Source organism: Protomyctophum bolini, assembly GCF_963924005.1.
Source record: "Protomyctophum bolini genome assembly, chromosome: 16".
In the NCBI taxonomy this organism is placed as follows: domain Eukaryota; kingdom Metazoa; phylum Chordata; class Actinopteri; order Myctophiformes; family Myctophidae; genus Protomyctophum; species Protomyctophum bolini.
Window position 1 is genome coordinate 16,508,493 of NC_137877.1, and position 138,794 is coordinate 16,647,286.

Genomic DNA, 138,794 nt, shown 5'->3' on the forward strand with positions numbered 1-138,794 from the left:
CATTACCAGACGCCACAGATGGGGAATGGACTTGTGGCCCAGAGGTAAACAAGTGTAACACAGGTTGTTACTGGCACAGAGTTGGACAGCTAGACTAGTCGTGTGTGTGTGTGTGTGTGTGTGTGTGTGTGTGTGTGTGTGTGTGTGTGTGTGTGTGTGTGTGTGTGTGTGTGTGTGTGTGGTGAAAATGCCGGAAATAGCAAAAATCTCCAAACAACAATTAAGCTCATGTTGTGAGCTTGATATGATAGATTGATCGATAAGCTATTTTTGCTACTTTTGAGTGACAATGTCATACGATAGTCTAAAATACAGCATTAAATTGTGAAAATAAAGGTATGGAGATACAAGGTTTCTGCCTGTGATTATATACACTTGGATGCTTTGCATGCTATTAAAATAAAGTTTGGGTAAGGTTGCTACTAGCAAATTAAATTTGACCATATTACAGAACACTCTGCTTAGTGAATGACTGTATTTCACTGGACAATTTCACATGGCATGCATTCCAAATATGGAGGTTAAAATTAATGTCCAGACGCAGACAGACCAGCATTTCCATAGTGAAGCTCAATTAGGTGTCACCAACGCGAGACAGATGAAGCGAGATGGTTTCAGATCTCCTTCAAAGCCCACAATTCAAGTGTGAATTTCCAGAATGAAAGAGACACTTTGATGAGTTTCTGCCAAAAGGCTCGACTAGTAATGGTGCTCCGGAAGAAATCCTTTCATCCCAGGGAGACAAATAGTTTGAGATTAAAGTGTCGACGCTGTGTTGAGGGGCCTGAAAAGACACAATCATGGTCAGGTCTTGTCACAGTTCATCAGCTCCCAATTGGGGGGTCATATTGTAACGTCCCAGGCTATTAGTGGCTGGGAAGGTTTCACATTGTTCAGCACTAGCTACTGTGTTGTCCACAACTGTGTTGTGATAGTATCTTGTTATCATGTATGGGAATAAAGCGTTGGGAGAATGATAGATATATTATGTGTTGTGTCATTCATATTATGGGTTGAATATAAGACGTGGACCCCTTTCCCTTTGGGGTATTTTTCCCACTGTACAATTTCACATGCATTCAATCTGTCTTCTGTATTTACCCACTCTAACTATTCACGCCCAGGGAGCAGTTATCGGTTATGTGTCTTGCTTGGGCACACTTCCACAAATTGAATGGCCACACTGAAGGGGAACTTCTGACTCCCCAACAGCCTCTCTACCCATTCAGCTAAGGCTGTCCCGATCTGTGAGTGATGATTCATGCAAGCTGTTGCCGCAAAACAAGTGTGTTCCTATACAAATGGTGTTGTCATGTCTCCTTCTTTTAATGAGCAAACCACTAGTCATTAAGTTGGTGACAGGCAGCAGAACGAAGAACCCCCCCCCCCCCCCTGTGCTTCCAGAGGAGATGAGAGGTTAGGGACAGAAAGTACACCACTGTGAGGGCTCCCGAGCAAAGGTACAAAAGCTCATGCCACTGAACGCTACCTCGAAGAAGTAGATTGGGGTGCATACGTTGGTCCGACACATGCGTGGCCAGTTAAGATTCACCTGTTGCCAAGCCCCGGCCGAAAGTAGGTACTGCAGCTGGAGCAACACTGGGCCATATAGGCATGAACGTGCGCACACGCACAGTGCTCGCTCATGGGTCCCTGTCGTCAGGCTTCAATGATGGCATGCTTGATGTTATCCAGAGGAGGTCTCGAGCTGCCTTGCTTTATGATGGAAAGAAACCTCTCTTCTTTGGGCATGTTATCCAGGTGCAGGACGTAGCTGGACTCAATGGCTGGACAAACATCGACAGTGTCATTTATATTCATGTAACGAAAAGTAAGTGCAGGCCGAGAGACCTGGCCATGTTCAAACAAAGTGTCACACATTTGACAGCTCTGGTTGCCTTTCTGCTTTCATCCTATAGCTCTCAGCTCTGGTCCATATTTAAGGCCTTAAGGAAAGTCTACTTTACCTATAGTGGACGCACTCTGAGAACACAAAATGCACTTTTTGGGAATATATATTTTTTCCACCAGTTACTCCACTGCGCCCTCTACAAATATTTTCAATGGAAAATCCCATTGAAAGGATTTTTCCTTCCGGTGAAATATTTTAATTTCTGGACATTTTATCCATGTGGTCGGGGGCTCAGAGTGCCTCTACTAGGGAAAAGGCTTTTGCCGCCACAAAACCGTCTTTGAATTGGTGAGTAGCGAAATTGATCTTTTTATTTTTGCAGATGCAGTCTTCATGTGGCAGCAGGAAGTCTAGAGTAACATAGCCTTAAGTTAAGATTAAGAGTTAAGACCATACTATATAGGCATATATGGACCGGAGCTACTTTCATCCCAAGTTGCCCCCGATGGTCCATGTAGGGACAGACATCAAATCAGGATCTGTGTGGTTTTTCTACTGGCAGAACCCGGGTTAATTATGTGTTGTGTTGCATTATGCTGTGCCATGTTATCCATGTGCTAATGGAGTCAGTGACACAAGTGTTGCAATTATAAACTCTAGCTCCCTCTCCCATCCCCTTTCATGTGGATTAAGTTTATAGGCTACGTGATGAGTTTTTCGAGCTCTTTGCCTGCATATTAAGCCGGTCATTACAATATAAAATATAGGTAGGCTTGATTAAAATAAATAATGACAACCTGACACATTAGGAGAAATGTAAACTGACTGGTAAGTCATTACTCATTACCAGTCAGTAATGATAATAAATACAGTTGAGTTAGACATAGTTCTTGTGAAATTACTATATACATACTCATTAAAGGTCCCCGCCTTAATTTTCTTCGGAATTTCATTCCGTGGTGTAGCCCAGGCTACAAGAAACATCCCCTAGGGCTTATCAGCCGGAAGTGCGCGCGCGCGCGCCCGCCACACACACACAACTTCAGCCCTTGTACATAAGTTGATGAAGTTTTTCTCCAACTTTACATTCACTTTGGCTCAGCCTTCTCCTTGGTTCTCACTCACTCAGCATGACAACCAAGAGGTGGATTTCGTGCGCCCTTTCGCTCCTCGCCTGTGTCTCCCTCGTTGTCTCTACAAATGAAGGTAAGGTGACTGATAGAAGTGGCATTCCTCTGCTTTCGAGTCATTATTATGTCCACCCACGAGATGAGGTCGACGTGTTAATAAACTGTATATTCTGGTCTTGAAATCCGTGCGTAATTGGGGTCGCCAATACTCACGTTATGGATCTGACCGAACTGTTTCATTGAGGCAGTTTACCGCAGTGCTATAACCTGTAATTTGTTTGTAGGCTATAGTTCACTGGTTGTTTAACATCGACATAAATATGGGGTTCCCTTGCGTCTTAGTTATTATTTATTGGCTGTGCAAGTGCAACATGAACACAAACTGTTGTAGTAATGACTGTAATGTGTATAGCCTACTTCAACATAAACTGTAAGCAAGTTAATTAAGCAACATTAGGGTATGTGGTGTGTAGCCTAAACACTGTCAGTGTTTACAAACCACATTTAATGTTACTTAACAAGCAACGCACGCACAGTTATTAAGCATTATAGGACTATTCATAATGACTAAATAAATAGTCTAGTCATCATGAATGTCAGAAATGTTCATCATTCTGTTTCAACAAAGACCCTATATGAGGCCTATAACCAAAGTCATATTCACATTATTAAGCAGTAAGCACACAGTCACATTATTGTTTTGGTCCAGTAGAGTGGCACTGTTGTTGACAGGGCAGTCGGACCTTGTTAGTGTTGGTGAGGTGAGAGTCAGACACAGCTAGATGATTGCCTCAGGGCTAAAGTCCAGACGGCTCACAGACAGTGTACATAGCTTTAACACCCCCCCACCCTGGGATCCCCCACTACTGTCTGTCATCATGTCACTGGTATCTCAAAGGTGGTAATAGGGCCACTGGGGAGAGCGGGTGTCAGCATGTCACAGTCACAGACTCAACAAGCAGACAAAACTGACACCCACCCACTAGCACCCACTATATGCTTTCTCGTTCCCTGCTTCACTTTGTCCATTTGTAAAAGCAATCGCTGATTATAACTTCACTAAATGAAACCCATGGATAAGTGTGGAAAGAACAGAGCTTTCATTCCAGACATGTTAAGTCACATGCTATTTGAAGGAAAAAGGGAGGGTGTTGAAGGAGTTTTTTGTGACACTGGCCAAAGCGGTCCCCAAGGTGCTGTGAGCAAGAGGACAATAGGAGTGTGCAATAATAACGTCTGCTGATCAATCTTATTCTGTTATTATGTGTGTGTGTGGTGCCTCTGTCTGAAACAGACTGAACTATCTGTTATCTGTGTCCCCCAGCATAGAGCCTTGACATAATTAAAACACTATTTGGGAGGTGGAATTTGTTAAGCCCTTGGACGGTAGCCCAGGAAGGTTTGGAGCCGTGCTGTAGTAGCCTACGACGTGCGTGTTTTAAAGCGCTGCATAGAGTACTGTAGTTGACTTGGATGTGCATTCCTACAGTCAAGGAATTTTACTTGGTTCCTTGATTTCTTAGTTCACACACAATACAGTAACAACAACAAAAAGTTTTAAGAAGAAAAGTGTTGATAGTTGGAACATACCGTTAATGCCACAGCCGCACTATCATAACATTATCATCTAATGTCTTTTTAAGTTGCTTCATTCAAGTTTTGTGTGTCTGTCCAGATAAGGATGTATGGAAAAAGAGATGAGTCTATGTTGAAGTTTAATTGAAATTGCCATATTTGGTATTGAGTATTATGCATGTCGAAGCATTTATTAACACAATTTGCATTTTAATTGCATATAGTTGCCCCTAGCTAGTGGATCATTATTATTGATGTTTTTCTTCACAGACAACACAAGGTCAAAGCTATGACCTTAACGTGCAAGGAGTAATAGGAAAGTAGAAATATCAGCAATATCATGGGAAGCATTATTTTCTTTTTTTGTTTTATGTTTATTGGTAGTAGTTTTCAACAATGTAGTACAGTTTGAACATACAATTTTTTTTCCCTCCCTCACCCCATCCCTCCCCCCCACAGTTATCATCATCATTAAACAATCTAAAAAATAACAATAACAATTGAGTACAGACATACAAAAACAACCATGTATATTTGACATATAATATGAACAGTAGGAAACAAAAATAATAATTTAAGCACAGATAACAAAAACAATATAAATAACAAAAAATAAAACAAAACAAATACAATTATGAGTTGGGTTATTTGAGTTCAAAAGAGTTACAAGTTATGTTGGAAAATATTGTGTTGAATCGGAACGTTGTCATACAGCACCCTCTATACAGAGTTCTATCGTTATGAGGAAGCAAAAAAACACACATAGTATTGGTTCAATTAGTCTGTCGGAAGAACCCTCAGATTCTCCAGGGCTGCCATATTTCAGAAAATGTCAAGAGTGAGACTCTATAGTGTCTTAATGCGTTCGACGCCGTCCGAAGAGCAGCGGCGAAAATAATTGGCCTTTTTTAATGTGGATTTGTCCCGTTTTAACGTTGATATTTAACCTTAACATTGATGTCTTCACCTCCATGCCAGCTGCTCTCCCTGCACTGACAGCCTCCTCATGCTTAAAGTAGAAATGAAAAAGATATCTATCTATCTATCTATCTATATGCTCAGACCCGCAGCCAGCCAGCAGGCCACACACATAGTGCTCAGACCCAGCCAGCCACACACATAGCTCCGTAAGGGAGTGGTCAGTGGTTGCACCACTCAAAAAATCTTCAAAAAACTGAAGAGGCTACTGGAGATTGGATAACCTGATTTGGACATGATCTGATGGAGGACAATGTCACTATGACAGAAAGAGAAGATGGGTCTGGCCAGTGGCCACATTCATTCACCCCATAATCTCAGTGGAAATTGGGGTATGTTGTGAAATAAAAAGTCAGAAAACTGGAATGTGGGAAAATGCCTTATTTTTACATTTTCTTAGTTCAAACACATCTGTGGGCTCTCTCTCTGAACAGAAACAAGTCGCGATGCCCCCCCCCCCCCCCCCCCCCCCCCCTTCACTTCACGCACACACACACACACACACACACACACACACACACACACACACACACACACACACACACACACACACACACGACTTTGTCCCTATAATGTGCACGCACGGGCTACTGGCACTTCACTTCCTCATATCACGCAAGAGACGCCAAACACCTAACTTGTTGTAACTTGTGGAGTCTATATTGTCTTCCATGAAAAATGGTGATTTGGTCCACTGTTTACCCTCCTACTGCATATGCTGCATGAGATCTCATGCAGATCGGCTATTTTACCGTTTGTGAGGACGCACACATGAGCGCGCGTTATTACGCGGCGGAGCCGCGGAGAAAATTGTTATTTATAATGCGTGTGAAATGGCATGTGTGGCGTGGTGCGTGGTAAAGGGTTAAATTGCGTGACTGTCACGCTCAAAGGGTGAGACATGGCAGCCCTGGATTCTCAAAGTAGGTAATGAATGGTTGCCAGCTAGAAAATAACCTTTCTGTTGAACCTCTAATTGTAAACTTAATTCTTTCCAATTATAAAAATCCCATAATATCCTTAAGCCACATAGCTATAGGGGGGAGTTGGGGATTTCCACCCCAACAATATTCTACGTCTTGCTATCAGTGAGGCAAATGCTACCATATTAGACTGTTTCTGGGTTAGAAGTTCAAAATCTGATGGTACCCCAAAAATAGCAATCTGGGGTGACGGCTCCAAACGAACTTCAAATATATCAGACAAGATCTCAAATATTTTAGTCCAATAATGTACCAGCTTGGGGCAAGACCAGAACATGTGTGTGTGATTAGCTGGTGAGAGAGCACATCTATCACATCTATCATCAATTCCAGGATATATTGTAGCAAGTTTAGATTTGCAGTAATGAAGTCTATGAAAGACTTTGAATTGAATAAGGCCTAGTCTAGCACATGATGTTGATGTGTTGACTCGATCAATAGCCACATCCCACCACTCATCAAGAAATGTTTCACCCAACTCGGTCACCCACCTATTCCTATTTTTGTCCATAGGGAGGATGTTTAATTGAGATTGGTAAATCACTGAAATATGGCCCCTTTGCCCAGGATACAGTATTAGGAGGTTGTCCCATGGTTTATTTGCTGGTTTCTCAGGGTAGGAGGGACATTTTTAACAAAGTCTCTAATTTGAAAGTATCGGAAGAGATTATTGTGGGGTAGATCATATTTGGTACGAATTCTCTCAAAACTACTGAATACATTTCTCTCATAGAGATCTGAGAATTTGACAAGACCTTTATCTTTCCACTGTTTGAAAGCTAAGTCTGATATAGAGGGAGGGAATAGGTGATTGCCAAGTATGGGACAATTTATAGAGCCATCCTTAAATTTAAAGTGGGAGCGTAACTGTGACCAAATCTTAATGGTGGCAATCACTACTGGGTTTTGGGTAAATTTAGATGGTGAAGGAAAGGTAATTTAGAGTAGAGTACTACTGGGAGAGACATTGAGTGGCATGATTTAAATTCTAGTAAACACCAGTCAGTTAGAGGGGAGTGGAACCAGTAGGCCATTTTCTGAACATTGGCTGACCAATAATAATAATAAGTGAAATTGGGTAGAGCTAACCCCCCATCAAGCATTATTTTCTTCCTCCACACAATCATCCACATTTTAGGAAGTAACATACAAGCTAGATGCACAGGACAAGAGCACTTGATGTCATTACTGTCATTATATGCTGTTTGTTGATGGGAATTAAAACATCATTTGGTAATTGCATGGTGCACTTACAATGGAAAACAGTGAACATCTGTTTAATTGCTGGGCTTCTGCTAGAATCTAAACTAAACATTAGCATCACTGGTCCTCATAATTGTCTCGCAAAGAAGTGCACTGCATGTGTCTCATTAATTTGTGGGGAAATTTAATTAGATACGCGCAGTGTTTGAAGTGGTCCCATTATACAGTGTGTGGCAACCTTGGGCCATAGACAAGAGTTTTTCTCTTGTCTCTCTTGCCAGCTTACATAATTAGCTTTTGCAATAAAGAGTGCACTTCACAAAAGTGATCGTCCACCCCGTTGAGAAACTCCGGCAGTCTGCAGTGTGTATATCACAGCAGAAAACACCTTGAATATCTTTTTGAAAGATTTAAAGAACAATTGTTGATTTACAAGCTCTTTGCAAAACACACACAGTCACACGCACGCGCGCGCACACGCACATGCAGTACAGCGTACACAGAAGACGCAATTAAGCAGCATTGTTTGTCATCATGAATGTTTTAAATGAAGACGGGTTACATGTTCTTAAATAGATTCGTGCTGTTGTAAGTTTTTACATTAAATATTAATGTTGGGGAAGGGAGTATGTGCATGTCAGAAGTGTAACTGGTTTGTGTGTGGATCTGTAACAATTTATCCCTTTTCACTTCAGTGCTAATCAGTGCTCCCTGATTATTTGTACAAGTGAGTAATGTAATAAGATGAATGTCTATATGACATTATTCAGGTCTCATCTCTGCCCATCCCCATTATCGATTTCAAACACGTTTTACAGTGCCCAGTCAGTTACCAAGGCTGCAGTTATCAGTTATGCCAACAGTTGTATTTTGTGTAACCCGGTGGATATTTATATAGTGGGTATTAACCTGGTGGAACTGTGTTTTATTTAGTAACATTGACTGGTGCTTTTATTTTCTATGGGTCTTATGTTTTGGTCAAAGCTGAATTAATGATGATGTCATTATTGTGTCAATTATAACTTGCCTAGTGTGATTGGTAGATGTGGGGAATTGGGTAGTTTCAGAGAACCAGAGTCAGTGAGTGTACAGGTGCCTGGGATTGGACAATCAAGAAGAGAGAGAAGGACAGCGGAGCACAGAGGCTGCGTCCGTTTTGCTGTGCGATCTAAAGTTTTAACTTTACGATGTAAAATAGTATTTTAGCTGTGGTTTCTGTGTGTGTCTGCTCGACAACTACAGTGAAGCTGCAGTGATCACGTGTGGACTCGGACTGAACGTCTACACAACGTTTTATACCGTGATAGGCTGCGTGTGAAGTGATATTCAGTGCTTGCTAAATCAGCGAGGGCAAGTGACTTTTTTTAGCCGCACGTCTCACTAGCTCAGAGAGACGTTGTTTGGGCTAGAGACCGTCAGCCTTCAAGTCTCTGCTAACGTCGGGACGGGAGGAGAGATGTTTCTGCGGTGAGCTGCCTGCCTGCATGCTCTGAGGACTTTCTTCTGTTGTTTTCGTTGGGACGTCGGGACCGGTTTGCTGCTGGAGAGGAGCTCTGAACTATTGCATCACCCACAAACACTCGTCACACGAACGTAAGGTACCTTTTTATTTTCCTGGCTCAGGAGAGTGAAGGGGCCACTCCGTTTTAGGCCACCACGTACCCGAGCATCTACAGGCCTGCAACGGGGTTTAATAGTGATTAATTCCTTATCGTCAGGGTGTAAGGTGTGAAAGGTTGTGGGCCCACATTTAAGTATTACCAGTTGTTTCATTGTGGTTTAAATCTAAAGTCTTTCAACAAAGTGTTTTTTGTTATTTAAGGTAATCCACCGGGTTAATTTATATTAGTCTTTAAAGGGGTTTAAATTAGGATTAAAATAGGATTTAAATTACATTTAAAAAGTTTCTAAAAAGGGTTTAAATTAGTATTAAAATAGTATTCTAAAAACAGGGTTTCGGTATAGGGTTTAATTCACAAAGGTACATTGTTTTACACTATTTGATATTATAAAACAGGTATTTTTCTGATTATTATTTCTGACCGTAAAGGTGTACAACTAGGGTTGTGATTTTTGAGTTTATTGTGTGTTTGCATTTTCAAAGAGCCATTTGTATGTTATTGTCCGTTTATTTGTTTGTCTAAGTAAATATTGTTATTTTATTATACTTAGCTGACTGGACATCTATTTCTTGGTAACAATATTAGTTGAATTTACAGTAGACAGGGACTGTGAGTTAACTTCATTGTTAATAACTTACCAGCATACACCTGAAACACAAGAGGTAAATTAATCTAAACGTATTACGTATTTTAAAAACATAATTATAGGAACTCAGGGCCCTGCCCTTATTCACTAGTAGGGGGAAGGAGCGCTACATAAAATGGAGGCACTGCTGAGATCCTCTTGTGTTTCCAACTAAAAGTTAAAGGTTAAAAAAGAAAAAGAAAAAAGTTAAAGGTGGAAAAAAAAAAAAGTAAATTAAGTATTCAGATTTTGATTGAGAACTCAAAATTCAAACAAGATGGCCACCACGCCTGTTACCCAAGCTGATGTGCTGAAGAGGTGGTGCAAGGATAACACAGTGGATACAGACCACGCACTGATGGTATTAATCCCAACAACAGAAGAGATTGACCGTGCCGACATTGGAGAGACTCTTGACAAGCTACAGATACTGGGACCTTTTAAAGTAAGAAACACACTGTTCAATGAAGAACTTGGTGAGATGAAGGTGTTTTGTGAGACCAGAGAGGCGGTAGATGCGGACAAAGTCCCTTCAGAAGTGTCACCTTTCAAAGGACTGGAGTCATGGACCTTAGTCGTTTTGAGGGAAACTGCTGCTGCAGCTAAGGATTTCAATAGTAAATTGAGTGCATTGCTGCAGGCAGAGGGAAAGACACAGGAGGACCTACAGGCATTACTGACTGGCCAAGCCACACCACAGTCATCCACCGAAGCCATTCTGCGTGCTGTGGGAGATCTGCTTGACAAGACAGCCAAATCACCCTCTGAGAGTGGTGGCTATCGTCGCCTGCGTATCTTTTCAGGGACAATACCAACTCCAGTCAGTGAAGAGCAATTTGATAATTGGGTTGAACAGGCAAACTTGATGGTAGAAGAGAGCGACTGCCATGCAAAAGAAAAAAGGAGAAGGATAGTGGAAAGCCTAAAGGGACCCGCTTTGGAGATTGTCAAGGCAGTGCGGTTGTCTGAGCCCAATGTTAGTCCAGAGGGCTGCATAGAAGCTCTCGAAAGTGCATTCGGGACAGCAGAATCAGGAGAAGACCTGTATTTCTCTTTTCGCTTGATGCAGCAGCAACAGGGAGAAAAGCTGTCCGATTTCCTGAGGAGACTAGATCAGTCATTGACTAAAGTGGTCCAGAGAGGTGGCTTGTCAGCCAAAAGCATGGCTCGAGCACGAGTAGAGCAGCTACTGCGTGGTGCTGTGAAAGCTGATCTGATGTTAATCCAGCTCAGACTAAGGGAAAGAAGAACCAAACCCCCGACCTTCCTAGAACTGCTCAGTGAGATTCGCATGGAGGAAGAATATGAAGCTTCCAGAACCAGACTAAACCCATCTGTGCATGCAGTCCAAGTTATGCAGGGTGGAGAAAACAAACAGGCTGAGATCCAAAGTTTGCGATCTGAAATCAAGGAGCTCAAGTCAATGTTTGCCAGTATGACAACCAAGTCTCCTCCAAAAGCAGAAGAGAGGGAAGAGAAAGTGCCTGTCAGCGGTACAGGGCCAACCCAAGAAAGTACTGACCCTGAAGTGGCAGCCTTGAAAAAACAAGTCAAAAGAATGGAGCAAAAACTTAACTCCAAGAAGATGAACCAAACTGAGACTCCAGCTGCTACTGCTATGGCAGTGGAGACTACACGTCCTGTGTCTGACACTCCAAGGGGGTCTCGCAATGATTCTGATGAGAACTTCTGTTACCGTTGTGGTGAAGGCGGGCACTACGCTGTAAAATGCAAGAACCCAGAGAACCAAAGCAAGGTGATCCAGAAGTTAATCAAGTCACGGAAGAATGTTGTCTGTACAAGCAAGAAAAGTGCCCTAGACTTGCACAGAGAAAGAGGCATCCCCGAAGGCTTGATAGGGCCCCCATCCATTGAACCAGTGAAGGTGAACGGACACCTGTGTAATGCTCTGCTAGACAGTGGTTCACAGGTAACCATAATCTTCGAGGGATGGTACAAAGAACATATGTCAGATGTCCCCATCTATCCAGTAGGAGGCCTAGACATATGGGGCCTTGGAGATTCAAGTTACCCCTATAGAGGCTATGTTGTGGTAGACATGGAATTCCCACAAAAAGTGACTAGCACGCCAGCAACTATCTCTGTCCTAGCATTGATTTGCCCTACCCCAAGAGGCCCAGATCAAACGCCAATAATTGTTGGGACTAATGCCAAGGCAAGTCTGCCCAAGCGTTTAGCCAGGCTGTTCCAAGAAACTGCTGGTGTAGGCAGTGCTCACACACTGACCTGCATTGCTGAAGAGACAGAGACAAGCACCAGTGAACTACCCGATGAAGATAAGGAAGTTGGGTGTGTGAAGTGGTCAGGTCATGGCTCACTCACTGTGTCCCCTGGAGCCTGGTGTAATGTCAGTTGCTGCGTGGAGTTCGATAAGCCTGTGGATAAAGAAATCCTGATGCTGGATGTTTCTCCCACTAACCCGCTCCCAGCAGGTGTGCTGCTAGATCCCATGGTAGTACCATGCTACGCAATTGACGCCAGCCCACTCGTAGTCAGGCTGCAGAACGAGTCACTGAGAGAAGCGGTGATACCAGCCGGAACCATCCTTGGTTACTTGTATGCTACCGATGTAGTCACATCCATGTCCAAAGCCGAGTTAACCTCAGAGGGGTTTGATGCAAGCAAAATTGATTTCGGTGACTCACCCATATCAGAGGAGTGGAAGGAGAGGATCCGTGAGAAGCTGCTGCAGAGAACTGATGCTTTCTCCCTGCACGAATGGGACGTTGGTCTAGCCAAAGGCGTGGAGCATAGCATCAGGCTGTTTGACGATCGACCATTCAGAGAACGCTCTCGACGTCTAGCGCCAGCTGACATTGATGATGTAAGGAGACATCTCCAAGAGCTAGTAGCTACTGGCATAGTGAAGGAGTCTCGAAGCCCCTACGCATCACCCATAGTGATCGCTAGGAAGAAAAATGGAAAAGTTTGCATGTGTATCGACTACCGTACTCTGAACAGTAGGACCATTCCCGATCAATACACAACCCCGCGCATTGACGATGCCTTGGATTGCTTGTCAGGAAGCTGGTGGTTCAGTGTCCTGGATTTGAGGAGCGGATACTATCAAATTGCAATGAAAGAAGCAGATAAAGAAAAGACCGCTTTCATCTGTCCGCTGGGGTTTTACGAGTTTGACCGGATGCCACAGGGCATAACGGGAGCCCCAGCGACTTTCCAGCGTTTGATGGAGAAAGCAGTCGGTGACATGAACCTCCTACAAGTACTGGTTTACTTGGATGATTTGATTGTCTTTGGGAGAACCTTGGAAGAACATGAGGAGAGGCTCCTGAAGGTATTGGACAGACTCCGAGAGGTTGGACTAAAAATCTCCATTGACAAGTGTCAATTTTGCCAGACTGAGGTCAAATATGTGGGACACATTGTATCGGCAAATGGCATAGCTACCGATCCGGCGAAGATCGAGGCCGTCACCACTTGGCCCCAGCCCACCGACCTGAAGACCTTGAGATCCTTCCTCGGTTTCTGTGGTTATTACCGAAGGTTTATTGCCAACTACTCGTCAATTGTCAGACCACTGACCGAGCTGACCAAAGGCTACGCCCCAGTACAACATGGCAAGAAATGGGAGAAAGACCCGAAGAAAACATACCTGAAAGAGTCAGAACCCTTTGGTGACCGATGGGACCAGAAGTGTACGGCTGCCTTCCAACAGATCATCAGTTGCCTTACCCAAGCTCCAGTACTGGCGTTTGCGGACCCCAACAAGCCATATGTACTACATGTGGACGCCAGTCTATCTGGGTTAGGTGCCGTCCTTTATCAGGAGTACCCTGAAGGATTGAGGCCTGTGGCATTTGCCAGCCGAAAGCTGAGTTCGTCGGAGAGGAACTATCCTATTCATCAATTGGAGTTCCTAGCACTCAAATGGGCGGTCGTGGACAAATTCCACGATTACCTATATGGAGCAAGATTTACAGTACGTACTGATAATAATCCCCTCACCTACGTACTGACGACAGCCAAGCTCAACGCTCATGGGCATCGCTGGCTAGCTGCCCTTTCAACCTATGAGTTCGATATCTTGTACCGACCCGGCCGGAACAATATCGACGCAGACTTGCTGTCAAGACAGGCGCCTGGGGAAGAGAACATACAGGAATGGGAGACCATATCGCAAACAGGAGTTCAGTCCATCTGTAAGCGAGTAAAGACCCAGAACTCTCCAGTTGTGGAACAACTAGGAGCGCCTCCTGAATGTGTTCCAGATATTTATGCCTTTCCCACTCGCTTAGATGTCAGCGCTCTAGGCCAAATGTCCCGGTCAGAGCTGATAGCTGCCCAGACCAATGACAAAGTGATAGGGCCAACCGTCAATGCTGTGAAACATGGAAGATGGACAGAGGTGGTGGACTCCAGTCCAGAGATGGTTCTGATGAAACACCAGATCGGAAAGCTTGCGATGAAGGATGGTCTACTCCATCGGCTAAGCAAACGACCATCAGGAGAAGAAGTCTCTCAGCTGGTTCTTCCAGTAGAATTCAGAGGAACAGTACTCAAGTCCATGCATGATGAGCTTGGTCATCTGGGAATTGAGAGAACCATCGATCTGTTGAGGACCAGGTTTTACTGGCCAAAAATGGCCTTGGACACAGAGCAGTATGTCAAGAACTGTGGCTACTGTGTCACTCGCAAAAGTCCTTGTCAGAGAGCTGCTACACTGCATCAGATCAGGAGCCATGGGCCAATGGACTTGGTCTGCATTGATTTTCTCAGCATGGAATCAGACTCCAAAGGGATAAGCAACGTGTTAGTGGTCACCGACCACTTTACACGCTATGCCCAAGCTTTTCCAGCCAAAAACCAGAAGGCACTCACCGTTGCCAAAATACTGGTAGAGAAGTACTTCGTCCATTACGGTCTACCGTCAAGGATCCACTCAGATCAGGGACGAGATTTTGAAAGTCATCTGATCCGAGAGATGTTGAACATGATGGGAATACGTAAATCTCGAACAACCCCATACCATCCTCAAGGAGACCCTCAGCCCGAGAGGTTTAACAGAACCCTACTGTCGATGTTAGGCACTCTGAGTCAAGAGAAGAGACGACAATGGAGCCAACATGTGCCATATTTAGTGCATGCCTACAATAGCACCAAATGTGATGCAACAGGATATTCTCCGTACTTCTTGATGTTCGGCAGAGAAGCAAGACTTCCAGTAGATGTATGTTTTGGGACGTCTCCAGATGGAAACAAAGGGGGTCATCACTCGAAGTATGTGTCAAAGCTGAAAGACGACCTGCAAAGAGCTTTCAAGTTAGCTTCTGCCACTGCAGACCAAACTCACCAGCGGAATAAGAAGAACTATGATAAAAGAGTCATCTTCCAGACTTTGGAACCAGGGGACAGAGTGTTGCTGAAGAACCTGGGACTCAGGGGGAAGCATAAACTTCAGAGCCGTTGGAGTCCAGTTCCTTATGTGGTGATAGGAAAGATGCCTAACTTACCTGTATACCGAATGAAACCTGAGGAAGGAAATGGAGGCATTAAAACACTACACAGAGACCATCTCTTACCCATTGGCCAACTGGTGAGAATGCCAAGGGTAGAGAGTGAACCCCACTTACCTGTGAGACCTAGAACTAGAGCAGAATCTAGGAAGAACCTGACCACTGCAACACCTCATCCTGACTGTGGACAGGAAGAAGACCAAGTGTCGACAGACTCAGAGTTTGAGATTGAGAGGCCACATAGACCTTACAGAACTTATTTGGAGGGGATCCTGCAAAAGAGGTCGTCTATGACTGGACCTGCTGTCGTCTTGGAGGAAGAGGAACTTGATGATGAGGAACCTCAAGCTGCAAGAGAGGATACAGTGGAAGAGGATGACCACAGTGCAGAAGAGGATGAGCACAATGCCGAAGAGGATGACCAGGACACAGCTCCTGATGATGATTCAGATTCTGAAGCCGAGTCTGTAATAGAAGAGGATTCCGTCAGCAGCGCTGCGGAAAGCGACATTCCTGAACCGCCGCCTGTGACCAAAAGAAGAGTGAAGCCAGTTATAAGACTGACCTACGATGAACCAGGCAAGGCCAGAGATGAACCTATTACCATAGTGCATAGAGGTGTCACTATCAAAATAGGCAAAGCTAAATAGAGTCAAAACAGTAGTTTAGACCCTTGGGTAAAACTCGAAACCTTTTAAGTCGAATGAGGGCATTCAGACATTTAGAAGGGGGAGGGTGTAACCCGGTGGATATTTATATAGTGGGTATTAACCTGGTGGAACTGTGTTTTATTTAGTAACATTGACTGGTGCTTTTATTTTCTATGGGTCTTATGTTTTGGTCAAAGCTGAATTAATGATGATGTCATTATTGTGTCAATTATAACTTGCCTAGTGTGATTGGTAGATGTGGGGAATTGGGTAGTTTCAGAGAACCAGAGTCAGTGAGTGTACAGGTGCCTGGGATTGGACAATCAAGAAGAGAGAGAAGGACAGCGGAGCACAGAGGCTGCGTCCGTTTTGCTGTGCGATCTAAAGTTTTAACTTTACGATGTAAAATAGTATTTTAGCTGTGGTTTCTGTGTGTGTCTGCTCGACAACTACAGTGAAGCTGCAGTGATCACGTGTGGACTCGGACTGAACGTCTACACAACGTTTTATACCGTGATAGGCTGCGTGTGAAGTGATATTCAGTGCTTGCTAAATCAGCGAGGGCAAGTGACTTTTTTTAGCCGCACGTCTCACTAGCTCAGAGAGACATTGTTTGGGCTAGAGACCGTCAGCCTTCAAGTCTCTGCTAACGTCGGGACGGGAGGAGAGATGTTTCTGCGGTGAGCTGCCTGCCTGCATGCTCTGAGGACTTTCTTCTGTTGTTTTCGTTGGGACGTCGGGACCGGTTTGCTGCTGGAGAGGAGCTCTGAACTATTGCATCACCCACAAACACTCGTCACACGAACGTAAGGTACCTTTTTATTTTCCTGGCTCAGGAGAGTGAAGGGGCCACTCCGTTTTAGGCCACCACGTACCCGAGCATCTACAGGCCTGCAACGGGGTTTAATAGTGATTAATTCCTTATCGTCAGGGTGTAAGGTGTGAAAGGTTGTGGGCCCACATTTAAGTATTACCAGTTGTTTCATTGTGGTTTAAATCTAAAGTCTTTCAACAAAGTGTTTTTTGTTATTTAAGGTAATCCACCGGGTTAATTTATATTAGTCTTTAAAGGGGTTTAAATTAGGATTAAAATAGGATTTAAATTACATTTAAAAAGTTTCTAAAAAGGGTTTAAATTAGTATTAAAATAGTATTCTAAAAACAGGGTTTCGGTATAGGGTTTAATTCACAAAGGTACATTGTTTTACACTATTTGATATTATAAAACAGGTATTTTTCTGATTATTATTTCTGACCGTAAAGGTGTACAACTAGGGTTGTGATTTTTGAGTTTATTGTGTGTTTGCATTTTCAAAGAGCCATTTGTATGTTATTGTCCGTTTATTTGTTTGTCTAAGTAAATATTGTTATTTTATTATACTTAGCTGACTGGACATCTATTTCTTGGTAACAATATTAGTTGAATTTACAGTAGACAGGGACTGTGAGTTAACTTCATTGTTAATAACTTACCAGCATACACCTGAAACACAAGAGGTAAATTAATCTAAACGTATTACGTATTTTAAAAACATAATTATAGGAACTCAGGGCCCTGCCCTTATTCACTAGTAGGGGGAAGGAGCGCTACATTTGTATTTATTGTATTTATTTATTCAGCACAGTATAAAAACAACACAGTGAACATATAAATATGAGAAAGGTAAGGTGCTAGGCTGAGGCAAAAAAGCCCAAGGGGCATTATACGAGGCACTTGAAACGTGTGTAAAGTAGTAGCCTATATTTCACTAGAGTAAACCTTTGAGATGAGACTGATATATTTAAAGTTGCATTGTTCTTTAACCCATTAAGACCTGATTCTACAAATGCCGATTCTGGTTTTCAGTTTCTATATCAGTGGTTCTAAAACTTCATGTCAAGGAGTCGGGACCCCCAAAATGTATTTGTATGTTGTACTGTATGTATTTGGCCGCCGACCCCCATATCAAAATATTTTATTCCAGTGACCCCCAGAAGCAATGATTCTAGTTAAAAAAGGTTTGCTATAAAAGATTATATTCAAAGATTTTTCCAAAATAGCACATTTACAAGATTCATCTACAAGCACGTCACAAAGTAACGCGCTATGAGCTTGTCCATCCATCCATCCATCTTCAACCTCTTATCCATAGTCGAGTCGCAGGGCAACAGCTCCACCAGAGAGCTTCAGACTTCCCTCTCCAGAGCACAGCAATTAGTGACTTCCTCCTAGGGGATCCCGAGACGTTCCAAGGCTAGTGAGTCCTCCAACTGTGCCTTCTGCCCCGGGGTCTCCTCCCAGTGGGACGTGCCTCGAGGACCTCCCTAGGGAGACGCCTGAGAGGCATCCTAACCAGATGCTATGAGCTTGTTGTTATGTTGTATATCTGCTATTTTTGAATAGTATAAAATAATGCTTTTTAGCTCAAATCTAAAATGACACAAACTTTGCCGGTCTTAATGTGTTAAGTGAGCTATTACCAAACTGCTGTAATCTCATTTACGTTTTTGCTTTCAAGACTTGAGCCAAGTCTAGACGATTCCAAGTCAATGATTTTTCTGAATTTTGTTTTTGTGAGTCTGATCATTTTCACAAGTTTAGCGTCCCTATTCTGGGGGTGAACATTTGTTTTACCAGTAATTTCATGAAGAAATCAAAGAAAAATCGAATAAATTCCATAAATTAGAGAACAACTGTTTAAGCAGTAGTGAAAATAGCCAATCTACAAGCTCACAATGAGGCGCGAAGCGACACGTTTTGAGCTTGTAGATCTGCTATTTTCACTAGTTTGGGTCCAGGGGAGACATCAAAGTTCTCTTTTGGGTCACAGGCTAAAAAGTTTAGGAACCACTGCTCTAGAGTCTAGAAAGTACTTAAGTAAATCTGCTTATAGTTACCTTCCACCACTGCTCATTTCCATACATCCCGGTGGTGAAGCTTTGAATTCTGCTGGAGCCTCCAGCTACCTTCCGTAGCACCTGTTATCATGCATGGCTTTGTTGTCTCGCTCTCTGGCGCCCGCTGTCCTAACAGAATAACAAACGGTATATAGCGTACCGTCTCCCTACTAAATTCATGAATAAATAAATGGATAAATAAATGGATGATGAATTCTGGAGAATTCAACATCCATTTATTTATCCAGCTACAGGTAACTTGATACTTCTCTGTGGCATTATTGACTGGGAACTTTTGTGTAGTTATTTAACAGCTATGATGAAAACTGTATTACAGCAAAAGCAAAATAGCAAAAGTCTTTATCAAGGTTGATGCTCATCTCCAGTGAGATAATATTTGTTTTGTTTTTAAGCTCAAACACCAACACACGTATCTTGCTGAGCCTATATTTCAGCCACAACTGTAGCTCTTGAGTTTTAGTTTCATAAGGGTTAGCGATGCGTGGAGTTTACATAAAAGACACACTGGGGAAAAAATAAAACATTTTTGAACACTGACTGACTGACAGGTGAGATGAAAAAAAAAAAAAAAAACGAAAGAGGCCTTCAAAATCCAAAACAGGATCAAAGGATCAAAATATTTCAGCAACATTCTGCAGATTTCAGCAGATGAGCAAAAGTGAAAATGCCAAAAGAAAATTAGGATACTTTATAGGAACTTGAATCAAAATGTGCAATTGCAGGCACTGAGTTAACCTCAATTAGTTCTCTATACACATACAGTAGGACGCCTGGTAAACAGGAGAATGGGGACGGGACGTCGTGACACACAGATGGTCCATCCTAAGTCCCCCTAAGACACAGATCTCAGGGGATTCACGTCTGTGCTGTCGACATTCTGAAGTGCCATTAGCCCACTTCCAGACGAGGGAGCATGTAGTTCTGAAATGCAGTGGTGGAAAGTACATTTACTTAAGTACTGTACTTAACCCATTCTGACCTGAGATCAGATTCTAAAAATGTCTTCTACTTCCTGACAGTTTTCTGAAAAAGCTGTGTTTCTATGTCAGTCGTTCTTCGATTTTTCAAAAATAGCAGACCTACAAGCTCGTAGCGCGCCACTCGGTGGTGCGCTATGAGCTTGTAGATCTGCTATTTTTAAATAGCTAAAGCATGACATCATGCCAACACCAAAATGGGTTCACGTCCAAAATGGGTTTGTACTTGAGTACAATTTTGAGGTATTCCTTGTTTCCACAATTTCCAATACTTTGACTTCTGCTCCACTATCTCAGAGGCAAATATTGTACTTTTATTCAACTACATTTATTTGAAAACTTTAGTTACTAGTTACTTTGATTATTATTACAAATCATACAGAAACCACTTCAGTCCTGGCTATAGGTACATGTTTCGGCCATTTGAAAATAGCCGATCTAAAAGCTCACAATGCGGCACGTTGTGAGCTTGTAGATCTGCTAATTTCAAAAGGTTTTAATACTGTACATATAAACTTGAAATGGGCACTCTACAATGTATTTCAGTATTTGCAGTATTGCTACTTTTACTTAAGTAAAATATGTGAGAACTTTTTTCCACCACTGCTGAAATGTTGGCCTGGCTGAGAAACTTCCCGGCCGCTTCAGCCTAACATGGTGGAGAGGATGAGTAATGTACTCGCCGCAGCTTCAGCCAGGCTTCTGCCTCGTGGAGGAACTGACTGGCTGGATACTTCCACGTTGGTTCTAAATGGAGAGAGAGCCAATGCTTCCTCTTGCTCCATCAATTCATTCAATCATGTCAACCTTGCTGACAATCCTGTCAGCCCCGAAATGAAAAATTGTAGTAGTAGTAGTAGTAGTAGTAGTATGAAGGCAGATGGTTTAGTGTGTCCCAAAGTTTGACCAAATGAGTATTCATTTTTATTCTACCACACCATCCAGTTCCATGTTTGCGAAAGCACTGTATGTCAGAATAATAATAATAAACACTTCTAAAGGATTTGCCTTCGGCAAGTGACGCAAAACTACATTCAGACAGTAGGATGAACTAAACGGCAAACGTAAACCTCAAAGGAAATTGTTGAATTGACATTTTCTGGGTTCTGTAACCGAGAGAAGTGATGCCTCCTCTTCATCTCAAACGTGCTGACTTTCCCATCACCCCTGAAATCGAAAGTTGGTCATGCTAAAAATCTGCTTTTTCCCCTGACTGATTTGAAGAAGAAGATAAACAACCTAAGCGAGTGAGTTGTCTTGCTGTGCTACTAAACAAATACAAAAATAGACAATCTACATTTGCTATTCACGTTTATTTATATTTTAATATATTGTTTTTACAAGAAATTAAAGAAAGCAGAACATTAAAAATGTTTGCCTTTAATGAAATGGCCAAAGTAAGGGACACCACATTGTAAGTGGTTCAGAATGTTGCACTATCAACACGTTGAATGTATGATGACAGATGTTGGAACATCACGATGTCCTTGATGGGATCTAAAGGGTGTTTACTCTGTCAGGGTCGGCATCGCAGTCTTTTTTACTTAGATCCGATAGTGTCCTGAAAGCTGCCATCTCAGTTTGAAAGCACTGCCATCAAGAATGACACAATGCATTAAGGCCTTGCCCTGGATCTATTTTTTACAGCGTGGCTCTGTAGCAGGAGAACCATCTAGGCATGTCTGTCTTGTCTGTCTGTCTGTCAGAACATTGAATATCCCTACCTCTCTCACTCAGTTCCACTCTCTCTCCTGAGCGTTGTGATCTTGTAGATCTGCTATTTTGTGGTGGTGGTGACAGCTAGCAGTTGAATAGAATCATGCGGCTAAAAGATTGCTTTTATTATTGGAAGAAGTAATTTCAAGATAAAATTATACGTGGCAATATTCTTCATAATTCTATATCTAAGAGCATCAATATTTCGTAAAATACCCTGGTATGCTGATAATACATTGATATCATCCAGGCCGAATCTGATAGTGTCCTGAAAATGTAAAGTTCTATATTCCGGTTTGTGTCCGTGCAGTTGCTGAAGCACTGCTGCCAAGAACGGCACAATGCAAGTGCATTCTGATCCCCGATACCTCTAATGAATTATGGCAAAGCACGGTTTTACCACAATGCTACTTTTAGACCTAGATTTTACAGCACATTATATTTTGAAGGGATGCCTGTCAGAGACTTTTAGATGACTCTTAGATGTGTGCCCAGCAGAGCACACAAATGGGCAATTCAAAACCTCAAGGCATACCTGCATTCAAGTCTCGCAGTGATGTGACGCGTTGTGAATTTGTGATCATGCAGATGAGTTATTTTCACTATTTTCGAATATTTGTGGGAAACATAATTCGCCCATAATGGCATGTTCAGAATAGGGATGCCAAGATGAAAGTGGTTGAAAGTAGTAGGCTACTTTTTTGGGATATAATTTGCCTCTTTATTGGGAAATGAGAGCACAAACTGATATTTTGTATAGTTTTATACAGTATATGTTCCAATAATGATGTGTGGTACTTTATTTCAAACTAGACCTGTACGTTATTTCAAATACTTAATTTTCAAGTAGAGCACTTTATGTCAGAGGGCAACATCCGTATGCTTCTCCATCTCTGTATAGGATATTATTTTATTGCTGTTAAACATTAACACGCCGTTGCCCAATTTGTGCAGGGGAGGGGGGGGGGGTCAAATGACACATGCGGAAACGGTGTTGGGGTTGGTTGGGGTTGGCTGTCAGCCGTTGTGATGGATTCATGACTCACTGATGACTTGTGTATGCTCAGCGTGATAGCGGTATCTTTTCCCCGTGTCTTATAGAACATCGTTAGCGGTTCTATAAGAGGCGATAGGCCGGGTCATCTGCAAACGGATATGGCTGCTATGGTGGCATGACTTCCTGTGTTAGTCATACTGAAAATGACTTATAGGCCTACGCTTATTATTTTTGGGGAGTGCGTGAGGAAGCTGCGCATTCCGCACAGGATACTGAACCAGTGGGAGATAGGGAGATAGTGTGTGAGGCCTCTGAGCTTGCCTGTTAGAGTCATGCAATTATGTTGAAAATGTTTCAGAGAGGCATGTGTTAAGTTACAAGTATAATGTACTTTGTTGACCGGGGGTCCCCCCATTGTTCTGAGTGAAAGAGAAAATATTCAAAATATTTTTTAGCTCGCGCACACACACGCACGCACGTGCGCGTGTGTGTGCGTGCGGTTGACCTTAAAAACCTCCTCGTCCCGACCCGACCCTTTGGTGTGGTTTGGGCTCAAGAGTGTGCGTTTTAAGTAGCTTTGGCTAATATCACTGTTAAATCTTCTTCAGTGACATGTTGCTCACTGATTGATGACCTGATAAATCATTTCACTGCAGTCTCATCAGTCATGACAGTATAAACCTTTAAGTATTGGGGATTACATTCATAATCCAAAATTCTTCAGTCTTTCTACAATCAATCTAGTTTCCCATTTCCCTAATTTATTTGAATGCTATCATTTATTTCTCATCGCTGCAGCCTGAGTCTGTAAAATGGAATATGAGGCTGCATGATCAGGTTAATAATCGGGTGTATTTTCTACCTCGCAGAGATGGTGACCTTCTGTTGGAATGAAAGATAATTGCATAACGTCCTAACAGAATAATAACTGCATAACGTCCTAAGAAATCCTATCGTGAAGTTATGCGATTCTTTGCTTTTGCACTCATCCATCCCATTGCAGGAGTGTACAAAAGGTGCGGCTAAAGACAGATGGCGGTGGACTGAGTTTGTACTTGTTCAAGTTGCACTCAAACAAAGTATTAAAGCCATGAACTAACAGACAGGAATTTAAGCTCAACCTATGTGTTGTATTCACTTCTAGGTAGTGTGATTCAGAAAGACAGAGCTACCATAAAGGCCTGCATGTAAGACATTATCCATGGATTAAAGTTCTCAGTCGCCATGACTGATATCAGTCATTTGGATCCCATAGAGGCCAGCAGGTCGACTAACTCTTGGCTTATAGCCTTATACTGTACATAGCCGATCGTCAAGCTGCAACATGTTGCGGCGTGACACATTGTGAGCTTGTATATCTGCTATGGTGTGTGCACACAGCACGCAACCAAGCATTAATCAACCAAGCATTAATCAACCAAGCATAAATCAACACTAACCCATGTGGCTCATGCTGTTTCACAAAGATTGGCAGATTGGGATTTGTTTTGCTTTAATCCCTGCATGAGCAAAGTTTGGAACACAACACACTACAAAGTGATGTTATTTTGCTCGTGGCTGTGTGAGGGTGTGTGATGTAATATTCATTCTGGCCACGGGTTCGCTCCCAGTTGACATGCAGCATCCCAGCATCATCTCTTGTTCTGGTTCTTGGTTAGGACATTTTCTTAATACATGCCCAAATATTTGTGTGTATGTATGCTACAGTTAACATGATGTCCCAAACATTCACGCGGAAGCATATTGCAATATATAGTTTAACAGCAATATACTTACCGTCATATTCAAGCTGTGGTATTGCTGTTTTGTGAAACTTGAAAAACGTGTGTATATCCTGCATATTGTAAAGGCAATATGGTATTTTCATGGCTACTTGGAATGAGTATCTGGAATAATACTGAGATAATGGCATGCTTGTGACTTGATTGTTGAAGGTCTTTTATGGAGGCCTTATAGACTTATGTACTGTACTCTTATCACCACAGCAATCTGCTAGCTAACTTTAAGCACTTCTCATGTGTCCTCTGCTGATCCTTGTGAACATCAGTGAAACAAGAGTTTCGTGCTCTGCCAGCTGAGAGCCCAGTTTTGGTGGGAGTTACCTCAAGAAACAAACGTTGGCGTGAGCCCACATTTCTGAATCAGCATCTTTGAATCAGTGGTGGGAGGATGGAATTTGCTGCAGTCTTAAAGCCATGCTGTGTTCATTGTTGTTGAATGTGTCGGCTAATCTCCTGTTCTGAGAATTTAGAAACCGCAATTAGGCTGCATTGCAGGGGAGTGCGGTTGGTCCAGTGGCCTACAGTACACGCAAAGATCTCCAGTGTTAAATCTGTAAATCTTGCGTCCTACGTGGGATTCAAACCCCAGGCTCCTGGGAGGGAATTCCTGCTTGGCCAGCGGAGATATTATTGCGCTTATGAGCTTATCAACCAGTAAGTCAAGAAACATTCTCCAACCACAGCACATATACCAGATTAATAGTTATATGTACCATACAAATTGTTTTAAATAATGTTTAAAATAAAGTATTTTTGCAGTAGAGCCCAAAGGGATCCAAGCACGCACATCTCAAAACAATTCCACAGGTGCTGAACAAAAAATACGTACAATGAAAAGGATGGCAGTCCACACACTGTTCTGAAGCTCCCAGGTTACTTTATTGTGGTTGAGCCCCTAAGCAGCTTTTAACATTGGTCTGGTTGCTATGCAACGCCTCCGTCACCACCAGCTGTGGGATCTTTACAAGTCCTCTCATTTACCTCGGTTCAAAGCAGGATTTTCAAAGCTCCATAACTCTGAAACTATGAGCGATTTCCCTGGTGTTCGTCAGCCATCCAAAGTTCGGATGTCATTTGTGACTTTGTCTCGCATTGCTCCCGACATGTAAACGTTTCTGGCGATAGGTAAACATTGTGCACTAATGATAGCCAATCCTTAGAGTGAGAGTGTGCAGGGGGCTACAGCAGGGATGAAACTGATCCTCTTAAAGTGAACGCAGGCGCTGGCACAGGTTAACTACACTAATGCTACCACCTAGCGGTACACAAAGAATTAATGGCAAGTATTTTATACAGCTTTAAGTCCAAAAATCTTAGTGTAGAAGCATTTGGTTCCATTAGTACATTATAAGAGTTAAATTAACTAGTGGATTTTACTGTACTGTGACTGATTGAAGTGTGTGGAATGTGTGAGTGTGAGTAAAAATGTCCAAGGCTCTTTCACACTCACTCTAATTTCTGTGTTAGAGCGTAGTAATATCTTGGGAACAGCACAGTGGAATAATGGACACGCCACTGAATGATATAAATCCCTTTTGGACTTGTTTCAGAGATTAAGCAAAAGCAAATTGGAGCTTTTGGTTCAATTTCACATGGCCTTTTATGTGCAATAACTGTCTGCTTCGGTAGACGAGATCTCCAGCGTGACAAGAGCAAATCCCCCAGGGGAAATGAGTGGTATTGAATGAGATCATGCACGCTCGCCTGCCTCCAAGATAAGAAGTGTTGCCATTGTCTCATTTGTATTGTTTTGAACGATGATAACCTGCATCGTTGAAAAGGACTCCCGTATTGATCCGCCCATCCAATTGAGTGCCAGGCATCTACAGTACGGATCGTTTGAGGCGTGGCATTTGCACAGAGGAAGAGACGAGGAGGCTCTCGCTTTCTGGTCACCCCATTGATTTGGCACTATAATCATATCCACTTCCATCAAGAAAATTGTAAATGTTCTGCACTTTTTGTCCAAAGCACTTTAGTGTGTGTGTGTGTGTGTGTGTGTGTGTATACAAGGCACCAACGCACTCATCATGAGCAGTGAGGGGATTCTTGTTCAAGGACACTGACACGAGACTAGTCGTGTCGTGTGAATGTTGACATACGACAGCTTCTTCCTCTTTTCTGCTTCAACAAACAGCATCTTGCTTAGTTATCGTAAAACACACAGAGATGTAAAGTTTGACCAACAGCATTGATCTATTAAAAAAGAAAAAAAGAAACAAACAGCAATGAAATATATAAATTTTGGTCCGGCTTGGATCAGTTCTGATTTAACAGTAACACAATGAAAAGTCACTTTTTTCCTTTTTTTTTAAAATAACATTAATTATTTTAATATTGATATATTATCATTAAAATCTTAGTGTTTGCCATTTATTTGGGGGGCCACTTAATTTCCTCACGGCCCACCAGTTTGAGACAGGTTGAGAACACCAATCAGCCGCTCTGATTCTGAAGTGAAAATCTGTGGTGAAAAAAGTACTTACTTGTTTTACTTAAGTAAAAAGTATCAATACAGCAATGTAGAACTACTTTGTTACAAGTAAAAGTACTCCTTGTGCAGAATGTCCCATTTCAAGTTTTCAATAAAAATATTAAAAAAATAGCAGATCTACAAGCTATATATATATATATAGTAGTTTTATATTTTACATTTTTATATAGTGTGCGTGCGACCGTGCGTGCGTGAGAGCGAGACGTATTCAGTGTTGTCAGTGTCAGAGTGCTCTCTCCGTTATCTTGTTTTGTTTCTCTTCATGGGTTTCTCTTCATGGGCAAATTGTGCACATTCTCATTGTAGACATATTCTGTCTTTCTCTTGTATATCACATTTCACCGTGCATTTGGCCCGCGAGGCTATGTCTGCCGAAGGCACGACTACAACTCTTAATTTACTTCCTCAGACAACACTTCTTCTTTTGACCTGGGTTTGCAGGTCATTTTCTTTAAAGGACCATTCCCGTGGGATAGCTTTGAGTTGATCTGTTTAATTGGTGTTTTGATAGAGAAGGGTGCTTCTCGCTATAGCCTTGCCGTTAGTCCAATAGGAACAAGGTGCACTGCACCAGACCAGTGGTTCCCAAATATTTTTTCCAAAATTGGGACGTGTATGCCAAAACAAATCTAGAGAACATTTAAATCAGCGTCAGAATGATAACTAAAAACATTAAAATTGAAATAATAAACAAACAGAAAAGAAAAGAAAATTATAGAAGAAAAGTAAAAAGAGGGGTCCTTGGGTTGTGTTAACAGAAATATATTTTTGTTTTGTTTATGTTTTTGCACCGTTCAAAATAAAGATAACCAGTTACCCCGCATCCAGTAGTGGGATATTCTCATTTGTCTATTCTATGGCATCCAAATGTCCTATATAGTTCCATATAGGGGTGACCACATGCTCCAAAATGTGTCTGTCTTTTGGTGAAGGCCATAGGTGAGCTTCTCCAAAGGCAAGAAAGTTGCTGAGGGTTTAGAGTTTTATTAGGATGCATAGCAGCAGCTAATCTTCCTGGGGTCCACACAGAACATAAAAACATGACATTCGACTTGAATGACATTACAGGACATTACTGTAATGACATTACAGTACTTGGGGGGGGGGGGGGGGGGGGGGGGGGGGGTGGACCACAACAACAGAATACATTTTTTGTAAGATATGTCAACATGTCTAATAAACGGGTGGAGTCAGGGTCCAAGGTCAAACCACTGTCATGATGCAATAAATATAGACCAGGAGTAAAATTAGGATTTTCTGAGTGTGAAAATGGACCTTCTTCCAGTTTTGCGGAATTAGATCACATTTCCAGAAGACATGCATAATAGTGCCTACATCGTTATGACACTTGAAGCAAAGTTCTGAGGTGTTGGGAAACATGTTATGAAGACGGAGAGATGTGTAATACGTACGTTCTGTGAAAGAATTTGAAATTTAATTCATGGATGTTTATAGAGACACATTTGTGTGTAATACGTTCTGTGAAAGAATTTGAAATTTAATTCATGGATGTTTATAGAGGCACATTTAGGAAATATCTTGTTACAGATGAAGATCCATTCTTCTGGGTCAAACGTCACCCCAATATCCTCCTCCCATACTCGTCTCAGTGAGTCATAGGAGGAGGTACCAATATTAGTCAGTATATGATATACCGTATATCTGAAATATGACCCTTCCTGACATCAGGGCTAATAAATAACTTTTCAATTTCTGTCATTTCAAAACGTTTCTTTTCTACTTTATGGAATTTCTTAGATGTTTCATTGATTTCTTTATGAAATTACTGGAAAAAAAACATTGAATTCTTCTTTAATTCATGTTTCTTTTTTGCTTTTAAAAAAATGTATTTGTAGTACGATAAAAGTAAATTGACCCCAAAGAAATGTGTCTGTGACCCACAAATGGGTCCTGAGTCCCGACCCATGCAGTGTTCAGGAACCACTGCACTAGACACTCATCGCTTGCTGCCTTCCCTGAGTTCAAATCTCTTTGGATCTACACGATTGACATGGATGGCATATTTTGCATTCAAAACAGCAAATTCTGCCTAAAGCCAAGCAGGCAAGTTTGCAAGTCTCCAGGGAGGGAGTTCAGTTAAGTCAAGTAGACCTCACAGTGTGTAAACAGGCGAAACAAACATGAGCAGGCATTCAGTTGAAATAACGTGCCCCAGATATTCAGTATCAGATATAACTTGGGAGCTTTGTAGACCTCCCAAGCAAATGCAAGCAAGTACAAACAGGTGGAACCTTTGTTTTGTTGGTTACTCAAGACCTCACATGCCACCAAGAGAGATGGCGTACGCACCCCATATACTGTACGCTCCGAAGCAGCCTTTTGGCCTTGGGTAGAATCTAGGGCAACTATATTGATTATTTTCGTATAGTCATTATTATTATTACATGACTTTATGATTAATCGAATATTGGGAAGTGTGTGTATACAGTATGCATATTTGTTATAATATGAATCGGCAAGAAGAAATTCGAGTAGATTTTTCATAACTGACTGGCTTGATTATTATTATGTGATTAACCACTTAAGCCCTTTGTTGTACAACAGTGTCATGTAAAAATAGTGAAAATAGCTGAACCTACAAGCTCGCAACGGGTCACGGTTTCACTATTCTTGAAATCTTTTGAGAATGTTCGCCTATAACGACATGCCCAAAGTAATGCAACCTGCTAGGCCTAGGTGAAAGTGTTTTTCTTTTATTATAATTGATTTATTTTTTATATCTAATTGGTTAAATCAAGACCCACCCGAGCTCTTCATTTGATGTGCTCTGTTATTGTCCTGTTGGTTTTCCTCCTCCTATAGTCTGTGCAAGAGTACTGACTTTCAAATAACAAGCCCCTATTATTATTGACATATACAGTACACTACCAATCTGGGGTCTGTGATTACTTCTTTTTTTCAACCGTGAAAAAAGAAAACAATGCATATATTGGATAATTGTCATTTCTTGGATACTATTGTTTTCAACCTACATGTTAAAGTCCCTTTCCCTGTAGAAAAACCTTCTTAGAAATGAAGTGAATCATTTTTCAGTCAGATATGCAATACAATGCAGTGCCTCTTTCTGTTTCTAGGCTGCTAGACAAATGATATGATATTATGATATTAATGATATTACACCCCTATATTATATTATATTATATTATATTTGTAATGATAACCCCTTGATTTTACCACGTTTGAGTGTTTTGTGTTTTTGCCTTTGTAAATCATTTGGTTGGGTTGTTGGTGATACTTTGAATAACTCAAGAGTGTTGTGTAATTGGGACTCCCTGAACCTAGCAGATGGTGCTTTGGTAGATCCCTCCCTGCAGCCCTTTACAACGTATGGCAAACTTATGTTTGCGTCAGCATTCGCCATATGCTCTTTCTGAGTTTAGTAGTGGCCATTTTGTATCAAATAAATGAGCGAGAAATGCATGTTGTTTGGTTTCTAACACAAAGCTTGACCGACTTTGAGGAGATGCGTCATCATCCTGCAGGTTGAGCTAATAAAACGCACCTGTTGAATGTATTGGTCTCTAATTGGCAGCAGTGGGGATTGCTTTGGTTCACCAGAGCTTGGACGTTGTAAACTCCCAGAGCCAGGGATCTGCAGAGGAATCCACGCGAGGACGGATTGACACAAGCCATTATCGTACGAGGCCAGGTGGAAATCAGGTAGAGGCTCATGGCAGATATTGCCAGGAAAAGATAGAATGCGAATGCCTAGGAATAGGAGGGTGGTTACACTGGTTAGTGGGAGACTGGGAGTGTGGGGTAGATTTTCCCCCATCGAGCCAGCATTGGTGGGTAAACTGAGTTTTCCCTGATAAACACCAGCCATTGGAGATCTCTGCTGCCAGATACAGGGAAGAGAGTGAGCTTAATATGGAGAGGCAGAGAGAGAGAGAGAGGGAGAGTTTGATTTATTACTTTCCAATCCCTCCAGCAAGAAAAAAAGAAACAAAACTTCAGAGGTCGAGGGCGGAAAAGACAAGCCGTGATGAATGCGAAGTCGAGCACGGCTCGGACAAATAGCTCTACATAAGCTATTGAGCGGCAGAGTGACAATTAGCTCCTTCATTGCATCCTCTCCCTCCCCCACCACCTGCCATACCAACACAACTGCTCTGATTAAAAACGTGTGGTTCTCATTGGGAGCTTTTAGATAATTAAGAAGCCCTCCCCCCTCTGCAGTGTTAGCTAGATTGCTGCTTGTTATACAGAAAGGCCAATTGTGCGGTATAAGTGCCCTATGATAGGCGTGGTAGTAAATATTAGAGGACAAGATGTCACGGTTTTGGTCTGGCCTAGATACTGTATAGACAAATCCAGGAACGGGTCTCATTGTCGCAGCTTATGTATTTGCTGTAGGCGGACTCGGCGTAGCTGCAGGGTTTAAACCCTCACCAGGCACACCTCTTCTACTATAGTGAACTATAGTAGAAGTAGAATTACAAAGATGCCCAGAACATCGGGATGAACCTGTGTAGTTTATGACTGCTTCAACAGTAGTGGCAACATTAAAAATAAATAAAAACGGAATGTCAAAATATCCACCGCGGTGGCTGAGACCAGAGCCATTGAGTAGTGGTTGAGACGAAGCAGTGAAAGGTCCTGAAAGATCCATAACGTCAGTCTTACCCAATACCCAATCTTTCTGTTTTATGAACACAAGGCTGCTGTATTTTATACCTCATACTTTAAATGCTTAGTATGAGGTATATAAAATACAGCAGCCTTGTGTTCATAAAACAGAAATATTGGCTATTGGGTAAGACTGATGTTACTGGTACTGAAAGACCCACCCACCTCAGACATCAGCAGAAACTCCCTGTCATAATTTCACCCCCCTCCCTATCTAATTATTGGACATTATTAGGATGTTTATATTCAACATCCTTAGGGCCCCAAATCACATCTAAGAAAGCATGAGTGTCTATTTCAAACAAAAGGGGTTTTTGACTGGGGAGTCATATTTTGACAGCAGAAACCGCCTGTCAGAATTTCACCCCCCTCCCTATTGGACAGGATTAGGATGTTGATATTGATTTTGTATTCATCCTTAACCCATTCTGACCTGAGATCAGATTCACACGAGGTTTCCACTGGACTACACACTGGTCTGATGAACCCATTCTGACCTGAGATCAGATTTAAAAAAATGTCAGTCGTTCTTCGATTTTTCAAAAATAGCAGACCTACAAGCTCGTAGCGCGCCACCTCTGCTATTTTTCAATAGCTAAAGCATAACATGATGCTAAACACCAAAATGGGTTCCCGTTCAGAATGGGTTAAGGCCCCAATAAATCACACCTTAGAAAGGACGAGTGTCTATTTCAAACATTATGAAAATGACAAAAATATAATTGACTCATGTTCTGTCGTGTGGGGCGTCATTCTTTTTGTCGTGTCTTTATCGTTTCCAATAGCGTTCACCGATACATGTCGGGTGGCATTGACCTTATAGTTACAACCTCCACAGAAAGGCCTTCCCGTTTCTGTTGAAAACCTCATAAACCACAGTTGTTATTGTTTCATAGTACAGTATATTATCGGTTTATGATTGTAGGATTAATTTGTTATTTCTGGCATTATCTCTGTTACCTCATTTTGACTGCCACTCACTAAACACAGGTGAAATTCACCTGAACATCTGCCTGTAGAAGATAAACAGGGATGTGGGCAGGGAAACAAACCTACCTTCTATGATGTCACTGAGCATCATGAAGACTGACGTTACTGGTAGCCTACTGAAAGACCCACCCACCTCAGACATCAGCAGAAACTAATTATTGGACGTATTAGGATGTTGATATTCATTTTGTATTCATCCTCAGGGCCCCAAATCACACCTTAAAAATACGAGTGTCTATTTCAAACAAAAGGTTTTTTTGACTGGGGAGTCATGACAGCAGAAACAGCCTGTCATAATTTCACCCCCCTCCCTATTGGACAGGATTAGGATGTTGATATTGATTTTGTATTCATCCTTAGGGCCCCAATATATCACACCAAAAATATAATTGTCTTTACTGTTCTAGGATTAACAAGCTGTGACATGTTCCGTCATGTGGGGCATCATTATTTGTGTCGTGTCTTTATCGTTTCCAATGGCGTTCACCGATACATGTCAGGTGGCGTTGGCCTCAGTTACAACCTCCACAGAAAGGCGTTCCTGTTTCTTTTGAAAAACTCATAAACCACAGTTGTTATTGTTTCATAGTACAGTATATAATTGGTTTATGATTGTAGGATTAATTTGTTATTGCTGGCATTATCTCTGTTACCTCATTTTGACTGCCACTCCCCGTCACTCAAACAAGCACACACCCACACACTCATGCATGTGCATATGCGAACGCCTAGAAATGATGCCTCTCACCATAACTCTGATCATTCTTATTAACCCTTGGCATCCTTGCAAATCAATAAAGCTGAACAGCTTTGGGCACTGTGGTCCATATATGTTACCTTGATAGATGGGTGCAACTTTGAGGCAAGCTGTATAAAAGCACAATGGCTTATAACCTCAACCCTTTGCCCACTGCAGTCAGTGCATCCTTATCTGTTCCTCTTCTTCTACCAAACCAACTGTTTTCACAAATCTCTCCATGCACAAACACTAATGGATGGAAAACCACATGCAATACATTGCATGCTTCCAACTTGCATATTTACCATACAGTTTGCATTTGAATGACATACTATGTTATTTTACTGTGATGCAAAGTTGTACAGTACAGTACAGCACTACAGCACAGTACAGTAAGAGTTGTACAGTATGAGAACTACTGTACAGTATAGTATGAGCAGTACAGCACAGTACAATATGGTACAGTATGCGTAGTACAGTACCGTACAGCACAGTACAGTACAGTATGAGTAGTACAGCATGGTACAGTACTCTACAGTATGAGTTGTACAGTAGAGCACAGTACAGTATGAGTTGTACAGCACAGTACAGTATGGTACAGTATAGTGCAGTATTGGTTCCTTACCCGTTTTGACAAATCAATTCATACTGTACAAATTCCATCCTATTCCTACCCCTCCCCTCCACAATAGTCGCCATGAACCAATGGGAGCTGTCAAGCTGTCCAGGACATGGCTCTGGACTGCCCTCTCAGCAAACTGTCTCCGCATCTGTCTTTGACGTTCGCTCTCTATCGCTTTCTTTACTGTATCTCTGAGGCCCTCTGTCACAATTTCTGCCTCTGAAGCTCTCCGGAAATGCGTTAGAAAAAGCTTACTGTAACAGAGCCAGTTCATTGGAGATTGTCTACGACTCTACAGGAATGTGGCCATTTTCCAAAGGATGTTTTACAGAATGATGAGCATTGGTGACATATATGCAGATATGCTGTATATGACTTCTGCGTCTCAAACCCCTTTTGTAATATGCTTCTGGCAATAATACTATTGTAATACACTGTACCTTACACTAGTTTAGCATTTAAGCCTCAGCTAGTAATGTATGGGCTATAATTTTCACAACACTTTGGGGATTTATGAATTTAATCCTGTATGGGCAATCTAATTTTCTCTCTCTCTCTCTCTCTCTCTCTCTCTCTCTCTCTCTCTCTCGCTCTCTCTCTCTCTCGCTCCCTTTATCTGCAGCAGTCCTAGCAGTCCTTTTTTTTTGTAAAACCAATTATTTTATTAAATGTGGTGAGTTGTTTTGGAATCGATTACATTGATTTGTGTGATTAATTGTTATTCTCATAGTCCAGCACAGCATGCCAGTTAAGGTCCTCGAAGACTGCTGCGTTGTTTCTGGGTTTTGGCAGCAGTCTGCAGGGACCTTTAGTGTTTGACTTTTGATTGGCCAATCAGAAACTCTCCCAGGACATCACAAAATGTATGATTTAATCCTGGCAAGAGATATAAGATAATACAATAGCTATGGATATTTCAGCTGGTATTTTTATTTTGTACCTGTACAAGTTGAGACCTGGGGGCTGCCTGTGTGTGTGTGTGTGTGTGTGTGTGTGTGTGTGTGTGTGTGTGTGTGTGTGTGTGTGTGTGTGTGTGTGTGTGTGTGTGTGTGTGTGTGTGTGTGTGTGTGTGTGTGTGTGTGTGTGTGTGTGTGTGTGTGTGTGTGTGTGTGTGTGTGTGTGTGAATCTTGGCAAAGATTGTAGGCAAAGATTGTAGCCAGATGAAACCAGCTTCCAAGTCTGATGCAATCCAAAATGTGCCTAATTTAAAATCGTACATATTTCAGGACAGATTCAAATGCTGATTTGTTGTTAGGCTTGGTGTGCATTGTGTGAGTAGGATTATGAATTTGCATAGAAATCCGTACTTAATTACTGATGACAGTTTATGAAGCTGGGGATGGTTACAGATGAATGTAGAGAATAGCCAGATAGCAAGATTTAAGCTGACAAACATGCATTATTTAAATAAATAAATAAATCAACAAACAAATAAAATATCTTGGCAATACTGCCTAATGATGATTTGAGCTGTTTATATTTCTAGCAAATTATTAAAAAAATAAAGACTGTGTGTGTGTGTGTGTGTGTGTGTGTGTGTGTGTGTGTGTGTGTGTGTGTGTGTGTGTGTGTGTGTGTGTGTGTGTGTGTGTGTGTGTGTGTGTGGTGTGTGTGTGTGTGTGTGTGTGTGTGTGTGTGTGCAATTTCTTTTGGCATTTGTATTTGGACAGTTATCAGAGAAATACTGTGGCACCAGACATATCTTTTGAAATTATGACAAAGAGAACTGGAGTACAATTTAGTAATACATGGTCTGAATGAAAGAATGTCACTCTTATGTACCCGTACAAAAATAATAATATATATAACAATATAGAAACCTTGAACCTTGATTTGTGGTGTCACGCCTGTGGTATTCTATAGATATTTTATGTTGTATTCTTTTTTCTTCAATGTGAAATCATTATATATTAAGAGGGACGGCCGGGGGCATTCGTATTGCGCCGCTAGAGGTGAAATTCTTGGACCGACGCATGGCGGACAAAAGCGAAAGCATTTGCCAAGAATGTTTTCATTAAAGATCATCATTTTAAGACCATTTAGTATCCTACCACACCACCAACCTGCTATCAGTTATTATATTTTTATTACAGTTGTTGCCAGAAACTGTAAATCAGAGACATGTTTAATTGGTTTAATTTAATCAGGGGCTATGGCCTTTGCATATATCCAAAAGGATTCTTGGTTTGAATAACTCATTATTAATGTTGCCACCTCTGCTGCAGTCAGGAGGTAGAGCAGCTTTGCAGCGGCTTTGTGTCCTTGAGCAAGACACTGAACCCAAAACTGCTCCTGATAAGCAGGTTGGCTCCTTGCATGGTTTCATGCATCCAGCAGCTGTTGATAAATGGGATATATTGGACCCCAATGGAAACAAGACCGCAAGGACCTTTTGGGTGAAATCCTTTTAATTGTGCTTGTCCTATACTTGTAATGTTTTACATTTATGTCTGATAAAATATTCCATCAATCAATCAATCAATCAGTGATTGAAATGTAGACCATTTAACCGGTGAAGTTTTATCTAGACAGAGGATATATAATGTGGGTTCACTAACAGTTCTTTCTTAGTTTGAGCTGGCTGAACTAAGATGATGGCCTGATTATGTTCCATATAAATAACGGTAATGGGTCGCACATACCAAGACAGCATTTCAATCATTTATTATTGCATCAAAGTTGGACAGTGTGCATGCATGCGTGTCTTGGCATGACACATTTTCTTGTTTTTCTTGTTTTCTTAGAGGCCCCTTCCTGGAGGATTGGCTGCAACACAGACACAATGTTTTGATTAATGTCCGAGACCGACAGCCCCTTGGTGATATCTGAACTTTGTATTTAGTTGGGAAATTCACATTGTTGTCTTTGGTAGTCTTGTCTTTGGAGCTAAGCTGGACACGGCTCAATAATTCAGAGCGGATAAGTACCGCTTATTGTACTTCTGTGTGTCTCAGAAGAAGGGGGTAAGAAATCAATAGGAACATCCTGTTTATCCTCACATCCTTGGGAAACAAATTCCTAGCTTAATGTAATACTTTCATTTACAATAAAATACATATCACACTTTACACCAGCCAGTGCTGCCGTTTCCTTGCAAACAAATGGCTCCACTGCAGCGCAGCATGACGTGAGGCCTACGACGTGAAAGAAACTAGTAATCATTGCCTGGCGCCTTGTCATTATTTTCCCTTTAAAGTTTGCTCAGCAAGGTTCCAGCTGTGGAAGTGTGTTTTGTTTACATATCCCAAATGGGGCCGTACCACTGAGATTGCTTGTCTTACTTAGCAAGACAAACAATCCTCTCCCCCATTGTTGGATGACCGTACTGCCGCTTATCTGCCTAACAAGAAGAACGCAAATATAATAAAACATATCATGAGGCGGTGGGGGAAAACATTTAATTTCCACCACACCCAACCTGCAAACACAGGATCGAGATAGTGAGTTTTGATTTCAACCCCAGGAGGAAATTCGTTTGCATTCCACCGCCATGGTTATACTTTATATACAGTCTGTTGGAATTGCATGGTTGGGGGGGGGGGGGGGGGGGGGGGGGTTGTGCTGGCTTTAGGCATAGTTGAGATGAGTCTATGCTTCCATTATACCTACTACTACTTACCTGGCAGAGTGACTGTCAGGCCTGGTTGGCAGTAATAAAAGGGAGCGCTGGGGTGGAACTTTGTACCTTGCAGGGAAGGATTCCCGCAGTATAGTGAATGTTTGTTCGCCTGCCTTTCGATCACAATATATAATATAATAAATGGTCTGGGTGATGATTAAGCTTACACACCCAGGTGGTGTATGTCTGCCAAATGCACTCATCATCATCATTACAGTTTAAAACGTACTTACAGTACACAGAAACTATGCCAAAACCTACTGGGGTCAGGAGTTGCATGTAGGCCTGTCACAATTATTACATAATCACAATGTTTTGAGATAATCAATTATTTTTCAATTAATCAATTCTTTCCATGTTGAAAATACATACATTTTCAAACATTTACCAAAATAATATATTTCCCCAAAAATTCCAAAATGGCGGAAATAGTTGATCGGCAATCATAAAGAATGATTTAATGTGTCAGTTATTTCTCTGTGTATTAAGCTATTTGTCATAATTTCTCTGTGCAATTTGTGATTACGAAGCCTTAAAGGCAAACAGAAATACAAATTGTAGGCTAACGTTCCAATGTTCAATGCAAAAAAACACAATTAAATTGTTAATCACAATTATTTGTGTGACAATTATAATCGTGAAGTTGAACAATTTAAAGAACACTGGCACAGGTCACACTACAGCTTTTACATAAGACAGATGTTTATAATAGATGAAGGACCTTTCACATATCACCTTCAAGCACCTTGCTTGTTGACTTTGTTAGTCTACAGTAGATTTATTATTGTGCCAGAACCAGAAAAAAATAATTTTACACTTATGTACCTGTATGTATACACAAGACATAAAAATAAAGAAATATTGAACCTTGAAAATTACTTTACCACAATACCTCAATAGCCTACTCATTGCCAGTGGGTTGCCAAAATAGAGACCTCTTGCAGTGGTTATTAAACATACCCGGTGGCACAAAACAAATAAGATGTCTCGCAAGAGTGGCAAGTAGGCTAGCGTGAATGTTAATCGTGTGCATGTGGTGCCCTGGACTGACTGTGCTTCACGGTGTGTGACAGGGACTTATAACCTGACCTATAAAAGGCAGGCATGAGGGCAGATGAGAGCAGCCTCTGTGCGTGCACCACACCGAGCGAGTGATTTAAGGTTCTGACAGGTGTCTGGTAGAGCTGGGGAGCATTCCATGTCACCTGCTTCCTCGCCGTGACGCCCGCTGTTATGAGTGATGTGATTGAGGGGTTACGCAGGCACTGCATTACGCCTACGCGCTTGCAAGCTGTTCCAAACCGCTCTATTGTCGTTCTGTATGCGATGCAAGTGACCCGTGCACAATTCACCACACATAATCTTTGTCATCATGATTATGATGAGTGGGATTTTGTGTGCATGCAGTAGGTGAAATAGCCTGCAGAGTGATTTGTACCTTTACCAGAATGATAATTTTTGTTTTCTGTCACCGTTATTCACTCCCGAGTGCTTGCATGGAAAATGCATCTATAAAGAGATAAATGTATTATCAAGACTCCCCCCCCCCCCACAGCAACTGCTTTACCAACTTTAAATCTGTCAAACTATTAACCGTGGAAACTATACTGCCAGGCATCTCCAAGCCTTAGGTTAAAGAGCTTTCTGCTGTGACCTAAATTCTCAAGAACAAAAGGACAAAATAGTGTGTGTGCGTGCATGCGTGCGTATACATTTTTTTGTAATATTTCTTCTTTTTTATATATTTCTATATATTTCTTTGTTTACAGCAGATGGAGAGCCACGTGAGCTGTTCATCTTCAGCGAGATATGTGCCCTGAAGAAGATGGAAGGGCCCTGCAAGGCCATCAAGGACCGATTCTACTTTGATATTGACACCGGTCGCTGTGAGGCTTTTGAATATGGAGGATGCGGGGGCAATGCAAACAATTTCGAGACCTTGGAGGAATGCGCGCTAACATGTTTGGTATCCGGTGAGTTTTTAAATGCATGCAAAGTGTTTTTGCAGGCAATCAGTTATTTCCAACTATTTTAATTGAGGTACTTTGTTTTTATTTATTTGGTTCGAATAGGGTACAGTATGTTCTTACAGTGCATCCCAACCAACACGACCCATTTTCTAAATAAATCACTATTGTACTGTAGGCTGTAATTCTAATGGAAATCTGATGAATGTGTCTAGTAACCACATGCAGCCAAAGTTCACACAGAAGTAAATTTTTTATCATTTGTTTTCAGTACGTTTAGAGATTATTATGGTGTTCTTTACTTACTGTAAGACTTACTGTTATAGGCCATTGTTCCTCGATTGTTAGCAAATGATCAATTTCATGTTTGAAAGCTATTGCAATCAGGCTTTATTGCCACCATGGGCATTTTGAAGGCAGCTTAAAAGCCAATTTAGGAAACCATTATGCCAAGATGTGGCTCAAACTGAACAAGAAAAGCAGACTGTTTTGCTTGAGGTATCTAGCTAAAAATAAGCACTCCATCAAAATGTCCTTTCCGAAAAGCTTCCTCTGTATAATCGGAGTTGGACCTTCTTTCTAACTCCAAACGAAACGTAGTGGGTGCCTGCTTGGCTCCCGTGAAAGAGATGGCATCCTTCTCCGCAGTCAGCTCCAGCCAGTTACATGCACATCTCGGTCTCAGCAGTGTCGTTCAGCAGTGTCTGCGCCCCATGCGGCGCATGACCACACTGATAAGAACAAATACTGCACTTGATTTTTCGACCCCTTAACTGACTGCTTATTTTGTCCATATCACCAAGCCCAACCTGGGTATTGTCATTACTACTGGAGTTGATCCCTGAGTTCTGAGTCTGATCCACCAGAAAGCTATCCAGGGCCATGCCTGAGTAGCATCCATAGACTCACTATTAGTGCCATTTCAGCAAAGTGTGTGTGTGCGTGCGTGATAAGTCACAATGCTTTTCTCCTCAATGGTAAAGAGAAATATTTGCTGTAAAGTTTGTTGTGTGCACACATAGCATGCATTATTCAATCAGGCAACAAGATAATCACCAGTCAATTTGCACCTGGTGGCATCAGCCTATAGAGATAGGGTTACATTCACTTTAAAGGCATCCCCACACATCTACATTACAGTGACTCTGGGAATGGTAGATAAAGCAAAGGTGGCATTAAATAAAGCTTGCCGTCTGTTAGTGTTCTGTGACTGAAGTGTGCATGGGGCTGCCGGGTGTCAACACAGTCTGGCTGCCAAGTCTTGAGTAAAAAACTCACAAAGGTCTTTCATCATTTGGAAAGTTAGTGTCATACTGCAAGGGATAAAAATAAGAAAAGGAAAGGGTCTGTACTTTAGAGTAATGGTACGTCAAGGCTGTTTTGTTTTTGCGTGCTATATATTAGTTGTAATGGATGTTTTTTATCCTCCATCACCACAACAACATAAGCTCCTGTATTTCAAAACAGGTCAAGAAAGAAAGCAGCAAAAGTTGTTTTTTTAATACTTTTTTTTTTACATTTTCATCACAGCCTGTGAGAAATGTTATTTGATCATTTGAGAACCCATTTCAAAATTCCATTGTACTCTCGCTCTGCAGAAAGAGCTTTTCCTAGAAATCCCCTCTTCTCAACTGCTCCAAACCATGAGGCATTTGTGCCTTGCCATGCCTTTCCAGTGGAGCTGCCCGGCAACAGAGAATAACAAACAAACCAACAACAATGGCAGCTCTCAAGAAGAAGAAGTTCAGGAGCACTTCTCGGAGTGTGTCTAACTTATCTTACAGGCGATGTGGCAGTAAAATAGAGAACATCACGTAATTAGTCAGTGGTGGAAAATAAAGTAAGTACAATTTACTGTAGTACAGTACTTAAGTACTTTACTTGAGTATTTCCAATTTCCAATACTTTCACTTCTACTCTGCTACATCTCGGATCCATATATTGTACATTTATTTGAAAACTTTGTAGATTTTGATTATTATTTTATTAACACATAAATGTAGCACTTCAGCCATATATACATTTCGGCCATTTGAAAATAGCCAATCTACAAGCTCACAATGTGTCGCATCATATTGTGAGCTTGTAGATCTGACGTTGACGAACGGTGACGAACGGTGAAGCACGTCGCAGAGTAACAGCACAGGATACCACATCTGTTGCTCAGCAAAGACTCTATTCAGCCCCGACACACTTGTGCTTGTGTTACACCACCATGAGTCATAGACCATTATTTGTCAAAGAATTCCTCTGCTCTGATGTTGCTCAGCAAAGCGTCTGACCTGTGAGAGGTCAGACGCTTAATCACACAGTCACACATTGTCTCTTACAGTATATATACTCAATTTTGTTACTTAAGTAAAAGTATCAATACTGCAATATATATAAATACTTGAAGTAAAAGTCCGGAAATTCTAACTTTGTAGTACTTGTAAAAGTACAACAGTATTGGCATCAAAATGTACTTGAAGTACCAAAAGTAAAAGTAATGCAGTATGTCCCATTTCGAGTTTCATCTATCCATCCATATTCAACCGCTAAGGCCTCACTCACACCTTTCGATCTAGCATACAACATTGATGCATGCTAGATGTAAGCAAGATGTAAGTGTCATGGCCGCCCCAATGCATTTCCAATAGAAGTCACATGGTTTGATACAACATTTTGGACTACAAGCTGTTGTATGGCTTTCGGCTGTGTTTCGACTGCCCCCCTCATACAACACAAATGTTGTGTCAAACCATGTGACTCCCATTGGAAATGCATTGGGGCAAGATGTATCACACCCTTTGTATACAACAAGCATACATCAGTCTGTTGGTGTGAGTGAGGCCTAACTGTATGAGATGTATAGCTGATGCAAGCTCGCAATACATTTCCAATGGGAGTCAAATGGTTTGACACAACATTTTGGACTACAAGCTGTTGTATGGCTTTCGGCTGTGTTTCGACTGCCCCCCTCATCAGCTATACATCTCATACAACACAAATGTTGTGAGTGAGGCGACTTGCGTCGAGGACCTCCCTAGGGAGACACCCGAGAGGCATCCTAACCAGATGCCCATTTCGAGTTTTCAAATTTCAAGTTCAAGTACCGGAAATTGGAAATACTCAAGTACAAATACTTCACAATTGTACTTAAGTACAGTACTTGGGTAAATGTACTTAGTTACTTTCCAGCTGTCAGAATGTACAATAGAGATGGCAGAACTGAAAAGAATGAGCCGGGCCTCGCTGAAGTGATTTCAACCAGCGATACAGCGTTTACGTATCTCAGGGCTGTTCTCCCTCTATTCAGCCCGGTTCATTTACGGACATAATCACTGTGCACTGAGAACCTATTACGCTCAGCACAGTTCTTCCTGAGAATCCTGCCGACTGTGATGGGCCTCTAAACCCTTATGACACTACCGCGTCAATCCCATACAATGCTGACCTATATTTGTATATGGCTGGCTCAGAGATGTATTTCAGAAATAATAACCGGCTTCAGTTCTACTGCACATTACAATTACAACAGAATAATGTCCTTTTCAGACAGCTGCACACAATGGTAGGTCTATGAATTCCAATTTGGTAAACAATATCATGTACAGCGCCAGGCCTAAAATAAAGATGGGTTTCCTGAAGAATGAGTAATGCAAAGAAAAGGAAACAAAATATCTAATCATGAATTATATAACAGCGTCTCCATTCAAATGAGCTAATAGCTTATGGTTATGGGTGATCACAGTGGGTGGGCATCACAAACTAACATCTACTGTAGATTTGATGGCCAAATCTGGTCACAAAGGCCTGAACAACTGTATGTATCTGTATTCTGTTTGTAAGTAACAAGCATGGAGCTTTCCGAGTGTTTGTTCAGTAACGGCGACCAGTCTGTAGGAAAGGGAAGCCAGATTAATTTGCATAGCCCATTTCCACAACACGGTAATTGGTGTTTTACACCAAACACAAGTCATGACACAGCGTAACAGGGGTCTCCCCATCTCTCCAGCTTTTTAGTAAACAGAATCTACATTTTCTTTATCCAACTTGAAGAGAGAACTCTACATAAATCATTTAACAGCTTCAATGTTATAGATAGTGTTCCAGTTATAATTGTGTCCTATTTTTGGGAGAGATATGGGAGAGACTCATGTTATGTTATTGAACAAAAAAACACTGTCTAGACTCTACAGCAATGAATATTTTGAAGCTATTTAACATTTATGAACTAAAATATAATGAAGTAACTCTACTCTGCACTGTACTATGAATGCAGAAGTGCTATACAAACTACATTGTTGATCTGCTTCTGGAATGTCTGTCTCCACCTAGTGACCAAGGTGTGTTTGCGCCTCCAGTACCTATGTTTCATTAATGGTTATTAGACATTAGACATTAGTGGTCTTGTTTTTACAAGGAGGACCTGGCCAAGAAAATAAAAACACCTGCACCAATTACAGACGGAAAACAAGAGGCCAAAATTGCGAGGCCAGAGCAAACTATGAAACTGTGCCCATGCTATCACCATAATAACAATACTTTACTTCAACGACTTTTCCTCAAATCCACCCAGTTGTGTAGGACTTCCCTGTCACTGCTAACCCCTACTGTTGGTCTCAGGGCGAGTGTAGACAACCAAATCTAGTTCTAAATATGCCTGTTGCTGCTTTTTATCTGACAGTGGACCGGGAGGACATAACGCTTTCGGAGGAACACTCCTCCCATGTCCATGCCCTACTGAACAGAACTTCCTTGAACACAGCCAATTGTGTTCGTAATGGTAAATGGTGCATTTATTTAGCACCTTTATCTAAGGCACAATGATTGTACATACATTCACCACCCATAAATACCGATGGCATGGCACAAGGCATCATGCCATAGGCACCACGCCATGTTGCAAGGTGTCAGAACGCCACGGCGACATGGACGCATCCTGTAGGATTCTAAACCAAGTCTTTGTGGTGGTGGGCAGGTGCTTCACAGCTGCAGCACACGGTCCGGATGTCGAGGAATAATTAGATTATGTATCAAATCTTTTTTCCAAACTGTAGGGGCTTAATGATTTTTTTCTTCTTTTTTGTAGTATTGGCGAACATATGAAAACTAAAATACACAGGAGGATACTCTATCAAACTCACGCTGGCCTGTCTTAACTGTTGATGTCAATTTGGGGAAAATATTGAGTCAAGTCCAGTCTAGAGAGCAGCCTGCTCAGTGGGTTATAAAAATGGGCTGACTGTTAATTCCCCAGTAAAACATATATCACCCTTCCAGCACCTCCAGTGCCTGAATTGTGATTGTGAATTATCCCATTAAGTCCTGAGGCAGATAAAAAAAAGTCTTCTAAATCCTAACAAGCTTTTGAAAAACAGGTCAAAGCTTTTCTTGTCAAGAACACCAAAAATTATATTTGTGGTTATAAAGTGGTTTAAATATACTGTTGCTAAAATCTAAAATGACCAGATGCTTTCCTGGTTTTAATGGATTATTCATGACTGCATCGCCAAGCCAAACAGATGTAGTGTAGACGGCCCTCTGATATTTCTCTTTTCCCGGGGCTTTAAAGTCAGTGAAATTTGTAGATGTCACCATGTAATGGCATTTTAATTATGGTCACCCACAGGGAAGCGGCTGGTAATCAAAAGACGGATCAGATCAGTGGGAATTGCCGGGGGGTGTGGGGGGTGGACCTGTCCGTCCAGGCTATGGGACGTGACCACGACTCATGCAGATTCTTCACCTGCGGGGACCGTGATTACAGCCCATGGCGAAAATGTTAATAAACGGATTACATTTGGGAAGGGATTGATTGGTGAACCCAATGAGGAGAAAAATGGCTACTGATAGATGGAAGATTTTTGTACATTTTATATTAGGTTAATTGTAATTGTAGGACTTGGTCTTGACTCTGTTATACTGCATTTATAAACTTTCACTTTTAAGAGGAGTAATACATGGTTGAGTTGAAACTAAGTTCAAATCAACCATAATAACCCTGGCTCCAACCTTTTTCATATCAAGGCCCATTATTTATTCTGCATTTGAGCCAGGGACCACCATTTGATGACATTAACTTCTCAGGCCAAAAACAAAAAAATGTAGTTGTTGGATAAGATTTTGTCCACAATTCCATGCTGAATTTGATGTTGGTACGAGGATAACAGGTAAACGTTGATCAAAATAACAATTCTTCTACATTCTCTAATTGTGTAGACTTCTTGTATGCAGATGTTTAACAATAATGGAAACCAAATGGACCTGTGTCATTTTATGCTCTGAAGAGTTAAAGCCTGATAAGGGTCCATTTGGTTACCAACTCCATCACTTAGCTGGGGACCATCTGGAACCCCCTCAAGGACCCCTCAAGGTTTCTCTCTCTCTCTCTCTCTCTCTCTCTCTCTCTCTCTCTCTCTCTCTCTCTCTCTCTCTCTCTCTCTCTCTCTCTCTCTCTCTCTCTTCTCTCTCTGACTCCATGTATAGATTTATGAGACAGAATTGGTTTAGAAAGCCCAAACTGTTTTGGCTGAAGTGCCTTAAAATCAGATGATTGACAGCCACTCCAGCTAAATATCCCATATGTGCCCCATAGATGAACTTGGTTATCATCGCTCAAGGGAGTGTGTGTGTGTGTGTGTGTGTGTGTGTGTGGACACAAAATGTTAACCCATTCTGGGCGGGAACCCCTTTTGGTGTTTTACCCCCTCAGGCCGGGATCCATTTTGGGGTTCTGTATGTACAGTATTCAAAACTGTAAAAATGTTGATGCTGCTATATAAATATTTGAAGTTTTTCAGAAAACTTAGGTTAACACTCATCAATCAGCGGCGTTCAGTGCCGGGATTTTTTTCAAAATAGAAGAAGCTTGGGGTGCTGGGAAGATATGGCCGCTTTTACTCTGCAAAGCCCCCCCCCCCTCCCCCCCCCAAGCAAAGACATATCTTTGCTTGCTTACCTCACTATCGTTCATATTTTGAACCAGACCAGAGGCAGGTCAGAAGTCAGAAATTAAAAGCTTAGCATATCCATCTGGTCAAAACCACGGAGAGCTCCTTAGATTAGCAGATATGAGGTATTCTTTCTGATCCGTATACAGGGAAGTGAACGACAACGCGCATGCACGAAGAGCAAGGAGTATGGTGGCGTTGGAGGCCAACTCCAAAAAAAAAAGAAAACATTTCAAAATATTCTTCTCAATGAAAATGCGCTAGGACGTGGGTACATGTCCTACGTAGCAACCCATCGGTTGGATTAGTTATGATGTTCCCACACGTCGTACGGTCTAAATGGGTTAACACGAACTTCAGCAAGATGAATGAGCTCATAACTCATATCTCAGAAGTATCATGAGCCAATTTTGCTGACAGGGGGCAGATATTTGTGTTTTATACTATCAGGTGACTGGATTGTATTTGAAGGACAAGGATTTAACAGAGCAAAATCCGAGTCTCCGGCAGCTTGTTCATTTGTTATTCCTATTGGAACAAATCCAGGCAAATTTGAGGAAGTTACTTTCAAATTACAATTTAATCTTCCAGATCGCTGATCTGGAACATGAAAGTTTGAACCTGAAAATGATCTGCACTCCGGTTTCCTTCAGTCACAATGCCTTTGTCTATCAACCTTGCAAGTACTTCAGTCTGTCCAGTTTACAGAGTATCATATTAAGATTACAGTACCATTATCAAGAATATGAGTTCTTCAGCAAGAGATTAAAGAATGCCAATGATGCCCATCATTAAAAGCATACTCAACAGTATGTCTTTCATAATGGTTGAACAGGCAAATTAAAGCAGATCCAATACGTAAGGCAAGGCAAAGCAGATTCATTTTCATAACCAATTTCCATAACAAGTGTTTTTCACAAAACATAAATCATGACACGGAGTATGCAGAGTGCAAAATCATAATAAAAGGGCATTTGAATACAATTAAAAACTGAAAAGAAGTCAAAATGATTATTATTATTATTATTAAAAAGCATTAGTAACAGAAAGGTCTTTAGCTTTGTTTAAGAGAGTGATTTCCAGATACGATGTGCATACAAACTGAACACTGTTTCTACACATTTTAGTTCTGATTCTGGAGACTTGAAGCTGACCTTTCCCAGACAATGTGAGAAGTCTCGATGGTTCATAATATACCACAAGATCAAAAATGAATTTTGGCCTTCCAATTAACCAACAGTGGCATTTTGAAATAAATTCTTTCTAATATAAGTGTAAAAGAAGAATTGGAGCGATATGGTCCACTTTCTTGAGCAGAAGCCTTCTGAATAAGCTACAGTCATCTGACCGATTTTTAGGGAGACCTCTAGTGTGAAGTTACAGGGAATAGTTAATGCGATTGCAAGTGATAATAGGCTACTGTAGGTGTAACCTTGAAAGATTATAACGTTTGTCTACTCAGCGATGCCAGTCCTGTCTTTCAGAATGTTTATTTATTATTCTCTTTCATTCTTCAGGACTTGTCATTTCATGTCTGTGTTTGACTTTTACCATAGAAATTAAAATGCATGTGCTCACAGATCACACAGTACAGAACATACAGTATGCTGAAACAATTCCATTTCTCTACTCTCTCTCTCTCTCTCTCTCTCTCTCTCTCTCTTACTTTCTCAGAAAAACTATTTGTTTGTTTATTTTCTGCACATAAATGAAGAAAGAACAGAGAGGGACAATAGTGGCAAGATGATGTCGGTGAGATCCCAGAGAGGCTTTAAGGAAACTCAAACGGGTTATCTGATAACCTTTGGGGAACTTAGTTTTTCTCTGTTCTTCCACCATTGTAAGATGTGTCACAGCAATCATCTTCCAATCTTGCTGGGCGCCTGAATGTCCTCCTTTCTTCTCTTATTTATTTATATCTTTCTCTCTCCAACAACCTCAACTCAATTCTCTGCCACAAAATAAAATGGTCTAAGCCAGGGCTATGTGCCACTATTTCAGCTGCCTCTCCGTTGCTGGACTGAATACATTTTGTTTTATAGATTACGGCCCAGGCCTTAGTTGTTATCATTTGTGCTGATAGGTACTACTACTGTATGTTGGATAATGAGACACTATTGTTAATTAACCACTACAACCCGATATACTTTGTTGACCAGGGTCCCCCAGGGGTCTATAATTGGTGCCCACCTTCACACATTCATTCAACTTTAATTCAGCATGGTGAAATTAATTGCACTATGGTTAGGCTAGTAGGCTAGTAGAAGTAGCTCTGATCAAATTAAGCTCTTGTTTTACGTTTCGGCTCCTCAGTGGTGAGCTGTCTAGAATAGGTCCTGTCTTGTCAGCATAATCTCGCAAACAGCATGAGTGATGTTGTGTGCACTGCCAGTTGGCCACAATTTTTGTCTTCAGAATGTGTCTTACACTTTTATTTTATACTCAGAAATAAACGTATTTTTGTTAAATTGAGGTCAGTACTCAGTGGGGCTCGCCCGGCTCGGATAGGCCTGAAGCAGTGCCCAGATTTGTAGTCATCAATGTCATAGACGACAGAAGTTATAGGGGTGTCACAGGCTGGCCACATGAAGTCCAAGATCCACTTTAGAAAAATGCTGTTACCATAAGAATTTTAGTTATCATTTCTTATTTATTTATTTGTTTGTTTGTTTATTTGTTTTATCCTATAATTTACTCTCATGCTAACTCTCTGTCACTCTTTCTGTCTCTCTCTCTCCATCACCCAGCTGAAAAAAGCCCCTGTCATTTGGAGGAAGCCCCTGGCCTCTGTCGTGGACTGGTGACGCGCTATTTCTATGACGGCAAGAGTCAGGAGTGCAAACATTTCTTTTATGGTGGCTGCTTTGGCAACGCCAATAACTTCAAGAGCATGGTGGCGTGCCAGGCAAAATGCCAGAACCAAGGTATGGCGACTGAACCACTGTGGTCATGTCTGAGCCCAGGCAATTATTAAGACAGCTGTACCACTACCACCCCAGAACATCGAATATAATATAATGTTATGTAATATAATAACTAGAGACATAAAAAAACAAAACGTCCTTGTATTCCACTCAACACAACCCCCATATGGAGGTTATAGGGTAAGCTCACATGCTGCATTCACACGGGCAAATGCAAAGATACAGTCTACCATTCATTGTCAATGGAAGCCAGCGACATGAAGATACAAGGATGCATCCGACATTTGTAGCTGCTGCAAAAGATAGAAAGCTAAAAAAAAAGCAAAAAAGAGAAACAATATTAATTGTTGTTCTGTATTTACATGTATAAAGACTATTTAATGGCCTTAATTTATATAGTGCTGCACTTACACAGAGCAATTGGCTCCTTCATTAAATTCCCATTCAGAAATGTGGCATATTCAAAATAGCGCTATACCTTGGAAAATGTACTTTTTGATAGATTTTTCCAGACCATGAAATCACATTCCAATTTGATTTAGCATTTAAATAGTTTTGGAGAACAGTAGCAGAAGTGCATTTAATTATGCTGGACTCTGGCTCCAATTGGAAGACTTAGATATTGGATTTGTCAAAGACATTAACGAGCAAGTTGTTCTACTGTGACAGATTCCAGCCGACAGTCTTATGTTATATTGAAATCAATGTAGACAAGTGTGGAGGGTAATTTCAAATGAATGCTTCCGTCAGTTTTTATTAGCAACCTTAAACTATGCCCCTTGGGAGCACTGGACTTAATCCTCTTTTCTTACAATGCCAAAGCTATCGAAATAAAAGTTAGTATATTCTACTCATGTTCATACAACTGTAAACACTTAAACATTAAATTAAAATTGATCATAGCGGTGTTTAGGGTTAGGCCTTGTTCACGCACATTTAATTGGATGTATTCTAACCATAGGTCAACTTAAAAGGCCCAGCTACAAACTCACATTTCAAATGGATATGTTACACTTACTATGTTATTAGCATACTGCAACAATGCTTTCCAAGCACTACTTTTCACTAACACCAGTGTAGCAGAGTAGCTCACAGCCTCAACCTGATGACCTAAAAGTCTAATATTTCCCCAGAGTCATAGGGCAATTGCCTTTGGCTTAGTCGTTAAGATGTTGGACTTTCACGTGGGAGTCCCCGGATTGGGTTTCCCTGTGGGAGGAGGTCAAAAGGGGGTTGAGTGTAGCAGAGTGGCTCACAACCTCAGCCTGATGGTCTAAGAGTCTAAAATTATCCCAGAGTCATAGGGAATTCCCTTTGGATTAGATGTTGGCTTTCCAAACGGGAGACCTGGGTTTGATTCCCGGGTGTTACACCAGCAGAATGGAAAGACTAGAAGCATGACAGCCGAGCTCTGAAGATGACACACAACTAGGATAATGGTGCACTCAATCGAACCTTCCTCTGAATGACATGACTTAATATTTATTGTCATCCTTTGAGTGCAGGAGCCACCACCCCGGCAACAAAAGTTGACAGTGTGCAACCAACGAATGAATCCACTATACAGCCTCTCACTGGTAAGAATAACACACAGCTCCATTGCTATTTGTCACTGCAAATGCAAGTGCCTAGACCAGGCGTCTCTTCCAGGTTTTTAAACAGCTGGTGGAGGCTACAACTTGTAGCGTCGCCAAAAAAACTGAAACACTTTGTCAACGCAAGTTGAAGCCTCGCACTAGCATCATTTCCATCCACCAGCTGTTTAAAAACCCAGAAGAGACGCACGCTTGCTCTAGGCGCTTTCTTGACACCTCTTGACGCTACTGTCTGGATGTATCCTGTGTGTGCGTGCGTGCGTGCGTGCGTGCGTGCCCCATAGTGATGCATTGTGAGGGCTGAAGTGGTTAGTGTATGTTTTGTAATAATAATCAAAATCTACAAAGTAACTAGTAACTAAACTTTTCAAATAAATGTAGTGGAGTAAAAGTACAATATTTGCCTCTGAGATGTGGTGGAGTTGAGTAGAAGTAAAAGTACTGAAACAAGAATGACACTCGAGTCATAACTGACAGATGCAACAAGCATTGCTGCTTGGCCTGCATGTCCATCTCTTTTCCCCTTTTTTACTTGTATGTTTCTCTGTCACAACCTCCCGGCCGTTCGTTTACAACGTTCTTTTGTTGGTTCAATCATTGTGTTTTGCTATAGCTTTCCTCTAGCTCCAGTTAACGCATAACACGCTGTAGCCACTTGCTCCGCGTTGCAGCATTCAGAGTATGGGGTTTTACTCCCATTGGCTTAGGAGGCAGACAATCATAACTAGCTACTGTAGGTCACTAAGATACAGCCATGAATGACTAGGTCGTGTTTAGAGTAGTTTTTATGGTTGCTACAAGCCCCAATAGTGATTGTAAGCCAGGTTAGCGCCTGGCAAAAAAAACCCCTCAAAATTAAACTTAAGTACAGTACATAAGTAAATGTACTTAGTTACTTTACAGTACACCACTGCTAACAGTGTCTAACCTTAACTACTGTAATTCATTGGGCACCAAACCCAAGGTGTGACTATACTCTACTAAAACGTATCAGTGAATTCATAAATAAAAGATAAAGATGAATAATTTACTGATTAACAATAACAACACAAACTATGGTAGAAGAAAGTACGCAAACAAACAAGCAATACATAACATAACGTAACATTTGTTTGCAGTTACAGTATTATGCCTGATAGTTCAATATCCATACACTGTGCAATCTATATCTCCAGATAAAAGCATTGCAATGTTCACAACACCTCTGAAAATGATTGATAACTTAATTAAGTTGTTTACTTGTTTTTTCAGGGATCATTGCCTTGAGCCAACCACAGGTTCATCTCCGCAAGTTGGACTCTGCATCTCAGCCAGGTGAGAACACTGATTATGCGTTTAGATTGTAGCCTGTGACATGTCACATGCATGATGGGAAAACAATGTATCTATCAAAAACAACTCCAAAGATGATTGTGTATTCAGTGACGTTTGTTGCTCGAATTTGTTACTGCGTTTGTTGTTCGAATGCCCCTGCCCCCCTGTCAAAAATAGCTAAAATCATCAAAATAAAGCAAAAAATAAATAAATACACTCATCTCAACAAAACATGAACCCTGGTTGAAATAAATAACAAATAGTCCTTTAAGTACTGTGTTTGAATCACAATGGAATTAGTCAGCTGGTCCTCAAAGTAAAAAGGCTCAAAGTAACTGAAGCCAATGCAGCTACTTTGCTAAGTTGTGGTGGCAGGGTGTTTTAACATAACCAGTCAATGTGCAGCCAGGCCCCTCTGCTAGACATCTCACCAAATTGCCTTGTGCAGTGTAGTCAGAGGGCATAAACAGGACTGTCAGCGTCTCCTCCCCATAGTCTATTTGACATTTTCCCCACCTACTAATTTTGTGTGTTTCAGTCGTGGGGGCTCATAGATCACTGCTTGGCATTAAGGTCCTTTCATGCTGGAACAGATGGGCCCGTCCAGAGGGTGCTAATTTAATCTCTCTCAGCTCATTGAGTCAGTTATGATTTGTTAAAATTCAATTTCAGCACTGTCAGGCACAGGCGGGCCAGTGAAAAGGGGGATTCTGTGATGCACAGGTTTGAATATCAGACCTGTGTGTTCTCATCCGTGTTTGTTTTCAAAATGTAGGGGCTTCATTCTGTAATGAGGTGCTTTTAACAAAACATGGTTCCTGTAGTAAATCTTACTAATATCATAAAGGCTCTACAGAATGAACCCTGAATAATACTGAATACTGAAGCACTGAATAATGGAAGAAAACACTGTTATTGAAGTCAGAAGAAAATCTGGAGACGGGAGAACTTTGGGTTGGGTGAGGGTCGCATAATAATTATTCTGTTTGTACTCTTTCTTTCTTTCTTTCTTTCTAGTATTATTGTCAAATTATCTTTGTGGATAGATTCAGCTTCTATTTATCTATCTATGCAGATATGAGAGTATACAGAGGAAGCTAATTGGAGAGGGGGAATAATACTAATGCATGTTATCGAACCTTGAAATTACTGTAGGTGGTTGATAGACTATCCAGCAGTTTGCACCTCTAACAGCATGCCCCTTCATTTAGCAATATCCACAATGAAGAAGACAAGACACATGAGTATTACTCTAGTAGAAAACTCTCTGCTCAGCTAAACACTGACATCTTGTGGATGATGTGTGTATCGAGTGGAGAATTTAGATGAGACATTTTAGATGAGACTTTGGCCCAATTCCAATCGCCTCCCTCAAGCCCTGAGCCCTGAACCCTCATTGACTTTAGTCACATCAGCTGTAAGTGCTTGAGGGTGAGAGGATGCAAGGGCTCCAAATTCTTGTGAAAGGAATGGGACAGCACTTTGAAGATGAGTCCGCCATTCATGACACTTTTCTTATCCTTATTCACAACCAGTGCTTTAAACATTATGTGCAACACCAAAAAGGTGTAGGCTGAAGCCGAGGCTTTTTATGCCTACATTATTTGAGTTACAAAACAAAACCACATAGAGCTTAGTTCAACAAAAATAGAATCAATATAGGCATCAGCAGATTTTAGCATGAGATAACCAATAATACAGAAATCTGCAATTATACCCATGATCTGCATCGGTTTAAGTAGGCCTTTATGTAGGCCTATGTTTTCATGTCCATATCTGCTTGGCCTATTACTACGTCTATGTCTATTTTAGTATTTAAGCTGTTCGTTTTATTATTAGTTTTATAAATACACTTTCCTGTGTGATAGGGGTTGTAATATTAGTCATTATAAATTGCATTTCCATATTCTTTTACTTTGCTCATTAGTCATTTCTCATCATGTTTCCCTTTATTATTATTATTATTATTATTATTATTATTATTATTATTATTATTATTATTATTAAATATATATCCTATCCTTCCATTCCCCATCCCACATCATTTCCGGCTTTTTAGACAGCTGGTGGATGGAAATGAAGCTCCACCCACACGGCAGAATGCCGCTGGGGCAAGTTGTTCCGGGAATCAGCCGCGTGGGTGGAGCTTCATTTCCATCCACCAGCTGTCTAAAAAAACGGAAATTACGCAAAACACAGCTTCTTCTGTCCACGCATGGAATCTAAAGTGTGCTCAGACCCATAAAGGGACAGCCTTCAAGCCCTCACAGACTTCACATGAACGCGCACCTAAGTCAGTGAGGGCTTATTGAGTCAACAAGAGAGCGGAAATTGGTTCTTTGACTGATCATCTCAAACATAATATGGCATATAACAAAATACTACCTACTACTGATTTTAATAATCTATATATCTCAATAGATTAGATCCATACATTAAAATGCATGTGGAATTTTGTCATTTAATATTGTTTAATTTAACCCTTAAGCTCTACTTTAGTTTATGACAATCTTAAAATGTGTCACATTGAAAAAAAGGAAGAAAAAAAATCCTGTCCAAAACATGGACACCAGGGTTAATGTAGCCTACAACATTTTCAACATATTCATTCCTCAAAAACGAATCCAACATTGTTTTGTGTTTTGAACTGCTGCGTTGCAGATTTCAGTCCTCCGGGGATCTGTATCACTCCAGTGGACAGGGGGACATGTGACGGGGCAGAGAGGAGGTTTGCCTACAACCCCAAGACGGACAGGTGTCACGTGTTCCGCTACAGCGGCTGTGGAGGAAACGCCAACAACTTTTCCCACAAGAGACACTGCATGAAGACATGCATGAACATCAGAAGTAAGGCTGTTATTTATACACATACAGTACAGTAACACCACCAGCAGCTTTCATTGTCTACACCAGGCCGAAGGCCTGGGGGAGAGTATGTTTTGCACCAGTGGTGGAAAACATAGTAAATTGTTTTACTTAAGTAAAAGTATCACTACTGCAATGTAGAACTACTACTTAAAGTACCAAAAGTAAAAAGTACTCATTATGCATAATGTCCCATTTCAAGTTTTCAAATGTATAAAAAAATCATAGCCTGTTTTCACTTTGTTTGTTTTTTGCAGGCGGGGCTAAGATGATCCGAATAAGGAAGAAAAACCTCAATAACATCTCGTTTCGCGCCATCTGAACACATGGCATTTGTCTGAAATGTCTTTATTAGGAACAATCCCTTGAGATGAACCATCTCGTTTTCAAGGGGGTCCACAATTCACAAAGTACACTTCATACATAGACACTTTTTTACAAACAATTCAACCAGACAAAACAAAACAAGACAAAACAATATATTTCAATAAAGCATACTCTACTTTGGACTCACTTTTATTTATGTTTGTATTTCCTTTTTTTAATTTCACTCTATTATTTTATTTTGTAGTGCTAAAATGTCAGATCTATTCATGTTTTACTTGGTAATGACTACTTTCGGTGCATACCGTATTTTTCTCCATATTGATATATTGTTTTGTACTGCTCTGCACTCTGCGGATCAGGTACTGCTAGAGGGCCGAACAACTAACAAAAGCACTAGGGGCGCACGCTCTTTCGTGGCTGCAGCTCCCAGACTCTGGAAGAGCTTACCCCTTCACATTCGCTCTGCCCCCTCCATTGGTGTTTTTAAGTCTCACCTTAAGACTCATCTTTTCTCCCTGGCTTTTAATCCCTCCTGAGTCCATTTTATGCTTTCATGCTTACATTTTTGTCATTTTTATTATTGTTTTTCTCATTTATATTCTGTGTTCTCCTGCCTGTTCTCTGTTTTTGCCACTGATGTACAGCACTTTGGTCAACCTTGGTTGTTTTAAAACGTGCTCTATAAATAAAGTTTTATTTGATTTCATATTAAATAAACATGTAATGTATGTATCCATATTGTCCTCAGCAGTGAAGAAGCAATATATATATTTGGCAGCTTTGTTTCAACTGTTTTTTTTTCTTGTTTTTTTGCCAGATTTTTTTACAATATCAAAAAGATGTATTGATGCAGTTGTTCTGACAAAAAACATTTTTTTTTGCTGATATGCGTTCTGTATAGCAGTTACTATAACAATATGAATGCAGGTGTTGCTTTACATGTGTTTATAGCCCATCACTGAGAATTCTGCATATCTGACACCCTAATATCAGTGGTGGAAAAAGTGCTTATTTTTTTTACTTAAGTAAAAGTACCAGTACTGCAATTTAGAACTACTATTCATATTGCAGAATGTCCCATTTCACAAGTTCCAAATGTGTAGAAAATCAATTGAAAACAGACGATCTACAAGCTCTCAATGTGTTGCGTTACGAAACAATGTGAGCTTGTAGATCGGCTATTTTCAAATGGCTGAAATGTATAGGGTTGAAGTGGTTAATTTACTAAAAGTTACTTAAGTAAAAGTACTTAGTTACTTTCCAAGTTTCCACCACTGCCTTATACACACTACAGATAGGGAGTGAGGCTCATTTGAACCTTTTTTCCCCATTCTCCTCAGCAATGGTTCCAGTATTTTTAATCAGTGTGAATAGCTACTTTAGCAAATTAAACTGCTGCCCTGTCTTTATTCCAATAGTGGCCATTACATTCCAGTGGTGTCTTTATTGATTAATGTACAGCATGTGCTTGAACATGCTGTACATTAATCAATAGGCTTTGCTCTCACAAAATGAGCTGTTGCTCCATTAGCCTAGTATATGTAGGCCTACACAGTCCATATGTGTTTATTTGTCTGAAATGGAGTAGGCCTACATTGGATGAGACGGTAATAAATCACCACTGAGAGCTTAAGCTTAATTTATTCTCCACCGTAGCCTACTTATTATTATTAGTATTATTATGTAGTGACATAATGTGGTTAGCTTGTAGGCCTAGTGGCCTACATCAGTTTTTTTTTGCCAAGTAACGTCACAGATACTATTATGCCAGAAGCATCAGTAGCCTGTGTGTATACTGTAGTTGTCAATATAGAACAGGAGAGTGCAGTGTTGTATAAACGGACAAGAAAGGTCTTGCTTAACCGTCTGTAGTCCTGATACTGCTATCCTTCCTGATAAACCACCGGGCTGGCTGTAATAAATTGGACTGAAGCATTATTATATGTATTTGTATATCATGTAAAATGTATGAAACAATATTGTAATTTTAATTTCATATCAAGTTTGCTAATAAATTGTAACAATTTGCAATGTGTCATTTGTCATCACTGTAAATTACACTTTGCTAGTTTGCTTTATACAACATAATGCTAATTATGCATTTATTGTGTTATTGTATTATCAATTAAAGAAATCACACAAACTAATCAATCACTAGCCAATCACAAGGCGGCAACCAACTACTAGCCAATGAGTGCGTGCGTCCGTGCGTGTGTGCGTGTGTGTCGCGTCCATGATCGTGTCAGAGCCTGGCTTTGGTGTGTGTTCCTCCTGGCAATGGGATGTGTAGTGTACCACCTGACAGTGTGTTCAGTGTTGAACTGTGTTCATTGAGCGCAGCGCTGCCGTGGGACACAGTACACACACCGCCACAAGCTCTGAGGAGGGACAGAGGGACACACACATTCACAGACTGACTGGCTCACTGACTGACTGAGGAGACAAGCAACGTCCATGATTGCTGTGACATTAATTGTCATCGCTTCTTTCCGTGCACTATAACATTGGATTATACACTCTCTCAGGTAAGAAGTGTGAGGTGGATTCTGTTTTGCAATCCGCGCTGTGTGTGTGTGTGTGTGTGTGTGTGTGTGCGTGTGTGCGTGTGTGTGTGTGAGAGAGAGAGAGAGAGAGAGAGAGAGTGTGTCTCAGTCTCACATGATCACATCATCTCAGATAGATAGTTATAAAGCAAGTTGCGCCGCCTGCACAGCAGTTTAAAATGTCGAATAGAAATAAATGATGGATTTTGTATAGATAGAGCCTCGCCCCCCAGCTGTGCTGTGAAATGAATTGAATGTGAATGGCACGAACTGCGGGCGCGTGGACCAATTTGCATGATAGGCCGTGTAGCCTATACTGTATTCTTACTAGGCTATATTGCTACAACACATATTTTGTGTGCAATTATAATATAACCTATTCATTTAATTGTGTTACAAATGAGGTAGTAGTACGGACAAAAATGCATTTCAGTCCCTTGGGGCAAGACCATTCTGGGTCAGAGGAATATACACAATGTGCAGGTATTATGAGTCATAATACCTGCACTGTGCATTGTACATGTATTATGTATCATGTAAAGCAATGTGTCATCATTTATGACACATTGCTTTGGATTTGATATAAATGTACAGTGACAGTTTTCACTTGTGACTGAATGGGCCTGGCTGCCTGCAGACTTTAGCCTACATGCAGAGTGGATCTCTTGCAGTAATGCCTGGCTGTGCCACATTGCCAAACACCTTATTAAAGGTAAACAGGGCCCACTACAATATATCTGTATATCACTGTTGGTTTGAGATAATTATGTCAGACACTGTACTGGCTTCATCATGTTCATAGTAGATGACATCTCACTTACTGTCTAGCTAGCACATATTAACTCTATAATGGATCGAGTTGTTCAGCCTTAATTGTAACCAATTAATGTTGTTTTAAGTATTCTGCATGCAGGTTATGTAAGAACTGAGCAGCATGATGCCTGGAAGTTATCGGCTGAATATAGAGGAGAGGAGATGATGATGAAATTAAGTTAATAATGATGACAGATCTACTGGCTTAATCATAAAAGTTAGTGGGAGAGTGTATAGTTAGAGGCAACTCTTAAAGCAAAATAAAGTGTCCATCTCAAAACCATATAGGAGGGATTTTTGGTGTGGGGGAAAAACATCCAATAGAGAATGAGATAGGGGGGTATGATGAACATAATGCCTGATGTGTGAAGAAGTTAGTTTTTGTCTTTATTGTCCCGGGATGCAGGACTACCCCACATAGTTTGTAGTCCGACTCTGAGCATGTTGAGTAGCCAGTTGGCAATGAGGGGATGGTTATATCTACTGTGGCCGACATCAGTGGCATTAAATGCATGAGCTGGCTGATGCACTGGGAATGTCGTGCAACTGGCTGCCTGTATGGACAGGCATTGTGTCCAGGCAACTAGCAGAGACTCCCCGGGGGGGTCAATTCACACTTGTGTGAAGTGAGGGGCACCCACTGTGGCTGCCACAAGACGTCACATGTTTGTTTAGTGGTTGTTGCTGCAAACAAACATTATACTAAACCCCTTATCCCTAAACTTATTTGCCTTTTTTTACTATTTTGCTAAACATTTTTGTTAAAATGTCCAGTCCACAAGCTCACAACCTGTCAATGTAGATTGGCTAGTTGAACTATTCAAAAATGTTTTTCAAAATAGTAAAAAAAGGCAAAGAAGTTTAGGGATAAGGGGTTTAGCGGTGACGAAATGGAGCCCTATAAGTCCATATTCTTGGCCGTCACGTGACGTCATGTTTAGTGGCCTAAACAAATATTAAAAGTCCGTAGACTTGGCAACCACTCTGTTTAAAGTGCTCTAACAAACTAATTAATTAACTAATTAAAAGTCCCATAAGGAGAAGAGACTGGAGCAGCACGGACATTTAGAGCCTTTTATTCGACCTTGCGGTCTTCATCAGAGTCATGACTCTGATGAAGACCGCAAGGTCGAAACGTTAGTCGTTTTGTATACTCAGCACCTTAATAAAAGGCTCTAAATGTCTGTGCTGCTCCAGTCTCTTCTCCTTATGCAACTTTGATGTCCCTGCACCTGTGAAGCACCGGAGCAGCCGTTTTAGGCTTGAGGCGCGTTGGTAGACTCCCTTTGTAAACATTAAAAGTCCATATGAAGTCATTTCAATGTCCTGGCAGCATACGAAACCCTAGCATGTCTCCATGGTATATTGGTATGGTAATGGTTTTACTAAGTGATGTCATTTAGAAGAGCCTGCCAGAGAAATCCTATTTTCAGAGTTGGTTCACAATGGCATTCCTGCTGTGCATTAAATTGCATTTTCTCGCAGTCAAGCAATGAAATCAAAGAATTTCACACAGTGTTCTGTAAGTCTAATCAGGCACTATGCTTGTCAGTGTTTCATTTTGAAGTGGTTGCAGTGGGAGTCGCTTTGAACTTGAAGTATTATTGTTTCTTGTCTTGGAATAATAAGTGTGTGCATGTGTGCGTGCGTGCAAGTCTTGTGTTTAGCAAAACACTATTGAACTACAAGCTAGAGAAAAAAATCTGCCAAAGCATTGGAAACAATGCATTTCACCTTGTTCATACTGTGCACAGGTTTTCTCCTCTTCCGCAGGTGCGCATAGGCTGATGATGACGATGCTGCTTAATCAGTAATCACACATGACTCAGGCATAGAAAACAGAAATGCAGTGAAACGCTTCCTCCATTTAGCTCCCTATGTAAGCATAATTCCATCAGCTCTCTCTGTTTTCTTCAAATACAATGATGGGTATTGAGTAATAACGCTAATTGTGACAGTAGGTCAGTCCGTCAGTCAGTCCATCCGCCACGCCTCCATATACTGTATGGTTGTCAGTCCATCACTCGTGACACATCACACCACCATATATGGCCGTCAGTCCGCCTCGACTGATACCTGTCCATTCAAACTCCGTCTCCTGCCCCAAAGTTATTAGCGTAGCTGGCAAGCCGGCGAAAACTATAGTTCTCAACAAGCCCGAAAATTAAGGGCCGGCTCTACCTGGGCCCTAACTAGGCCCCGCCTGGCATTACTAATCAGCACACATTTTTCGCCCTGCCCGGCCAGAAAAAAAAGAGAAAAAAAAGCCAACTTCTCAATATATAATGCTTAAATGCCAACTTCTCAATATAGGGATGTGTTTGCCGATTAATCTCCTGTCACTAATTTTAACTGATTCAGATGGTAGAGCTTTGGGTTCAGTACTAAACAAGGTGAAAGCTTGTCAGGTTTTAGGATATCATATTATGCAATTATATCAAGTACTGTATATCTTGTGTATGTCCTGTTTCAGATTATGCTTACATTTCCATGAAAATGTAAATTGAAACACAACTTCCATAAGCTTACACCAGTTTTGGCTATTAGCGTAGTAAAAATCTGCCGTAAAGGTGAGATGTTGAGACTTTGGAATAGACTTGTTAGCATGCCTGACGACAGATTAACTAAAAATACTTTTCATTGATTTGGACATTTTTAATGGTTACCCCTGGGCCAATGAAGTGAAATCTTTATTTTATCTTTTTATGAATAAGTCATCATTTATTCATTTATTTGAATGTATTATGTTCATGACATGCAGACTTAAATGTACTTTAAATATAAGGAGAGAAGGTCTGCTGCCTTATTGTACAAACCAAAACTAAGAACATTTGCTTATTAAGAATAATTATGGTCCTGAACCTTATGTCAGAGTCAAAGATCATTTTGTGCCCGGGGACTATACCATTGGCTTTAGAAACGGGTAGATTCATTGGTAGGCTACTCCTGAGGAGGATTTGTTTGTTGTGTGATTTGATTTAGGAGGAAATTGAAAGTGAGGTTCATTTCTTGTTTTACTGTCCATTATAATAATGAATGTTGTAAAATGTCATCTATTTGTGTTAACATGATGATTGATGAAAGACTTGCATTGTGTTTTAGATAAGGTATTTTGTTTTGGCAGATTTTGTGTGTAAGGCTTGGGAAAAAGGCCTGTTCTGTATATTTGAAATGGAATTTGAAAAACATAGTTTTTATTTTTGTTCTATAATGTAGACCTATGCAATGATTTATGATTTACAGTAGGCTATATATTGTGTCCTTGTGGGCTGGGCATGTTGGTGCATGACACAGAAATAAAGAATTCTATCCATCAATCTACATGTTATGTTAAGACATTCTCTAAGTATAATTAATAGGGCAATGAACAATAATGCTTAGTAGTAGTGATGCACCGAATATTCGCCTGCAGAAAATATTCGGCAAAAAATGGCTAAAAATGCATTTTCGGCCTATTCGGTTTCGGCCCGGAAAACAATATATAATATTAATATTCGGATATTCGGTATTCGGTTTTCAGCCAACTGTTTCCTATATTCGGTATTCAGTTTCTGCCAAGAATTTCCCTTTCGGTGCATCCCTACTTAGTAGTTTATACTTAGTTGCACGCCAGTGTCACACACAGAAAATAGCTGACCTATGAGCTTGAAATGCTTGTAGATCGGCTATTTTTGGCGTACGACACTGGTACGCAACAAGCATAAATCAGGCTTAAATTTGTGAGCGAGCCCGAGGTATGCTAGGCACATCCCAAGATGGTACAGAATAGAATTCCTTTCACAGGCCCACTTTTGGTGGACCCCAGCCTCAGCGAGAGCTCCCCTATGAGTCGCAAAATCACCACCGGCAATTTGCAAAGTAGTTCAACCCAGCCAGTGGTGGAAAAAGTACTCACATGTTTTACTTAAGTAAAAGTGTCAATACTAATATAGAAATACTCTTGTTACAAGTAAAAGTCCGGAATTCAAAATGTACAAGTAAAAGTACAAAAGTATTGGCTTCAAAATGTACTTAACTTAAGTACAAAAGTAAAAGTACTCATTGTGCAGAATGTCCCATTTAAAGTTTTCAAATGTATAAATGATCTTTTTAAAATAGCAGTTCTACAAGCTCACAATGCATTGCATCGCGAGTCACGACGCATTGTGAGCTTGTAGAACTGCTATTTTCAAATGGCCGAAATGTACTGTATATAGAGCTGAAGTGGTGGTTAATGTATGTTTTGTAATAATAATCCAAATCTACAAAGTACTAGTTTTCAAAAAACAATTTGTGAGTAAAAGTACAATATTTGGATCTGAGATGTAGTGGAGTCGAAGTAAAATGATTGAAAATACAAATACCTCAAAATTTTACTTAAGTACAGTCCATGAGTAAAGTAGTTGGGATGCAACGACGCATAATTTCCTGGACTGCAGTCCAGTACGACCGCACTGCACCAGAGGCAAGTGGAGGTCATTTAGTGCCCTAAACAAACATTAAAGTCTATAGACTTGGCTGCACCTCTGCTTTTACAATTGCCGGTTGAGTGAGTGACCAGCTGTGTGTGATTGAGTGGTGTGGACTTGAGTGAAGTCGAGCTCTGTGCGCCCATTGTGGTCCGATGTTTGCTTCTCGCTTGATATCGTTTTATAGAAAGACTACAATCATGACTGATACACCATATGAAAATAGACACTTCATGGATTATTGACTCACCATGTTTGTTAATGATTTTTTCCAAACCTCCAGTTCTCTTTTTTATTATTTTCACACAACAGCTCTAAGGTATATTAATGACATAGTAAAATGTTGAAAATGAGTGGTATTCCCCTTTAAGTTCTCCAAAGTGTGAAACACCTTTAGGCTTCGTAATCACAAATTGCACAGGGCAGATATGACAAATAATCACTGGAAATCACTGAACATATTACATTTTTTCTTTCCCCCATAGCTTGTAGATCTGCTATTTTTGTTTATGCAAAAAATAATTGTGATTAGGCGACAGCCTACGCCTGTGTCTTTTGCAACCTATTAATGTATACATATTAAAATAAATGGCTACACGTAGACGAATAGCAAACAGTATAATGAATACGAGAATGAACAATATAAGTGTGAGCGAGGTATGCTGGAAAATCCTGCCAAGCATGTTTGCACACCCCGGGGCGCCACATCAATAGCCTATAAATATATCATGTTTTATTGCCCTTCATGTGCATTCAAGTGAACCTTCTGTAAGAGCGTTATTGAATCTCAAATCTGCTCAGAGCAAGACATCATGCCCCCTCCCCTCATCCCTCACCTCAGGCCGGAGGTTATCACGTTACACTGTTACAGTAAAGGACAACAATGTTGATAAGCATCACTCTCTGTCTCTGTAGCTGCCCTGGATTTGGTTTCGGGGATGTGAAACCTTTTGTGAGTGTTTCCACTCATACATTATGAATGGCTTTTATTATTATTATTATTATTATTATTATTAACACGATTTCAGCACGTAGAATGCCTGGTGAGATCTGTTATATGTCCCTGTCTTCAAAAGCTTCAGTTCGGGGTCTCTTGCCTGTGTGTAGCACACTGTGATGTGGGCCGTAGTGGTGCATGTTTGCAGAGTGGAGACTGCATAAGATATTGGACACAGTGGAAACAGTCTGTGCCGTTTCCAAGCGGGTATTCTGCGCTTGTGTGAGCTAAACAAACTGTCAGCGAGCAACAGCCTTCCTGATTTACTGGCTGGGAGGGGGCTTCTGCCGGACAGAAAAGAAGAAAAGCTCCCTGGCTGGGAAGTGGGGTTTGTGTGCTCGTACAAAGTTTCAGTGCATTTGTGCGTGTGTAGTGTGGTCCTGCCCCTTGTGCTCGTGCGTGTATCCGTGTCTCCATTGTGTGCTTTTGTGCTACTGTTCCTTCTTAGTTATTCTGTGACTGCTGCAATTATTATTAGAAAGATAGCTTATTGTCCGCTGTCCACCGCAATGTACCTTCTTCAACTCAGTCATTGATTCAAGCAGAATCTCAAGAATCTTCTCGTAGGCGTGTGGAGGCGTGTTCTCTCCTCCGCGTCATCAGTGCCCATACCCTGGGTAGGGTTGGCGAAAGGGCTTTTCTGTGTGGAGTTTGCATGTTCTCCCCGTATCCCCTAGGCTGGTAGGTACCCTCACAAAAAAACATGCAGTAATCCTGGTCTCTAGTCTAAAGTACCTCCCCCTATCCAGCCAGGGCGCGTGACGGAGGGGAAAGGAACTGGTCGGAATAATGTGTTCCTTCTGGCCGGTGAAACTCCCCCATGTCAGGTGAAAAGAAGCAGCTTGGACTCCTCATTCATAGAAGGAAGCATGAGGTCAGTCCGTTGCTTTCATGTCCGTATGTTAACTCACACACGACGTGTTGCTGAGAAACCTACACAGCAGAGCAACATACTGTAAGCGTGTCACCAGTGACGTGAATAGCCCCCTTGGAGGTCATGTCTAGGGCCCACAGCGTGCATTCTTTAGCTTCCTTGGGGCCGTCTTAAAAAAGCTTTGAATTTGATCCTGCTCCAGGGTTATTTTTGGTCTTTGCAAGGCCAGTAGGGAACCTCTCACATACATAAGTACCCTGAAGTCCTGAGGTTCACCGTCCAACTGGCAGACTGGGATGTGCACAGATAGACACTCCTCTGGACAGCAAAGTCCCCTTTTGAAATGTAGTTTTTTGTACAGTTTGTTCATTTAATATTTGTTGTGTACAGCGTACATTATGTGGCCCATGGTGACATCGATCAATTCTGGATTAAAATGGTCTAATAGCCTATATTATTTATGCCCCAAATATAAATCTCACACACATTAAGGCAGCTGGCGGTTCTACACGCCACACAAGGTGCCCTTTTTTCACTTGAGCACCTGCCCCTCAAAATGACATATCACTGGAACCTATAAGTTAACCTAGCTTGTTGTTGAAATAAGCTAAAGGCAACATATGACGCTTGTCCACCCCATTGTTTCTTCACCTAACACCATGTTCCTTCACTGACTCATAGGAATGCCATTACGACGATGAGAATGTGTCATGCATTTACTGGAGAGGATCGAGTAACAACATTTAGATGTAGTTGGCCGAGCCTCAGGCCAGTGATATAGACAGGTTTGCAGATCACAGCAGGTATTTCCTGCCTTTAGTGTTTATTCCCCCAGATAAAATAAATAAATAAATACATTTAAGATAATTGAGGTGAACCTTCAACCTACATTGATGCAACATGCAGACTTAAATCACATCTTTCCCTGAGATAAACAGAGGAAGAACATGTAAACAACCATTTAAGATCCCAGGGTGGATCTTGGCCAGCTAATCCCTGTGAGTATACGAAATGTCAACTTAATGACCACTAAGCACGGCAACAAACAAAATGTGAAATTCAATCTTTTTATGCTTGACTAGATGTTGTGGGAGGAGATCAACCTTTTAAACAAATACAGACATTCGCCTGGCGAAGGTCTGAGAACAGACATTTTCTTTAATCAATTATACATTTGAAATTGTAGACTAGGATCTCTTAGTTTGTTTAGTTCACTTTCAGGCCATCTATTATTTATCTATCCTCTATTTAGGTGGATTTTCAGGCCTGTTTTAAAAGATGTAAGTGATCTGCTTGTTTTGGTGGGAGGGGGTCAGGGTATTCCACACCTGGGTAGCTGTTTTAGAAGGATAATTTACCCATAGGCCTATTTGTTTTGAAAATGGGAGGTACGTTGTTTGCGCTCCCTCTAGTTTATGGCTGTGGGTGTCACTGAGTCTTACCTGACTTTCTTTGTGCCAGATCAGTCTCTATCCTTTTAATACTCTATGGGTATGACAGACTGCCCTAGCCCACCCCCTATTCACAAGGAGGAGCAGTGTATTATGGGAATTGTAGTCCAGTAAGGAAGTGAGCCCAGTGTCCATGACATCATGGACACTTTGAAATACTAAAATATCTAAAAACGCATATTACCCACATACAAACCCCAAATATTTTCTTAGTTCTCCCAAAACATCATTGAAATGGTTGCAGCAACAGGTGTGACGTGTCCTTTTAAGTGACATTGTGATTCTGGAGGTGGAAGCATAGGGCTGAATTAGCACTTTTGTTGACAAAAGAGGAAATTCTTCCCAAGAATATCTTGTTCTTTAATTAACTTTTTATTAATTCACATATTCACATTTTGTTGCCATGCTTTCGCCTGTCAGCTTGTTGTCAAGAATACAGCCCAAATATGCAATCTCGTCTTTGCTGATTACTATGTCATCAACTTTAACCTTGAAGTAATTTACGTTGACCTTACTGAGGGAATGTTTGGAACCAAAAAGAATAGATTCTGTTTTATCAAGATGTGTGCTAAGATCTCAGTTTCTTTAAGGAGATAACCATAGCAATGCTGTTGCGGCTGTTGCCTATTGTACAAACATGTAAGTCCATTTACAGTTTAAATCCAACACACTATATGCGCACCTAAACAATGTGCCAGACAGTGTGCAGAATTTTTTTCCTTTGTTTAGAGCACTTGACGTTAATTGTTTGCCAGCCAAGTCTATGGACTTTAACGTTTATTTAGGGCACTAAGACTAGGGTTAGGTTTAGGGTTAGACTAAGACTATAAATACAGTGGGCGCCACTCACTTATAATGTATCATACGGTATCACCTAAAACTAGTAAAATTAACTGATGTACAAGCTCACAATGCATCACATTATTCTTTGTATAATTAAAAATATATAAATTCATTCATAGTCCAATTAACTGTTGCAAAGGTAGGTTGTTTTATTCTGGCAACTGGACTATGGAAACAACCTCAATTGGCCACAATTACCTTCCTGGCTATAATATGTGCCTCAGGTTACCCCGGCCTACATGATCCACAAGGTTAGACTGTTTTAAACCATATAGAGCTCTTAGCTACGTCAAAACATTTACTATCGACACCAAGGAGGCAACTATGCAGCAGGTGCATCACATGGTGTTCCCCTCTTTATTTTTAACGCATGTATTTTTAACTGGGTATTTCTACAATATTTTCCCATGCGTAAACTAGATCCTTTGGATGACAGGCCTTTGGATGTGGATTCTTTCCTATGGTCAGATCCCTCTCACCTACTGTAGTTTCACTGCACCTCCTTCTGAACTAAATAGTGCATTGGCTAATTTACTTAACCCATTCTGACCTGAGATCAGCTTCTAAAAATGTCTTCTACTTCCTCCCTGACAGTTTTCTGTCAGTCGTTCTTCGATTCAAAAAAATGTAGCAGACCTGCTTGTAGATCTGCTATTTTTCAATAGCTAAAGCATAACGTAATGCTAACACCAAAAGGGGTTCCCGCCTAAAATGGGTTCAAGGCTAATTCCGGACAAGCTGTCCCTTCTAGGCCCAGCTTTCCGTGTTTGTGTAAACACAAACATTGAAGACAAAAGTGAGGACAGAAATTGTGAAGCCGCAAATTGTGATTAATTGGCCGGAATGACAATATGACATTTGTGATTATTTGATTTGAGCATGGGATGTGATGTATGATGATAAGAGCACCCCTCACTTCACTTCACACTTCAACAATAAAACACTTTCAGGCCCACATGAGATCTATAAATTAAAAAAAAATGTCTAAACATCCTAACAAGGAGTCTGGGAAGGGAGTGCATTGCAACTTGCAAGGGGGGCTTTGATAACGTTAAACAGGTACGTTTGTCAAGTTTGTCAACACTGATCACCCAGATAATTCATGCTGTTCATTGCCGTATCGATACAGCAGCCTCTCTATCGTCCGGATGTTCTATCGATATATTGCCATATCGATTTATTGGATGCATCACTAATATACAAATTATCAGCCGAATTCCATAATTCATTTATTTTCTGATTGATCTTCCGATTAAAACTTCTTAAAGGAATACTCCTTTAAAATCACCTCGGGGACCATTGTCATGGCAATGAAACGTGAGCTTGCCGATGTTGCCGTATGTTACTGTATAAACATAGACAGCTGGCCATACCGTCGTGTCCAGCAGTATTCAAGACATGTCTTTGAAAGTGAGTGACACACAACTATGGAAATGAGGAACAAATAATGAAGTGATGTTTTGATTAATATCCCTTGTAGGGACAGGAATCAACAGCGACCTCCCGATATGATACGGTTATGATAGTAAATGGTGGTGCATTTATATAGTGCCTTTATCCAAGGCGCTTTACAGAGATTACATTCACCCATTCACACACACACACAAGCAATTAGGGGTTCAGTCTCTTGCTCAAGGACACTTCGACACTAACTCTGGGGCCGGAGCACGGGATCGAACTGCAAGTGGAACCTTTGCCATTAATACATGCCTAATACTAAATATGAATACACGTGTTGTATTCTGGCGTTAACATGGTGATATAAGAATCACCATACAAAGGAATTGACATTCCTGACTGAATACTTTTTTACCCATCCCTAATGCCTTGGCCCATCCATCAAGATGTGCAGTGTAGTAGTGAAGCTGGGCTAACACTACAGATTTTTTTTTATCCTAACCGATTTTGAAATCTGGTTCTTTCCAATCTCAAAATGCACACACTACGATGATTTGAGTTGCCCAAGAGTATTAACATTTCATGCGGTTGCTTGGGGGATAGTCTGAGTATCCTCCTAAATGTAGGATATTTTGAATATTTTCCTTGGCAGAAATAATTTTCAGATGAGGGTCCATCCACGGACAATAATAATAATGTTGGGGTCCTTTGCATGAGAACCACTGGTGTAAATACTTTGGTTCTTGTGGATTTGTCCAGAGTCAAATCACAGGGCAACCTGTGCCCTATATACTGTACATAAAACTTCTCTCTATAACATGAAAGGACTAATGTTTTAAACTGAGGGTTTGCTACAGTAATTGTCTCTCCTGCACTGCTGGTGGCATTTCCCTTGATTAGGAAGGGGCCAAGTGCTGTGCAGGGGAGGAGTGTTAATTCTTCTTATGCTTTGAGTAATGGTCATTGAGTTTTCATGCTTATTTATATTTTTTTAACTGTAACACATCTTTAGTTTAGGTTACTTTTATACAATTGATTATTTATGGAAGTTTTTATTTATAAGTAGTTATTGAGAAGAAATGTTAATTGATTCTGTCCTGTGGTAGGATCCACTCCTATTTAAGGGAGGCAGCAGGGACAGACTAGTCAGTTGGTTGTGGGCTTTAACACGGTTTCACGTTCTGAGGGAGAGCTACAGGGCCTTGTGTGACCAAGGTTTAACCTGGAGAGAGTTCTCATCCTATTTGGCCTTGTTCTGCCTAAGTATTTATTTCATTGGTCTATTTCTGGCCAGCGTGTCATTTTGAACTTTTGATATGTGAATGATTGTCTTTGCACTGAAGAAAACTGTCTGGAGGTTGGTGGAGGAGTTTGGGGAGAATAAAAACCCTTAACCTACATGTTCTGACTGTTCTTGGAGCCTTGGCCGTTCGGGCAACTTTACATAACCCCTTTTGGTGTTCTAACCCTTCTGGATGGGAACCCCTCTTGGGGTGACTTACAGTATTCAAAAAAAAAAAAAAAACTTTGATGCTGCTATATAAATATTTGAAGTTTTTCAGAAAGCTTAGGTCAGGATTTAGAGGGCTTTTTAGAATCGGCCTCAGTCTAAAATGGGTTAAGTCTGTTGACAGGAAACAACCATTATCTGGCCATGTCCACGCAAAGAACAGTTCCCCCTATTAACTCATGACTAGAAGCCAATTCTACAAATGTCTTCTAAAATTAGTTCTCAAACTTTTTAGGTCCATGAAGACTGACCATCTGAAAATGTTTTGTGCGAGGGACCCTAAAAGCGGAGAATTGTTTGAATGGTTAAAGGGTGCTTCAGTGTGTCTCGTGTAGTGAAGATTCCTCCTCCCTCACATCTGTGTGTGGTTGTTGTTATTGTTTTCCCTGACATCTGGTGGTGCCCTGGGCATCCATGGGACCTGGCATGATTTCTGCATACACAGAGATGCCTGAGATGTTACGGTCTAACTCGGGACGCTATAATGGCATACTGTATGTAGGAAGTGCCCAGGGACTGTGTCCTGAGCTATATTTGGTCCGTTGTTTTAGCTGCGTGATGGCGCACAGTTGTGGGAAAAGTACATTTTTACCAATAATGCAATATAGAAATACTGTTACAAGTAAAGGTTCGGAACTCAAAATGTACTTGAGTGAAAGTACAAAGGTATTGGTATCAACATTATTATGCAGAATGTCCCATTTCACAAGTGATTTTCTTTTTGTATAGCCGATGCGATGCATTGTGAGCTTGTATGTGTCGAAATGTATAGGGCTGAAGTAATTAGTGTTTCTTCTTCTTTTCCTTTCGGCTTTTCCCTTCAGGGAATCATCTGCCTCCATCTCACCCTGTCCTCTGCCTCCATCTCACCCTGTCCTCTGCCTCCATCTCACCCTGTCCTCTGCCTCCATCTCACCCTGCCCTCTGCCTCCATCTCACCCTGCCCTCTGCCTCCATCTCACCCTGTCCTCTGCCTCCATCTCACCCTGCCCTCTGCCTCCATCTCACCCTGCCCTCTGCCTCCATCTCACCCTGTCCTCTGCATCCATCTCACCCTGTCATCTGCCTCCATCTCACCCTGTCCTCTGCCTCCATCTCACCCTGTCCTCTGCCTCCATCTCACCCTGTCCTCTGCCTCCATCTCACCCTGTCCTCTGCCTCCATCTCACCCTGCCCTCTGCCTCCATCTCACCCTGTCCTCTGCCTCCATCTCACCCTGTCCTCTGCCTCCATCTCACCCTGTCCTCTGCCTCCATCTCACCCTGTCATCTGCCTCCATCTCACCCTGTCCTCTGCCTCCATCTCACCCTGTCCTCTGCCTCCATCTCACCCTGTCATCTGCCTCCATCTCACCCTGCCCTCTGCATCCATCTCACCCTGTCATCTGCCTCCATCTCACCCTGCCCTCTGCCTCCATCTCACCCTGTCCTCTGCCTCCATCTCACCCTGTCATCTGCCTCCATCTCACCCTGTCCTCTGCCTCCATCTCACCCTGTCCTCTGCCTCCATCTCACCCTGTCCTCTGCCTCCATCTCACCCTGTCCTCTGCCTCCATCTCACCTTGTCCTCTGCCTCCATCTCACCCTGTCCTCTGCCTCCATCTCACCCTGTCCTCTGCCTCCTCTTCTCTCATCATCTTACAACATGATGATGTAAAACAAACATTGAGACAAAACAAACATTACATTCTCTTTATTGTCAATGGTGTTTTTTTTTTGAAATTTTGAAATACCATTCTCCACTAAAGTAAAAAAATATTAAAAATTATTACTTGAGTAAATGTACTTAGTTACTTTACACCACTGATGGCGGAAGACACCCAGCAGGGACAGACAGCAGAGAATGTGCCATTTGCCCTCACTCCCCTACAGCCAATTAAAGCCATTTTGTGTTCAGAATATAGGACCCCAAACTGAGTTTGTGTTCATGTGTGCGTGTGTGCATGCACGTGTGAACTCCCATAGTTATATATAAACTAGAGGGCGGACTGTCCCAGCTATTCATTTAAATGGAAGTAGCTCACTGGCATTTGAACTGAAGCACCCGGAAGAACGCTCTACTTCGGCATGTTCTTGATTTGGGCATGTGGAAGAGCTAAGCTCCATGAACGCATCTGAATCTATTCATGATGAATGAGCGCTCTGTGTTAAACCCTAACTGTGCACTCTTTTGCTCGTGCATGTACTTCGCCCGCATGCAGTCCCAGCTTTGGCCTGTAGGGTGGGGCGTCTTCAATGCTTCCCAGCCGCTCTGGGGGCCTGGGTTCATTGTCCACATACTGTAATCATCAAGAGAGGATCAACTTATTTTTTTCATTAATGCATTCAAGAACAAACTGAGAGAGAAAGAATATCAGTATCACAATCACCCATAGCTGGAGAGCTTCTATAGTTTCTTCTAGGGTCTTGTTTTTGAGGGCTTTCCGAAATTATGTTTTAATGTTTTGTTTAGAGCCTAATTATGAATTCCCCATCGCCATCCAAGTCTATGGACTTTAATGTTTGTTTAGGGCAGTTATAATGTACCCTATTGGCCGGAATATAAGACTGTTTTTTTTCCAATGGAAATATCCTAAAAAATGGGGTTGTATTATAATCAGAGTCGTCTTATATTCGGCACAATACGGTAAGTGTTTTGCCAGGCAAGTCTATGGACTTTAATGTTTGTTTAGAGCAGTTATGATGTAGTTTCGCAAGCCAAGTCTATGGATGTTAATGTTTGTTTATGGCAGTAAATGACAACGTAAGATGTCATCTGGCTCATATACTGTAAATACTGCTCTTGCTGTGCCCCTCACTTCACATAAGTGTGATTTTTCTCTTAAGTGCCCTTAGGCTACCTGGAAATTAGAGGTGCTAGTAGATACTGTAGGACAGTGTAGGTGAAATATATTCGTCCATGACCATCATGACACAAAAAAGGTCAGACAGTCCAACCACATAATTATAATAATAATATTTGGGATAATAATAATTGGGATAAGACAATTATATTTGGGATAAGACAATTATGTATAATTGTGACAACCCTAAGCCAGGTCCAAACACTGTCCGGCCAGGTGATGGGACAGCAACTGTGGTAAAAATGCTAATAAACATCTTAGATTTGGGAATAGTTAAGAACCGAATGACTCTCTTGAGCAAGTTATCTCAAAGTAATGGGCAGATTGTCATGAAAGTTGCTGAGTGCATGCATGTTCCCAAATTGAACCCTACTTATTTAAATGAAACCATGACCTCTTCCACCAGGCCGAAACATCAACTTCTGACACAAGATATCCATAACATAATATATGATGGACAGATTCCAGGATATACCCTACCGATTTTTGTGACTATTGCTTTTCCTTTAGCACAGGGATGTCCAACGCATTTAAGTTGTGGGCTCGATTGGTCGTGTTCAACTCGGCAAAATGTGACCATTCATGTGTGTCTGTGTGTGTATTGTTGATGCTTTCAGTGCTGAAAGGCATGATTGCTGTTGCAGAGTTCATTACACAAAACATGATGTACCTGTATAGCATTTTTAGGATTTATTTCAGGTCTTGGGCTAAATTGGAATTAGCCCTTTGCTAAGGCCCTCCCCAACCCGTCCTTGTCCAATAGGCACATTAGCAACGGTTACTACGAGAGGAGACATGGCAAGCTTTTCTTCTCACCCATTGAGATGCATGTAAAATGATGGGATTTCTCCATATAAATAATCAATCATTTCAGTCAAGAGCTTCAAAATGTCTTCTAAATCTAGTCAACCATCGGCCTGCAGTAGGCTATGCACTGGACAATTTTGTGCATGACATTATTTCAATTAGAAATACCAGGAAATGTTAGAGCGAGAAACAACACAGCCATGCAAAATAACACTGACAGCTATGAGGTGACGAAAGCTTGTCATCCTTAGCAACGGTTGCTAAACTATGTTGGCTTGGACAATTTGACAATCGCTTTTGGGTGGGGTTTAGCGAAGGGCATAGATTTTTGGGTGTGTACAGGACGTCAGGACCTTTCCACCTGCAGTGATCTGACGGAGTGACTGTTCATGACACTGAATACAATCATATTTGATTGACACAGAATTATCACTCACAAATTGCTGGTTATAGAGAACTTTAAATGACAGCAGTCGCTTGTTCATTTGTGCCCAGGGCCCAGTTTAGCACATCAACTCTATATATTACATGCACTCAACAGCACCACACTATATCACATCATAATACACTTCATACTAAGGAAAGCTATTTCCTTTTTGCATTATCCTTTTTATGGTGGGTCACATTTCAGCAGGTTTATTTCTCTATTTCATCGGGACACGTTTTATTTCACGATAGATCAAAAACCTGGGCTGGAAATACATCTGGAATAGGAAACGGGGTCCAACTCAGCTTTAAAACTGAATCCTGAGCAAAAAGTTCCTCTCAACCACCAACTGCTTAACAAAATTCTGCAATCATGCAAGTCCTTTAGAAACGTGAAACCCAAAACAAGACCTTAATGGTGCTGAGTGCTGCATTATTTGAGAACAACTGCACAGCTTCCCTTGCTATGTATACTCTTACTGTTTGTTTATACAGTGTACACAGTTACTTATCGAGGTATCGACGTGGACAGTGTGTAGTGTTTGACTTTCAAATACCTGATAATGGAATCAAACAAATGTTGCTTTTGGGGAGACGATGCAGAATCACCATCTGGCTCTTGTCACTTCTGCGAGTAGTTGATAAGTTCAATACTTATTTAGGTCTAGGGCACACTATAAATACCATGGTGGGCCATGGTTCCACTGCAACAATTATCACCATTGGAGCAGCCCTGATGCTCGTCCAACCATGATACAGATTATCTCCATTTTAAAACGATATGATACAAAGTCAAACGATACAATACAATATTTGCCGTTTACATTTCGATATACTTCGTTTTTTTTTAAATTAAATTCGATACAGTTACTATATCGTTACACCCCTAAATTAGTCTGGTTGCTAGGTGTATGCATAGTTCAATAGGAAGAGCACATCTCTGTGAGGGTTAGGTCAAACTGTTGCCTCTCACAATTTTCAAATACTTCCGTCATACAGTCTGGAGCATCGGAAGCTCTATCATGAGTAAGCGATAAAGCGGAAGTGTAGACTTCTCCCCACCGTTTTGTCTTTACAGTCGTGGACATTTATCCTAATATAAATAGTAATCATCTAAGAATAATATAGCTTGTTGCTTAGCCGAAATGGAAAGAAAAAATATGAAAAACGTTATGATATTTTTCGAGAGGTGTAGTTCCAGATTTTGGAGATTGTGAAATAGTTGTCTGGCTACGTGAGACAAGATGTTGTTTGTATATAGTTGTAGCCAAGCATCAAGCATTAAATATGTCATTTTACTTTTGAAAAGGAGAATCCTTTCTGTGTGGAGTTTGCATGTTCTCCCCGTGTCCCCTAGGGTAGGTACCCTCACAAAAACATGCAGTAATCCTGGTCTCTAAACTGCCTTCCCCTGGCCAGCCGGGGCACCTGATGAATGGGAATGGAACTGGTTGGAATAACGTGTTCCTTCCACGCGCTATGTCCAACCAGGGAAACTCCCCCCTGGCAGGTGTAAAGGAGCTACTTGGACACTCATGCATGAAGGAAGCATGAGTTAAGTCCGTTGCTCTCCCCAGGTTGGCGGAGGGTGTGTAGAGCCCAGGATCACATTCGATAATTGACACAGGGGTCAAAAATGGGTTACAAAATCGTGGGATAAAAATTAAGAAGTGAAAAGGAGAATCCTTTTTTTTTAATCTAGCTTCCGTAGTTCCGTCTACTGTTGCTTTTCATACAGAATCAAAATCACTTAAACCCTAGTTGACCATGGGGTCCCCCAGGGCTCTATACTAAGTACACTAGTATTTCCCTGTACACAAAATCGCTCTGACAATACAAGCTCACATCGCATTGCAACGCGTTGCATAGAGAGCTTGTAGATCTGCTGTTTTCACCGAATGATTGTCCCCAAAATAGGCGCGCTATAGGATTTATGTGGTTGTGAGAGGTTTGCTGGCTGTGGTCCAGCCTATTTGTTGACAGTCAAACACCGTACACAGAAAACACTGCCACATGATACTAGATCAACAGGACTTCACACAGCACACTTAACTAGGACACAACTGTAGCAAATAAACAACACAGTCCATCAACACCTCTGCATTTTGTGTGACACTATCTTTCATCACTACTCTCCTATCACCAACAGTACTGTATCATTGCTATAAAAAAATAAGATGAACATTTTTAAGTTTCTTCCTGACAGCAGACACACACACACACGCACACACATGGAATGATGTTACAAGCATGGCAATGGATATCTGAATGCCACTGAGAGGAACCTGAGAAGGAAGGTGTGCAAAACATCCTGTGACGGAAGAAGGTCTTGGATGGGATGTTTACAAGTACAACCATAGCACTGCTTCTATGAAGAGGGTCTTGTGTGGGATGTTTACAAGCATAGCACTGCTTCTATATGCACTATGCAGGGACAATGGGAGCTGATAAGAGAAGGCAGGGGGGGTGCGATCGCAACAGCTGTTCCGCACACTGTATAGGCTGCTTTCCCCCGCATCTTTTTGACTGCTAGATGTGACATGGTGATGTGACGTGAGCGCTCTTGTGCAAAGTGTCCGTGACTAACCACTTTGGTGCACCGCTCTGACGCACTACAGATGATACTGGATGGACCACCCACACGGTCAGTGGTGGAAAAAGTCAATGTGTGTCAATAACGCAATTTAGAAATAGTCTGTTACAAGTAAAAGTCCGTAATTCCAAATGTACTTCGAGTAAAAGTACTGGTATCATGAAACTGTACTTAAAGTACCAAAAGTAGAAAGTACTGCGAGACAGGTTAAATAAAACGGTAATGATACAGAATGATGTCCATGTCATTGCATACATGATGTTTAGAACACTAGCATCATGCAGGTGTGTGTACACATTTTAGAAACAAATTGGACACACCCGTTCCACAGGGAGTGCAGTGCCCGTTGTCGAGTCCATCGGATCGACCGCTGTCCAAAACCAGCACAAAAGCCTCTGCCCGGGCTCTGGACCGGGCTCTCCATATATGGAGCTGGCCTGTCTGACATCACAATTATGTTCTGACATCTGCATAGACTCCATATTTGGGCATGCCTGACAAAGAACTCTGGCATAAAAGGGACATATATACATAATAAATGGGTGGGGCATGCATTTCCAACTTGCATCGTTCCAAGTAGGCCAGTGCCAACGGGCACCACTCCAGTAGTAAATAATAAAAAGGAAATCGCCGTAAAATGTTGTTCGAATGCCCCTGCCCCCTTAAAACACTTTTTTCTCTGAATCTTTTCTCAGATTCAGCTGTTTGAATTGAACGTCAATGTTAGTGGCTCATTACTCAATCATCGCTACCTTGCGGTTATAATATTAAGGCATCTGAAGACGGTAGCCACATTAGCTTTAGCCGATTCAAAGTCAAAGAGTAAAGAGGCCTACAGTAGGCTACTTAAGTAAAATTGATCAATGGGGCTGTGAAGCCTATCAATTATTTTCTCAGTGATTATTGATAACCTTTTGATTATTTAATATGTTATGAGTATGTTCATATATCAACGTAGGCTATACTGTATTAACTTGATTTTGAATTAAGCTCTGTTTTACTGTACAGATTTTATCGATTCTCCAAACCAGCGGTGAGGTACAAGCTCAAAGCGTTACAGCCACAATCACAATCAGGTCTTTCAATTGCAAGTACATGGGTTTAGGGAATGGTGAAATGGACAAATAAAAATAATATGTCACAATATGTTTATTATAATAGCATATTGAAGCAACAACAATAATAATAATATAATATATATTGTCCCTAAAGAAACAATGTGGCTCACTTCAAGACAAAAAATATTAGTGTAAAAAGTTCAAATTCAGTTTGACTTGGTATCTTTGGTGTCTGTGTTGTGTGTGGGTCAGTGAGTTGATCTGATTGGGGGCACCACTGTTGTGGCACTGTTGTGGCTCGCTTCAAGACAAAAAATATTAGTGTAAAAAGTTCAAATTCAGTTTGACTTGGTATCTCTTGGTGTCTGTGTTGTGTGTGGGTCAGTGAGTTGATCTGATTGGGGGCACCACTGTTCGAGCATCCAATGACGATGTGCTAGACATCGCAGCGCAGGTGTAATAATTGCTACAGTGCAGAGGGACGTGGCGTTAGCGACGGCTCCAGAACATTGTGACTGGGGGTGCTATGGAGGGGCTGGTTATTTAGAGGGGGGTCTAATGAATCTTGGTTTACATAGAAGTCAGTCAATTTGGCTTGTTTGAAGGGGGGCTTAAGGGGGGCTAAGCCTCCACCAGGGGGGCTTCAAGCCCCCCTTTGCCCCCCCCTGGAGCAGTCCCTGTGGTGTGCTGTGGATTTTTTAACTAGCAGAGCTATGTTGTAATGACATCACGTTTAATCTCACTGCTGTCTATAATGGCTATTGCAAAAACAAAGCTTCAGGCAGTAAATATTATTTACTATATACTAAAATGTTTTGTTTTAAGGAACACGTACATTACATCCGTGGGAACATCGTCTGTGTTGTAATATGACCAGATGTATCCTCTCGTTGAGTTTGTAAATGTCTGAAAACAACCCTTGCCAGAAACAGCCGGGGAATTTGGCAGAGTGTGTGGCGCGCCAACTGTGTGTGTGTGTGTGTGTGTGTGTGTGTGTGTGTGTGTGTGTGTTGCTGAGGGAAGATGTTCCCACAAGTAAAGTAGAATTTGAGAAATGGACCATTTCCCTGCCCTAAAATATTTTTATGTGTGTCTGACCCTGGCTGGGTCCCTGGGTGGGTCTGTCCGAGCATGAAAATGCAGTACAGTACAGTACAGTACAGTACAGTAGAGGGACCCCCTGGGGACCCCCACACGGTCTACAAGCTCACAACTCTACTAGCAGATATACGTACATAACCTCGGTTATTTTGAACTTTAGAGAGGTTAGAGCATTCACAAAACCACCATTCTAAATTGTCCTGACAAGCACGGTATTGTGTGTGTGTGTGTGTGTGTGTGTGTGTGTGTGTGTGTGTGTGTGTGTGTGTGTGTGTGTAGCTGATTTTCTTCCAGGCTGTTTTCAATTTGCACATCGCTGTAATGTTTTACAATCCCAGTTTCAGTAAAGCTGCCTCCCACCTAACCTCCTCTCCCCTGTGTAATGGCAGTGTAATCCCTAGAACATGGGTTCCCAACCACTGGTACTAGTACCACTAGTGGTACTTGAGCCCCCCTCTGGTGGTACTCAGAGACGTCGCCCAAAAAAGGAGAAAAAAGTCAGAAGTGGAATGAAATATTTATATTAATACAGGTATTGTTCTGACCAAGCAATTGGTTGAAATAGGCTCTCCATGCAGCCGTGCTGAAATGAGCATGATAGCACACCTAGCCGTAAGATTTTAGGACAGATCACGATTAGAAATAAATCAGTTGTGCATCAGAGCAGCAGCAAAATTATCTTAGGAAAGGAACAAAAACAAAACAATTTAAAGAATAAATTAAATTTTCCTCCTGGGTTAATAATAGCTGAATGGGATGAATGGGCCTAGAAGACTGGAGACTCGAAAGCTCATTGGTTCTGTACAGTACTGAACTTGGTTAGAATGTCTCAGTCTCAGTGACGGACTAGTTGATGTCTACTTTTATACGTACTGTAGCTGTTGGTCTGCAAATTCCTCCAGCATTCCTGAAGGTTTTCTGAAAATGCATGTTTTCCCTGCAGGTTTTATTCACTGATTAGCCTTGCCAATTATACTGCTTTGCTACTGAAAAGAAGTGTCCAGCAGAGGAACTCTATCTGTTGTTCTGACAATGCACTGACAATCTACAGACTGAGTTGCCAATGGCAGGACTTGTGAAGTTCTCAAACGGCACATCTGTAGGTTATTTTGGCACTGGCAAAGCAAATGTTAGGGCTGCAACTGTTGATTAGCAATTATCCTACTCATTGCTTTTTCGATTGATCAAATAATCAAATTCGTATTAATTGGTATCAATATGAAAACACATTTTCAAGGTATTACCGAACACATTTACCAGGGAATTGTTTTTAAATAATGTTTTAATATGAATGTCATATTCATTATAATGAATTATGCATGTTATATGCACATAAATCTCTATGTGACTATGGTAAGCAACTACATGAGAGGGGGTGCAATAACGTAAGATATTTGCACTGGTGCGCACTACAGCACAAATATCATATACCACGGCTTTAAGTGTATTATTGAAATAACAGTCGCATTATTAATATTTATGATTACAAAGGTGTGTGTGTGTGTGTGTGTGTGTGTGTGTGTGTGTGTCGGTTGCTGTTGCTAGGTTACAAGTAAGATAACTATACAGTAAGGTGCAAGTATTGCACCTTACTGAGGTTGGAACTGTTGTATAGCATGCATCTTAATGCATTACACACTAAAATGTGTAATGCAATTAATGTAATTGTGAGTGCACAAACGGACAGGACAATGAACATTACATTTTTTGTTTTTCTACGGCACCAGGCAAAATCCAACCTTTAATCCCCCGACTGTATCAGATCCTAGCCCTGCAGGCAGGCATGCAGGTGACAAAAGGTCTCGGAACATTCAACCCCTGGATTAAAAGTCCTCTGAGTCGCTATACGGCTGATTGGATTCCATACATATAGAGCATAGACAGAGACTAATTCAGAGTAATGAACCATGGACAACTAGTGAATAGGAAAAGTGTCTTAACTACAATGCATAGACTGAGACCGACATTTGACCATGACAGGCTGCAGTTGCCTAGAGACATATGCTGATGATAGCACGTGACTGTTATGGCAAACAACAGCTTCCATGCTCAGTTAAACACAATGCTAGCTTCCATGCTCTGTTAAACACAATACCAGTGGTGAGTGATTGTGCATCCTTCAGGGCAGGCATAATAGGTCATTAGGTGTTCTATGTGGGAGCGATGATACAGTAGGTGCTGCAGAGCTCACATCCCCTTGGGTGATATGCAGGTGCATCATTTGCTGCACTCTCTCCTTTTCCAGATCCATCGCCGGGCCAATCACTGAGCAACCGTGCCCAAGAGGGAGATGGATGCTCCTGGGTGGAGGTGGATGACGGCCTTCATGCTGCTGTGCACTCCAGCGGAGGTAGGCCCAGCGGTGAACAGTGGTGGATATGTCATTGAAATCACATTTATCATATCATTATTATCGTGCTATGTTATACCTGCAAATGGTTCTCGAGTTACGTGCATTACAACCGTACACATGCCACACATACCTGCCAATTGATTACTTAACCACTTTAGTCCACTTTTCACAGGCAGTTTGCATTCTTTAGACACAGGCAGACAGGCAGATACAGAGATCTCCATTACAGACATATACATCTCCATGTGGGACGCAGGTGCTATGACAACGGGTATTGATACTACATAGAGATCTCCATATACAGTATGGGCACAAAAGGGACACAGACAGATAGTTATCTCATAGTGCTATGACAAGTTGACAACGGGTATTATTAGGTTCCCAAGTTGCATCGTTCTCAAGTAGGCCGGTAGTACTATTAAATGTAGGACACAAAAAATAAATAAAGGGACCCATTTGTTTGGTAAACTGTGCTCTAGACGTGTTGTTCTGCTGGTCCAGTCTGTATAATCATATTTCACAATTTTAGTTTCCGTAGTCGGCGAGCAAAGAATGGCTGTTATGGTTGCTTACTGGTTAAAGGGAAGAGTTCCATAACAAAGAAGTCGCCGGTTCAACTGGACACATCTGGTTGGCCTTTTCTCTGTACAGAGGTCACATTTTCCATGAAGCTCAAATGAATTTAATGGATGTCTGCGTAGCTTCAACTCCCCTTCCTGTGGTCTAAATAAGGATATGGGATCCATCCTGTTTTAATAGCCCCCTGGGGGGCTTACAGTAAGAATACAGGGTCAAAATGGGGTGCAGGCACAAGTTTTCCTGTGAGTACTTATAAGCACATATACTGTAGCTTATCAGCCTTTTGGTCCAGATGTTGTTTTAACCACTTAAGCCATATATACTTGTACTATCGTACAGCATATTTCTAACATATTTTGACAATTTCTTCTGTATAATGAGCAGCAGACGTACCCAGACAGAGAGCTCTATAGGGACTCAGAGCAGCAGTCGTACCCAGACAGAGAGCTCTATAGGGACTCAGAGCAGCAGTCGTACCCAGACAGAGAGCTCTAGGACTCAGAGCAGCAGTCGTACCCAGACAGAGAGCTCTATAGGGACTCAGAGCAGCAGTCGTACCCAGACAGAGAGCTCTAGGACTCAGAGCAGCAGTCGTACCCAGACAGAGAGCTCTAGGACTCAGAGCAGCAGTCGTACCCAGACAGAGAGCTCTATAGGGACTCAGAGTAGCAGTCGTACCCAGACAGAGAGCTCTATAGGGACTCAGAGTAGCAGTCGTACCCAGACAGAGAGCTCTATAGGGACTCAGAGCAGCAGTCGTACCCAGACAGAGAGCTCTAGGACTCAGAGCAGCAGTCGTACCCAGACAGAGAGCTCTATAGGGACTCAGAGTAGCAGTCGTACCCAGACAGAGAGCTCTATAGGGACTCAGAGTAGCAGTCGTACCCAGACAGAGAGCTCTATAGGGACTCAGAGTAGCAGTCGTACCCAGACAGAGAGCTCTATAGGGAACCTTTTAAACTCAAATCTTTGTTTCTCGGGGGGACGGTGAGACGGGGGTATGAGTTTCTGCGACCAAATCGTTTTTTTTAAAAGAAAACAAAGACATTTGTAGAATCGGCATCGGGTCTTAATAATTGGTTAAATAATGAAACAACATAATATGTTAAATACAAATATTATTCTTGCAGATTTACGTGGAGGCAAGCCCAGACGTCAACGAGACCCAGCAGCATCCAACCAACGTCTATCATGACATCGGTGTCACCAGGAACAAGATAGTAACGGCGCAGTTTGAATGCTACCAGAAGATAATGAAGGACGATACTCACATCAGACAAGGTAAATTAACCAAAATAATAGCCAATAATGGGCCTGGGCGGCTGGTGTAGCTGTCTAGACACCTAGACCACATTCACTAAAAACGCCAGGACAACGCTCCACACGGCCCAAACTCTTCTCCCTTCTGGCTACAAAACTATGGAATGCACTTCCCACTGCAATCAGAACTGCAAACTCAGTCCCAGTCTTCCGCCGTAGTCTGAAAAGTGAAAACCCACCTCTTCAGACTCCATCTTAGCCTGTAGCACTTGCTGTAACACTTGCCCTAGCCTCGACGACCTTACAGGCGTACATACAAAGGCTTATGTAATTTAATTTATATAACATTTTATGTAGACATAGCACCCTATAATCAATAGTGTATAGTGTATACGCATAGTTTCATTATAGATATTCCACTGTTAGACGGATTCAGTACTCTCTATAAGGGTCCATTTGGTTACCAACTCTCCATCATTTAGCTGGGGACCACTGGTGTTTGAGGCCCATGCACTGATCAATACAGCCAATCCTCAGAAATGAAGCACCTCAGAGAAGGATGAATGTTACAGTATGTGTGTGCCACACATAACACACCATCAAAGAAAACCGTAGTATCATTTTTCAATGCACAGTACTTGTCTTGACTTACAGAGAAGGGAAGGGAGACATTTTAAAAAACTGTTTTCAAAAAACCAGTATTCAATCACTGATTTCTTCTCTGGTATTTCCCCTGGTTCAGAGTCCATGTGTAATCGCACCTGGGATGGATGGCTGTGTTGGGATGACACCAAGGCAGGCTATACCACCGAGCAGAACTGTCCAGACTACTTCCAGGATTTTGACCCTTCAGGTGAAAGCCTGCCATACTGTAATAATTCCCACTAAAGCTAGACTAGTTGGCCTCCAGACACATGAAATGGATTTGCACGCACGCACGCACGCACGCACGCGCACGCGCGAGCGCGCGCACACACACACACACACACACACACACACACACACACACACACACACACACACACACACACACACACACACACACACACACACACACACACACAGACACAGGATATACAGTATGCTTATTGGATGCAGTCTTTCACTGTGATCACTGGCTTGTAGATATTGTAGTTTCAGACGTGCATATGTCCCCAGCTTGTTAATTGTAGTATTTGTGTTACAGGTTTTGTTGCACTTTTCATTCAGTTAACAATGTCCAAATATGCATACATGATACAGTGATGTAACACTGTTGACTAAAGAGATGCTCTAAAATATTCTATATCGAGTCTGGAACCACACCTCCCAAAATCAGAGTAATATGTATGTCAATTTCCATTTCTGCTAAGCAGCAAGCTATTATGCTTAGATGATTTCTATTTATGTTAGGATAAATTTGCACAACTGTAAAGACAAAACGGAAGTGGGGAGGAGACTTCACTTCCGCTTTATATTTACTCATGATCAGAGCTTACGTTCTCCAGACTGTATGACGAAAATTGCGAGAGGCAATAACGGTCTGGCAACGCGAGAAAGTCAAGCTTGAAACTAAAGCTGATTATTTGACTGTACTGTGTGTATGTATGAGATGTTGTGTATGACGTTTTTAAACTATTGTTTTGGCCTGCAGAAATGGTCACCAAGATCTGCACTGACAGTGGACATTGGTTCCTGCATCCTGAGAGTAATCGCACATGGACCAACTACACCCGTTGCAATGAACACACACACGAAGGCAGAGTGGTAGGTCACTGTGAACGCACGCAGACACGCACGCACGCACACACGCACGCACGCAGGCAGTTGTATGAATATTTAATACACATACATACACACATAGCTCCTCATAGCACCACTCAATGTTTTTTATATTATTATTATGTTATAGGGTGATGTGTGTTGATGCCCATTATGCTGTAACACTCTTTCATCTGGTCTGCCAAAGACCGAAATTGCCCAATTAATTACAAGTGATGCAGGATGCTTCAGCACGAACCCTCACCAGAAGGGCAGGGCACAGAACACACTGGCTAAGATCCCTGCATTGGCTACGTGTCCCTTTTTAGAAGATTATTTTATTTGTTTAATGTTTATAAATCACTTCAAAGTTATGCACCAGAATACATTTCAGCTACGATCTTCTAGATATACTGTGAACCTACAGTACCTAGTAGTACTAGGTGCCACTGAATCTGAAACGCTGGATTAGTAGATATGTTTAAGCGATGCTAAGACATATTTATTTAGCCTTGTTTATCTCAATGATTAATTTGATAGCTTTGTATGCGTTAGTCTGGGTGTTTTTTAGGTTTCTGCTCATGAAACATTTTCATGCTTCCTTTTTTGATAATTTCTTCTTTCTTTTCATGTAGGCTACTTGTTTTCATGATCTTTCTTTTTTGTGCAAAGCACATTGAATTGCCTTTTATGTATGAAAGGTGCATTCCTAACCTAATATAAAAAATGCCTAATGGGTGGTGGGTGGGTACATCACGGTCAGTGGACCACCGGCCCCGACCATACCAAATATGGAGTCAAATCCTCATACTATAGCCTCCACCCAATGCACATAATGGAGATTCATTCATGTCAGATAGAACATAAACCAAGTGCACATACTGTATATGGAGATTTTATTTTCAACATGCACTGATGTCAGACACAACAACAGAAACCATGTCGTATTTAAGAGTTCCTGATTATCATTTGGCAAAGTAAAATACATAGCAGGTGATCACAGAAGCCTTCCGTGTTTCTTCTAGACCTAATCCATTATCATGTTGAAAAAATGTCCATACATTTTCAAATAGTTTTCAAAAATAGCAGAAATAGCAGATCTACGAGCTTACAACACGTCACTTTGTGACGTGATGCCTGTACATCGAACTATTCCACTATTTCATTAAATTGAATGATTGAATGTGTCAGTGATTTCTTTGTATATTTGTTATAGCCATATCTGCCCTGTACAACAAACAGAAATACAAATTGTAACGTTCCAAAGTTCAATGGAAAGAAAACACAATTAAGTCGTTAATCGCAAGTATTTGTGTGACAATTGATCGTCAACTTAAATGTGTAATCGTGACAGCCCTAGTTGCTTCATACCAGCCTCATACTATGTATAATACATATTGATACTACATTAAACAAAATGTCATGCGTCTGACGTCAGGTGGCACAATAAACAGGAACATTAGAATTCCACTCACGAGTGACCTGGCTGGCGGAATGACACTAATTCATCACTCTAAAAGGTTTGTGCGTCTTCTGCACCAAGTGGATAATGCATGGTCTGCATTTACATATAGCACATATCTGGTCATTCTAAACCAGTGGTTCCCAAACTTTTTAGCCCGTGACCCAAAGGAGAGATTAGACGTTTGTGGATTTTTACTAGAGTTGACCCACAAATGTTGACCCACAAATGGGTCCCGACCCACTGTTCAATTGGGAAACGGTGTTCTGAATCTAAGCCATTCAAAGCACTTTATTAATGCGATTCAGTCAATCACATTCACTCGTTGACCCCACAACAGCACAGATACAATCAGGAACCTTCCAGCTCCCAGGCGGCCACTCTAGCTCCTGAATGATGGTGTAGGGATATCATCTCTATACCCAACTAACTCAAATAGGGTTGTCCCGATCGGATCATTTGTTCGGAAATCGGGGCCGATCACGTCAATTTCTACTGATCGGAATCGGATCGGGAGCTAAAAAAGGTGATCGGGACATCCCCAGTATCAATATTATCCCCAGTATCCATATCATGATATTAGACTGGATATTGTCTGTGATTTTGGATATTGTACTATTGTGATGTGGCATAAGTGTTCTATAAAAATTCAAGTAACCGATCAAGAAGAATCGGTATCGGCAGATACTCAAAATCAAATGATCAGAATCGGATCGGGAGCAACGTTTTTTTTTATGAAACATTTTATGAAAATAGCCGATCTACAAGCTTAAAACGTGTCGCATTGCGATGCTTGAGCAAATTTGGTGTACAAGGAAAAATAGATGGGGCCTAGTATGGACTCCTGAGGGACTCCGAGGACATCCTTCCATAAGTCCTTTCACCATTAAACATCAATAACAGATTTTCATGGAAAAAACATATTAGTATAGTAGAGACAGCATAGTGTAGCCTACAGCACAATTAAATACAGTCATCTGCTTTTATGGGTTATTCACACACTAAAGTTTAAACAAACATCACCAGGTCAATAAAATGGAAACAAATTATAATGTCCTTTGTTTTCTTCCAGACTGCAATGAATCTTTTCTACTTGACCCTCATTGGCCATGGGCTGTCGCTGACCTCACTGTTTGTCTCGCTGGGAATATTCTTTCAATTCAAGTATGTCGACTAACCAAACAACTAATGTCAAGTTGAATGGATCGTTTAGCAGGACAATACCCATGATGCATTGTGCTTAGTTTAGATAATGGTTAACATTAGTCTTGTGAGGCTCAGGGAGGGGGTGTAGCAACTGAGATTTATGCTTCCCTGGCTCCACTCATTGCACATTGCATATTGGGTATTGCCCTACTAGCCCATCCATTCTAATAACCTCCAACAAACATAATATGTTTCTTACTGCTGCTATTGGATCTACAGTACACAGATACAAAGTGTGTGTGTGTGTGTGTGTGTGTGTGTGTGTGTGTGTGTGTGTGTGTGTGTGTGTGTATATACATATATATATATATATATATATTCCTTTCTTTTTGGACCATAACCACGGGGCCAACAATACAAACACGAATGTCTCTGACTGAGTCACTGATGAAGTATCAGCCGGGCCAAATTGTTGATAGTTACAATAGAGCTGTAACTCTGAGAGTGTACAGATTGGAATGGAATTCACCCTTATGGGTCCATTTGGTTCCATTTGTACACTCTCAGAGTTATGGGGGTCCGTGGCCTAATCATGCACACCAAACTGGGAGTCCTTTAAAGGTTTGAGATCCACTGCACTACCGTACATTACAATGATCAATGTTTCATGTTCCCTCCATTGCAGGAGTTTAAGCTGCCAAAGGATCACCCTGCATAAGAACCTCTTCTTCTCCTTTGTGCTAAACTCTGTGATCACGATTATCTGGTTGACGGCGGTGGCTAACAACCAGGAACTGGTGCAGCGGAATCCTGTGAGTAATGATGCTTCACATATCCAACTAACTGCAATATCTCTTGAAACTAAGTGCCTTGTTCTTCACTTCTACCTGTTCTATCCCTTCACCTATTGTGTCACCTATTTCGATATGCTAGTTTATTCTCTGCAAATATAGGTTGGTTGTTTTTAATGTTTAGATTTGTTTTTGCTTGACCATAAATGACCATAGATGCTAGATTTGATGTTTACCTGGTATCCTAGTTTATTTTATTTCTGCTGGTGTCCTAGTTTATTTGAATAGTACTACATTATTGTATTTATGCTCTACTCATGTTGGTGTTTAGCCTGTTGTTTGTTGACCAGTGTGCACTTTTAATGATGCCATGGGGGGGAATCGATCTTAGATATACAGTATGCAGTCATCCTGTCATTGCATACCATTTACTCTGATTTTTCACTTCTTCAGTAAGTTGCTCTAGATACATTGGAATTGGTCTAAAACTAAGTGTTCTTAAAATTAATCATCCCAAGGCGGCAAAAACTTAAATGTCATGCAGTGATCTGCTGTTTTTAGTAGGACAATTCATTGTGAGAGACAAAATGACAAAGAGATTTCGTAAACCCTCTGTGAGAGGGCCATCATTGTCATCCCAGTTGAGAAAATGGCATAGCCGTCACCATGGGGACTTTAATGAAATATATCATGCTCTATTAAGCTAGATGATATTAGTTTAAGCACATAATGAAACCACAGTTGTGGCAATTTTAAATTGAAAATATTTTGTGCACTTTCATTTAGCTCCTGCATCTCGTACTTCCTTTTCATACAGACAAGCTGCAAGGTTGCTCAATTCATCCACTTGTACCTGTTTGGCTGCAACTATTTCTGGATGCTGTGTGAGGGGATCTACCTGCATACTCTCATTGTGGTGGCTGTGTTTGCAGAGAAGCAGCACTTGATGTGGTACTATCTTTTGGGATGGGGTAAGTCACAAGGTTAAGTCATAAGGTAGTTAGTTACCATAGTTATAAAAAAATACCGTTATTTCGGTCATTTTCTTTTTAACAAAACAGTTATTGAGCAATTTACAGTACAACTTAGTCAACAAAGTGACTATTTAGCCAAAAAGGTATGGGCTGAAGCCGAAGCCATATATATATATTTGTTTTTTCTTTCTCTTTGTTGTTCACAGGATTCCCTCTTATTCCGGCCACCATACACGCCATTGCACGAAGCTACTACTACAATGACAAGTAAGCACACAAAAGGCGTGACCTACAATGATTGATAGACAAATTGATCACAATAAATTACAGTAATAAACGAATTTATCATTTTTCAAAGCACTGTCAATAGTAAGAAGCTACGTAGCCCCAGAGTAAACATTGGGATAATCTATTATTTATCTCTATTTATATGAGCTGAGCTGTAATTGGTCTATTTATGTGGGGACAGAGATAGAGACATACTGATCTGCTATTTTCAAAATATTTTTATACTTTTGAAAACTTGAAATGGGACATTCTGTATAGTGAGTATACTTTCTACTTTTGACACTTTAAGTACATTTTGATGCCAATATTTTAGTACTTTTTAGTACTTTAAGTACATTTTGAATTCCAGACTTCTACTTGTAATGGAGTACTTCTACATTGCAGTATTGATACTTTTACCCAAGTAAAACAATTGAGTACTTTTCCACCACTAACATGCTGTCTCGTGTGTTGTAGCTGTTGGATCAGCTCTAACACGTCTCTACTTTACATCATCCATGGGCCCATCTGCGCTGCTCTCTTGGTAAGCTTCCTTTAAGTAATCCCCAGCTAAATGATGGAAAGTTGGTAACCAAATGGACCCTTTTTTTCCGTTTATCGACCCTTTTTTATCGCCCGGAAGGGCCAACGATAACAAAATACTCCTTTTTTTGGGGGGTCTGCGAGGCTAAATGTCATAGTGGTCTGTGACTCAAATGCCAAATAAATAATGGGCCTTGATATGAAAAGGATTGGAAACCACTGGTGTACAACAGTACAATACATCATTCGCTTGCTAAAAATACAATTTAGCAATTTTGGATGCAATTTAGCAGATCCAGTAAACATCAATAACAGATTTTCATGGAAAAAACATATTAGTATAGTATCCAGTGGGATTTACAGTAAGCAAGGACAACACAAGATAATACATCATCTAGGATCATAGGCAAATCAAGAACAATACATGCTAGTATGTACAGTAGTTGAATTATCAATGTGTAGGTCCGCAACTATTGATTCTTTTCTTAGCGATTATTCTATTGGTGTCTTGTTTGTTTGATTAATCAAACAACGCATTAAAAAATAATAATTAAAATTACAAATTATTGTTTATGAATTTATTCAATCTATTAGTCTGATTTATGTCCTGTGTTAATTACTTAAAAATGTATTGTTAATTACGCGTTATGAGCTTGTACATCTGATATTTTCTGTATTTGTCCTACTCTATATCAAAAATATACTGTACAAAAAAATGTTAATTATCTATTAGTTAGATTAATTCATATTAATATATATATATATATATATATATATATATATATATATATATATATATATATATATATATATATATATACACATATAGACAATGGTATGAAAAACCTCACATCCAGGTCCAGGCAGTGGGAGTAATTTGCGTGCGATGAATAATGACCCGCTATTCTTGCTCCGTGGTGTGGAAAGAAAGTCGTGGTTTGCAAGCAGGGAAGCATACCGCAGTGAGAGGGCTTCATTTTGTAATTAATGGGTCGACCTCCTTTGCTGATAAACACCCACGCCTCTCTAGACTCCTGCTGCAGATTAGAAATACAGCTAATCAACAGGCAAGGCATGTTTCAAGGAGTATTATATACTTTATTAAAAAGAAAGGCTCAAAGTCATCTTTGGCCAAAATGTAGCTTGGATCATTATGAAGATTTTGATTAGTCCTTGATATTGCAAAATACATTTGTTAGGTTGGTCACAGAACACATCTTCTCCCTGCTCATTTTATTTGCAAAAAATATACAATTTGGTCCACAGGATTGTAGGCCCCCGATAGCTATGACCTAAAAGATGTAACGCTTATTAATCACTTAAGCACCTATTTTATACTTTTACTATATTGGAAACTAGCAGATCTACAAGCTCACAATGCGTTGCATCGTGATGCATTGTGAGCTTGTAGATAAGCCTTTTCCAATAATGTAATAACATTTAGGCAAACGTGGTAAATGTCCTGCTTGTTTTCCTTTCCACCAGGTCAATCTGTTTTTTCTGCTGAACATTGTGCGCGTACTCATCACCAAACTGAAGGTGACGCACCAGGCAGAGTCCAGCCTCTACATGAAGGCTGTGAGGGCCACACTCATTCTGGTGCCCCTGCTCGGCATCCAGTTTGTCCTTCTTCCATACAAGCCGGAAGGAAAGGTCTCCTCTGAAATATACGACTATGTCATGCACATCTTAATGCATTACCAGGTAAAACTATGTCATGCACATCTTAATGCATTACCAGGTAAAACTATGTCATGCACATCTTTTTTTTAAACAATATATTTATTGACATTCTTTTTCAATTATATAAAAAAACATTACTATGGAAGAATAAAGCTGCCATAACGCAAATGAAAAAGCATTTCTCTTATTTCAATTGACTTTTCGTATTTGCCATTTCATTTGAGTTATGGCAGCTTTATGCTTCCATACATTACAGTTATAGCTCTCTTGTTAATAAAATGTTGTCATGCACATCTTAATGCATTACCAGGTAAAACTATGTCATGCACATCTTAATGCATCACCAGGTAAAACTATGTCATGCACATCTTAATGCATTACCAGGTAGAACTATGTCATGCACATCAATTTACAATTTAGGCATTTAGCAGACGCTCTTAATCCAGAGCGATTTACATTAAGCAAGAACAAAAAAGCATGGGAATACATCACATAAAAAGCATTTATCATGAAACATGCGCAAGATAAGAACGTAACAGTGAGCACCTTTCAGGCATATAATCCAAGTGCTCTGTAGTAGCCTATTATGGCAACCTGAACCTGTGCACTGTCTGTAACACCCTGAGCGGCAAGGACAGAGTTCTCCGTTCAATCAATTAGTAACGCCCCAACGCTCAGGACGGAAAATCTTAAAATGTGAATAACTCTTGATCTAAATCATTCCGTCTAATTCTTTTTTTTTTAATGTTTTCTTTGTGGCTTTCGCCTTTATTTTTTTTTATTTTTTTATGGAGAGACATAAATGGGGCTGACAGGAAATGGGGAGAGAGATGGGGGGAAGACATGCAGTAAAGGCCGTCGGGATCGGGAGTCGAACCCGCGGCACACTGCCAGACTGGATTACCAGCCAAGGTGCCTGGACCACTGAGCCATGGCCCAAGCCCATTCCGTCCAATTCTAAGAAAAGATTATGTGGCCCATCGCGGTCCCCTCGCTAGTCGCGTTAGAATTAATCATACCTCCCGTTGTTGTCGATCGCAACAAGAGTGTTTTGGCTACATCTAGCTACTTCAGCTACATCCGGGATAGCATCCGGTCCGTCGCTAAATGTGCTCCGCTGCTATAAATCGCTGGGCGCTCTGATTTAATGGATTAAATAACCCAGGGCGTTCGGGGTGATAACGTCAATCTTTTTTTGTCCATTTAGTTCCATTTCTACCCTGTCTGAGTTACAAAACCATAAAGGTCTATTTGGTTCCTAACTTTCAATCAGCTAGGGGTCCTTAACAGTCCATTTTGTTCACTTTGGATACTCAAAATGTATTTAACGATGGATATTTTACTGTGTATCTTTGTCGCAAAATGTCAAACTTCTATGTCAGGTTACATCATGCTGTCTGGAATTTCTTCATTAGGAACAATCCCTTGAGATGAACTATCTCGTTTTCAAGGGAAGCATGCTAGTAATCTAGTTACCGGTATGTTGATTGGTGGAATGTGATTTGGAATGAGATTAGCATGTTTGTTAACCATCATCCATAGACACCAATATTTACTTCCATCCACAAGATATCTCGTGGAAAGCAATTATAATACCATCTTGGCCAACCACGAGAAACACGATATTTGATTAATAAGCATTAATCCAGTTTTCAAATATATATTTTTAGCTATTTTATTCCGGAGCTGGACCCCACCTCACTCCCATGGTAGAAACGGCCTACATCCCGATCGCCAGTGCACACGCTAGTGCACGCTGTTATTAGTTGTTTTTGTGCTTAGAATTGGATAAATACATAATAAAACATTAATCTGACGTGGCGAATAATCGTCCATGCGTTAGTACACAGCCTGGGGTGAGGCTAGTCTGCAGATATGGAGGGCAGATGTGGCTCTTCTTCTTTCTCACGATCCCGCCTAGAGGTCTGGGCAGGATTGTGTTACTGTAAGTGGCTGGCCTCTCCTGCTGCGTTTTGGAAGTTACAGTACTAGTAGTTGTGCATCCTTTATCCTTGACTTTACTTTACATTTAGCTATTCGATCTTGGCATTGTTGTGCAAAATTTGTATAATTTAACGTTATTATGATGAAAGGCACAGGTAGCAGCTCAGCTGTTGTGCTTGCCATGATGTTTACATTGCAGAGACTGAGGTCTGTTCTTTTAGACATGCAGCGGCAGCCTTGTGAGCGTGAAAACTCTGGCTTTTGAGGATTTTATAAAAACCAAGCCTTCTCTTTGCCCTTTGGCAGCCCTTTGTTTATGTTGTAGCCTAGGGAAGAGCTGCAGGAAGGAAGGCATGATTACTATCTGGGCTGAGAGGCTGCAGAATGTCAAATGCGTGTTGCCTAGGTTTCAGTGTGGCGTCCGTGATTCTGACGTGGGTGGTTTAATGTCGACAATTATAGGTCTGATTCATGCTCTCTTATGCACCGGTGTCGTGCAGTGGACCATGAGCTTATAACACGCGCTGTGACGCGTTGTGAACTTGTAGATCAGCTATGTATCTCCTCAATGTGACACCATGCACAACCAAGTATAACTCGTATGTATATAGGGGTGAGTCGGCGTCTGTCTGTCTGTCTGTCTGTCTGTCTGTCTGTCTGTCTGTCTGTCTGTCTGTCTGTCTGTCTGTCTGTCTGTCTGTCTGTCTGTCTGTCTGTCTGTCTGTCTGTCTGTCTGTCTGTCTCTTTCTCTCTCTCTCTCTCTCTCTCTCTCTCTCTCTCTCTCTCTCTCTCTGTCTGTCTGTCTGTCTGTCTGTCTGTCTGTCTCTCTATCTCTATCTCTATCTCTATCTCTATCTCTATCTCTATCTCTCTCTCTCTCTCTCTCTCTCTCTCTCTCTCTCTCTCCCTTTCTCATCATCATCATCATTTATTTAACTCACGACCATGATCACATGGTTTGGAGCACAGATTCATAAAAGTATACAATCAGAAGTATACAATACATTACAGATTACACGATATACATAGACATATCGGAAGGCTTTCCCTATTTGTACAGTGGAAGAAAGAAAAGCACCCAATTTATAGATTACTTTTTGTTTTTCAGATTTTAGTAATGCAATTAATCTAAACATAGAAGGGTGGGTAAAAAAATACAGTGGCAGGTATTTTTGCCTGAAATTCATAATGCCAGTATTCTTGCATTCCAACAGAACATGATACTCATCTCCAATTCTGGCATCATTACATAGGTTACAAATCCTCTGACTTCTTTCCAATCCTTTATACCGATGACCTTTGGGATTCTTGTGTTGTTTAGCCTAAGGTTGCAAATAGCCTGTCTATACTTACGGTTTTCACATAGAAGGTATTTTTCTAGTTTGAACTCTTGTTTGTATTCAACATAGATGTCACATGATGTCATACTATTGAGTTCACTTTGCCACTTTTGCAGGAACTGGTCTTTCAACCTTTGTTCGACAGTTCGCTTCAACCAGTCAATGTTATTACATTTCTGGGCTAACCAAATGTAAGACATACCACAGTCATCCAGTATTTTCTTCACCTGTGCAACCCAAGGTGACATATGGGCACCTGTGTTGTGTTCTCTCTCTCTCCCTTTCTGTCTCTCTCTCTTCGTCTTCCCCAGATACCAAAAGTAGGGATGTGCCGATGAGACATTTTGGGCGATATCGATATCCAATATATTTAATTGCTGTTATGGCCGTTAACCGATATTACCAATGTCAATATGATCTCATTCTGTATTGAAAAATTATTCGATTTAACTTAAATACCTTTATATTGAATATTGTAGCGTTTACGTCCCTCAAGCTGACTCACTAACTCATAAAGTTAGGGAGGAAACAGAATTAACGTTTAAACCAGACAACCGGGTTTTATTGCACTTTTAATACAGGCTAAAAACTGGGTTAGGAGGGTGCCGAAAATAACAAAGAGGCTGCTCTGTCTGTCTGTCTCAGTGTAGGCTTCTCTCTCTCTCCCCACTGTGTCACTTCCTTCTTCCTCTTCGTGGGTTCTACTCTTCACCAACCACCTTTCTCCCTTGTTTAACCCACTCTCAGCCTGACCTATCACTGCATACCTGAACTAGGCACCTCCTCCCCCCATCAAACCCCAACCCTCGACAGACCGATTAATCGGACTGATTCATTAATCGGTCTGATTGATTAATCAAACCGATGCCGATTAATCTAAAAACTCTCAAACCGGCCGATACCGATGTGTTTGCCGATTAATCTCCCATCACTAGCCAAAAGGAATCATTGAGGAGAGGTTGACCTTCTGTCAACATGGGAGGAAAAGAGGAACTAACCTCTTAGTAACCTCATTAAAAATGTATTAGGCTCCCAGCTTAAGCACTGTTGATTGTTCATCATAATTTCATCTCACGTTTTTTTTTTCTTTTTCAGGGCCTGCTGGTGGCCACCATCTTCTGCTTCTTCAATGGAGAGGTAATATTACCATATTTACTTTCTATTCTGGCACACACGTTTGCTTTTGAGGACATTGTATGAACTTGCATTCCACATCTCCTTACCCTAACCACTAACCTAACCTGCATGTACGCACAAACTCAGAGATTCTGTACATGTTTCATCTGATCAACATCACTGTATGCTCCATTATACAACAGGTCGTTTCGACGCACGCACGCACACACACACACACACACACACACACACACACACACACACACCAAACATCCATACTAGCTCTGCATGAGAGATTAGGGCTGCAACTCTAGATTAGATCGCACCTGTGTGAACTGAGTGGTGCAGCTCCCCCCCCCACATCTCTCTCTCTCTCTCTCTCTCTCATATTAGCAGGCAACATTGCAGCACTATCCCTCTCTCTGTTTCTGGCGCCCCCTACTGGTACCCTATAGTCATATACTCGTGCTCATGGCCACATAGGTAGCCACATAGATAGGCACGGACATTGCTGGTTGTAGGAGTGGTTGCACCACTCAAAAATGCTGTTATTCTGTACATACATTTTTGGAATAGAGTGCATTTCTTTATATTCACACTCCCCCGGTATGACAATGCAGGCATTCCTCCTTGGTAGATCAGGGGAGTCTTTCAAGCGAGCCCCAGTTCCCCACACCACAGCCTGTTCACACTAAAGATCATTTAGCCTACTGGCAAGCAGCCAGACAGCAGACACAGAGATTGATCCCCTACACTACAGCATATGGCCACGCTGGGTAAGACCTACGCTGTGAAGTGCATCGTTTTTGGGAGGCGTAAGTTGCGGGATTTTGGCGGAAGTACCGAGGAAATTACGTTGCCGCTTTACAAAAATGTTTACATTCTCCGTGAATGAAACAAGTGTTGTGATTGGTTGAAAAAATATCGTATTCGGATCTGACGGATGTTCCGGCCTTAGCCGCCCGACGCTTCCGCCGATAGCCCGATACACTCTCTGCTTTAGGTTTTGACCAGGCTTTTCTCTTCGCAGATGAGTAAGGCTGGGAACGAGAATAGTATATGGGCTATATTTTAGCTCAAGTCCCTGGCAAGTGGTATCAATGGGACCAAGCTAGCGACACAGCTGCTAAGATGCGTCATTATCCTTTCGTATGCAGCCTTTGCTGTAGAGTTATTCTTGCAGTCAAAGATTGCTATCATGCCACATCGATGATAGTTAGTGAGTTTAATCTGCTCGCAAAAAACAATATCAGAATGTAATTCTTAGCATACAAACATCCTGAGCAGTCGGGTTCTATACGCCCGCGTAATGTCAGTGCTCAGTGGTCTGATAAGTGGGACAGTAAAACACAAATTCACAAATTGTACACATCAAAACCGGATCATGCTTGACCTTTTCTATCTTGGATGTTGGGTATGGTGGACAGGTCCAAGCCGTTTTGAGGAGGCACTATAACCAGTACCGCATCCAGTTCGGCAGCAGCCTGGGGACCCACTCGGACGCCCTGCGCTCGGCCTCCTACACGGCCTCATCCATCACGGAGGTGCAGGGCTGCTACAGCATCGACGGCCACCCGGAGCACATGAACGGCAAGGGCTGTCACGACAACGACGCGTCCATCTTCAAAGCGGACAACCCCTTCAACTGAGGAGCGCCGCCCCGCCCTCAGGGCGCTGTCCAGACCGTACCTCACCCAAGCCCTTTCACAAGCTCGACGACGGCAGCGCTTTTCAAGATGGCCAGTGTTACCGTGGCAACTGCAGTGGTAACAGGGTTTGAGAAAACATATACCAGACCTCCCAACAAACCCCCCCCCCCAAGCCACCCACTGACAACATTTTTTTTGCTGCATAAGGGATGAGGGGGGGGGGGGGAGAGAGAGAGGATTCTATGAACAGGCTCTTACCCCACTTGAAGCATTTTTCTACTTTTCTCTGTCACTCCGGCATGGGCACTGAAATGTACTGTACTGTGACTCTGTCTGGCTTAATGACAGAAACAAAACACAACCTCTTGTCCACTGTTTTGAATCTGCTTCCGTTGGTCTCAAACTGTACATATACTCTGGTAATCAGATTATCGCTTCTCTGTTACTGCTTTATATATATATTCTTAAACACTTAAGCCCTATTTTACTTTGTCGTATATGACATTGTTACCCAAAAAATAAGCTTTTATAACACAAGCTTGTTGATTGGCTATTTTTGCTATTTTGGATGGAAAATGTTTGAAAATCTTTGCCTACTGTACATAATGACATGCCCGAAATAGGAACAGCAGGTTGAAAGTGTTGGATGCCTCAGAAAGCCTTCAGTTGACTTGCCAAAAACAAAACGCATTCTCTGCTTAGTGCCAAACCAAGGGATACAGTGATCAGAGTACAACAACCCCACTACAGCCACCCCACTTCACTCAAAGTGTGATTTTAACCACATGTACAAGCAATTATCACCACTGATTTACTGCTGGAAGATTGTTTGTCATGGAAAGAGTAAAGTTATCCACAAAGAAAAAAAGAAATTTGCTACATTTAAAGTTGTAGTGCACTTATGAACTCACAAACACGTGAGTTTCAGTAAATATCCACAATATCCACAACTTTTACTTTGATGTTGCAGCGCTTCATTATCGCTAATCACTTTGATATCATGCACTGCTCAATTTTACAGCATCGCTTAAGGCACTGGTTCTCAACATCGGATTCGGGTCCCGCCAGAGGTCCTTGAAACGGTTCCACAGTCCACAGCTAAAATTATTGATTATTTAGGAACCAAATGGAGACTTAGGGGTCTGTAACTCCAAGAGTGTGTGAATGGAACCAATTGGACTCATTCGGTTCTATGCGTACACTCTCAGAGTTAAGTGAACACTGAGGATTTTACTGTGTAGATTCAGATTAGGGTCCCATAGTTACATATTTGATCAAATTGGGGTCTGTGGCCTAATGCATATCAGACTGGGGGGCCTTGAAATGGAAAAAAAAGGTTGAGAATCACTGGCTTAAGTGATTTGAGGTGTGATCTTTAACATGGTGAGTCCTTTGAAAATTAAACATGTTATGGGTCTTAATTGAAATCCTGACATCTCATATTGTTGCTGTCGAGCAGAAACCTCATACCTCCATATTTTAACTTAAATACATAAAAAGTAGTAGATATACAAGCTAGATCTGCTACTTATGATATATATATATATATATATATTATTTTTTATTAAAAAAATTAAACCGTAAAAAGTAACAGTTTTGGACATATGATGTTTCCACCCAACAAGGAGAGACGGCGAGATCCAGAATACCGACCGACGTAGTCGGTTGGTAACGGGACTTGGTGACAGACGGACGGGACTTGGAGACAGACGGACGGGACTTGGTGACAGACGGACGGGACTTGGTGACAGACGGACAGGACTTGGTGACAGACGGACGGGACTTGGTGACAGACGGACGGGACTTGGTGACCGACGGACGGGAGTTACCGACCAACGTATTCTGGATCTCACCCTTGCTGGAGACGAGAGCAATATAATGAAATATAATATCTAAAGACCTGCCAGGATTAATTAATTAATTAATTCCCCTCGTACTGTCAGGATTTTCCCCCGTTCAACCCTATTTTGAAGAGCCGGAAAATCCGCGACCGGATGTTGTCGCATATCACCTCCAGTGTTGCGATCACGGCACTGACAGCATCATCGTGACCATCACAGCGGTGCCTTTGGGCTGTGGAATAAAACTAGTTTTGACCAGAAATGCCATCTAGGACAAGGACTTGGAGATAATGCGATTGAAAGAAACAGAGTGGGCGTGGGTGCACGCGACGATCAAGATGACACGATCCAGTATTGTTAACATCATCAGCTAGCAACCTAATGCTAACGTGAGTAGCATTACGACTCGATCGATTAAAAGCACTATAAAAGACCAATTCACGCTAATGGCGTGGGGGCCAGATTAATTCAAATTACGTAGATTCACGCCAAAGGCGGGGAGTGTTTTAAGAGACCATATAATTATGTGAATAATTAAGCCTGTATTTAGGCCAAATTATAAGCATTTACAGATGTCGATTTTTGGTAGTAGTCACAGCACATAACCATTACTGTTTCGCTTCCATCCATAATCCATAATATGGGATTTTAATAATTATTTAATACATTGTCATTGTCCAAATTGCTGGAAACACCAATCGCTATCACTTGATGTAAATACTATGTACAGAACATATTGCACTAGGAAAAGGAGAGTAAGTTGTGTGTATGTGCTGTATGTGCGTGCATGCATGTGACTATATGCATCTGTGCGTGTGTGTGTGTGTGACTGTCTATGGTCTGTGAAGTCTCTTTTTGTTTTTGTTTATGACATTGCTTCACTTTGTATTGCATATCGAAATCCACATGTGCTCTATAACATGTTATTGAGTGATTAATTCATTTCTGTTATTTCTCTGTGTGTGTGTGTGTGTGTGTGTGTGTGTGTGTGTGTGTGTGTGTGTGTGTGTGTGTGTGTGGAGGTATATAAACAATTCGGCAGTATTTATGAATACCTCAGAGGCATTCAACCATGACTCATCTATCTCATGTAGTTGTTTAAAGCGTAGTTATTTAAGGAGTTGTTAGCTTATTCATGTGTGAGAAAGGGAGTTGTGGGTTATTTGGGGGTGGAAGAAATGACTAAAAGGACAGTTCCAGCAAGAAATCCGGTATTATGTGCATATTAACCTCTGTAGATTTATTCTATTTAAGGTGTGATCTTTTACAGTTCGTGAGTCCTTTGAAAAAACGGTAACAACGCTATTGTTTATAAGGCATTATAAGGCATGTTCAAATGACACAATCAGCGTAGTTTCCCAACATATATGTCAGGATGTGTTTTAGCAAAGACAAATCCAGATGTGTGTGTAGTTTAGTGAATTAATCACAGGTCATGTCATCATGGGACATGGGCACACCCTTCCTGGATGACTCCAACGAGGCTCTGTTTCATTTCATTCAAAGGTTACAGAATCGGGGGACACGAGGTGGCGCAGTCGGTAGCGCTGTTGCCTAACCGCTAAAAGAAGAAGGGTTTGATTCCCGCCGGGGACGCTGTGGGCGTGTTCTCTCCTCCGCATCATCATGCAGCGCCTGTATGTAACCTCGCGTCACCAGGCTTTCCACCTCGGAGGAAAGCCTGGTCTCTGTCACAAAAGTGCCGTGTGAACCGGTCTGGAGCGGATGATATCGTTACGTCATGTTGTAGTATTGTTTTGTAGTCATCAGGCAGGAACAATTAAACGTAACTTCCTTTTCACTCAAACGGAAGAATAACAATAAAAGCTCTCGTAGCCTGCAGCTTTTATTGAGAAAAATCGGTTTGACAGACAAGGAAGTTCCGGAAGATTGATGATTACAAGACTACAAAATGACGTAGCGATATCATCCGCTCCTGACCGGATCATGAACCCGAAAAGGAAAAAAACATCTCTATGCTTCTTCTCCCTGGCCTGCTGGAGGAGAAAGGAACTGGTTGGAATAACGTGTTTCTTCCACGTGCTACGTTGTGCCGGGGAAACTACCCCCTGTCAGGTGATAGCGGCCTGATGACTCCTCATGCATTGAAGGAGGCATGAGCTCAGTTTGCGGTTCTCCCCAGATTGACAGAGGGAGAGTAGCGCCCAGGATTACAGTTTAAGCAATGGAGTTGTGCAGTACGACTGACAAAACAGATGTCGCCCCATGTTGGGTAAGCTGCAAATTTCCAGACACAGAAATATCCCCAGTCCCTACAGTATAAATGTGAATGTCTCTTATTGACTGCAGTCCCTGCGTAACTTAAAGTCACATTCATGGTTGGCCGAGTTACCCAACAACAAACTAGCCAATCAGAGAGCAATCATCACTCAAGGCCATTCCTCCATGGTATGGCATATAGTCTATCCTATTAACAGACCCTTTGTCATCAGTTGACATTGGAACTGTTGTTGCCGCAGTTGAGAACACTGGCACGACCAAACGTCTACGTCGGATGATAGAAAAACCTGAAGATCACTGACAAATGATGCTACACTGGCAGAGTGTTACTGTTGCTGCTACCTTTCAAATGAAAAGCCCTCCAGTGTTTAACACAGACCAGCCTTATACTAGGTCTTGACCTGTCTTTTTTTTCTTGTTTTGACTAATAGATATGCAGGACAGTTTCTCACCATCTGGACATAATGGTTATCTTTAAAATATATATAATTCATCACCATTTTAACCTGGTATAGCACTGATCGGAACAAATACTGTATATTATTTATTGTGAAGCCTTCATAAACCTTTTATAAGTCATTCATAGATTCATTAGAATAATTTGTAAGCCCCTTTTCAGTTAAAAAATGTATCCCACGATTTTGTAACCCATTTTTCACCCCTGTGTCAATTATCTAATGTGATCCTGGGCTCTACACACCCTCCGCCAACCTGGGGAGAGCAACAGACTTGAACTCATGCATGCTTCCTTCATGCATGAGGGTCCGAGTTGCTCCTTTACACCTGACAGGGAGGAGTTTCCCTGGTTGGACGTAGCACGTGGAAGGAACACGTTATTCCGACCAGTTCCTTTCCCCTCCATCAGGCGCCCCGGCTGGCCAGGGGGAGGTAGTTTAGAGACCAGGATTACTGCATGTTTTTTGGGTACACGGGGAGAACATACAAACTCCATACAGAAAGGCCTTTTCGCCAACCCCACCTCAGGGATATGAAAGGTGCTCATTGTGAGCCTCTATTCATATTGTTGGAGTCGTTATTGCCAAATGTAGTTAAATTCTAGTGCCATCTCTTATTAAGATGTATATTTTGCGTGATATAGTTTTAAATGGCCTTTCAAAGGTTTTATAAATGACTTATGACATGCCGAGAGACACTTTGGCAACATGCGTATTGTAAAGTATGACAAAAGCATAGAGGACTATGTATGTAGTTTTGTATTTTATTTTTGTTTTGTTTATTTGTTTTGATTGTACTGTATTTTAAAGGAATACTCCACTATTCTTCAACCTTATCTCCAGCTCTTTATTGGTAGGAGTGTATTGATTGATTCATGTTGCTAAGAGTAAAGGGTTACCTGTATCGCTACATGTTTTGGTCATTTAAAGCAACACAGATCAACACAGGTCAACTGTGCCGTATTAAGAAGCTCTGTTGTTTCAGCGTGACCTCGCCCTATAAAGGGCGAAGTTTATACATTTGTACAGTGGAGTATTCCTTTAACTTTGGACGACTACACTCAACAGTCAACACCATGCTACTGTTTGAATGTAACCGCCGGTTGTGTTTAATTCTGTGGGTGTGAAAAACATACAATCTATATTTACGTACAATGTATATCCTTTTCTTTTCACTGAAATGGACGATGTTGCTATCTTGTGTGTACCTGATCCAACTAATACAGCATAGCACAACAATAGAACCCGAATTTCAGTTGCATCTCTTTCTTAATTGTGAACCAACTCGTCACTATCCAGTAGCACCATACATGCATGTTGTGTACACAATTTATTAATTTATACTCCTCATCGTACCTGGAAGTTATGCGGGAATGTCTATTGAGTGGCAAAAAAATGTTTTTGTCCTTGACAGCCATACATTCAATTATTCAAACATAAAAGTCCTATCTGATTGCAACGTTAACCTCACCAACATTGCAAGCAACAGCTTGAATTATCCTCTTTCTATCTGCAAAATTATGTTTCGTAACAATCCACTGTGGACATGTTATGAGCTACTTTCTGTTAATACATTTCGTACAGGTGTATCAAGTACAAGAGTTTGGAAGCGCTCGTTTATAATAGCGCAATGTCCTGCTGCTGCCTCCTGCATTATGTGCCATTTAGAAACAGGTGGTACGCAGGACCGTTGAGTGATTTCCAACGAGCGCTTCCAAACTACAATGTTCCATGCTGCTCAATGTTTCGCCACTCACTCAGTCTAGATCAGGGGAGCGTGTCCTGTTGGAAAAGTGATGCATGTACTCTCTATAGTGGGGAAAGTCATTGCTGAAAATAGCCAAGCTTACAATGCGACGTAGCGCGTCAGGTTGACGGTCTGTTGTTTTGAGCTTTGCCCACAATACGGATGCTGGGGGTTTAAGTGGTTAAGTATTCCACTGTAAAACCAAAGGCTGCTGCTGATTAAAGTGTATTCATTGTTCCATCCCATTATAGTATAAGAGCGTAAAATTAGTGTGTGTCGACTCCCCGACATTGCAGCAACAAGCAAACATACCGTAATCATTTCTAAGTAGCAATTTGTGCTATCTAAAATAAAAAGCTCATTACGCATTTTGTGCAAGTGGTTTGTTCATGAGACTCCAGCTGTGACTCAGCAGCGGGGGGTAGTATTAAGTAATATATCTGCCCCAAGAGTGCTGGCAGAGAGCTCCTGCAGTGTAACAGAACAAGCAAAGCTACAGTATGTCTTTTCATTTCATATACCATTGACCCCCAGTGACTATTTTACCTCCTGCAGTAGCTGGATTGAACTCAACACCGCTGTGAGCTGGCATGGTACCGCTCTTCGGAAACACTCGAAAGAGTTCATGGACGTTAGATGATCATTTGGACCTTGTTAATACAATTATATATTAATAAACACATAAGAAGTAAAGTATACTTCAAAACTGTAGTAAATGTACTTACAGTAGTTACTTTCCACCACTGAGTGGTGCATAATATTATAATTTATAATATATAATGTATGCAGTATGTATGATCTCAGATGGTCAGTCAACCCATGTGTCTACTCTACACTGTAGTGTACTGTAGACTATAGTACACTAAGTATCTCTCCTCATTATGCAAACAACTCTGTGGAGTTCAACAGTTCACACAGGACTCTCTGCCCCCTGTGTTGTTCCATGGGAGACATATTTGCACCACTGATCCCCCTCCGTTTAAATGCTCCCAATTATAACTCCCATGTACCACTTGGTTACTGCCACTCCGCTGACTCCGACCCAGCCTGAACTGTAGAACTCCAAATGACCCTCATCCACGTTTTCAGCACGGCAAGCAAAGCGGACTGAGATATCCATAACATTCTCTAACGCCTCAGCCTTTTTCATGTAATGTTTTTGCCAACTTTTTCTTGTTTTCAGTGCTGCCTATTTTTTGAGCCTTTGGGTATTATTTATATTTTTTTCCCCCACTGCTCCACCTACTCCTGAATAAGCAGCCTTGGGTTGTCACCCTGCTGGCTGGTAACAGCATGGGGACGCTGTCACCTGCACTTAGGCTCAATAACGCTTAAGCATACATTAACTAGAGTAGACAAAGCACAACATGGGGGCCAATTAGATTGCTCTTGTCTTATCTAGCCATTTTGACTGCTGAGCTATAGTGTCCAATAGCTGCAAAATGTGAATGAATTTCTTGAATCTGCACAAATTACACGCTACGTATACTCATTTTGATGACAGGCTGGCGTTCCGCTCAATCACCTTTGCTCAAAATGGCAGTTAATTAAGTATGCCTGGTTTTCAGGTGGGTGTGATCTACCTGAATTAACATTAGAGCAATGTTAACTCAATAGACACATAGTAAACAGAAAAAGTAAAAAAATCTTTAATTTAATCTTTAATAGCCTAGGTCATTGCTGAAGTAGGAAAATGGAAGTGTCAGTTCAGCCTTGCTACTGTACAGTGAGGTACAGTGAGTTCCAACAGTGCTTTCTTCAGGAAGGGAAATCTGTCTTTTTCTTTTTACGTGCCCGCCAGGCAAAAGTATAAAAGACTGAGGGCTGTATTTTGCGTGTCTTAAGTACCAGGTCTTATTCCCTAACTTGAGTAAACTAAAGACCTGGAAGCGTGGTCAATGCCATTTGGCTACTCTGAGTGGCCCGTCCTGAAAAGGTTTTGTGCAAGGGACCCCCAGAAGAGAACACTCCGCAGACAAGTTGACAACGGGTATTATTAGGTTTCCCAAGTTACATCGTTCCCAAGTATAAGTCAAGTACATATCAATTTGTGGGTCCTTGCCTGGCATGAAAACGTTTGAGACCTACTGCCTTTAGACAATGGTTAATTTATAGCTGCTGGACGCCGGCTGTAGAGATGAAAAACGCTTGCAATACATCTTTAGAAACACAGCAGTGTTTCAACTTTCTGGTACAGTTCCTCGCCAGCACTTTGGGTGTCTCTGTTCACTTTAACCTTTCCGAGCTGGAAAAGCGCCACAGGATGAGAAGGCGCCAACGTGTGTGTTTGTCCCTATCTAATCAGCACTACCCCCACACACACCCTCCTCTTCCATGACAGCAGAGGAAATGGGGACGTTGGGATGGTTTGTAACTCAATAAAAACACTTACCCTGCTTTGTGCTGATAGCTGCTGCCTTGTATCCCTAGGAGAACGGCCAAATTCACTGGAGAGAGACAAGCCCGATATATACTTTGTCCTATGAGGGGTGTCGTGCTTGTAGATCGGCTATTTTCGGCACGCAACAGTGGCGTACGGCGGAGCAAATGAGGCAATAGAGAGACAGACAGTGGCTATTTATTGTTTTTAGACTGTTGGAAATTACTATCTAGGAGGGAAAACAATAATGTTTTTAAATACATTAAGCTCCAGAGATCTAGCCATTTCCCCTGATTATTACAGACAGAAATACATACATACATACATACTGTACATGTATACATACATACATACAAATACATACATACATACATACATACATACATACATCCCCAGGGGGTCCCTGGAACTTCCAGACCCACAGGAACGCGGCCAGGGTGCCGGCCCTGTTCCGGCGAGCCGCCCCGCGTCCGAAATGGTCGAGAAATGACAGAGTTACCGTGTGGGGGCCCCCGGGGGTCCCCGGAAACATTCAGACCCCACTTATACAGTACATTAACCACTTCAGCCCTATATTCATTTCGACCATTTGAAAATAGCCGATCCAAGCTCACAATGTGTCACGATGCGACACGTTGTGATCTTGTAGAGCGGCTATTTTCAAAATATTTGTATATATTTGAGAACTTGAAATGAGATATTCTGCATACTTTTACTTTTGGTACTTTAAGTACATTTTGATACCAGTACTTTTGTACTTTTACTCAAGTAAATGTTGAATTCCGGACTTTTACTTGTAACAGAGTACATTGACATTGCAGTATTGATACTTTTTACTTAAAAAAATGTGAGTACATTTTCCACCACTGCTCTGACCCGAGAGGTCAGCTAGTTCTAAATGAGCTCTGCATTAGCTTGTAGACTACACCTAAACACCATCTCATCTTGCACTGACATGTTTATACTGATCCAAACTTTTTGGATCTCCACAGTGTGCTTGCTTTTGTGTTGAAATAAACTCTTGGGGCATCTGGTATTGCTCAAGTGTTAATGGCTAATGCATCTACTCCATCGTACAACAGTGTCCCACTCCCTAATTGCTTAATAAATAGTAGAACTACAAGTCATCCTGTAGATCTTTTCAGTAAGTGACACCATTGTACGACAAAGTATAAATCAGGTTTTATTATATTTAAAATATAGACATAGACAGCGCATTCATGATTCATCCATTCAGAAAAGTAGGCTACTATCTAATTGTATTAAACAACGTCAAACTCACTGTACTGAAAGCTTGAATTATCCTCTTTCAATCAAAGTTTTTGTTTCATAAAAATCCACCGTAGACATTTTATGAGCTACTTCCTGTTATTTAGGGCAGCTAGCTTGCCAATTCACTGCAAGAAATAATTAGTATGAACTAAAAAACATTGCTATATGCAACTGGGACGTATCCTCAGTGATGTATCCCAAGGTCATCAGGGTTTCGGGTCTTCCAACATCATACCCCTCACTTGGGTGACCCAGCCTGGGGTGATCAAGTCCTGACTTACGTCCCAGTAGCTGCCGTCGATCAGTCCCTTAATTCACACAATCCACTGCTCCAGAACTACTCTGCCGGTACTGGGTGTGCCATCCGGCGCGTGGAGGGACTAGTAGGCACTGTGGGTTGACTCCTGGCCGGGCACTTCCTACGTCTCACCAGGTTCTCTCCTGCTCTCACCAGGAGTACGACCAGGTCCTGTGCATTGCACCAGATTCCAGCACGAGAGACTTCATTCGGGAGTGGTGGATTCCGCAGGCTCCACCGGCAAGGTAACAGTGGTGCCGCAGGCTCCACTTGCGGCTTGAATGGCCCTCCTAAAGGCCTCACGTGGGTTTTTTGGGCATCCTCCTCACGGCGAACACAGGCTGGGGCGCTAACCCAAACTGCTTACCTGGGTAGATATGTTTTGCTATGAAACCCCACATTTCTTTTAATGTCACCTTCTCAGAAAATAGCCGATCTACAAGCTCACACCGCTGTATTGGGTAGCTATGGTTGTTTGTTTTTTGCTTGTAGGCTACTGTAGATCACATGTTTACTCCCAGAATGCTATTTTCTGTGAAGAGATTTGGCATAGAGGGAATAAAGTACAGAGCCAAGTCAGCCAACTAAGGTGAAGTTTACAGACGGTTTATTGGCTAAGTTTGAGATCTCTTTTGTAATGACTTTGGCACAGAGGGAACACTGCAGGTGCAGAGAGCTGTGAGTGTTCCGCCTGCATGGCAGGTAGCCCTGCAGGGTGAATAATTGTTCCGTTTCTGATGATGCAGTCACTATGGGATCAAGGCAATTGATTACCCATGGACAAACATGCTTAGCTCAGTGACTCAAGCCTGCGGTCCCTACACTTGCTCAGGTAAGATTGATAGCTTGGAACAGTCCGTTATTGGCAGCTTTACGGGTGCTTCATGGTCAACCTAGCCAAGCATGCCAACTGCTGCCTGGGGCTCTATATCCAGCATAGAGCAGTTCCCGGGAAGCACTCAGAGGGTATCAGCCACATACATAGCCGTTTGACAAGTGACAGCTAAGCGAGAGTGTGACGACAGGTGTACCTTAACGGAGGTCCGTAGCCTACGCATGCGAGGAAGTGAGAGTAGAAGGATAAAGTATATGGACAGCATTAGACGTGGATAGCTTTTTTGAGTGGGCGTAATAGGAGATGTGTGAAACAAGAGTATTCGCTTTTGTATTTCTGCGCAGACATGACTGCTTATTAAAGTGCACTTGGAGCATGCATGTTCAGGGTGGAAGGCTGTGGCGGGGTATGAATACATTTTGGAAGAAAAGAAAAGCTAATATTTTGAATTATTCCCAACATATAGGAACGTCAGGATTGGTGTCATTACAGTATTATTGTGACATTATCAAACATGAAAATCCAGTCTACATTTCTAGTTTAAGGCATTAATCCCCCTGTATCCCCCAGCAAATCAAACTCTGCATGTTGTTCAGTATAGGGCATCATATGTACAGTATACTACTAGACCACCGATTGCCACTATGTGTGCTAAAACCGCTTCGTCTTCTATTTGTCCTTGAGAGGTCTGAGGGGATTTAGCTGTCGGCTGTATCTATTTGCGGGCATCCGGAAGATCACAGGGTTAACTGACACCGGCAGTGTCAAAAGATTACTTCCAATTCTGATGGGGTTGATTGCGTTTCCATTCGCCGAAACCTATTTTGCCGGTCTCCTAGGCAGCTGTACTATACAGTGTTTGAATCCTAATTGGTGAGAGTCCCCTGTGGAGGGTGGATAAAGCATGGATAAAGCTGTTGTTCATCCTGACACCGTCGTACTGTGTTTTGTTAGGGATAACTTTATACCTATAAAGCAACAGTAGGTCTACTGCGTCTTATCAGGGGTGGAAAGTAACTATAAGGACATTGACTTGAGTACAAATTTGAGATACTTTTACTTTACTTCTGTTTTCCTTCGCATTTTCCGTTTTCCTTTATACTTCCTCTCCACTACAGAGGCAAATATCATACTTTTTACTGCACTAGAATTATTTGAAAACTTTAGTTAGCTACTTTGTAGACTTTTGATTACTTATACATTAACCCCCCTTTTTCAATAATCATGAAAATAATAATAATAGTACAAATAATAATAATATGTAACCCAGGTTTATAATTATATGTATGTCTGTAACTCCGTATTTGTCAAGGTACCATGTAGCTCATCATTCACACCACTCACTCACTCAGTCACACCAGTTTTGAATTGGCAATCACCACCTGGCACCACCACCACACCCTAGTATAAAACTCAGCACTCAATGAGGTGCACATCACTGGCTGGATTCAGTGGATTGACTGGATAACTAAAACTAGACTCCAAAACTTTAGACTCCATAGCCACAAAATTGCCATACCACTGTTGATGTTGAATTTAATTGGTGAGTGACAATTGTTTGTTGTTTGTTGTTTGATTTGGTTGTTTTCATTTGATGTTTGTTTGAAACGTGTAAAGGATTGTTTGATTTGTTGTAGGCTATGCTTGTAAATAAGCTGTTTTGGTCATTTATATTTTTGTAAGAGATTAATTTGGCCTTTTTATGTACAGGCCAGGTTTTGTATGTATGAAAGAAGATGGCGAGCTAAGTCCAGACAGAGACGACCTCTTTTGTCCTACCAGGACGGACCGGACCGGACGGTAGGCCATTCCACCCCCTGATCCACTCAATTCCCCCCCATATCTATCTACTCCATACACCCACACACACTGCCTCACATTCACCCTCACACTGACTATGAAATGACTCTGATTCTTTAAGAGGAAAATGGACAATTGACTTGAGTGGGGTTGAATTTACTTTTGATTTTGTTTATCTTAACTGTTTTTACTTTGTTTAGTTTTTCTTCAATAATAATATCCTAAGCATAATTTACAGTCTCTTGGGTTCTTAATGTTTTCAATGTAATATGTCCTTTGACCATTACACCTACTTCTGAAAGCAGTACTAGTCCAAACATATTCTTTATCACTAAGTATGCTACAAATAATTTATTCTGAACCCATAAAAATGAGTCCGAGACCCCAAAATGGCTCCTGACCCATTGTCTGGGAAACACTAAGGGACGTTCGCTGACAGCAATTCCTGTGCTTGACATTCATGCTGTGGCATACTCTCACACCTTTTGAAGTTTCCCACTATGCTCTTCCAGTGTTTGCTGCAGAGCAGCTCGGAGTGCAAGGCATTTTAGTACCTTGCTCAAAGGCACTGATGGTCTGTGTGGCATTTATCAGACTTAAGCCCTCCATCGTGCCAGTGGAGTGGCAGCTGTGGCAGGGTCCTTGCCTGGATACAGATTACACAAGGGGAATTGTGCTGTAAGTGATGACGCAAAGAAATGAGAACTGGAACACTATACAAATAAATGGCTACTGTCTCCTGATTGGCTGAAATCTCATCACCTACAGTTAGTACAGTACCTGTCTACCTGACATTTATTTTCTGTTTATTAAAGAGCTGGAGAGACCCCTGTTACTGAACAAACACTCTATACTATAGATAGAGTGTCGTCAATTGCTAGAGTCTATAGCAATTGACGACAATCAGAATATAGTGATTAAAAAATAAAAAATAAATGAATCACTTACCCTACCTTTTTTAACTTGGAATCAATCAAAAACAACATTGTTTCTGTCCAAAAAGACGTAACAAGATTTTTTTTCCAAATCTAATCTCTCATTCAAAACAAAGGGAGGGAGTGTTCAGCAGATTGCAGAATTTGTTTCACGTCAGTGAAGACGGAGGGAGAGAAGGGAAAATAACGTACTTGTTTATGGAACCAGCTATAGTCTGAGGACAGACAGCAAGACGTACTGCTTGGGCTAACCTTCCTATCCTACAAGGAAATGTCCTTCCAGGTTACACACTACTAAGAGGGTCATTAGCACTAAACGGTTTTCCTGCGATTGTGAGAAATCACCGCCTTCAAGTGTCTCTCCATTGCTTGTAGACATACTGTGCGCGCCTCCACCCAGATCGGTCTGTCGTACCACCAGTGTATAGTCTAGTTCAGTATGTCACACATTCTTCCCCAAACACAGGATCACAAGTGAATATCCTGTCCTTTTGTTTTATTTTTGTGTTCCTAAACTTATTTTCTTTTTAAGTAAATGAAGGAGGTTGTTCATGTAGAATCATTTTCAAAATAAGAAATTCAGAAATAATCAAAAATCCAAATAGTGATTACAAGGTTAATGGTTAAGCTCTTATTTAATTCAGTGTCCCATGAGTTCTCGTTTTAAGGTCAAACTGTTTCTTTCCATGGGTTATACATGATTGTGCAAGAGTGCTGTGATGCGTTTTGACACTTTTCCAGGCCTCGATGGACAAAAAAATTGGCTGTGAACGAAGCTTAATTTATATACCCCATATTACAATGGCTTCACTTGCCAAAAATTAACAGATCTACAAGCTAACAATTTTTGGCAAGTGACACTGCAGGTCTCTGGTATTACTTGGCTCTGCTGGCAAGGAGTACTCCATGCCTATGAAGAGTTCAATACAATCATGCTCAGTCAGTGAGTGATTGGTACGTGCATTTATTTTTCTGTCTGCAGACAGACTGAGTATAAAATTACCACTGTTTATATGATTGATAGAAACTTATCCCATTAAAACCGCTTTAAAGCAAAGTGGCATTTTATAGACTTTTAAAAATCGCAGATATACAAGCTTGTAGATTTGAAAATGTATGAAAATCCTCCAACTCTTTGCTTCTGGGGGTCCCTGCAGGAACAAAATATTTTGAGATGGAGGTCTGTGGCGAGTAATTATGTATAATTCTGGGGGTTCTGTTTGAGAACCCACTGTAGCAACATGTTTTGTTGGGATTTTGAAGACATTTGTAGAATCGGCCTCAGGTCTTGACTCTCAATGGGTTAATATCAAAGTAGGCGACATAATCTAGAAGAGACATTTTTTTAAATGATAATGCACTTGAATAAAAGTGAGGTCTGGCTCGGATGCTGCCTTGTTGTCCCACAACGGAGGCGTCCAGGGCTGTAGCAGGAATGACTCATCACAATTATGACTAACGGTGACCCATGAGCCCACTTGAAGTGACAGTCACTCAAAGTTCTTCTCATAAAATACCGTTTGGTTATGGGAGCAACAAAAGCCGACAGCATGAGTCCACCCACAATTTCAAGTACTCTTTGATGGGTTTCAGAAATAGTCCACCCCCTCCACACCAAAACCACCACCACCCACATGTATAGATAGACATATTATTTTGGTCTTTGACGTGAGTAATCAATTGTTGCGTGTTCCTGTAATATACAGTACCTGCGTGTCCATAAATATTATCCTTCTGTGTAACCACGAATTAAACTAGAAAAGTGAACAGAGCACTGCAGACCTCTACCCAGTGTATTGCACACAGCCACATGTCCTTTTGGAACAAAACAACTTTCATATTTTGTCATGTTGGCTTAAAATACTGTATTGTGATAAATTCACTCAAATGTGAAGTGTAGACAATGACCAGGAAGTCCTCGGCTCAGCTGAGTCTGATGACACCAGGCCCCCAGAAGCGCAGGGAAACTGTGATGCCGCCTTGGCCTACTGGCCAAAGCTGGAACTGCAGACGGGTGATGTACATGCACAAGCAAAAAGAGAGTGCAGCTGGGAACAAAGACCGCTTGTTCATGAATCGATTCAGGCCGCGTTCGTTAGCACTTCAAATGAAAAATGCGGGAAGTATAGAGCGTTCTTCCGGGTGCTTCAAACGCCAGTGAGCAACTGGCGTCCAACATTCCATTATTGAAATTAATAGTTGGGGTCGGGGCAGTCCACCCTCTAATTTATATAACTCTACGGATGGCACCCTACAAATCCCCCATTTGGTACATTCTCTTATTTTTTTTCTATTTATTGCGAACATAGGTCGCAGATTACTATATGAGAACTTGCAAAACGTGTCCGTCCGTCCGTCAGTCAGTCATGTCACGCCTCCATATGGTTATCAGTCCATCGCGCCTCATGACATCACGTCTCCATATATGAAGATCACGACACTGACCTCATCAAACCCTAGATAGCTATAAATGGAGGAGACTGGATCATCACCTAGATGCATATATGGAGCCGGCAAGCAATTATACATCTGACCTCCATCCCTTAGATCTCTATATATGGAGCTGACCTGTTCTGACATTCCATATGTTGTTCCCTCCCCACCCGTCCTTCCTCTTCGATGTCTCCCTTTTGACTGATACCTGTCCATTCAGCAGGCCCAACAATTAACTCACGGCCCTACCTGGGCCCTCATCAAACCCTGTACACTCAAGACACTACCCCCACTGCCACCCTTAGATCTCCATATATGGAGTTGACCGGTTCTGACATTCCATAATGTTGATCTGACTTAATCAAACCCTGTACACTCAAGACACGCTCCATATATGGCCAGACCTCATCAAACCCTGTACACTCTAGACACTGCCCCCGCTGCCACCCTTAGATCTCCATATATGGAACTGGCCTGTTCCCCCCCCCCAAGTGCCAGGCGGATGTGTGCACGCAACCTCTCTTCTCGCCCTCGTCGGGGTGTCATTATTATCATTATTAAGATTACATTTCGGGATTTTATGCCTTTTAGTAGGTTGACAGGAAATGGGGAGAGAGATGCAACAAAGGCCATCAGGATCCAAACCAGCAACGCGTTGTCAAGCTACTTGGTCCCAGTCCGCTACACCAGCAGAGAGGGCCACATTCTAAAGGTTCCTGTGTCTAGACAGGTCAAGTGTGAAATATAATATGGACTTCTTTGTCCAATTTCGTGAGTCAGTCAGTCATGTCTTCTCGGGAAGCCATGGCGACCCTCACCATATCCCCCTTTTGTCCTCTTGGTTAATCGGTTTTTCCTTTCCCCATGACAAACCTTTCCACAAAGACTGCAATCTTTATCTACATGTTGGAGATACTGCCTGCCCTCCATTCTACGGTGGTGGAAAAAGTACTCAATTGTTCTTATGTAAAATAATCAATACTGCAATGTATAGAACAAAGTACAATTTATTTAATTTGTAATATTTAATATATTGCCATGGACATCGGACGACCCCTTAGTTTATGTTTAAAAAATCACACCCGTGCGAAATGAGGGGCGCTCTTGTCATCGTACATCAATTTATGTTAGCGGACATTTGACATTAATTGCTACGTAAGGTACATATAAGATGGTCCCTTATTGGCCAAGCCCACCAACATGTGATTGGTTAGCCGATTTGCTCGTTTATATATGACATAAGTTTTCCCTTCAATGGCGTTTAATCTTTTGATTACTTTTGTCATATTTAGCGGAGTTATCAGCTCTTATCATCATGCATCATCTCATACTGGCCAATCAGAATGCCTGTTGCCTGTGATTGGTTAGCTGACTTGCACGTTTATATATAATGTAAATTTTCCCTTCAATGGCGTTTAATGTTTTGATGTTTAATTTACGTCATATTTAGCAGAATTCTGACATAGTTTGACATAGGGCAGCGATCCAGGAATCCCGAGTTGGTGTTGGCTAGACTTCACTCTCGCAGCATGATGATGATGATGATGATACCATTATAAAATTTGTATATCCAGATTCATCGATTTTGTCACTTATAAAACAAAGCTATAAGATTTTTTTTATCCGTTGACACAAAAAAAGAAAATGTACTCAAGTATTCTGTAGTTGCAGGCCACCAATTTATTTACAGTATCTGTACTCTATTGTAGTACAGTGCTATTAAATCTTCCAAAGATTCTGAGCATACTGCCAACAATGTGAGCACAGTACTAAACCTGGGTGGCACAGCAGGAAATAAGTACACCACTACAATGTTCAAAGATTCATGGGGCAATAAATTTGCCGTAGCCTATCCAATTTTTAGCCCTGACTTCAACTGCTCTTTGCCACAAAGTCAAATGCACGTTCATACTGTATAAGCTCAGTTCAATATAGAAGACATTTTTCTTTTTACAAAGAATTGTTGTTGTGATAAGGACTGGAGTAAACCTCCCCCTGTGCTCGCCGCGGTCTGTTTCCTGGCGGTGCGATTTGCTGATATTGCTGATTGTAATGTAACAATCTCGACCTGACGGCTAGCTGCAAATCGTGTTTTAAGTTTGTCATGCACTAGGGGTGTAACGATACATTCTAACAGCGATACGATACATGGTTGACAATTTGATACATGGACGATATTGGCTTATCGATTATGGCAGGGGTTTCCCAAACTTTTTTGGCCCAGGTACCCTTTGGGGGGAAGAAGTTTTTCCAGGTACCCCCTCATCCTCGCAACACCGATAAGCATATGTGCAACCTTACATTTAGATGCCATTGCCCATTGGAAGTATTTGTATTAAAACTGTTCAATCAAAGTCACAACACATTTTCACAACATTTATTTAAGATGCTATCTTAGAATAGATGTAGACCTATTTGACTTGAGTTTCATTTCTATCCAAAGGCCCTTGAATGATGGAATATGACTAAGGATTACTGTGATTATGGTAAGCTCACATAATACACATACTGTACCATAATTCACTGGCAAAAATATATATATATATTTCGCGGACCCACTGGGACCCCACTTTGGGAATTTTCAATGATTTGAAATCGATACAGGAACTATGAGCGAGTGAGTGTGTGAGCGTTCTTTGTTTTTTTATTCTCAGGGTATTTTCATTACTCTTCGCATGATTTGCACTTTTTTGTGTAGTATATTGCACAAAAAAACATGTAGGCTATTTCACACCTAGAACATGTATGTATGTATGACACGTTTTAGTTGCAGGAATGGAGACTACTACTGTAGGCTCAGGTTTGATTGTCGCAGCACATTCTTTTACTGCAGTGTTCAACATTTTCATGTCTTGACTTAGGCCATGGACGCCATTGGAAAATATTTTGTGCCAGGGACCCCCATAAGAGAAGGTTTTGTACAGATACTTATGTAGGCCTACAGATGCAGATGGCTCAAGGTCAAGTTGATTTCCATGTCCCCGAATAGAAGTGGGTATGAATGAATATTATTTTGTTTTTCGTTACAGGGGTCTTTATTAATTCATATTTCCGATTCAGGGGGTGAGAGCTAGGTGTCTGCTCTCATATAGATGAGGTTTTTTTTAAGCACCTGCTCGAGTGCTCGTCATATATACGACTCAGGCAGGTGAACAGATGCCAGCCACCTTAACAACCCTGTTGAGGGCATTTTTCAGTTTAAGGCAAAGGTTTCCATACCTTGGAATTAAAATGTGTGTCAGTGAGTCCGGGGGGGGGGGGGGGGGGGTCCCCGGTACTCGAACCCCGGGACCCCACCCATCCATCTGTGGTTTACTTCTGGGGTCCACTCGAGAGTGACATTTCCTGCCATTGTCCCCCCCACTCCATCCATCCCTTGGCTTGTTAAGCTTGGGGCCAGGACATGGGGAAATGGTGCAAAGCGAGAGTACACCATTTCCTGACCAGCTCTGGAATGTCTGCCAAGCACCACAGAGGGGCAAATGACCCGACTACAGAGGGAACTTGATTAGTGGTGCTCGGTCAGTGGAGGGTAAAGTTGAGGTCCAGGAAAATAGTTGAGTTTCATTAAAAATAGGTTATGTTCCTTACTCTAAGTTATGTTTCCATTGATGCTATAGCTATTTAGAAGCATTATGTGTCCAGAATCACACAGTCCGGTATGCCTGCTGCTCGCATGTACGGTAATTCATCATACGAGCCATTGTATGCTAATGTAATGGCTACATTACACGCTGTGAGCTTGTAGATTTGCTATTTAAGGCACAATCGTACAACGGACTATAAATTAAGCATTACTCATAGTCATAATGCATGTCTCTCATGACTATCAGATAGTTGGACTATATGGCTGGTCACAGCTTCTGCTATCTATATCTCACTGAATGGCCTTACATCGCCATCATACAAGCAGATCACACACAGGTAGTAGGTGTCTCCGCCATACGTCTGCCAATTATAACGGAGACATCACAATATTGTGCCAGACTTTTTGCCTCCTTTATGGGCATCCCAAGTTGTTGAAACCCGTCTAACAACCAGTCTGGGTTGCTTGTACAATATGTCCTTCTCATGCTAGAGTACATAGGTACATTCATTTGTACAACAGCCATTCCTTTGCATAACAGCCATTCAAGATGTGTGACAGTTTCAGTGACCTATAGCTGTTCTGTGGTGTGGTGCAATCAATGAGGGCTGGGGAACCAGATGGAAAGATTGAGTCTGCATGGTGGGAAGGACTTGTAGTCTGGCTTTTACTCTGAATATGATGATGTCCTCATTGAGTGCAGTGTTCTTAACCCACAATCCGCCATTAGTGTTGATCGTATCAATTAAAAGCAATTATTTAATCATACGCTTAACGCCATTGCCGTAGATCAATGGCAATTGCGCTTTTATGGATGGAAACTCTGCGTTGAGTTGAACTGCCTAATGCCTATGTTCTCATTTTGGACAAGGACCTACCTCTGATCCTCTCTTCCTTGAACAGTGGCTTTGGTTGGGCCTCCCAGGGCTCCTACTTGGGAAGTCTGCATCTGACACAGATGGGAGTTGCATAGTGGTGGGAATGAGTGTCTGCGACAGAGAGCCAGGTTCTGTCACGCTTCAGAGAGGACCCAATGAAACCTTCCCACACTAGATTTTATTTTTTGAACCGTCCCAACTGTAGCTCAAGAACAGTTTCTGTGAACTAAAACCAGACGTATCCAAATGAGCCTTGTGATTAGGCCTGTTAATGACCGATAACGACTAGCACAATGAGAGTCAACCATTGTGGTGAGAGTTTTGATGAATCAAACAAATCCATCCAAAGGTTATCCGTTATCCAGCATTCATACATCACCTTTGGACAACATTCCAAACAGTTGTTAACCTTAATAAACCCTGCCTGCATGGCGATGCAGTGTTTTGGCTTGGTTCCAATTCCATTGTTTCCCTTGTTGTGCACTGACACGTGGCCTCGAACAATCAACTTTTGCAACAAAGTAATACATCAACAATTTGCTGTTTGACAAATTACCTAGTGACTAGTTGTTAGGCCTTGTTTACAAAAAGTAGTCACTGACTACTTTTTGTAAACAAGGCCTAACAACTGTAGCAGAAGTTCAGAAGGTGTCCTGTGCTAAACAAAAGTTGAACATGCTACAGATGCATGTGCAATTAAGATAGTATATGACTTTTCGGACAAAGTGTCTATACTGTTGCAATGAAGACAGATTTTTATTTGGTTGCATGCCGTATCGCGTTTCGAAAATAGACGATCGACAGAGCTCACAATGTGTCATAATGTTGTGAGCTTGCAGATCCGACATCTTTGACATGAGTCTGTCCGTGCAACACACACACACACACACACACACACACACACACACACACACACACACACACACACACACACGTGCACACAGTAAGGACTCAAGGAGTTAAAAGTCGAATGCACAGCACGACTTGCATGCCAAATGCCAATGCTGGGGCAGTGGACTGAACAAATTAAAGTAATCAAAAGGCTGCAGGGCTTTTTAGGAATTCTGTTTCCTCTTTGGAGTGTGTGACCCTGAAGCTGTTAGTTCATGGAAATAATTACAGAGAGGAGCAAATAAGGTGAGGGGTGTTGCGTGCGTGCGTGCGTGTGTGCATAACTGAGGTTGTGTTTTGTGGAAAACCCGGAGCCAGACACAGGAAAAATCCTGGGTGTGTGTGTGTGTGTGTGTGTGTGTGTGTGTGTGTGTGTGTGCTTTTGAAAAATTAGAATTCATCATTAGACGCATGATTAACAAAGCACAGAAACCAGACCACAGATGGCTCTGCTTTTCTCGTCAGATTACAATCAAACATTTTGACACTGCAACATTGGAAAATAATAGCTTACAGCTTTTGGGAACCCATACTGCTATTGTTTGCTTAATATAAGAATCAAAATTAGATTAGCTCATATGTATTAATTTCATAATATGCATACTGTACATATTTATGTGATTTATCATTTCACGCATACAATATCCTACAACAGGATAAAGAAATAAAAGAAAAGCCAAACTAAAGTTTGCCAGGAACTGATAATGAAACGACGGTGATGAGTACTGTAACATGCTCATTAATAACACGCTCTCAGGCGTGAAATGAATAGCTCTTCAAGCTAATTTGATGCATTTTTACGTATTTGTCTCAAAAAAGAAATGCAATGAATATTACTTTCATGATCTCTTGCTTTCTGCTGAAGTCTTGGTTGGAAATCAGTATTCCAGCTGAGCTGAACATGTCTGTCCACAGCTGCAATATTTGTGAATATTAATGCTTGGAAGAGTTGGAGGGAGGTAGAGTTGTCTCACCTGTCCTAGACCTGACTTCCATATTTTAGGCATGTCATTATAGGCAAAAAAAAGTTTTTAAATATAGATTTAAACACGGCACAACTTTGTCTTTTAGCTTTTGCTACTCATCATAATTAAGTTGCTTAAAGTGAAGTGGCACGCATAAGCTAGAATGAATGCACCTCTTCAAAAACAATCTGTCTTTATGATTTGAGAAATCTAAAGTTTTGTCACCAGACAAAACATTGTTTCGTTTGTGTCTGGTGGCGAATGCAAGAGTTGGAATTATACAGTCTTGGCACTGCACTAGTTGTTTGAAAAGTGATGCACCAAATTACAGCAAGGGCACTCAAATTACAGCAAGGGCACTCAGGAGAGAAAACCCTGGATCCGACCGACACTTGTGGCAGTACATGCATTGTACTGCCACAAGTGTCGCTCGGATCCACAAAGCAAACCTCATTCCATTCATCAATAACACAATTGACAGAGGACGAGGAGTCGAGGACCCCTAAGTACATGAAGCAAAATTAGCACATGTCCCAAGGGATGCCTTAGAAATGCTGCTTTGAATCGACCCTGAGAGGCACTCTTTTCCCTTCGCCTCCCAGAGCATTCAGCACGACCCCTGGCCCCTGCAATCCCAGAGTCGTCCCCCCCCCCCCAGATGTTTGCAATTGGCTCCACTCCCGCGCCTTTCTCACGCAGCGGTCAAGATGGAACCCAGGGGGGACTTTGCCCCGACCCTTGTTTACAGCTTGTCAGAACGGCACCACGAACAGCTCCAGTTAAAATCCACCTTCCAGCTGTTGCCATTCAGTTAAGCCACGTGATCTCATTTCTGTATTGCCTAATGAAAAATGGCTGATCTACAAGCTGGTCAGGGTATACTCCTAAGCTGATGATATTTGTGATTCTCCAAACGCTTGTCAGTAGTGCAATAGTTGTAAATAACTATTCCAATAAAAGTCTTCTTAATGCTGAACATGTGTAGCATAACATGCCATTCATTATTGCTTTTATTGTCATAGAACAGCAGTTGTATTAGACATTAGTTAGTAGCACTCAAAGTAGAGAGTGGGTATGTATGTATGTATGTATGTATGTATGTATGTATGTATGTTGGGGTATGGATGTCGGTGTCCTTGTTTAAGACCGTAGCCCAATCAGGGACCAGCATTTCTGACGTCATTATTAACAGGCAATGAGGGACCAGTCTTCTGGTGATGCATGGTGAGTGCACCTCATGGTGCACTCTGCTTGTGCACAAGTAGGCCATACGTGGCCTATTTATATGGCCTCAGCGTTTTTATGTGATTTTATGCAGTGAAAGTTGCAAAATAAGTGTGAAATATGCTAAAAGCAGTAAAAAATGTGGCCGTTTATGTGATTTTATGCGTTGAAATATGCAAGAAGTTGTGGAATATGCAGGAAGTAACGCATAAACGCATTGTTCTGGAGGGTTTCTAATCTTTCGTTTTAAGTGTAACTTTTTCCACATACTGTATAGTGAAACACATAAAAAGTGTTTATTGTGTCCTAAACATCATTACAATAAACTCTAGATACAAAAGTGGGTGAATTGGCCCTTTAATTAGGTTGAAATGGAAGATTACAAAAGACTCAAGAGTTCTGACTATAAAAGGTCAAGTGTGAAACAAATATACGTCCAGCTAGGCAGGTGTTGTCACCACCATACCATCACAGGTGTTAGAAACGATCACTTTGCAGAATCTGCCAGCTATGATGGCTTTAGATTTTATGATAGATAAAAAATAGAGTGTGGACTTCCCAGAAGTAGAGCAGCGTTCCAAAGTTTTGGAAAATATCTCAGAGGATACAGAGGTGTCTCCTATGTAATGAAAGAACCCAGTGTCAGACACTGAGTGCTTGACTATATGCACTGTCCTTGGTTGTTAATATGTCTCCACTCCTCTAGGAAGCTCACACGCGCACACACACCAACAGGTGCATCCATTCACACTGACAGCACGCATGTTAACGGTACAACTTTGGAACAGAGAACGGAAACAATCTCTCCAAATATAACCTAGCTTGGAAGGGAAGATGATGAACACTAACATCATAGAATACTTGATAATGCGGCTTAAAATCCTTGATTATGCAAGCTAAAATCCTTGATTTTGTGATGACATATGCAGGTTATTTTTAATTTTTGAGGTTTTCATTTGGTGACGGGGCATCAGATAGGATAGATCTAAGATTTGTAAAGGAGAAGTTTCCCAATTGCCCAATTCATATTTCGCTGTGTGTGTGAGGGATCATACATTAGGCTTTAGGGTGACAGGGGATTTTATTATGTGGGACAGTATGTTGTAATGCATGGTGCTCAGAATTCAAATTCTGAGCACTCTGCCTATTACAATTACTAACGGTCCCGGATGCTGTGCAGCATCTCCCGCAGCCACATAGTGAGTACAAAGTGATGGTGATGATCATATCACGTCCGGGGGACCTCAACCTGCCAAAACAACATAAGATGAACAATGGAAATAGAAACTAAAGCCATTCCTGTCCCTGCTCCCCCTTGCTTTACTCTCACAGTCAGACATGACACCACGGCCCTGTGGCATAAGTCTCTGGCTGGTCGGGGTAGGGAGTGGCGTGTGTGTATGTGTATAGGGGTGCCCCATTTCCCCTGCTTTGATCACTCAGGAAACTGAAGGAAAGAGAGACGGAAGTGTCCCATGCAGTGTTTTGTTGAAGCGCATGTTTCCCACTTTGGAGACGGGCAAACAAAATAGCGTTTTAACATGCGTTTGCAGATGTCAGTAAAGGGATTGACTAAGCATTAGTCAATACAGGAAGGAAGTGTTTGTGGTGGCGGCTGTCCGCCAGCGTCCAAGGCAGAGAGAAGACACTGCCTCAAACTGGGTGGGGTACAGCTATCAAGAGAAATAGGATTAGTGTAAGTGACCATGAATGGATAATACTGTAATTATAACAAATTGTCAATAGCCCAAACTCCAAAGAACAATTCAAATCCATTTTCTGAGTGGACTCGATTATTTTCGAAAAGTAATTAGGTTGTGAGTTCAGCTGAACATCCACAAATGTTTCCTTCCTATACCAACTGAAGTAAACATCTGAAGATCACAACCTAAATAGACTTAAATATTTCATGTCTTAACTTGACCACAAAAAACAATCTACATTTCAGGAATAGCCGATCTATGATACGACATTGTGAGCTTGTAGATATGCTATTTTTGGGGACATATTCATATTCTTTATTTTATTTTTCACCTACTGTATAATTACCTCAAATTAAGACACCAGTGTTATAGTGCTTAAAATATTGTCTAATCACATCACCTTATTTCAATAGAAAATCTTCATTATTTCAGCTTGTCTGTACTGTCAAAAGGGATGCAGCAGTTCATACAATTAGTTGATTTAATTTAATTTATTAAATTGATTAAATCAAAAATTTAATTGTTTTGTAGGAAAATATAGATTTCATTTTATTGTTACTATAGGCAACAAATATATTTATTTTAAATAGCAAAAATACAAAATACAAAAAACACACTTCTTGATTGTTCAATTGATCGAAAACAACTAAACAGTTTATGAAGCCCTGCAGTAGTATTATAGAAAGCACTGAGGGTTTGCTCGCTCTCCACAACATTGTCACATCACGAGATTCTTCTGAAATGGGAAGCGGACACTGTCTTCAGTCCACACCGCAGTGCCATGGAATGAAGTCCAGATGTTGCCACATGCAGTGCACACACACACACACACACATGCACACACACACACACACACACACACACACACACACACACACACACACACACGCACGAAAGATTCAACAGCCAGATAAATTCTGCATCACTGAGTAGACACACACAAGGGAAGGGAACCTAAACACAGTACAGAAGCCTACTATAAATCATATAGATGTTCTCATGGAAGTAATATAAACAAAACAAAAGCCAGTCTCTAAAACAGATTTGGACGATGTAATCTTTTTCATAAATCCTCTATATTCACTGAACACACAGTAGGCCAGTATACTTTAAAGGGCCACTTCACCCCTTTTGCAACTAGAGCTTATTTTAATGATGTTTAGGACACAAGAAACACTTTCCTGGGGTTTGTATGTGTGTTTTTGAGTGGTGCAACCACTCCTACAACCAGCAATGTCCATGTACCTGTTTGTGTACGTGTGTACGTGTGTACGTCAATGAGCACGAGTATGTTGTATGTTACTTATTTATACCAGTAGGGGGCGCCAGAAACAGAGAGAGGGGTAGTGCTGTGTCTCTAATGAGAGAGAGAGAGAGAGAGGGGGGGGGGGGGGGGGGGGATTGCACCACTCAGTTCACACGTGTGTGATTTTTTTTATATAGGTTTTAGAGAGGTCCTTACCTTTCTGCAGGGGCTCCTGGATGAAGGTAATTCCTTTTCCTCGCTGAAGGTGAATCTAGTGGCCATATCGTCTTGCCACATCGGTATAGACAACAAGGCCCTGTGCGAGGATACCTTCATAAGGCGGTTTATGAAGGGTGTGCGTAAATTGCGCTCTAGTTCCACCATGGGACTTGTCAGTGGTTCTGAGTGCTCTTTCAGAGACTCCATTTGAACCACTGGAGACGGTGGATCTGAAAGCCTTAATTGTCCCTGAAGGTCATCCTGCTGGTGGCCCTCACGATGGCTAAACGTGTCAGTGACTTACATGCCTTGTCTGTCAGTCCAGACTGCACAGTGTTTAATGAGGACACGCATTTGTCCCTAAGAACTACAATGCCACTATTGTGCCAGTGGACCGGAGGTTCTTCCACCCCCCTACTTTCGCGTCTGCTGAGGATGAGAGGTTACACACCTTGTGCCCAGTCAGGGCCATACGGGTGTACATGGCCAGAACGGTTTCCCTCAGGAAGGGAAGTCAGTTGTTTGTGGCATGGGGTACTAGAGCCATGGGGAAGCCGGTGACTAAGGTCAGGCTGTCCCTGTGGATTCAGATGGCTTACTCCAGCAGAGGTACTTTACCACCTGTGGGATTGAGGGCTCACTCTACCCGCAGTGTGGCAGCATACCACAAGGGTATTTAGTTGCAGGATGTTTGCGTGGCTGCGAACTGGTCGTCGCCTTTGACCTTTTGCAAGGTATTACAACCTGGACGTTACTGAGCCTCAGTGGCTCATGCAGTCCTACAGGTCGCTGAGGAGCGTGTGTACCGGCCTCAGGCTCCCTGATGAGGGATTGGGACCAGTATGGTTGGGTCAGGGCTTGGGCTACTACGGTTGCCTATAGCGCCTGGCAAGTGTGCAGGGCCAGTCATCATGCACATGGCCCATGGTCTTAAAGTGACAGGCCACGGGAGTGTATGAATACAGTATGAATACATATTTCTGTTAAATGGAACAATTGGGATGTTCTCACATGCGTATATATCGCAAATGTTATGGTTAATTAACCACGGTTATCCTATAACCTACAGTTTCTTTAAGTTGTGACATGCAACATAAGTGCAATGTAATTGTTTGGATCGGAACACAAAAGCATCGTCTTCTAGCACACTACTTTATCACAGTACTACGGCATTAGTGGTACATGAATAAATTAACATGTTTCAAGTGTGTTTACAAAAGGTATCAAGTCGTGTTATTGTTGAACAAGAGTAAGGACAATGCACAACAAATTTCCTACACAGCATTTCCACGCATGCACGCATATACATGACACATCGACATCGCATCGCCATGAATGGAATTAGTTTGTAGGCTGGCCTATATTAATTTTACCCATTCGTGCGCAGTGCACGGCGAAGACTGCGCACTGCTGTGATATTAAAGTCCTGTAGGTGACTGCCGACATGATAGCCTAGCTCTCTCATGCAGCATGAGAGAGGCTATCATGTTGTCAAGGCAGTCATAATCAACGTTTATGTAGTGATTTCTGATTTGATCATTGATGAACGAATCATAAACATATGGATGAAGGCTTGCCGCTTGCATGTGTGCTGGTATGTGTTGGCGACGCACGCCGCGGTCCCGTCCTCCCGAGTCCCGAAAATGATCTCGCTTTTATCTGAACTGTCAAAACTGTCAAAACCTGTCTAAGCACTTATTTAAATGGTGAATGATTAAGCCCCTTACGCCTATAGCCTGCTAGTACTTACTACAAATAGGCAAGCTGTATGCTTGTCATTGTCACTTGGAAATAAAGGCGTGCAGTCCATTTATGCCTTTTTTTAAATAATATCATAATCACATATGCCGCATCACTGCATGCGCTCCAAAATCATCTCACAAGTGCGCTTGCATAACAAGGCCAGTAAAGCACTGTTTGATTAAGCACAAACTAATACATTGTAAACATGTTATATTGTTTTTAATTGCGCGATTTTAATTACTTGTAAAGTTGGAAATCTCTCCCTTTTTTTTTACATACACATACCGTTTTATATTAACATTTTAGGAGCGAAAACATATGTTTAGATGCCTGAGACAGCGTGTCAGCAGTTCAGACAATGCTGCTCCGCTTGTGTAAGACAGAAAAACAGCCAAGGAAAAAGCGTACGCCAGCTGCGGAGCAGACGTGGGTTTTGAACGTTGTCACATTCAATTTCAAGCTTTGCCGGAAATGGTAAATGTCGACGTGCACCCATATTTTGGCATACGCAGTTACGCACGGTTGATAAATGAGGGCCATAGTCCTGGTGGATTATATCAATCCTGGTGGAGAGTATACCTGTGCCCCGAGGGGCACTTCTTCTAGTTTTATTTTTCTTCTGGAAGGTTCTGAACTGGAGAATGAGATCCTGAAATGCAGAACCTGCATTAATGATCTAAATTCAAAGCATAGCCATCGCTTGGTCAATATTATGGTTTTGATTCAAATAACATCCCCAAATCTACACCAATGTCAAATTTGAACATTTTAACCCGTAGCCTAACACATTGAAGAATCCATTAGCATCTTGGAAGCATTATAACAGCTTATTGCCTTACTTATTACCTACGGAACAAGTATCATCTCCCTCATTCCAAAATAGGCCAAAACAAAAAATAGACACAAAACAGACCGCTGTATAAATCACCAAAACATTTATGTATAAATCAATGGTTCTTTGTAGCTTTTATTGCAGATCTCCCAAATCCTCTGGGGTACTGCAAGACATACAGTAGTCGACAGTCTTAAAGATTGGCATTGGCAGGGAAACAAAAAGAAAGCCAATGGCCAAAAAGAAAAGATCTCACCACAAGATTTCAGACGTTTGTTCTCTCTCAGATTGTTTTGTTTTCTCCCTCTCTCTCCAACAACCCCCTGCGGTCTGGAGATAACAGTGCATTCGTCTGGGGGAGGTCAGTGGTCAGAGGGAAATGGAGAAGCTTTGTGCTTTGTTTCAACATTATGCTTTCTTTTGTAATCACAGAAGGTATGAAAGGCAACTCCATTTCGCTATCTGCTGCAGTTTACTTTCTATGGAAGTGCTTTTTGAGGGAAATATTTTGAAACACACCACCCATACTGTTTGACAGAAACTATGTACAGTAGACTGCCATTTGAATATCACTATAGCTACAGACTCTTAAAGGAGCATTCAGTGATTTCAACTGATTTGGGTGATTTGGAAAAAAGCTGGTTCGCCCCGGTAACAAGATATGCACATGCACACGCCACATGCTCTACAGTGGGGATACACACAACAGGCCAACAACACGGGCACCAAGGCCCACCCCGCTTCGTCCTGAATGGAGGAGGGCCCCCTCTATCCTGAATCCCATCACCCACCACCAAAACCAAAACTAGGGTTTTTTGACCCCTGCGGTTCACTGGGGATAGGTAGGAACTAATTATAATGATCAGCACACTCTATAACACCTTTAAGTATAATTATATATACATATATTTTTAGAGTTCTCTTCTTTATAATTATTTGTCAGGCCCAAAAACGTGTTTGTTGTTAAATTGTGTTTATTGTTATGAGTCGAGTTGGCTTTGTCCGAGGCTTTAAAGGACTTTAAATAACTTTAAATACTTTTTGAAACGTCTATGGAAAAATGTATAGGATATTCTCTTCTGGTGTCCTCGTCGTTCTGAAAGGGGGCGGGGACTGCGACGCTCTATATAGGATATTAGGAAGCCTTTTTAGCCTTTTTACTGTAACCTGTCAATGCTGCAGGGTGAATGTTGCACGACTCTAGTTGCATCATTCTGGGGGCTGCCGTTCTGCGCATCATGATCCAGGTCCATCTGTCAAGGCTGTAGTTTCATAAGCTCAGCTATTTCTAAAGCAAGTCATTAAACGTTGAGACCAGACAGGACGAGGGAGTGGGAGATTGTGAAAGGCGGGGAGCAGCAGTGGGGTGTGGAGCCCATGACTCACATTACTTCATGTCTTTTGGGACCTAAATCATGGGAAAGGGGGAGAATCTTACACGGACGGTGTATACATCGCCCCCCCTAGCTTTAACTCTGACTTGTTCATCTCCCTTCAGAGATAAAGTCTAGAATACTCAATACTCATGGTCTCCATCAGTGTAACTCTAGCAGGCCGTACTCTTGGTACTCAAGGGTACTGCCACATGTGGTGCTAAAGGGCCACAGCACAATTTATTAAGAGATAAATTAAATAATAGTAATCAAATGTATTGCCCAGACTAGAGGCCTCTTTGTTATACCAAAACTAAGAGCGTAATATAGTGGCCTCTAGAGGTCATGATGCGTGCTGGTAGAATCTTTGTAGACATATTGTGTTGGATGGACACATGTCATGGCAATCTGCCATTAGATTTTGGGAAATCTATTGTGAAGTAGACATTTGGTGCCACCGGGTCACCAAAGTCAGTAGGTGTCATCCTCCAGAGAACATGAATGAGCTCAGCGGGTTTTGTGACAATTCAGCCTGTTGTTTTCGAGATATCTTTGTTTAGGATGAAACCAGCAGGGCTGTATCAAGCTCAGTCAGTTCCCAAGGAACTAAACCATCAGAGAGTTCACTGGCCAGACAGAGTAATTTTCAATAGAAAAAAAAGAAAAAAGAAGAGAAAAAACACTGTTGACCATTAGTTGGGTCATTTCTGTACTAACGTGACCGTGGAGACCGTTTCTCAGTGGATTTGCCATCTATGAAGGTTAAATTACAAATTGAGGCCCCATGCCCCTCGCAAAAATGAAAGCATATTACTTTGTTAGAGCCTAAAATCCACATGACGAACGTTGACAAACTACAGTACAATATAAGGCAAAAGGTTCTACATTTTATTATGCTTTAAGTAGCATGTGACGTGTCAAACTAGGGGGTTTTCATGATTCTGTATCCATTCCAAGCATTAGTTTTGCACAAAGAACATTCCTTGGGCTAAATTCGGCCATAGCCACTTGCCCAAATGTGATGACCTATCACATTTGTGATGACGGATATGGCTGTTTTTAGCCCAATACGTGATTTTCGTGCAAAACTAATGCTTGGAATGGATTCTGAATCATGAAAACCCCCTAGTTTGACACGTCACATGCTACTTAAAGCATAATTACATTTAGAAAATGTGCCTTATATACTATAGTAGGTTGTCAATGGTGGCCATTTGGGGCTCTCACAAATTTACCTCACATTTTTGCGAGGGGCATGGGGGCTCAATTTGTTATTTAACCTTAAACCTATGGCAAATCCACTGAGAACTCCACGGTCACGGAAGTATCAGAAATGACCCAACTACATTATATAAGAAGCTATAGATTAATTATCCAGCCTAGTGTACAAAAGGGGAGTGTGAGTTTACCAAACACAAACTGCTAACTGTTAAATCATATTTTCCAGACCCTACTGTAGCAGACAGCCTCTCAGAGGATCCCCTAGCGCACGGGTTTTCAACTGATTATGAACCAGGGACCACCACCCTGACTGAGAATCAACCTAGGGACCACTGTTGTGTTGGGAGGGGGGATATGGGCGTTGGGGAAAAAAATAACCTTCCATATTAAAATCATGTTGCTATTGTAAGTAACTTACTGTGTGTATGAGTGAGCAGACACATGCAATTGATTATGGGCACATTTCCTTATAATGGTGACTCAACCAGTACAGTACAGTTTCCCTTGAGATTCTACCTCCCTTTTCTGTGGAAGTTCTTGACGTCCGACTTCCCAGTAACTGACAACATCGACACGTCATCATACTGTATGTCACCACGTCATTTACTGCATTGTTTCTCAACTTGTGGTCAATACAATAAATGAAAATACAAATCTTCACTTTCCTACATTACTAAATGCATGGTCAGGGACCACATGCAATACCTTCACGGACCACCAGTGGTCCAAGGACCACCTGTTGAAAACCCATGCCCTAGCCTAGCGGCAATATTTGGCTCAATGAAACTGACATTTCCAAAAGGGCCTCAGCTTTGCATTATCTCATTTGAAGATATAATAAAATCACACCTGTGTAAAGTGAGGGGCTCTTATCATGCACACATCATCTCATTCCGGCCAATCACAATTTGCGTCCTCACTTTTGTCTTCAATGTTTGTGTTTACACAAACACTCAAAACTATAGCCATTCATTGTCAATGGCATTCTGGACTTTTACTTGTATAACAGAGTACTTCATTGCAGTATTGATACTTTTACTTAAGTACCCTATAGTCCTCCTCCTCATGGGCTTTATCTCATGCCATACAGGTGTCAGACGGCAAACACGGCAACCCAAACACAACATCGATGTGGGAGGGTGGGGAGGGGGGAGGGTTGGACCTGCTTCCTTTTATTTACTCAGCTGAGGCATTGGTTGAACGATACGACGATGCCCTCGCATCATCGAAAAGGTCAGGGATTTCTGTACCCTATACTCTACCATGAGAAAGTGAGGCAAAGAAAACATGTGTGGCCTGGGCTTGACCCTCTGAGGCTCCACACCAGTGTTGCCCGATTATGTGAGAGAAATAAGCAAACGGCCTAGGAAAACAAGCACCAAAGCGACTAATGGGTCACGTGAGCACTTTAAACCTATATACACATCGGCTTTTTGAAAATAGACAATCTACAAGCTCAAAACGTGTCGAGATACGACACGTTTTGAGCTTGCAGATCTGCTATTTTCATTTTATTTATTTAAATCGTAGGGACATCCCTGGTACAAAACATTTTCAGTTGGGGGTTAGGGAATTCATTTGGGGGTCCATGATATAAAAATATGTGGGAACCGCTGGTTTAAATGGGATTTGCCAGCAGATGTCACTGTTTTCACTGTTTTGCCTGTTTTCATTGCAGCTCAAAAGGCTTCCAAACCCCAGAGAACACTCCAGACCACAGAAAATCCACTGAATGTTAAAAGTTCAGGTTATTTGGGTGTAATTAAGGTCATAAAACCTAAAAGAAAAACGAAAAATAAATAAATGAATGTCATGAAACCTTTAACAGAAAAATAAGCCCAAAGTTGCTTTATAATTAGCGGACATGGCAACACTGCTCCACAGGCACCAGCAGACATATCTCGCACGGAGAGCGGAGGGTCTGTTTTGGTTTTGGACTCCCAAATGGGACGTTTCCCATGACTCCTAAAAGACTCGCCAGCAGTAGCTATGTGGGTTTCTTCTGTATTTCAAAGTGGGTATAGCAGATGTAGGCTATATTGATGAGTCAATAAAAAGATTATTGGTCGGTTTTTAAGCAGTTAAGTACATTTACTTAAGTATTGTACCTATAAGTACAATTTTGAGGTATTTATACTTTACTTGAATATTTCCAATACTTTTACTTCTACTCCACTACATCTCGGAGGCAAATATTGTACTTTTACTCCAGTACAATTATTTAAAAACTTTACTAGTTACGTTGTAGTCTAGATTTTGAATAGCCTATTACAAAACATACAATAACCACTCACAATGCGTTGAAATATGACGCATTGTGTGAGCTTGTAGATCTGCTATTCCCTAAAAGATTTTTTGAGATTTTATAAATTTGAAAACTTGTGTAACAGGACATTCTGCATAATGAGTAGCCTACTTTCTACTTTTAGTACTTTAATATACATGCTGGATTTAATTGTCTCCGCAAGGCCGAAGAAGGCGTGGTTTCCACCCTTGTCCATCCATGATCCTCATGTGTGTCCAACTTATATCCGGCACCGTTGCAATGATTGTTGTGAGACTGCGTGCTCACTCCCTGAAGGCCAGAGCAGAACCTCTGCCCCAAAATGTTCACATCGGCCTGTTATAGCGCCACCAGGGTGGCTCAGGGGTAGAGTGGCCGGATGGGAACTGCAAGGTCGCCAGTTTGAACCCGGGCTCCCCCAGAGTTAGTGTTGAAGTGTCCTTGAGCAAGACACTGAACCCCTACTTGCTTCCGATGTGCAGGTTGGTGCTTTGCATGGTTTCCTCTGTCATCGGTATGGGTGAATGTAATGCACAATAAAGTGCCTTGGATAAAGGTGCTATATAATTAAATGCACCATTTTCCATTTACCACATAATTGGATATTACTCCTAGGTAGTATTTGATTCAAATCTTATTTCTAAAGATGCGTCACACACACACACACACACACACACACACACACACACACACACACACACAGACAATGTATTTTTGAGCAGTGCCTCCGCTCCAATATGCAGCGATATGTGTCCCTGCGTGTGTCCTCTCTGTGTCCGACAGCTGAAACACCTCGGCAATACCACTCGATGGCACTGTTGAGACACACACACACACACACACACACACACACACACACACACACACACACACACACACACACACACACACACACACACAGAGAGAGAGGCCAGGAGTACAGTACGTATAGTTGCACTGCTCAGTTCACACAGGTGTGATTTTTAGTGACAGTCACATACATTGCATTGCATACAGCACAGCATGAAAAGCAGCTGCTCTGCATTTCATTCCCCAAGCCAAATACATTCGGAGAGACATTCCAACAGGGCAAAACACAGCACGGGTTTGACGGGTGCAATGATGGCCTTCCATCTGTGCACGAGCCTGCATGTGTTTGTTTGTATGTCGGTCGGTCGGTCAAGTGTAAAATGGCATAAAGTACAGAATCTGGAGTCAATCAATCTGATGCTCGTTTGAAGCTTCGAAGCTTTCACCATCTTTGATCCACCCTTGCCCTGCAACACACATGTATGCCTTGTTCCCGTTACTGTATGCTTAGTCTCACACCGGAAATGGCAGGTCTACAAGCAGGTCTAATGCAAAAGGCATTATTCTCTGCAGCTCCTGATCCAATTGTCTCGTTTACAGTGATATTTTGAAATTCAGGACTAATGGAAATTGGAGAAACATAATTTAATACTGGTTGTACACTTTAGTTGTAGTCGATGTTGCCATACATTTTTGCAAGGGTGGGTTCATTCATGCTCCTGATGTAATTATAAACATACACATAATGTAATTAGTGTAATTAGACTACTTGGCTGTGTACATTTCAGAAACCTTACACTTATGACATTATTGGGATTCCAAGCTATTGGAAACTACAGCCAATTATCTTCCTGAAAGGTTAGCACACTGACATTTTATGAAGATACAGCTGTGAAGTGGTCGTTTGAGATGGCCCGATGTTTAACACATAATCTAAGAGGGCCTCCAACATCGTCTGCGAGACAAACCCACCCACCCGTACACCACCTGTACAAACTATACCCCCCCCCCCCCCCCCCCCCTCTGGCAGGCCATATAGAACAATACATGCACACACCACCAGAGTGAAATATAGCCAGCCCCCCCACACGCTAAAACATCCCTGTCTTCATCCCTTACACCAAAATACAGCGAGAGGGTAAGGTTTTCTGCACCACCACACTACTCCAGGTGCTGACAAGACAAGCTTCTTACTTCCTGTAGGGAGGTATTGCCTGACCCATAGCTCCAGACAGGAGACCTCAGATTCCAGTATCGAAACCCTGTACCCTTATCACCTCCTGAAGGATTTTGCTTCAAATGTTGCTGGGGACCTCCTGGAACCCTCTCACTTTGAGAACCACTGGTGTATATCATGTATTCTTGGTTCATTATACTATTACTAATACAGTCCAGCTATTGTCTTCTTACAGAGTGAAAAGCATGCAAAGGCTTAGAATGGCATACAGCGTAACAGCAATGCCATGCGGTTACTTCTTCGTGTTCCTAGGTGTCATAGTGCCAGTCAGTTGTTTACTGGTACTTCTGTTGGTGTGCCCACTTGTGAGGCACTGTTATGGCAACTGATTATTTTATGCAGCGCCTGGAAGTGTCGAATGGCAGCACAGTGGTGGCGCTAACAAACCCTGTAAAGAGCTGTCACATCCAGGATGGCACATATACTACTTTTATTTTACTATTTTACTATATTTTACAATGTTGGATATCTCTTATGTTATCGCATGTCACCTTTTATGTGCTATGGACTGTCTGAAATAAAGATTATATATTATTTGAGGTTGGTAGACCTTTGCACTGTCAAATCTGCAGCTCCTTTCCTGGAGTGGAAATCAAAAACAGGAGGAAGTTAGTTAGATACCTGAGAACAGCAGGGTATCCATGCCCTTTCAACCCCAAGTTATTTCTGAACCCATTTACGCCAAGCACTGCTATTCTGGTGTGTGTGTGTGTGTGTGTGTGTGTGTGTGTGTGTGTGTGTGCGTGTGCACGCGTGTGAGACGAATTGGCATTGGAGGACTTCTGAGGAACATTGTTAAGATGCTGCAATGTGCGTGGGACATACCTGCTTATATAAGATTCCTAGACTGTTAAAACTCTGTAGATCCAAGCCTGCCTAGAAAGCGTATGTATGTCACGGGGCAACCCGTGCCCTATATACAAATACACATGAAATGGCTTTCTATAATATGAAAGGACTAATGTTTTAAACTTGTGCATTGAAATTGTAATCACTGATTTGTTGTCTCTCCTGCACTGCTGGTGAAAAAATTAGAAGGAAAAAAAGAGAAGAGGTCTGGTCTGCAGCTTTCATAAATCTTTTATACAAACCCATAGTAAAATGTATTAAATTCACTGAAAAAGCTGAATATTTTGTTCACAAGGGAGGCAAGCTATCATTCCATTAAAACAAATGTGTTGCTGACAGCAGGCAAGCATCTTGACCGTGTAACAGATATCTTTCTCGCCGACGGATTGCATTCACTGTCTGCCACAGCAGGAGGTTCACATTACAGGAAGTTGGCAGGGCAGTGCATGGCATGTGGGGAATGTCAACCGTCTAATGGTAGCACTGCAGAATAGTGGTTCTATATGATTCCTTCCTGGTTGATTTGCGATACTATACTTTACCATGATTCACCACTCTATAATCTGGTAAAATATACAGTACATACACCTCCAGTCATTGTCATTTCTATCGTCTCTGTGTCTGACCAGATGTCATGACTGTGGCTAAGAATAGTTAGTTAATAGTTAGTTCAGCTGGTGCCCAGATTATTGTTGCTGTAATAAAATTGCTCCTCAATGAAAGTGCATGCATGCACTATTACTTTCTATCATTTGAGATTCAGAATAGGAACTGAATAATAATTTTTGTGGGCACAGCCATAACGTATACCGCAATGTTCCATGGCAAAAGACTGTTCATAGATGGGAGGGAATTTGTGAAAATGTATGGGCATAAGGTTTTCAAAAAACATCGTAAACGAGTTGGGCTCACCCCAGTGGTCTGTTAATCCAATATTGGATAATTCGGGTAAAAGCCCCAAATAATCGATAGAATACATTTTCAATGGATTCTGTTTATTGGGTACGCTAAATAACATACTAAACATTTTGGAAAATCAAACTTCTGGAAAGGCATCATTTTCATCATATGGTGCACCTCAATATCCATATTGGTTTACATAAGTCTGATAAGACAGACTACATCACAAATTATTAATCATCAAACGGCCATAGACATCATGACAAATGTGATGAGGTCAGCACATTTTGGGAACATTTGGGCAAGTGGCTATGGCTGCTTTTAGCCCAAGGAGTGTATTTTGTGCAAAACTGATGCTTGGAATGGATTCAGAATCATGAAAAACCTAGTTTGACATGTCACATGCTACTTAAAGCAAAAGGAAATTTTGAAATTGTTGCCTGCCATAGGATTGTTAATGGTAGGGTCACAAGAAACCCCTATACAAAAGATTGCCCAATACTAACAGCCGGTCAGCAAGTGGATTCATTAATGTATCTATATAGACAATATTTTAGGCCAATACAAAAATACTATATACCAAATGTCCCACTTTAAACAAAAGAAGCCTGTCGGCTGCCGGACTATAAATTGGCCTGTCATTGAAGTAAATTCTTTACAGTGTTCATTCAAGGCACATGTGAAGTCTGCTGCACTGTGGTAATGTTTTGGTGATACCACAGGCAACTGCACAGAGTTCTTGGGAAATTGAGGGGTAAAGCGTATGTATGTCACGACGGGGCAACCTGTGCCCTATATACAAATACACATGAAATGGCTTTCTATAATATGAAAGGACTAATGTTTTAAACTTACTTGATTGTAATCACTGATTTGTTGTCTCTCCTGCACTGCTGGTGGAAATTCCCTTGATTAGTAATAGGCCAAGTGCTGTGCAGGAGAGGGGTGTTTCTTATACTTTGAGTAATTATTTGTCATTGATTTACACTTGTTTAATTGTAACGCATTATTGAGAATGTTAGGTTACTTTCAAGCAGGGGCTTATTTATGAGAGTATTTATTATTGAAGTAATTGAGAAGAAATGTGCTAATTGAGTCTGTGTCCAGTCACAGTGGTAGGATCCACTCCTATTTAAAGGAGGCTGCAGGGAAGGACAGGCTGGTTAGTTAGATGTGGGCAATGACACAGGTAACATCTGTGAGGGAGAGCTACAGGGCCTTCAGCCAAGTGTTTTTCATTTTGTAATTTTTCTATTTTTGGCCAATATTTACTTTTGCTTTTTGAATGTATTTTGCACTGAAAACTGTCTGGACTTTGGTGGAGGATTTTGGGTGAAAGACCCTTAAACTGCATTTCTGACTGTTCTTGGAGCCTTGGCCATTCGGGCAACTTCACAAATGTAGCCTACATTTAAACCCTAGTTCAGTCAGGACAATGCATAGAATATATTTGTATTGAATATAAAATGAGCAATATATTTATGGTTTGGCAATGCATTGGATCTGCTTTTATATACTCTGATAAAGCCTCTGAATCCCCTGTAGGCCTACATAAAGCATAAACAGCAGATCCAAAACAACAGTGTGGTAGCTGAGGTGATGGACGGTGAGCAGCAGCTGTGTTTGAGCAAGACTGCAGTGGTGAGCACAGCAGCATGACGGCAGCAAAGCAAGCAGGAATGAGCATTGCAAACTTCCATATTAAATAGAGTGGTCTGAGAATGAAATGAGTGTGTGTCACTGACATTAGTCTCGCGTAGCCAGACAACTATTCCACAATCTCCGAAGGCAACAGTCTGGTAACGCGAGACTACTGTGTGATTGCATGAGTGGATGTGGACATGGAGTTGGTGGCCCAATGGACGGCCGCCAGCAACTGCACTGAGACGGGCGCAAAGCTCAGTTTCCTGCATGAGACACCAAATGTCCACGCTCAACTAAGGGACAACTAAGGGGGGGGGGGGGGGGGGACGACGACTATGGGCTGGCTGGGTATTTAGAGTGGGGCTAATTAATTTAGTTTACGTAGAAGTCAGTCAATTGGGTTTGTGGGGAGGGGGGGCTAAGGTGGGGCTAAGCCTCCACCAAAGGGGGCTAACCCGACCCCCAACCCCCCCCCCTCACTTGTGATCTTTGGCAGTCCTACTATACTCAACACCATGCAAGGTGAGGCAAGTTTATTTAGGCCTACAGCGGGCAACAAGGCAGTTCAAATCTATGTGCTTCACACACACAAAACATTATGACTGAATCGAGGAAAATATATGAAAAAGACAAGAAAAACAAGGGTCTCTATACTATAATGATTTCTCAATGAAAGAGTAGGACCACCTCAGCCACTGCAGATTTACATATTGCATTAACATGAAGATGATGAAGGTCATTCCTTTAGGCTGCTCAAAAACAGAAAAACAACATACAGTCAACATAAAAAGGCAATAGAAACAGCCATGATATGAGTGCTAAACACATTTGTCATTCACTTTCCCCATAGGCTGCATGCTGCTAATCCTGCTGTGTGTTTTATTTTTTATTTTTTTAA

At 41.5% G+C, this 138,794-nt stretch overlaps 2 protein-coding genes across 4 annotated transcripts; both read left to right on the top strand.

The window, feature by feature from the left end:
* Nucleotides 1-2,865: 2,865 nt before the first annotated feature.
* Nucleotides 2,866-57,551, top strand: LOC308331315 (tissue factor pathway inhibitor-like). 2 transcript variants are annotated; one of them, XM_080786699.1, is made up of 7 exons: nucleotides 2,866-3,058; nucleotides 39,370-39,570; nucleotides 49,247-49,423; nucleotides 50,929-51,000; nucleotides 52,270-52,332; nucleotides 54,994-55,179; nucleotides 55,455-57,551. In XM_080786699.1, exons 1-7 carry the CDS (start codon nucleotides 2,983-2,985, stop codon nucleotides 55,517-55,519), a joined length of 840 nt encoding a protein of 279 aa, XP_080642825.1. In that variant the 5' UTR covers nucleotides 2,866-2,982; the 3' UTR covers nucleotides 55,520-57,551. The 2 variants fall into 2 exon arrangements, with proteins under 2 accessions (XP_080642825.1, XP_080642824.1); XM_080786698.1 differs by having other exon boundaries at nucleotides 2,867-3,058; nucleotides 39,367-39,570.
* Nucleotides 57,552-57,873: 322 nt separating this feature from the next.
* Nucleotides 57,874-99,502, top strand: calcrla (calcitonin receptor-like a). 2 transcript variants are annotated; one of them, XM_080786546.1, is made up of 13 exons: nucleotides 57,874-58,049; nucleotides 81,474-81,578; nucleotides 83,291-83,441; nucleotides 84,163-84,273; nucleotides 85,054-85,166; nucleotides 87,695-87,786; nucleotides 88,454-88,580; nucleotides 89,377-89,530; nucleotides 89,740-89,800; nucleotides 90,278-90,344; nucleotides 91,829-92,047; nucleotides 96,406-96,447; nucleotides 97,854-99,502. In XM_080786546.1, the coding sequence occupies exons 2-13, from the start codon at nucleotides 81,519-81,521 to the stop codon at nucleotides 98,073-98,075; spliced, it is 1,419 nt and encodes a 472-aa protein (XP_080642672.1). In that variant the 5' UTR covers nucleotides 57,874-58,049; nucleotides 81,474-81,518; the 3' UTR covers nucleotides 98,076-99,502. The 2 variants fall into 2 exon arrangements, with proteins under 2 accessions (XP_080642672.1, XP_080642673.1); XM_080786547.1 differs by having other exon boundaries at nucleotides 57,874-58,044; nucleotides 81,471-81,578.
* The last annotated feature ends 39,292 nt before the right edge of the window (nucleotides 99,503-138,794 follow it).

Excerpts from the sequence above, each read along its gene's own strand:
- LOC308331315 (XM_080786698.1), top strand. The coding sequence starts at position 2,983 with ATGACAACCAAGAGGTGGATTTCGTGCGCCCTTTCGCTCCTCGCCTGT. Across the intron at positions 51,001-52,269 it reads CACTATACAGCCTCTCACTG|GGATCATTGCCTTGAGCCAA; the intron begins GTAAGAATAACA and ends TTGTTTTTTCAG. Across the intron at positions 52,333-54,993 it reads GGACTCTGCATCTCAGCCAG|ATTTCAGTCCTCCGGGGATC; the intron begins GTGAGAACACTG and ends GCTGCGTTGCAG.
- calcrla (XM_080786546.1), top strand. The coding sequence starts at position 81,519 with ATGGATGCTCCTGGGTGGAGGTGGATGACGGCCTTCATGCTGCTGTGC. Across the intron at positions 85,167-87,694 it reads ACACACACGAAGGCAGAGTG|ACTGCAATGAATCTTTTCTA; the intron begins GTAGGTCACTGT and ends GTTTTCTTCCAG. Across the intron at positions 92,048-96,405 it reads ACATCTTAATGCATTACCAG|GGCCTGCTGGTGGCCACCAT; the intron begins GTAAAACTATGT and ends TTTCTTTTTCAG.